The sequence below is a fragment of the Amblyomma maculatum genome, chromosome 10 (assembly GCF_055883805.1).
Source record: "Amblyomma maculatum isolate TAMU_Amacu chromosome 10, ASM5588380v1, whole genome shotgun sequence".
NCBI lineage: Eukaryota > Metazoa > Arthropoda > Arachnida > Ixodida > Ixodidae > Amblyomma > Amblyomma maculatum.
In genome coordinates, this window is record NC_139353.1 from 106,087,733 (window position 1) to 106,231,911 (window position 144,179).

The following is a 144,179-nucleotide window of genomic DNA, read 5'->3' on the forward strand; positions in this document are numbered from 1 at the left end:
ATACATTTATTCATAATTTTGAGCACTACTCGCCCTATCCAACGGTAGGGTTAACCATTTGTTTACGTTAATTGACGAGCCCGGCGTTGGTGGCATAGACTCATCGTCGGACTCGTCGGACAAGTGCAACTCGTTCGAAACCCAGGCGACGGCTGCATTTTGTTCGTCCCGGGTTACTGCAGCATGCTCTTGCGTTTCATCCTGTTTATCGTCCTTGTCAGCTTGCTCGTCTTGTGGTGGCCCCACCAACGGTGTCGGTGACAACGGCTTCTCTTGTGGTCTCAAAGGCGTCGTTGGCAACGGCTGCGGCTTCTTTCTCGGCACTCGCCGTATACTCTTCTTGAGCAAATGTGCCGCGCGCGCTTTCTTGGCCTGTAGTACAACTTTAGACGGAGGCGTCCGACACCTCGAAGCGCCGTAAGACGGGCCAACGACGTCCAACTCCTCCGACTCACTTTCTGGTTGCTTCTTTTCGTGCGGTGATTTGTCACGCTGTGATGATGTGTCGTTATCGTGTTGCGACGACTGTTCCGCTACCTCCTCTTCTCGCGCCACTTCGTGTTCTTGGCTCCATTCTTCCGAGTGGTTGTTCTCCTTGGGCGATTTGGGGAGCACGGAACTTTCGGTGCCGGCTGCCACGCGCGCGATAAGATTCTCGAGCTCGGGTAAAGCGGTGAACGGCTTGCGTTGCCTCTTGGGTTTGCTTGCGGCGGCAGGTACACGATCGTCGTTCTCGTTTACCCTCGTAGTGCCAACCTTACTCTTCGGGCGGTCGGCTCCGATCTCTGCGCGCCGTTTCTTCTTGCGCTGCTTCTCACCACCAACAACCAGTGTCGTCGGTGGCCGGAATGGGCGAAGCATGGTCCTCCGTAATCGAATCGTCAGTTGAGTTGGAATATTAGGGTACTAACTGCAACTAATGATAAATGACCGGGACAGCACAAGCAGAAAGGCTTAATATGCAAAAGGCTAAGGTAACGATGAAGGGCCTGGGAGAAGAAACGCAGCTTAAAATAGGTAGCGAAGCGCTGGAAGTGGTAGGCGAATATTTCTACTCAGGACAGGTAGTGAGCGCAGATCTTTACCAGCAAAAGGAAATAACTAGGAGAATAAGATTGGGCTGGAGCGCATTTGGAAGGTAGTCAAACATTGTGACTAGCGGTTTACCGCTATCTCTCAAAAGGGAAGTGTATAGCAGTTGCATCTTACCGGTACTCACCCATGGGACTGAAACGTGGAGGTTAACGAAAAGGGTTCTACTTAAGTTGTAGACAACGCAAAGGGCAATGGAACCGAAAATGGTAGGTGTAACATTAAGAGATAGGAAGCGGGTGGAGTGAGTCAGAGAAGTAACTCAAGTCTGACATTCTAGTAGAAACTAGGAAGAAGAAATGGGCATGTGCAGAACATATAATTTGAAAAGAGGATAACCGATGGCATCTAAGAGTAACCAACTGGATTCCAAGGAAAGGTAAGCGTAGCAGGGGGTGGCAGACAATTAGTGGGTGGTTAATGAGATTAAGAAATTCGCAGGATTCAAGTGGATGCAGCTAGCACAGGACCGGGTAATTGGAGGAGAATGGGAGAGGCCTTCGCCTTGCAGTGGGTATAGTAAGGCTGATGATGATGCTGATCATTTGTGTCGTACTCTAAATAAATGAAATTCACATACATATTTACAGCGAGCGTGTTAAGGTTCATCCTCCGCGTGTAGGAGGATTAGAGTACCCTCAAAAGGTTTCTCTTTCTGCTCTGTGTGGAGCCAAGTATGAAGAACAAGTGTCGGTACTTCATCTGCGTTTTAGCAGCAAATTTCAGGAGTTGTGGGAGTGCTGTACGACGTTAAAAAATTTCCTTTTTCACATTTGATTCCGTCAGAGCTGCGTTTCCGCGAAAAGGGCTTTGACGCCAGTGGCAATGTTTGCACGGACAAATTGCTAGTTGAAGGTGAGGTTGTGACATGGCAACCTGGTGTTCTAAAACATTCTGCACGCCATGAGGATGATTATCGACTGCCTATAGTCATATTTCGTGGAGAACGCGCACCTGAACATTAAAGCAGCATCAAGAGTCGTCCAGAACCATTGCACCTTCGAGGCTCCGTACACTGTACGTGGATACGTTTTATACAGCTTACACGTCTTATGTCGCATCTCTGTAAAATAACTCTTCTATGATATATTTATTTTTACTTCTTAAGTTTTCACCGATATATAAATCATTCCAAAAACACCTCCTCCAACTCGGATAGTTGAAATCGGTCTGCCTTGGTATTGTTTTATTTGTATTTGGCTTCAGTAATTCAGAAAAATGCCTTGTGCAAAACATAAAGTACGTATAGTAGGGTATGTAGAGGACATTATGAAACATATGCTGATCTAAAGCAAATGTGGCGGGTCGCCGATTTCTGTATGAGCTACTACCAAGCTCCACTTTTCTAGAGTTAAACTCTGGCGGAGGGATAAAACCAGCGTGTAAAATAAGCGTGAAAAAGACCTGCTGACTGGACATGCGATAAAGCCCTAAAATGAAGGATGAAATGCATTAAGCAGGCGGGTAATGCAACCGAAAAGAAAAAAATATATATAGTGCAAGAAAGGAGTTGTGGACCGAATAAAACGATAAGAAAGATTGTGAAACGTGGAAAATAATAATAAGAAGACCTAACGATGCTTGTAGGCAGTAAAACACAGCAAGAAGAAAAAAATAAGTATAGGCAAAACAGAGAAACCGCAGAAGTTCTATTTCAAGCGATTCTGGTTCTGGGTATTTAATATGGGATGGTGTCAAAAGCGGCAATCATAGAAACTGACTGCTCGCGCAATTAATATGAGGTGCTTAAAAGCCATCTGTATGTGATCAGAGACGATAGATGCGACATGCGCAGTAACGAGTTGCAAGTACTGTCACCATGCGGCGCACCAGTAGCTGGCAGTGGCGTTGGAGGGAATTTCTACACAAGGTCCTTCAAAAACACGGAAAAACATATTCCTGTAACGGCAGTGTATAGTACGGCACAAATACGATAAATTGGTTGATATCGAAATTCTAGCTCCAAGGCTAGAATTTCGACGCTATATTGTGCTTGCTTATGTTTTCTTGAACATAATTGAAACATATCTATTCAAGATACTATCAACGTTCACGGCAATATATAGACATTTTTTCACACCCATGTACGCCATCTTGCACCAGTGGCTACTGCGTTCTGATGCCCTTAGATAGAAAAAGGCGCCCAAGCAGTTGCTCCGGTCCCTATATCAAATTCGGATAAGTCTAACTACCAGAAAATTATTTATAAACTCTGGTAATATTTTAAAAAAGGCCGCATATTCGCTCATTTCAGACCAATTATAGAGTATGCCGGCGTTATGTGGGATCCGGTACACCGTACTCTCAATGATGTACCCCAGGGAACTGTCTTTCCTAAAGATTTGTCCTGGGTAGGTATGATCGCTTTCAGGCCTGTACTGAGGTAAAGAAAAAAAAGTTTGGCTGCGTGCCGCTTTGTGAGCAAAAAAGCCTGCGGCTGAAACGTTTTATTCAACTTACCATATCTAATTGGTAATCACTGCGTCTTATTGTTTTCGTCGACAGCGTTCTCTATCAGAACAGATCGCAGTCGGAAAGGTAAACATTACGCTTCCTGGAAAAATGCTTGCAAAAATTCGTGTTTCTGGGGTGAAGGCAATTAAAGATCGTTATGGTTTACATGCAGATGTGGTGTTCTGCAACTCAGCGGACGCATTTTACCTAGCTGTTCGCCTCCCCGCCCCCTGACGCAAAGCCAATGGCACTAGAGATAAATTTTCAAGTAAATAACGAATAATAGAATGAAACCTTTATAAGCTAAAGGTACTTCAAACACATGAGAAGGGCCTGTCGTCCTAAAGGAAAGGCATCCAAGTAAACAAATGCAACATTTCTTAGACTTCCTGTCCAAGCCTTCAGCACCCAACAAAAAGCAGACTGAAAAACCTTTAATCTGTCTTAGGAATACATGAACTAAGAAGATATAAAGGTAGCAGAATGAGACTTAGCTTATATGTAAAAAAAGCTTTAAGGTAAAAGATCTCAATTGCATCTAGTCAGCCAGAACAGGCCGAAGTTCAATGTTAAGTTCGTTGTCCATATTTACTTCAAGCGCTAAATATCAATTTAAGCGGTGAATGTTTCTGTAATCAATATCTCATTTGTGAGAACGTTTAAACCGGAATTTGTACGGGGAGTGCTAAATTTGTAATTATGTTAGCGATAGTTATAAACCGGACATGAAATCAGATATTGATCTCCCAAATGTTCTCTATTAACTGTAATTACATTTTTTATATTCATCGCTAGTTTGGTCTTGTGACCATTTGAAAATTCTAAAACTTTATGGAGGGAAAATGCAACACATAATAAATTATTAAATGAACGTTTGGTATGGAAAGCGCGGATCTCTGCTTCAAAGTCTAGACATTTTTCTTGTTTGCAGTGGTCGTTGTAGCAGATGCAAGTAAGGCGTAATACATCTAGTAGTGATAAAGGAAGCCATAAATTATTAGCTAAACCGGTCTACATGTAGTGCTGTAGTGACAAACAGCAAGAATATGCATTTTACAATTGCAAGTAAAGGTACCTCAACGGAAGGTAGTCGAAGAGTAGGTATAGGCTCCTAATTATTGATGTAGTTGGAGAAAAAAATGGTTCAAAATGAGCCCAATGTAATCAAAATGGGGGGAAGCTTAAGGTTAGGACTTTAATGCTAGCGTTTAAAGCCCGATACTTTGAAGACGATGTATGGATGTAACATGTCATACAAAAGAGTTTTACTGGATAATAATGATTTGAATCAGGTGGCGACTCGCGCCATGATTTGCTGCAGCGCCGCACGATCGAAGGAAAATTTCTAGTTAGCATCGCTTCGCAGGCAAGTAACACGGAAATGTTCTTTGCTACGTTAACTATTACTTCCGTGATTAGTCTCCAACGACGCACCTAAACATTAACTGGCAGTCATAAGGCAATGCATAAATTATGTCCCCTTTATTTCGGAGAGAACCTATCCTGCTCTGTGGCTGAGTGACTGCGTGTTCACCTCGAAATGCGAAGGAACAATTTTCGCCTCCGCGGCTTTTCGTAAACGTTTATTCTTTCTTTACGTTCTTGTAATTTTCGAGATACGGCCAAAACGCTGACACCGGATTCTGGAGACAAGTGGCCGATAACGCTATCGGGTTAATATGCGTCATACTTGCGTGACAGGCATAAAAAATGTTGGTGCAAGGCGAGACTGGTAGCAGCCAATTGGAGAAATAGAATTAGTGTAAATGTACTAAAGTGCACAGAATGTAATCCAACGAACAGCACTCCATACGGAGGGAATAGAGCAATGCGTTACGGCAAGTTAGTGAAAAAGTCAGTGGATAAAATAGTTAAACTGCTCTGACTGTAATCAGATAAAAAGTACTTGAATGGGAGGTCATAAAGTGTGAATAGTGAAACCTATTAGACATCTTAATTAGTTAATATATTTGGTGGACGAGTAGGGAGAAATTTCCAGGAACGCAGAGGAAGCAACAGTAATTGAACTACAGGAAGGGAAACCTTCAAAACATTATGTTCTATAGGTTTATTTCGAATGTAATGCATTTATTTCAGGTTGGATTCGTATCATTTTGCCCTTATAATTATTATGCAGAATAAATACAATATAAATATATTAGGAGTACAATACTGCATACTTCTTAAAATGCTAAATATAAAATATTTGGCAGAGTAGCGTATTTTGCCGTGCTAAAAAAGTATTGTATAAAGTTCGGCTCGTTATGCAGAGAGGAAATATGTCCTGAATATAGACTAATAGTGTACTTTCATATATTTATTAATACATTCATAATCTTTTTTTTTTCTTTCACGCCGACAGTATAAAAAAATGTGGCAAAAGTAAATTTCTAGCGTGCTTCGAATACACTAACAATGCATCAGAAATATGATGCACTTTTCAAAACAGAAAAAAAAGAACGATCGGGAGAATACCCCATAAATATACTCATGAATGCTCTAGGAAAAGAAAAATATACAAACCTCTTTCAGAAAAGGCAAATAATAAACAAAAAGCTATTATTCACTAAGGTACCCATAAGTTACCTTGCGTGAGGAAATGAATATGGAAGCTGAAATGATTTTCAACTTGAGTGAAGTTGAGTGGTTGGCAAGAAGGGGCTTTATTAATCAAGTGTGGTATTTATTTCTGAATTCTATCGATAGAAAAAGCTCAAATCGGCTAGTGAAGACGTCCTCTTCCAAGCCGGGAGCGGCAGGGGCGGGACTCTGAAACCGTGGAACAGGAGGATGTGACGTCAATGTCGGAATGCCGGCGGCCAACGCCGGTCCCGCGGTTTGCACGCTTGCTCCGTTCCATGCTGCGGTTTCGTTATCGACCTATCAGCACAATCTGCTGCTGGTGACGTTTGTTTTCTCCAGTTCTGCTGTTCTGTGCTAACGATTCCGCGTGTTCAAAGGTTCTACGAGGTTGAGCATAAGAGAGGCAGCTATTGTCGAGAAGCACGCTCCGCGCTTCGAACTCCTCCGACAAGGGTGCCTCTTTAGTATTTTTGCTTAGTTGTAAAATAAACGTCGTTAGATGTTCGAGATGTATTTCCCCCTGTCATTAAACAACAAACATTTTGAGTGTGGGCGTAATGCAACTGGTGACAAGGCGACATGGCGCTTCATAGTTTGCCAGAAATTAAACTTTCAGCGCGGTGGTGGGTCTCTGAAATGATAAGGAAAACTTTCTTGCTTTTGAAATCATCTGTAATGTGCACTACAGATTTCCGTGCCGACGACGGTAATCGAGAATTGGCAGTGACTGCGGCCTCTTCGGATCCCATTTAAATCAGTGCAGTGGTTATCGGGTGCCGCCCTGTCATTCTCTCTCTCTCTTGCTGCAAGGCTAACTTCACCGCTGTTTCGCTTAACCGAAGGTACTGAATATAAAACGCGTGTCGCGGCTCACTTGTTACTGAGCTCGTCGCCGTTCTTGGCCACGGCAACAATTACAAATTAGGTGCAGCAAACGAAATGCACAATGTGGTGGTCGTCAGAACGAAGCTGCATTTGCAGTAGTCATTTGTAAAGCAGCGTTTTGAATACACTACGGCTCGCACGGTCACAGCGGGCTCAAGGATCATCCATAGGCAGCACTACATGCCTCTACGTGCCGCGCTGGCTGCGTCTCTCGCAAGCCGTACGTGGATTCCTTGCGCTGGCTTCAAAAAAGAGAGCTAATATTTATGGTTTTCTGAAATAATAAGCCCAGGGGTAAATGAATATCAAATATGTACTCTTATGGAGGTTCGCTGATCCGACCACTTCATTTTCATTAATTTCTCCGATCACAAAACCTCTCTAATGGCAGCCAAGAACTGTTGTGGATTCTTTCTTGAAGGAATACGTGTGAAACATTTAAAAAAGTTGTCTGTAATTGCACATACATGTCTTGCTCGGAATCGTTGCCTCAATCTATCAAAAAGGTAAAACAGCTGATGAGCTGCGCTCAAATGTCGCATTCGGAAGTAACATATTTGTCAGCAATTATTTTGTAGGCACCTGCTGTCCGAGTTTATTTCTGAAATTTTTAAGCATGATAGTCGCGTTCAGTGAGCTAAAAAGTGTTTTGCAAATGTGTTTCAACTTCTCTTTAATGACGCATAACGTGAGCACTAGGCATCCTGTAACAATAGACGTCATCCCTAGTGGATGTAAATGTGGTGCTACTTGTGAGAATTATGTGTCAGTATTTGTTCGTCACCTATTGTTAGCTCAGCGTTCCGAGTGCTGCCATGCAATTATTCGTTTAATGTAGCATACAACTTTTAAAGTTAGACAATGCTTGCGACAGAGGTTATAGCTTATTCAATAAGTGCGCATTTTAAATATAAATTTTAGTGGCGAGCAATACTCAAAGTGCACTTCACAGGACTTAATTTCATAAGCTAAAAATTGCATTTTGTATACATTCCTCATATGCTTAATTTTTTTTTTCACGTATTTGAAGTATGCTCGAAGCGCACTTTTGGGTCTCATATTTTTGTCATTCTAAAAATACGTATTTAATATAGAGCAAGACTTGACAGGCACTTCAAAATAATTATTTTATATTTATAAAGCTACATCTCAAATACATTCGCAGTGTGCTAAAATCACATATCTATTTTTCACTCTTGGAAGGATGCTTGAAGCGCACTTTCAGGTCCAGCATTTTCGACAGGTTTAAAAATACATTTCGTACGTCGAAAAAGACATGAAATGTACGTCAGAGCAATTAATTTTATATTTAAAAAACAATACTTTTTATGCATCGCTAACAGGCTAAAACAAATATGTAATTTTGCCTATTCGAAATAAGCTCAAGTGCACTTTCGTATATGTATTTTCGACGTGTTTAAAAATATATTTCGAATATTCATAAGAAATAAAGCAAACCTATCTCTAATTTATTTTGAGCGCAATCCTGAGTGCATAGTACGTTTAAAATACATCGCGAATATACCGTGCATGCTCCAAACCTATTATGTTTGCTAAGGGAAGACTTACCAACTTATCAGCAACCTGCCATTAGCAAAAACGTTTTAGCTTATTTGTTGACATCAGCTGTGGCAACAGGGCATAATTTGGGAGTGCCCACAATCTCCAGGGATAGGACAAAATCTTAGAAGTAGAGAAGCCTGAGATACCCTGTTGTGAAGCGCGGACCCTGCGATCCAGCACCGCACCCTCCATCTGGCGGAGGCCGCAACAAGCAAGGGCTACCTGCCAGCCTCTAATCCGCGGGCGCACAACTCCCCGTCTTCCCCGGCACGCGTGCCGGGGGCGGGGAGGAGGACCCCCATTTCCGCTGGAAATAAACATTGTGCAACCAACCAAGGGCACTGATGAGTTACAATGTATCATAGTGGTCGTATAAAGCGCGGTGACATCAAACAGGTTTTCTAAAAACTGATGGCACCAGAGAATGGTCTCAAGAATGCGAGGTAGTCACCAAACCCGCTATAGAGGAAAGGGAAACGCTAACCTTTCTGAAGAGTCAGAGGTCATCGCTACCTTCCTCGGCATGCAATATTCACATGACAGCAGTGCGCCGGAAGTGTAGGAGGAATATACGATGGTGCATTCGCTCAGCGAAACAAGGAATGAAAAGTTCTAAAAAAATCACAAAATGCATTCGCAATAATTTTAGGTAGGAAAACTTAACAAATTCTTTGTATTGTTTTACACGGAATAATTGAGTGCCTTGTGCCGCCGCCGACAGGTTTCCGAAGATGTATACCGTGCTGACTTATGTGAAAGATGTTTAGTGCCAATTTTTGTTATTATTCGCATTGTCATTTGTCTAATAAACTGTCATAACGTCATTGCAACATGACATTCGCAGGTTATATTTGCCGCCTGATGTTACAATCATATATTCATTCCATTGCATATATCAGCTAGCGAATGCTGTAAAAAGTATCTCCGACCGAAAAAATACAACTCCATTTAGAGAAACCACGGCACTTACCGAAAGCAGAACATACAACCGCCAGGAGGACGTACGCCTTCATTTTTCCATGCGGTGGCAAAAGCATGGGTACTTCATTCGCAGCTTCCACTTTTATGGTCCTTAGAACAATTGGAGAGATAAGTGGTTTTTATCGACTGGCACAATACTTCGGCCTTGGGCAGAGAAGATAAACCCAGTTCGAGTAAAAGATGTTCATGAATCCATACTTTGTAACTGTTTTCTAAAGAAGACACTTAGTCTTATTAACTATCAATCGCTATAATACCTTGTGCGATACAATTTCTATTGACAGAGCAATGATGTTCTTTTGCACAAAAAAACAAAATGAGGTTGGCTAATCAAAACGCGACCATGCTGAACCATACTGAGTTTCACCAGAATAGTTTCAGTTGTGCCAGGGGACTAAAGAACTTGGTACCTTTGCCATTTTTGTGAAAATAAAATGTGTTGTTATAAGCAAATATTTGAATCAATTACATAAACTCTTCTCAGCCGGTGAGGAAACGCAACTTGACAACTTTTTGATAATGTAGCTTACAAACTATACTACAGCTATAAAGTAAACACTTAGGAGGGATGTTTCGCATGTTCTCTGAGTGGTGTTGTATTCTTGTAAAATAATCGTATTATACCTCAAAGCTGCCATAAAGATTAAAGCATTCTTCTGAAATATCTTTATCTCTACGAAATGTACTATAGACACGTCTGAATTCGCCGGATAACAATGTTTTCCTGAACAGTGTTTTCCTGAACACACACTTAGCTTCGCTGGTTATAGCTCTCTCTTCTCCTCCCGTCGAGCCGCGCGTCGTCATTGGCCAGGTTCGATAGAACCTTCTCGAAAGGCCTGGCACATTCCAGGCCGATGAACCACCGTCTTCCCCGGGCAAGGGGAAAGAGGGTGACAACAACGCGTACAAAGCTACGCGCTCTCCCGCGCGGGGAAGGGGGCTTTGCTCTCCATGCCTTCCACGCGACGCCGTGCGGGCCTCGCGCCGTACCGGCTTGATGAAAATGGGCGCCGATTTCGTGACATCCGTGATAACTTAATTCTCCCACGACAATTTCAACGCCAAAGCACTGGAGTCTACCTCCGCAACCTTCAATTCCCACGGTGAAATCTCGCTCTCTAAACACAAACCGAAGCTGAAACCTTGTGTGCTAGGTTTAAGCTAGACAAATTGACCAAGGGCATTCAAAATGGTTCACGAAACCCCCTGGAAGTATTTCTCCGTGGGAAAACGCGCAAGAATAACCGGCCTTTAAGGATGATTATTTCAAAAAATGAGCGTGGCAGAATAGCATGGTCTGGTTTCTGCAAGAAAACCTGAACCTGCCGAGCATTGTCGACCGTTTTGTAGCTAAAATTTTACTCAGAAGAATTAGACTTCCTATCATCCCATCCCGACAAGAGCCTTCAGGCTTTCTAAATTGATGTCAAAGACTTGTAATACTTACTGCCGCATGCCTCTCTGCTTGAGTATGTTCAAGACAGCATCGGCCGCTTCAGGGTTGTCTTCTTACAGACTGATTCCGGGGTTTTATGCGGCGGCTTTCCGAAACTTTTGCAGTTTTATCTAAAAAATACATTTTGTCTTAGAATAACGAGCCCTTCCTACAGAAGGAAGGTGTGTGTATTGGCTCCTGTATAGCAACGGTGCTTAATCATCTGTTTTTAAGCTATCTGCCAGAGGCCTCCATCGCTACCTTTAGGGTTCAAAGGTGTTTAAGGTTTTTAGATTTGTGAATGACGTTTTTAATTGTTTATTGACTGTGTCCGGACCTCCCTTAAGAATGAAGCTGGGCAGATTTTGGCAGCCTTGCAGAATAATCGCAGGCCACTAAAACGAACCCATGAACTACCATCTGACGGGAAAATACGCTTTCTTGACATCACCTTTTCACTCACCGACAACCACATTTGCTGGAGCTACGAACCTCGTGGCAATAAGCCCCTCTTAGCGTTTCGCTCCGCCCACTCTAAGCTAGTCAAGCGGTGAGTCATTGCACTTCGCTTTAGAAACGCATTGACAAAATCTTGCCAAAACTGCATGCCCAGTAGTTTTCACGAACAAGCCAACCGGTTATCCGCCGTGGGCTACCCCGTTCCACTTCAGGTCTCGGTAGCAGATCGCAACCCTTAGGCACCTTCCCGCTCGTGAAAAAAACGCACAGAAATCTAGCGAAAGGAAAAAGGTGGCTGTGCTCCCTTACGTGCGAAGTGTTTCCCACATCTTAAAAAAGATAGCGCCGAAAGCAGATGTGCCCGTTGTGTTCCCCGCCCCTCATTTGAGGAAGCCCAACCATTCGTTCGAACGAGCATGTGACATTAAATACCAAACCCCGTATGTGAACTGTGTAGATTGCGTTGTATATTGCATCCCTCTATTGTGTGGCAAACAGTATGCTGGATGAACAGGCAATTATTTGTCTCAACTACCGGCAACGCCAGCACAACAATATAGTCATGAATTCTTGCGCCATGGCGACTAATCATAGCTGGCCATCTAGATCTTGTTTCAGAAAATCATTCGCAGTATCGTTTCTGGATATATTTCAGGGTGGAATAATAAACCACGTATCAAGCCAAAGGACGAAGGCGGGAGTGTCTAAAGCAAGAGCTTCCATAGTGGTGGGCACCGGATTAACTTCGACTACCTGGGCATATTTAGCGTGCACTGAAAGCACACATCACAACGACGCTTTTGCGTTCCTTTATCGAACTGAGGCCGCCGAAATCGGGATTGAAGGCGACTGAACGTGTTGTGATGTTAGTGCAGACAGGATTGGGCAAGATACAGTCCAGCCCACTTATAATGAATTTGATCGTCACGCGGCAGTTGTTCGTTGTATGCAGAGTTCGTATTAAGTGGACCACGTATACGGGCAAAAAGAGCAAGCGATACAAAAGTTAACTTTATTGTTGAAAAAAGTCCATGATGCATGTCTGCTTCTTCAAAGCTGATCGCATCACTGACGTTTCTAATTTTTCCAGCGCGGTAATATGTTCATCGCCAAGGCCTCTGCTTCACACGAGTTCCTTAAGCGACGCGGTGTAACCGATCACGGTTCAAGCGTTCAAAGCAACCGGCGGTAGAGCAGCATCCTTGTCATCGTCCTCGTCGGTCTCTGGACAGTCAGGAAGGGCTCTCACTTCACGCACAATAGCTTCGTCAGTGCATGGCTCCGCAATGTCGGTGTCGTCATCAGCAGAAACGAAATGTCGTCCCAGGCTACGTCTGGTCCGGCCAGCTGCGTGTCAACGACGCGTTGCCGCAAGTCCTCGTGCGACCGGCCTTCCAGTGGGTGATATATGGCGTCCTCGGTGCCTGGGCCCATAAAACCCGCCTTGCGGAAGCAATTTGCTATGCACTCCGCGGTGAGTTCCATCCACGCCGCTTTCAACATCTCCACGGTGGCAAGCAAGCTGATGCGAGCTGGCATGGCAGCATCAATCGCGATCAACAAGCGTTGGATGATGCGCCGCCGGTAGCTCACCTTGAACGCATGAATGATGCCCATATCCAGCGGCTGAATTTTGCAGGTTGCATTGGGAAGCAAGAAGAGCACTGTCACCGCACTCAAGGAAGGCTGCACATGGTTCGACGCACAGTTATCCAGCATGATCAGGACCTTCCTGTTTTTTCGTGCCATGTCGCGGTCGAACTCGACACGCCATTCGGCAAATAAGTCACGACTCATCCAGGATTTTGTATTGTTCCTGTAGCGTACGGGCACGTAGCTTGCAAAGCATCGTGGCTTACGTGACTTGCCAATGACAAAAGGCAGCCGCTGGTCATTGCCGTCTTAATTGACACACAGAAGAACGGTTATGCGCAACCTGCTGTTCTTCCTTCCTGCGCACTTGTCTCCTTTCAAGGCACGCGTTTAAATGGCAATATCTGATAAAACAACGCAGTCTCGTCGGCATTGTAAACGTCCCGTGGAGCATCGCTCGTGATTGTTGGGAGGTTGTCGGAAAGCAACGCATCGACGTCCTCGATGATCACAAACGCAGCCTCGCGGACGACCGCCTTGAAAACAATTCCGTAGCGAGCCTTAAACCGGTGGAGCCATCCATTGCCTGGGCTGAAATCGGGAAAGTCCAAAAGGAAGGTGAAGTTTTTAGCCTTGGAGAGCATCAGCGGTCCACTGATCGGAACGTTGCTAGACCGGGCGTCAGCGAACCACTTCAGCAGTGCGTCCTCAACGTCCGCGTAGGTCGCCTTCCGAAGGCGCTTTCTAGTCGTCGGGTCGGCATTCACGGTAGCACCAAGAATCTTTTCCTTGCCCTTAACAATGGTTGAAATGGGCGATTTCGACAGTCCGTACTTCTTGACCAGTTCGCAGTTTTTTGCACCTTGAGCAAGTTCATTAACAATGGCCATCTTCGTTGCGATGTCGACAGCTTTCCTTTTAGCACCTGAAGAGGTCGGCACCAGGCGCAAGTCAAGCCCTTGGGCTCGTGGGTTGAGGCAGCCTTCAACTCCCCGATCTGGGAAAGGCACGGATGCGGCAACAATGTCAACGCAGTGCCATTGTACAGAAAGAATCGACGGCGCAATGCCCTCAGCGCGGGGTGGCAAGGGAGCAACAAATAAAGAACTGGTTTGAGCCGGTAGTGCAGGCGCCTGACTTTCCGCATTGGCAGACTGAGATCAAGTGGATGCATCACAGCGACGCGGGCTGCGCCACTTTCTCTTTTGTGATCACGCGCGCGCGCTTTTTCGTTTTCATTTTTCAACGCGCGCTTTTTCTTCTTTTACTTTATTTTACCCGCAAAGGAGCCCCGGGGGACGCTTTGTGCGCTCTGTGTTTGCGTCGTGTCAGGGGAACACAAAGTGCGCGAAATTCGCCTGCCGCGGGTTCGCCGTCGAGCAAAACCGCGCCAAACACCGCCGGCTCGGTCAACTACGGGGGCCCGACAGCTTCGCGTTCGCTCTAACCGAGTATTGAGGCCACAACAGTTCGTTCTATGTGAGACTGTGCCACTGCCCCAATATATATTTTGACGGTAGCACCGCTATCGTTCGTACTAAGCGAGCGTTCGTTATATCTGCGGCTGTTATAAGTAGGCTGGACTGTACTTCAAAAAAGATCTCCTATACCAATATTCGACACCCTGAAAAATTGTATTTTCGATAACAATACAAGATACATAATCGACTTTCGATACAGATACTCGGTACTTTATCGGTGGTGAAATGAGTAACGGCGCTAGGAAATTTTCCGTGCTTTCTGCAGTCTTTATTCTATAATTATATCGTAGTTTTTCAGAAAAGGCACAAACGAATCCGACAGCAAGAAGTTACTCAAGCTCCTCTGTCTGGGCATTTGGCCTTGTAAGAACTTCACACTGGATTGGAGCCATGGTTGCAATCGCTTACACAAGCGGCCCAGCGAAGCATTTATTGAAACTACTGCTCTTCATACGAACCAAACTGAGGGCACCTGGCTGTATATACAAATATATCTGAACCTTTTTCTGTTCCTTTTCATTTCATACGGCACATTACTTACCCGCTGGCCCCAGCGTTTTCCCTTGTGCTAAAAGACTCAAATTCGTGCGTTTAGAGAACTGAGCAGTTATTTTGCCATTAGTACGATAGCGGACTTTAGAAGCTGCACATATTGTTCAGAGCTAGAAGGACAACGATAAAAGTCAAATGGCTGGACGTGTTTTTTTTTCCGGAAAGAGCCCGATGTGGGCGTTATAACATGAGGCAAATGAGAAAGCCTCTCTACATACGCACACCACAGTGTTATAATGAATGAGGATGCATTTTATCAGCGCCTAAACCTGAGCCATAGACGCATCGACGCAAGGACATTGAATGTAGTCAGGTAACTCAAGTTTCAATATTGTCGCTTGAGAACTACGGCTGGTTGTATATAAAAGATAGTCTTTTTTTAACCAAGTGGCTAATATTCTGTCAATCAACCGCGTATTTGCATTAAAAAGGTAACAATTTTCGCCTTTTAAATGCAAATACATCTTTAAAAGTTTGTCATTCAAAGTTTGCTAAAAGGTTCGACAAAATAAAGATGCTTGACAAAGCATAATTTCTTATTGAAACTTATATCCCAGTCGAAAAAAACTACAGAACTGTGTCAAAAATATGACCAAATACCTGTAGTTCTGTCATAACCATCAGATTTTTATGTAGTTCTGTAGTACATTTCTGTAGTTCTGTAGTTTTTCTGTAGTTTATTTCTGTTGTCTCTAGTTCTGTAGCACTTTTCTGTTGTAACTACAAATATTTCTGATGTTACTACAGAATGTTCTGGTGTCACAACACATTTCGCGCCAAAAACCGCACATAAATTTTGTCGCAACATCAGAAAATTTTCTGTATTTTTTTCCTACTGGGTATGTGCTGGAAATTACATGCATAACTTTCGTGTCGTGTATCGCGTAAAATTTTAGATGTAATATGTTTTCAAGAAAGAAAGTCTAGTGCAAGTCTAGTACTCTGTTACAATGTCTTGTTTGCAAACACTTCAAACTACAAGAACGGCTGTTAGCCGACTGCATTTGTGGCCGACTGAGGTCATGGAAGCTCGTGTTCTTGCCGCTACGCAGAGCCGACACGCGGAGCGCCGGGCTTGGAGAAGGGTTGGGCATAATTTACCGCGTTCAACAGTATACCGACCATACTGCTTGACGAGAATCAGACGCCGCGGAGGCGGACGGTAGTTTTCTTTTTTGGTGGGGAAGGGGGGATTGCAAAGGATAGGAAAGCGGCTAGGGGTACAGGAGTGTGCATATTCCTTACTGCGTGTTTGCCATCCTTGCCGTTTCCGCTTTGTTCCTTTCGGCGGGTCCGTTGACGGCTTAGAGGCTTTGTGGTACGCACTCAACGCTCACAAGTAAAGAACCTCGTGGACACCTACTTATCTTTGGCTCCTTTATTCTTAAAGAAAGGGAATCTTGAAATGTAGTTGATTCGGTGGGCACGGGATATTTGCAGGTAACATAGGCAGTACTAGAAGCCGAGCTGTTTCTGGGCTTGTACTACCGTCTGTGCTCGCGCCTTCAACCCAGAGTCTTACAGCCGCTTCAATATTTGCAGTTTCGTTTCGTATCAAGTATCTTTAAATTACATGATACACTAAATATGTATTTTCAATAGCGATACTTTCGTTATCAGTACACGACACCTAAAACAGATACACAAAATGTATCTAAAGAAAATATCAAAGATACATGTATCTTCGATACTTCCTATGACTGAGTGCAGTTTAGAGATCCCCAGATTGTGGAAAGTATTGCAGAGCCGTCCGCTAGGGCGGCCCCAAATTTTACTTGTTGCAGTCTCGCCTTCCTCCCTTGCCTTGCGGCGCGAGTCAGATGTCCGCCCAGACGTGTACCAGGTACGGCGCCTTCCCTTTCCTATAACTCAACCAACCGATTTGTCAAAAGAAATGGTTGCGGTTTAGTGAGAAATATGTGAATAAAATAAACATTAAAACCAGCATTGTGGCCTATTTAAACTGAGCTATCGCTGACATTCAATTCCACACTGTTAGCCTCCTCTAGTATGTTCTCGCGGCCATGGAAGGAACCATGTCGTTCATCCCAAAATTACGACCAATAGTCTTAGTCAGAGATCTTATTGGGTGAAAATAACGCAGTAATAGTAGTAGTCTTTATTCCTGATTTTCAGAGGCATCTATTGTTTTTTGTTATTTGTTTTATTGATGGGCTGCTTGCCTTAATTATCAGAAATAATGTGTGCGCGGATATATATGTGCCTGATTACGCCCCCTTGTCCATGGCTAACGTATTGTAGCTGATGTTTAACTTACTATCGAAGTACATTTTGTCTTAGTATTTTCCAGCACAGTGGAAAGAGTGGCTGAAATATTCTTTGCATTAACATCGATGTTTCTCACTGATTTAGCAGCGAAACAATCTTGATACCTTCATTAGGAATGTGCGCGAATGCAGGCTCCATCCTTCTCAGTAACAGCGGGATGAGTGTGTTTAAAACGTGTGAGATTAACTCCAAGAAACTGCATCAGGTGTCGCGTTAAATAAATCGTTATTGTGTTAAATACATTCTTGTATATGGTCAACGATTATTCACTGCTGCGGCGATTAGAACAGCTATTTTATTTTGAAGACATCAGGACATTTGTTCTTAATGACATAAGGCCAGTCACTCGTATAGTACACAATTACCCGCCTGCTACGCGAACTCGCCGGCGGGGTGTCTCACAAAGAAGATAAGAGGTGCAAGCCTTCTGTATTGAAGGAGTCTGTGAGCAAAGGAAACACATGGGCATACTGCCCATGTATTTCCTTTGCTCACAGAGCTGTTATCTTGCGAGAACAATAGGTTCCTCGATCCGTGAGGTTGGGCTGGCTGCATTGCTTTCGTACCACTCACGATAGATAATATTGTCACGTGGTGGTGACCAGGGTCCACGACACAAATGAAGACACAAGCTTGATGGTACGGAAATTACCTCTTTATTGGGCGGACTTGCGCCCGCAAAAGAACTAAGCAACTCGGCGGCGGCGATAGCAGCAAACGTGTTGGTCGATCGTCGAACAAAGAAAGCCCGTCACACTCGTCAACGCTCAATTTAAAGGCTGCACAGAGCAATCTAGATAACGTCGCAAACTGCTACCAGCATGGGCTGGAACATTGTGGAAAGACATCCGAGTGGCCGGAACCTGCGAGACAGATCTAGGTGCATCTTGCGCTACAACGAAACTGATAAAGGTGTGACTCGCCACATCGAGCATTAACAAACAAAGATTACGGAACTGATACGCGGTCCAGAATCAGAGCGATAAGCCTATATGCCGGCGGCTGTTAAAAAACAACAAATATAGTTTTGAAGGTTTCGCTGCAATATACAGTGACCACATTATCCGGGCACTTGTAATATTTCTGAACAGAATTATACATCCGAAACTTCCGATGAACTATCAAAAGCAACCGGTAAACTTTGAGTGCTCTCCCACTGAATGAAAAACAAAAGCAAAGCTCATAGTAGCATTTTGTTGTTATCGTAATAATTGACGCTCTAGGCTATGAGAACTTTCCGGGAATGGTAAGATTTAGAACTTAATGGCACAAATTGGTTAAGATGAACAAGTCTTCCTTTTTTCTCGGGCGATTTTTCACTCAGCAGAAGCTGAGATATTCGAATTCAGCACTTTGTGTAGCGTTCTTCAAGATTGAATACATGATTTAATATGTATGGATTACCTTCCCGAAGCATCTTAGACTATTTATAGATGCCTTTGTAAAGGTGTCCTGAAATTTCTACCTCCTGGGATTCTTTAACCTACACTCACCTCGCACAGTATGCGGGCGCCTTGCTGTTTGTTTCCATGTAAAAGCGAGCGCCACGGCCAAGATTTTGTCTCGAATCTTTGTGTTCAGTAGTCTAGCTCCCGAACTCTGAGCCACCGCGGCGACGTTATCATTGACATTCTATCGCAACCGAGAGGCCGGAGGAACGAAGCTAAGCCTATCATTTCACAATCGAAATATTTGTTATGAGTTATAGCGGGTGATGGTTAAGGCTGCCTTTTTTCGATGGCTCTTTAATACATTTTAAAGTGTTATGTAGGTATGTGCCGGTGGGGTTATCACAAAGTAGTCCACCGTCAACAGGATTGTGCTAAGGAGTTGGTTGCGTAGCGCTCGTCACCCGTTTTGTGAACGAGGGCTGTCAGCTCCCTGGGCGGTAGCGATGAATCCGAGTCGGCGCAGGTGAGATGAAGAAAAGGCTTTATACACCATTTACAGGCATTTACACAACGAGATCGGCTCTGGGGCCGAAAGCTAACATACCCATACGCGACTGTCCACGCGCAGCGACGGCCGGGGAGATTCCTCCGCGTCCGCTCTCTTAGGGGGCGAACTGCTCCCGATGGCGCTAGTGAGGAACTCACTCTCGGAGTATCGAGCGGAAGCTCTTGAGTCACCGTAAACCGAAAAACCGTTGACGCTTAAATTGTCCAATCCGACGGCAGCACTTCCGCAGGGCCAATGGTGTACGTGTCTTCCTTCTGTGTGTCCTGTCATTTTGCGCTAACAAGATGAATTTTGAGACTGATCACCAACTAGCCCAACAATTAACGCTTTCAATGGGAGAGCTGTCTGCGCTCTTGCTTCAAATATGCCGCGGGGCGAGAAGGGGTTCACCGCCAGGGACACGGCGCCGAGCTGATGCTCAGCTCATATTCAAACACGGCGCTTCTCTCCCCTTGGCACGGCTCGTCTCCAGTGCACCGGCGCTTTGCAGAACAGTATCCGAATTTTGTGAAGGAGGCGTTCGCCCGTGAAGTTTGGCGTCCGGCTGAATTTATGGGCGGCTTTGGTCGGGCACAACAGCACCCCCGCCATCAGACAATGCGCTGGGAAGACGAGCTGCTCGCATGTGGCTCTGATGCCGGACGCGCTCATTCGTCAAGTTCCCCTAAGCTCACGTCCAGTGTCTGAGCGCCAGGTAGTCTCACGTGCCTCGGGTTCCACTCTCCAGGTCAGGATCTCTGCCGACAGCCTTCTTGCCGGAGCACGTCGATCAACTTCGCTCAGGTCGCTCCGATGCCCTTGCCTCTCGCCACTGGTAGTGGTAGACTGTTCTGCGGCTTCCAAATCAACCGACAACAGGCAAAACCCAACACTAGCAAGTACGCTCGGTAACCCGTCAACGACCAGACAGAGGCAAAATTTCAAATTCAGTTAGCTAAATTGCGGTCCCTCTTTTGCTCCCACTACAACAAAAGACAAGGGTAGAATGCAGTACACAAGGTTCAAGCAGCAATTCTGCACGTTATTGATGCATTAAATAGCAAGGGAAAGTAATAATCACCAATGAAAAAGAGTCCCTTTGAAATCCCTTGGACTGTAAACCACAACTGAGGAAGCAAGAAGGTCATTTAATTTTGCCCCGATCAAGTCCCTATGTATTGAAAAAACTCTAACCTGCCCAACATGTCTACGAAGCAACGAAGTACATGAGAAAGAGAAGTACATGTACTTGAGGGAAAAAAGGACCAATAAACAAACATGGGCACAATACCATGAGAGGTGTCTAAGAATAACAGCTTTGGGCATGATAATAAACTCGATTTTTTCCATTACCCAAGAAGATTCCTCAATAAAAGTAAATTCTTTTCTACGTGAACTCAGCGAGGCTTCACTAATACATCTGTCGTCTTTCTGCTCCAGAAAAAATCGAGTTTATTATCTTGCCTATAAAGCTGTTATTCTTAGACACCTTTCATGTATTATGGCCATGTTTGTTTATTGATCCTTTTTTCCCCCAAGTACATGTACTTCTCATTCTCATGTAGTACCTCATTGCTTTGTAGATATGTTGGGCAGGGTACAGTTTTTTCATTACATAGTTACTTCACAACTGTTGTATTTTGGATGGACATGTCCTACTGCCTACAAGTTACCGTTAGCGACGAAATGCTCGTCGTAGGTAGCTATGTCTCGAACGCATGACTCAAAGCATCCGAGTTCGCACTGTGCTGCTCTCTTCCGTAAGCAGCAGAACGACTAGCAGTAAGTATTCGGGCGGTTTGGATCTCCTCCCTCCGCTACAACTTCGGCTGTCCATTTCTCTATGAGACCTTTCTTTCCACTTTGTGCGTGAAAGAACAGACTTTCACAAGTTGCTCGCTTTGTTGAACGATGTGTCTTGTTCCTTACTCTTTGCGCACTAATCGCGCATTTTCTCGACACGGGTGCATTGGCGCTGCTGGGATCGCCGCTTCTTTTCCTTTCGCAATCGTTTGCGTTTTCTCACCTTTCGATGACAGCATTCTTTCATGCACCTGCCTTTCCGCTCTTTTCGGCGCCAGCACTCAAATGCTTGTTTTCTTTCTTTTGGTGCAGCTCTTTTATTCTGCCTGTAACCGGAGCGGGTATGGCGCAGGCATCGTCGGAGTGCGGCGCCGCACTTGCATTGCGGCCAGCAGCGCATGACGCACTACCGGTCGCGCCCGAACAAGGCTCGCTCACGTTAGCCCACGAGCTAGGCATATCCTATGCAGGCAGCCACTCAAGTTACCCTGATCCGCCGGTGTGCCGCATCGCTCAGCGCTAACCGGCGCACGATCAAGTTCGTCCGACAGCTCGGGCGCTTCGGATCGCGTTAAGCCCATGCTTGCACTAGCGTTGTTGATTTCGCCAATACATTTGAGCGCGTCAGGACACGAACATTCATGGCTCCTATCCTGGCTGTCATGCTCACTTTCGACTTCACAAGTATAGCTCTCGACAGCTTCCGCTTTATGGGTCTGCCTTCGCGGTTCAACTCTCGTGGGGTGCGCAATTTCCATGAGAGCCACTTAGTTTTTCCGCGAGTGTAATCTACAACAACACTGATCTCGGTAATCACCAATTTGTCATCTACTAGCCTGACTACATCTCCGCCACGCTTTACAACTTCTGCTTCTGAATTGTCAGGCGGTTCATTTACTGTGAGTTCCCCACTCTCGTTTCGTGGATTGATTACAGCTACGTGGGGCGGCGTGCAGGACGATGTCACTGCGGATTTCTCGCCGATGGAGCCGGGTTCAACCGTCTCAGCTGGCAGTGGCTCGACCCAGGTAACCCCAGCCATTTTTTCCTTGCCTTGCGCCTGTTCTGTTCTAAATTTTCCTAAGCATCTTAAGGTGCTGGTTTTATGACTGGCACTTTTTAATCTAGGCATACATGTTCATCACAAAGAGCAAAGACAGGAATCGCTTGAAGTGTGCTGAAAGGTGCCTTGTGCAATGTAGATTGCAAAATTTTCGTTAAGGCTAGTTGTGGCCGTATGCAGCTAGTAGTCAGAACCTTAACAGGGATGCGCCAGCTTAGTGTCATTACCGGCTGCACTACAAAAACCTATAACAACGTGGAGACAGTATCTGAAGAGGCTCACCATGTAGCTCTAATTCAGATTCATCTTGCATTCAAATATTGGCGGTATGTTGCTTACGGGCATAAGGCTGTGCTATAAGGAGTCCCATAAGGTAATTGTTAACTAAGGGCTAACCAACCCGATTACACTGAAATCATCGTTTGACCAAGGATGCTCATCGTAGCCCTTACAGTTGGCGCTATTCTTGAACCCTTGGCATTGCCACGAAATATGGCTCCACACGGTGGTAACTAGTAAAGACGCAAGCGTTTCGCTAAGGCGCATAGCCGCAGTGTAGCAAACCAACAACTACTACCACAAAAATATGTACTGCTATGGCTGGGACAGTACTTCCCAAAACCGATGTCAGTAACAGCAACAGTGCTGTTCCCAAGTGCCACCGACCGGTGGCGTGTGTCGATGTCAACCATCCTGTGTGAACACATCCTCACTGACGATCGTCGATGACGTCGAGACTGTAGAAGTAGAGCTTGCAGCCCTTTTAAAAGCCACGTAGTGGGTTCAACAAACCTTTCCTAAAATATGACCCCAAACGCAGAATCTATCTCTTCACGGACTCGACTCGCGCGTGTGAAGTGTGTAGACAAGTAACCTCAAATCTGTCAACGCGCCTTAAAATAACCAGTGATGTATTAGCGACATTTGACGACCTCAATCTCAAGCTTAACATTAGAAAGACGATTACTTGGGTGCCTGAACACGAAGTCATTGAAGGCAACGAGTTGGCCAACAGAGAGGCTCTAGCAGCAGCACGCAAAGTATCAACCGCGTCGAACTGACTTTTCATCATAGAGGGTACAAAAACCTGCCTGTTGGAATCCTCCACCGTTAACATAATCACGAGAAATTGACGGCGCAGGGCTCTTTAGCACCTCCGAAATGGGAGAGGAATGCGCCGAGGAACAGGCACACACTATTCCCCCTATGCCGGAGGAGTTATCGAGGGCCACGTACATTAGTCCGCCGCCTCGCAACTAACCCTTCATACCCCGTCATTGAGTCATATATTCTTGCACAGTGACCAAACGAACGGACGTGCCGTGACTACCAACGTCCAGCTACTGCTGCCCATATAGTATGGGACTGTGAAGACTATTTTGACATTCGAGTCAGGGCTCTCACCGAAATTCCAATTGCCCTTCGCCCGGCCAGATACATCGACTGGGTCCTTCCGCTGTCTCGACAACGCGGCCCTCGCTTTCCTCGGGGCAAAGCTGGGAGAGTTTGTTGACTTAGGCTTCAGAGCCAAGCTTTATTGCAGCGCATTTTTCAGAGCTTTCAAGAAACACGTGCTTCAATCAATAAGTCTCAGCACTATTAACAATGCTGTTGTTCAAGGTTTCTCTTAGGCGCAATGGGAAATTCAGAGTGGCTTATACTGATGACGCCGCACTTCTTGTTCTCACATAAAGAGCGTACTTAAGACTTGGCAATTCACTAAACAGTTTTGCTCGGTATCCGGTGCGGAGCTTCATTTAGAAAAATCCAAAGTTATCTGGTTATGTCAGTGGCGTCAGTTTTCTGGTTGGGTGAGTGGGGTAAGAGGCCTATCATTTTGGGGGGCATAAGTTGGGATTGTGACCCCTGCACTACCTGGGGGTTCCTCTGTAATAGGTTAGCAACAGTGGCGCGCAATGGTATCCAGAAATCGTAGCTGTAGGAACAAACCCAGAAGTAGATTGATGGGGAACTTTCGGTGTTCGCTCGCGCGTAAATCTGCAAACATTCTTGTTTGCTAAGCTTGCCTATACGTACTGCAAATTCTATAATGTGCGAGAAATAAAGTGCAGGTTATACATAAAATATTCGCAACTTTCGTATGGAGCTCGGAAATGGCAACCCATGCGTCGTGATAACCTGTTTCTTCAAATAGCATATGGTGGCTAAGGTCTTGTTCACTTATTCGTACACCAGCCAGTTTCTCGTGTTTTTTTATAGGCACATCATTCCTTTTTAGTACCTGTGCTTATTAGGCGTTGTAGTCATCACTTGCCTTACATATTTGCACCGACTGGACAGGCGCATGAAGGGGCTCAATGGGGATTCCTTAAGTAGTTTTCAGTCAAGTTCAATTTTTTTACGGCGCGCTATTTTTCGGCTTACCTGTAAAGCCTATCCCGAAGGAAGGAGACCGAAGTTATTACTGAGTCTTGTTCTGCATACCTCTGTATTTGCAATCTTATCAGAGTTTGTATCAGGAATGTTATCAGGAGTGTCTTGACAAAAATTTTTTTTTAAATCACTTTAAGCACTTGTGCATTCAGTTCGCAGATAGTATTTTTTAAAACCTGCACACATCAACGCTCCCTGTTTAGGCATGGCATCATGCCAAGCAGAACTTTGTGCCGTGGAATGTGAGTTTCCGCATATGTAACACGCCGGATACTATTGTCCACTCTTTCTTTGTTCAGTGCCGCGATGCTGTTTTTCCTGGGACGTACTGTGGCGGGCGCTAAATTTTTTTTTCTCGGTTTACGTTTTTTCTCTCTTGAAATAGAGGCATGTACTTTTAAATATGTGCGTATGTTTCCACCATAGAGCAACTTTTTACTCTTGAAAGACCGACCATTCCGGACATTTAGGAATCACTGCTGGAGCCGGTTACACGCCAGCTCAGCCTGCACAATAAGCCGGTATACCAAATCAAATATGAAACTTACACAGAAATTTTCAATAGTGTTTGGTTGTATCTCTGCCACTAATAACGGTGTCATAACAGCGCGTCTGGCGTTGCAATTTATTGCTTCTGAGAACGTAGGCACAGTCTCATCTCTACACAGCCGCATCTCTAGATAGCATCTGGAAGGTCTGGATCGCCACGTTGTGTAGAGATACTAAGCACGCGTACATCGACTTGGTTTTACTTCATACCCATGAAGAGTTGCAGTTGTTCCATCGATGTGGGAGTTATTTACTGGGATCCGATAATTGTCGAGCAGAAAAACGACGCCCCCATCAGAACGGCTTACTTTGAACGATGACATCATACTGCTCAACAGCTAAGGTTAAAAAGCCAGCTCATATTATTCGGTTTTAATTATGGGTAAAACTAATCCTTGCTTCTGGGAAAGAGAGCAATGGTTAGCCTTGACCGCCTAGTAAAGAGCAGAGACATTAGTCTGCCAACCAAGATCCGTATAACTCGTGCTATGGTCTTTCCAGTTGTGATTATGGATGCGAGAGTTGGACCGTGAAAACGGCTGACCGCCGAAGAATTGATGCGTTTGAATTGTGGTGCTGGCGAAGACTCTTGAGAGTTCCTTGGACTGCCAGAAGATCAAATCAGTCGATATTGTCGACCATAAACCCTGACTGCTCATTGGAGGGTCAAATTCTAAAGTTAAAGCTCAGCTACTTTGGTCATCTGATGAGAACAGAGGAGTCGCTGGAGAAAGATTTGATGCTGGGAAAGGTTGAGGGTCAGCGGAGAAGGGGTAGGCAGCGAACGCGATGGTTAGATGGCATCCTCGAGGCAGTGCAGAGGCAGTGATGTTAGGAAGATAGTGAGAGACCGGAAAGCGTGGCGTGACATGGTCCATAGGGTCACGAAGAGTCGGACACGATTGAACGACTGCACTGAACTGAACTGAATCCTTGCTTCCACAGCACGCATGTGCCTCTTGCATTTCCTCCAAATGGAAACGCGATAAAATTATGTATAGGTGGCCGGCTAGCGAGAAGCCCAATGTGAAGAATTCATAAGTGGTTTATTTCGAGTGCAGCGTTTATGCGACCGTTCGGCTATTGAACCGCGTCGTCGTTGCCAGTGTGACGGAGCGAAGAAATTCACGAGCCAAAGTAGGTTTCATTTACAGGGCTTAACGTCCGAGTTAAATTAAGGCTATGAGAGATGCTGTAGTCGAGGGTCCGGAAATTTCGTCCAAGTACGGTCCAGTAGCGTGCACTGACACTACAGAGCACGCAGACGCCAAGAGTTTCGCCCAGATCGAAATGCGTTGAAGCGGCTGAGACGAGCATAAGAAAGCTTTAGCAACTATGAAAAGGGGGAAAGCAGCTTGGCAGGATCAGTTACCTGCAGTCGTGATGAAGGACTTGGGGTGTTTTGCTAGGAAGACTGGCCACTCTGTATACGCATTGCCTGGTGTCATCGATGGTACCTGTACCATGGAAGAAGGCTAGTATTATCTTAAGTCATAAGAAAGGGGACACCAAGGATTTGAAAAAATTCAGACCACTCAGATTACTATCCGTTATGTACAATGTATTTACTAGTGAACAGCTAGCAGAATCAGGACAGCCTTAGTCATAATCGAGCGAAGGATCAAGCAGGCTTTCAGAAAGAATAGTTACTATCGATCATATCTATACAGTCAACCAGTTGATATACAAATGCTCTGAATATGCCTCAGTTCAGTTCAGTCGTTCAGTCGTGTCCGACTCTTCGTGACCCTATAGACCATGTCACGCCACGCTTTCCGGTCTCTCACTATCTTCCTAACATCACATAACTTCATCTGCAGCGCCTCGAGGATGCCATATAACCATTGCGTTCGCTCCCTACCCCTTCTCCGGCGACCCTCAACCGTTCCCAACATCAAATCTTTCTCCAGCGACTCCTCTCTTCTCATCAGATGACCAAAGAATATGAGCTTTAACTTTGGAATTATACTCTCCAATAAGCAGTCAGGGTTTATGGTCGACAGTATCGACTGATTTGATCTTCTGGCATTCCAAGGAACTCTCAAGAGTCTCCGCCAGCATCACAATTCAAACGCGTCAATTCTTTGTCGCTCAACCTTATTCCCAGTCCAACTCTCGCATCCATACATCACAACTGGAAATACCATAGCACGATTTATACGGATCTTGGTTGACAGACTAGTGTCTCTGCTCTTTACTAGGCGGTCAAGGCTAACCATGGCTCTCTTTCCCAGAAGCAGGCGTCTCCTAATTTCATGGCTGCAGTCTCCTTCCGGGGTAATCTTGGAGCCCAAGAAGAGAAAATCTGTCACAGCTTCCACTTGTTGTCCCTTGATTGTCCAGGACTTGATAGGGCAAGATGCCATGATCTTTTGTCTTTTTAATGTTCAGCTTAAGCCCAAACTTCTCACTCTCTTCTTGTACGCGCATCAGAAGTCTCTTGAAGGGCAAGAGACCACAGTCAGAACTGGGCATGGTCTTACTGATTGGTTTCCGATTTAGAAAGGAGTGAGGCAAGGCTGCATACTGTCGCCCTGCTTATTTAACCTATATGCAGAGTGCATCATAAGGAAGACCGGTGTGGACGAGTCTTCAGATGGAGTGAAGATTGCTGGAAAACGTATCAACAACCTTAGGTATGCGGATGATACCACTTTAATGGCAGAAAGTGAAGTGGAATATGCCTAGCCCTGATATAAAGCATTCATTGATAACGAAAAAGCATTTGGTTCAGTACAAACGTCGCACGTGATGCAGTTATTGCGAAATCAGGGGGTACATGGGCCGCTTATACAAATACTGGAAGTCTCCTGGAGAAATGTCCACGAATTTAGGCTACGCAATGAGCCTGAAAGAATTCGCTCAGGGTGTGGTGTACTCCTATGTTAAGGAGGAGAGAGGGGGTGCGTTTTGGTAATCCGCGTGCTGCCTTCGAAGCCTATCCGATGAGTACACCGACTTTTTCTATTGCTGCTTTCATGAGGTAGAGTTACTGTAGAGAGTATAAAATGTGGCTAAGATGAATGCCTGTACTAGGGGCTCGAGAATTAGTCCTCGCATGCCGTGATGTTTCTTCGTGATGTGTTAGAGTAGTCGAAAGATTTGATGCATGGTAGTCATAAGGTTTGCGTTGCTTCAGGAGGTACATCTCAGTATGACCCCTTCAGTACGCCATTTCCAATATCCATCAAGAGACATACTTTCGCCAATAATGGCAGAAACGGCCCCGGGCAAGTGTTTAAATATCTTTTCTACATTGCATCTGTGGAGGCTACAGTATACAATACCACGTGCAGTGCGATGGCTGTAGTTTGGAAATCTTATGCGCCTGCGGTGTCGAGATACCACCAACCCTCACTACAGCCCCTGCGATATTTATTTGCCAGTACTTTGGCTGCTGCTACAGAGCTGTCATAATGTTCGACAAACCATATAGAAATTCGTTTTCAGAAATTGTAGCGCTGCAATCCCATGGCTACCGTTCTTGAGCAAACAGGAGTAGCATGACGGCGAAGCAAGTTGTGTAGAGACCGATACATGCGAGTTAGTCCACCGCACTTTACTACAACACTTACCGTCTGACTGCGGCGTAGCAGGCGGTGAGCGCGTGAAGGCGCAGAAAAACGGCTCGTAGTTACACATCAGTGCTGAACCGCCCGTTCTAGCTTCTCGAAATAATAAAATAATATTTGTGAATTCTGAATCATGGTGGTTGCAGACATGATGGGCATCTGTTTGTTGTGATCCACAGCCTCAGTGCAGACGCATACGTTGAACTGACCCCCGTTTTGACAATCGCATGCCATGAGGTTCTGATAAGGCAGACTTAACTGCCCGCGAATGAGCAACATCAATATATAAAAATATTTTAATAAAATTGGCATAGCCAGCAGCTATTCGATGTGCCTTGGAATTGTTCGAGAATACGTTTAACTCATGCGTTTAAGTGGACAGATGTTTACGAACCATAGAAACATTACAAACTCCTTTATTATTCCGTAATAATGACATCCTATGGCTGAGTATATTTTTGTTCTTGTGTAAAAGAGCTGCGCGTGGGAAGAGAGCACTTCCCGCCAAACTTCCCGAAATGTGATACACATGTTGCAAACGCATTGCGCTGCTGAGTACGCAGGCAGGACATATTTTCATGGTGTGAAGTCTGGTCAGAAGTCACCGCGGGACACAGGAGTCACAGAAGGCACAGTGCACAGAGCGACAGAAAACTCGTAGGCCCGCTTCAACGGGAGAACTTCGGTTTCTTCGCCTCGAGGAGGCACGCGCTCGCGATCAGCGCAGAGTGAAGACAAAGACTGCACCGTGTCATCGCCCCCCCCCCCCCCCCTCCCCAGGTACCAGACGCATCGCCCCGATGCTGGAAGTGTGGGTAGGGATAAGAAAAAAAAACAATGCACGAAGGTCAGTTGCTCGGCGCACAAAAATGGTCAACACTATCTGTCGTAGTACAATTTCAGGCGGACCACGTGGACCCCCTCAGGGAGCGCTAGCGTCGCGACTTTTTAAATCAATCAGGAACGACCTCATAGGTCAGGTCTCCAACTTGTCTTTCTACTTTGTACGGGCCAATTAACGACACAAGTTTCTCGCTGAGGCCTCATCGACGTACAGGAAACCAAGTCCAGACACTGTCTCCAGCTGTGTACCGGGCATCACGGTGTCGGCGGTTGTATTGATAGACATCGTGACGTTGCTTGTTCTGAATTCGCAGCCTGGCCAGCTGACGGGCCTCTTCAGCGAGGTGCAGAAAGCAGTGAACATCTACTTGCTAGTTGTCGTCTTCTAGATGTGGTAACATGGCATCAAGCATCGTGCTCACCTCACGGCCTTGGACTAGACGGAAAGATGTCATGTTCGTTGTTTCTTGGACCACCGTATTGTATGCAAAGGTAACGTACGGTATCATTTCACCCTACTTTTTGTGTTCTACGTTGACGTACATTGAGAGCGTGTCAGTGAGTGGTTTGTTCAAGCGTTCAGTCAAGCCGTTCGTTTGAGGATCGTATGATGTCGCCTTCGTGTGTTCGGTATGACTGCGAATCAAATTATGCTGCAGCAATTCGGCTGTGAATGCGGCACCTCTGTTAGCGATCAATATCTCCGGTGCGCCATGGCGCAGGACAACGTAATTGATGAAAAACTTTGCAACGTCTAGGGCAGTACCGTGGGGTAGAGCGGAGGTTTTCGTGTATCGTGTAAGGTAATCCGTAGCAATAATGACCCACCGGTTACCGGAGTGTGAAAGGGGAAATGGTCCCAGCATGTCCAAGCCAACCTGCTGGAAACCTGCTGGCTTCAAGAATCAGGTTGGTTTGGTCGGTGGCATCTTACGATGCGGACAGCTGCGACATGTTTTCACATAGTGTGAAACGTCCGAGTTAGGAAGAGGCCAGTAGTATTTTTTGAGTCTTGCAAGTATAAGGGTGACTCCCAAATGTCCAGAAGTTGGTTCATCGTGGCAAGCTTGTAAAATTTCATCACGTAGACACATAGGTACAATAATCAGATACGGCGTTTGGCTGGTGGAAAGATTTTTCTTCATGAGAAGGAGAGCTAGAGCTAGGGCCTTAAACAAAAAGTACCGAAATCACGATGGGGTAGTGTATACCGACGCCTCGGACTACAATATGACTGAAGGTGCCTCTGCCATCTGTGTAATTAAGCAGTACAGTAACGTCAGTAAATGCGTATCAGCCGCTTCGGTCAATGTCCGCTACTCGGACCAGGCGGAAGAAGCCGCAATCGCTTTAGCCATCGCTAAACAGATGCGGACATAATTGTCACCGATTCAAAATCTGCCATACGTAACTTCTCGCGTGGCAGAATATCAAATACTGCCAGAAACTTCCTCGTGGATATCAGAATCGACAGAGAGATAGAACTCATATGGACACCTGCCCACTCAGGGAACCGAGGCAATGAGACTGCTCACCAACACGCTCGAGGTTTTGTCGGCCGAACGGTGAGACCTAATGCCGAGGAACTTGAAATGGAAAGATTGCTCACATACAGCGACCTTACACAACACTTCAAACTCTCTAAGAGAGTATACCCACTACCACACAAATCACTAACGAGACAACAAGAAATTGTTTGGAGGAAACTACAAATGAACTCCTTCCCCAACCCTGCGGTTTACTCTCACGTATTTCCGGACAGCATAAGCTCATGATGCACTAAGTGCGGAGAGAAAGCCGACCTTAATCATATCCTGTGGGGTTGCTCAGAGGACCCGCCTCCCAAGACTCTCATAGTAGCTCCCTCACTAGAATCCTTGTAGAACATGATGCGTAACGCGAGCCCCGATATACAATTGAGCGCCGTAAACCGCGCTAAAGAGGTCGCCGCAAGCCACCATATAACGACCACTTGGCTCTTCCGCTAAGACTATCCCGACAAAAAAGTTTTCTCTCTCTCTCTTCATGAGAACACCATCGCTCACACATAACGATGACGGAACACGCTTCAAAGCTTTCGGAGCGCTTGTATATGCACCGTTTAGATAGTCCATGATGTGACGAAGTTTGGGATCTGTAGATTGTCTTTCAGCGACGCACTCTGCGCTGATCGCACTTAACAGTATGGCATCATCAGGTATTTCATCTGTAGAGAGATCTACAGAGGCACGCGAGAGACAGTCGGCGTCCGAATGCTGGCAGCCAGACTAGTACGTGACAGTTATGTCGAATTCCTGCAGTCGGAGACTCCATCTTACAAGACGGGCTGAAGGGTACTTTAGGGTCGCAAGCCAACGAAGAGCATGGTGGTCAGTAACTACTTTGAACGGTTTCCCATCAAGACATGGTTGGAATGTCGAGGTCGCCCACATAACGACTAGACATTCTTTCTCTGTCGCAGAAAAGTTCGATTCCGCTTTAGACAGACAGCGACTGGCGTAAGCGATCACACGTCCTTGGCCGCCCTGGATGCAAACTAGAACGGCACCCAGGTCTACTTTGCTTGCATCGGTGTGAAGCGCTGTGTCGCCGTTTTCGTCGAAATGAGCCAACATAGGAGGTACTTGTAGGTGGCGTTGAAGCTCTTGGAATGCTTGTAATTGTGGTACAAAGTGAAAGACGTGTCTTTCTTCGTCAGATGTGTTAGTGGCCCAGCAAGACGAGCGACATTTTTGACATAGCGCCGGTAGTAAGCACATAAGCCAAGAAATCGTCGAACAGCTTTCTGGTCTTGTGGTGGAGGGAAGTTGGCAATAGCTGCCTTTTGTTTCGGGATCAAGCAGGACACCAGCGTGGCTTACGACGTGCCCCGAGAACTTAAAGTCGGCGTAAACAAAATGACACTTCTCGTTCTTTAAAGTAATGCCAGAGGATGTTGGCTTGCAAAGCAGTTTCAAGCGCGTGCCCTCGAACTTTGGAGCTAAGACCACAACGTCATGAAGGTAAACAACACATATCTGCCAGTTGAGATCTGCAAGTACGGCATTCATAAGCCGTTTGAAAGCAGCCGGAGCAGAGCAGAGACCAAAGGGCATAGCCCTAAACTCGTACAGCCCACCCGGAGTAATAAACGCCGTTTTCTCGCAGTCCTTCTCATCTACCTTTATTTGCCAGTGTTCCGATTTCACGTCCATTGAAGAGAAATACTTAGCGGAGCAGAGTCAATTCAGCGCATCGTCGATACGTGGCAGGGGATATAGGTCTTTCTTTGTAACATTGTTCAGCCAGCGGTAATCCACAGAAAACCTCTGCGTACCATCTTTTTTAAGAACGACTGATGCAAATAACCTCGAAGCAGAAAACTTTGTAAGGTACCTTGTGGCTTAGAGATACTACTCGTTAATAGACACCATTATTGCGTCGTTTGATGCTAATTTTTACAGCTACATATTGCCATTTCGTCACTCTCCCCAAATCGTGCCTTTTAGACAGGATGAAGCTCAAGCACTATCAGTGGGGGTATGCCTCAACTGCGTCTTAGTTCAGGTAACTGGAAAGATGGCTTCATGGATACTCCCTGATACATCATGACTGAACGCAGGTACCATCCAGATTGCGAACTGCTCCGCGCCGCATTCGACTGTCATCTCATCATGCACCTCTGTTATAGAGACAGGCACAGTGAGCAAGTCTTGACGCTAGGAGGCCGCCCCGAAGTTGCAACCACAAGCAGTGCAGCATGCAGTAAAGCATATATCATCATCCTGTTATGACGCAACCCAATCCCTGCTGTGTCCCCGTGTTCCATCGATTACACCACCTAGCAATAAAAAAGCGGCACGGTAAAGCGACATAGAGGCAACCGCCTACGCAATTTAGTTTATTTCGAAATGTGAATGAACACACAAAAACTTGAAATGTTAATAGGATTCAAGCAAGAACTTCTGTGCTCAATTCCATTGCCTGAGCGTAGGCGTGTATGGTTTGGAAATAAACGGGGATTTATGTTGTTGCTGGCTGATTGCAAATTGCAGCAGCTCTCATGATCTAAGAAAGAACAAAAGGCAAAAGGTAATGAAGCTGCTGAAAAAACAAATCAATATATATGTAAAAAATCGTTTGAGCAAAGAAAAGGAGAAATAAATTACTTATATATCCTTTGGAGCGGTGGCTGTTTACTGCCTTCCTATAGCACTCATTATGACACATGTTTTCGGCGGCAGAGCTCAGTCTTCAGTGCCCAGTGCTGAACATTCCCTGCCCAGAGCAGGACTCAAAACTCGATGGCCACGCATATAAGCAGATCCTTCTATCTGATATATAATATCAAATCCCGTTAAATTGATGTTTGTGAACACCTCGCAGTTCCCGCTTTTCGTGTACTTTTTAATAGCGAATAAAGAACTTTTCCCTTTTGGCTTACTTATTTGTAGTAAAGTGCATATATTAGCTTTTTTCTATGCACGTTATCGTCATGCAAAATATTATCGCATTGACGCTTCTTGATTTGGAAGTGCAATATAGCCCGCGAAAATATGGTGACGCTGAACACTTAGGCTACTGGAATGTGCAGAAAGTGACCTAATTCCACTTCAAGCCATGAAACAAGCTGACATACACATGTTTTGAATTTTCAGGCAATCATATGGTGCTGTACAAAGTAAAGCATGAAATGTACGCGCAGAGGTGATACGTGGTTCAACATATGCTCACATTGCTAGTGAACTTCTCCCTGGCGCACTTCGGCTTCTTTCCAATAGGTATCGCTTCAAGAAACTGAGCCACTTGCCCTTACAGTGCACGATTATGAAGTGTACCAATCTTGTCTCTCTTTCGTCAATCAATTCTACTTGACTTATTGTCACAATGCTTCAGATTACTGCGTACATTCTACCTGCGTAATTAGATATTGGTTCCCCCGAAATTGGCTATTGACGAATTCAAGTCGGGTACATGCCTGTCTTTCGGATCCCTGTTTTGTCTCACGGTGCACTTATCATTATAGTCTACTTCACTGAGATTCCAGAGTAGCGGTAGGCTTTTGCATATATTTTCTAGGTAGAATAAATGTGCAGAAAAGATTGGTTTCTGCCATAAGTTTTGCCATGATTTGTAATGGAGCCGGAGCTTGCAAAATCATGTTCAATATTTAGCAGATGTTTCAAGTTCCTCAGCTTCCTTTGATAGACTTCAAGGCTTGAAACGCATTTACATGCTTTGTCTTAACATTTAATTACCACAGATTACGCCAAATCTTTCGTTCAATGTCAATTTAATAATAACCTTTTGAAATGCGCAAAAAGGGTTCATACAGGTAAACGTGTGTGGCGCAAGAACACTTTTATGAAAACCTGGTTACTGGGTTAACTGTGTTAGCACTGCATGGCGTTTCTCGGAGTTCTTGTTTATATTATTTTTATTTATTTTTAAATGTAGTCATGTTATTGTATATTGTTGCATGGTTTTTCCAACCTGGGGACGCGTTTTGTTTTTCTGAAACCAGGGCCTTCACCCATACAGGACATTCTCGTATGAGATCTCCGCGCGGTTTCATTCCGGACTTTCTTGGGCACTACAGGAATTTCCTGAAATTGCCCCCAATCTTTATCCCAGATCGTGTACAATAAACCTCCATACAATTTCCTGTATAGATTTTATACAGGATTTTTCAGTAGGGAACTCAAGGTTTCATCTACAAACAAGTATTTATTTCGATTTACAATATATTGTTACGGTTTGTTTATGTAGTGCAACTCCACCTTAGCCCGGTGTTCACAATAGGTTCAATTATATTATTCAGAAAATAAACTAGTACTCATAAAACCCAACCTAAGACCCACGAAAAAGCCCTGACACTTCTAACTTCCAGCTCAATTAATTTGACTGCAAGATTAGTAGTGTAAATTAGGTATCCTACTCTGCACCTTCCTAAATAATATTTCACGAAAATAGCTCTCCTATGAGACGTTTGGACGTAGCTCCGCGATGGGAAACTTAGAAGCAATAAATCCTCCCTCAAATAAAATCTAACAGCAATTGAGCAGACTGTGCAGACCATGTAATCCAGTGTGGGGAAAAATGAAGGTGGTAAATATTCGGTTGCTTTAGAAGAAAGTAATTACGCGAGGATTTTGTGTCTTGATCTCGTAATGTTCATCGTCTAGGCATAGATTGATGAACGTTTTGATAGGCTGTGTTTTACGAAGCAACCGACGCATTTGCTCTCTTATATTGAAAATAGGGGATGAAAAATGGCAGCAGAGACCTGATTGGAAATGGTAATACATCTAAGAGCGATAAGCATGTCCTAGTTAATGTATCACAGGAAATAATACTATTGAGAATTATTCTTCTAGAAATCGCTCATTGAAATAAGTGCGGCGTACCATAAATGTCTGCATATGTATATAATTCTCGGTATGCTTACTGCTTCGTTCTGAATCGAGCTGCTTCGATGGTACCGCTATAGAGACGACTGTGTAAAGTCTGGGTTAAAATGAATGACCAGCTCAGGTCTGAGATTCCGGGAGGACCGCAACGATTTTCCGATCGCTAGTACTAGGTTACAAAAAAACCACTTAGCAAAAACCAGCACTGAAACGGGCAAAAAGATTTTGCTAAACTCTCCACTGAAACCGAGCGTAGCTGCGAATCGAAATCTCTACTTGAAAATATAACCCCTAAATGAACTCTGATCGATAGCGACGGTGTGGCAAGGATAGTCACCTTATCTGTTTTCTTTTCTCCGTCCAGATTACGTTTAACGCCGCAATCGACATTTCAATGCAGTCCAAACATTAAATGAAACCCATATCCCGCCTTTGCGTGTGTAGAGCCCATTATTGTAACGTGTCTGATCAACGGCCTCGAACGTGATTATAAAACACCCACTTTAGCGGTCTCATGTCTACATCCTAGTCTCATGAACTGCCTGGAATACTGTAGTGAAGGTTAAAACAAATTGTGTGGTTTGATTGCTCAATTAAATGTCCTTGAGAAACTAAATGATAATACACAAGAAGTTACCTCCAGTGTCACACTGCAATACGTTGAATGGTTCTATCGAAATCTGGACGGTGAGAAACGCTGTCCAAGAGTAAAAAATAGTAAAGACCTGATTAAAATCCAAATCACTTAGCAACAACCCTGAATCTATCGTTGCGTACATTCAGTGAGGTCGAAGCTATGCATATACATTCGTCTAAGTGCGACATGCTATCAATATCTTGGCAGCGCTTCACAATCTCCAGTAGCAGCATGTAGTTTCAGGTGCCAACAGCAGGTTATAAAATAAAAACTGAATCACCAAAAGAGTGACCGACAAGACCAAGGCATACACAGGTGGCTTTGATTGTTGCTTCGGTTTAAACAACACCGTAAATGCTTTAGAATACTGCATGGTAGATGCCGTTCAGCAGGCTGCATTTCTTCACACTTCAGGAAGCAAATATTGCTCATTGTGAGACGAATGATCGCACCCGTGCCGGCAGAAAGGGCTGAAGGCTTGGAGCTCCTCGCGGATTATTGCTCGAATCATGGCTCGTAGGTCGAGGTCAGTGGAGGTCGGGGCAGTAGTGAAGCCGGGCTGCAATCGGGATGACTGTAGCTGGTCGAGGCGTTGGCAGGTCGTTATAATGGAATCAAAACTTGATGGATTCTGGGCAACTAGGGCGTTATAAGCCATTGAATTGATTCCCTTCAAGACAGTGTACACGTTCAGATTCCGGCATGGTGGGACTGATATGCCGACAGAGTGCCAGCACGGCCTCTATGTATGACGCATAGGACTCATCGGGACCTTGACGGCGGGTAGCGAGCGTGTTCCTTGCTATCTCCGTCCGACCAGCCGGGTCGGCGAAGTACTGTCGGAACTGCTGCTTGAAGGTAGGCCAGTTAGTGGTGTGGGGCTCGCGGTTAATAAACCAATTTCTGGCTACCTCAATAAGGTAGAAAGATACGTTCAGAAATTTCAAAGCATCATCCCACCAGTTGTAGGCGCTGCAGCGCTCATAAGTGTCAGGCCAGTCATCGACGTCTTCGTCGCGACAACCGGCGAACAGCGGCGGGTCGCGTTGTCGTGTGGGCACCATCGGAGGCGGCGGTGTAGCCGAGGTAGAGGGTCCGATCGGGTCGGGACTGCTCTCGGTTGACATGACGATGGTAGTTGTTAAACGGCGACCGCACCGTAGGTCCAGCGAGAGGTGGGGCACAAGGCAGCAAGGGGATCGAATTTCACCTCCACCACTTGTGAACGAAGGCCAGGTCCAGACGGCAAGGTCGTGAAGGCAAGGCAAGGTATGCCGTGTCAGCGTTTAAGCTGATGGAGAAAACTCAATCGCGCGCCGGAGCCGGCGCCGCGGGACGATGATGATGGTATGTACAAGAGGAAGAAGAAGATCATTGTATGTACAAATGAAAGAAGATCCGTCGAGGGCTCACAATATACACAACAGTTAATATGTCCTTCTTCTTTGAAGTATGGGTCTGTCCGACCTCAACATTCCAAATGGGCAAGTTAACGCAAATCTTTGCGTAAGGAATTTTGTAATTCTTAAAGCTAGCTGGAATATGCAAAATACATTCTATTCAGCATAATTTCAAGTTCTTTTTGTGTTATCTTTCTGAAACAGGTTTTCCCATTCACAGCGTTCATGTCAAACCAACTTAAAATAAATTGAAATACATGAAAGGAAAGGTGCGGCATCTTTCACACTTCCTCCGCGGTCATCTGAACCTAGCTGTAAGGTGGCGGTTGAGCTTGACCCCTGCTCTACGTTTTGTAAGCAGCAGCGATGGAAGCAGTCATAACCCAACATTGACAACCATTTCGAAGTACCTCCTCTTAGCTCTTCTCGTAAAATTCGCAGAGTGCTTCACCGCCGTTTCCATAGTCGATCGCACTGCTGTTGCCAAGCATCTCACCACACCCTGGGAGGCCCCATTATCTGTACGCCGAAATCTTTACGGTCTCTTAAGAAACAGGAAAGCCATTTACGCCCAAGTGGACGGAATGTTTGCGGTTGATGTTGTCCAGCCTGCTACCAGCTCGTGACCATCGCCAGTGGTACTTGTCAAGAATAAAAATTGGCTATGGCTTAGCTTGGTTAAGCCTGGTAATTGCGAAGCAATACGCGGGTTCGCTATTGTACCGCTTGTGGTGATGCTCTGGTTATGCTTATGCTAGTATGGCTATCATCGGTTTGCTTGAGCCCGGGTAGCTTGGGTGAGATTTCTCTCGTGTTTTCTTCAAACGTTCCTCTCGTCTCTCGGGTGCTTCTTCAGCTTGCCGTTTTTTTTTTCGCTTTTCATCCTGCCTCTCTCGATACTCACGTTCCTTCTCGAGTCGCTGCTGCCGCTGTTCCGAAGTTTCCTGGGCACGTTGCTCCCGTTTGGATGCGTTCCGGCGTTCCAAACTAGTAGTGCTGGAACGAGATGCACATTCCACACTCTCGGCCAAACTTATAACTTCCTCACTTGCTTCTGCCGTTGATTCTGATGCCGAAGACGCTGAGTGTACTTTTCTCCTGGCTGCATCTTGAGCTCGTCGCTTGGAAAGCCGTTCTTCTCGTTCTTCTTCTGTCTCCGTAGCTCGCTGATGCTTCCTCTTTGCAACCTGCCGAAACGTATAGGCGGGAGGCGGCATCTCATGGGCTTGACGAGAAGAGCGGGAGTTAGGCAGCGGCCGTGGCTATGCGCCGCGCAAGGCAACGGCTTGTGACGGGGCTCCATTTTTACACAGATGGTATGACGTCACATAGCGCACAGCGCCCCTGGTGAGAGGAGCGGGAGTCAGGCCGCGGCTGTGGCTATGCGCCGCGGAAGGCAACGGCTTGAGATGGGGTCCCGTTTTTACACAGATGGTATGACGTCACGCAACGAGGTCACGCAAAAGGTCAAGCGTGGCTGTGCGGCCGCGGCATGGCATGGGCTGAGGTGGTAGCTAAGGTAGTATTGCTTCGCAATAAAAATGGCAACATGCGATTCTGTGTCGATTACCGGAAACAGAATAATTGACCAAAATTATGTTTATATAATCGCCAGTACTGATGATTCCCTCAACCGTCTATGTGACACCAAGTCCTTTAAACTAGGTCTCAAAAGTGGGCATTGACAGATAGATCCGGATACAAGAGACTGAGAGAAGACAGCAGTTGGGACGCCTGGCGATCTGGACGAGTTTAGGATGCTCCATTTTAGTCTTTGCTCTGCGTCGGCCAGGTTTCAACGTGTAATGGGCACTTTTATCAGTACTAAAGTGGAAGATTTGCCTGGTTTAGCTTGATGATCTTATGCCTTTGTCGCCAACCCTAGCACCCGTCCAACTGGGAATTTTCGCTTAAGAACTAAAATGCGCACAACTCACAATCAAGCCTCAGCAATTGTATTTTAGTTTCAGGGAACTTCACTTTCTATGCCACGTTTTCAGTGCGCAAGGTGTCCGTTTTGATTTATAGGTTTATTTATTTATTTATACAGCTGGTTAAAAACTGCTCCTAGGACCTGCTTCTTGGGGCAATTTTAACAAGGTTTGCTTTTCGTTTTTGGAGTTTAACGTCCCAAAGGAACTCAGGCAATGAGAGACGCCGTAGTGGAGGACGCCGAAAATTTTGACCTCCTGGGGTTCTTTAACGTGCGCTGACATCGCACAACCCACGGGCACCTAGTTTTTCGCCTCCATCGAAAAGCGGCCGCGGAGACCGGGATTTGATCCGGCGTCCTTGGGAACAGTAGTCGAGCGCCGTAACCACTGCGCCACCCCGGCTGTAATACAATGGAAGGTATCACAATACAGAACTAAATGAAAATTCTTGTGAAGGATACAGGTTATGGCCGTGTTACCAAAAAAAAAAAATGAAGTCTTCCACTAGCACAATAACAAAAAAAAAAAAAGCAACACATGAAAGGGAGTGCTCCACATATGAATAAACATTCCACCAAGACTGCCGTCACGTCGAGGTTTTCACGTCTAATCCTCTAAAGGGCACTTGGCCAATTTCTTGGCCTTGGCTGGTACGTCCGACGCTTCATACACAATCAATCCAGAATAGTCGAACCGTTGATAGCACTACTGGTAAATGATGCCATTTCTGTTTGGAAATAACTAAGAAAAAGCCTTCCAGAAGCTCCGAGGCCGCCGACAAACAAGCTCATTTGATGGTAACGCTGCACCTTACGAACGCACTAAGCCAGGAGCATTGGTCTTAGGATGGTACATATCGAGTTGGAGGACAGATTAATAGCGATTTGTCGTTTACACGAGCCGAACACGGTCGCGATCCGTGACGGACTGTTCAACGACATAGAAGGGGACGTCCTACTCATGAGTGGGCCATCTGAAATCTTACGCTATTCTATATTCTTAGCAAACAGTATTCGTTATGTTGGATGGCAAACTGTAAATACCCGTCCTGTCTGCTGGCTGAGTTCTTACTGATGAATATGACGACGCTGTTTACAAGTCGGGATGTAAACACTAAACTGGAGACTCACGAGCACCGGTGACCTCCGCTTCCCAGGAAATCACCGACAATTTTAAGGCAAAAGCCTTAATTGCCTCATCGTTGTCGTGGACAAAATGTGTCCTGCTTTTGAGGCGGCTCTGATTGGTCGAGACGGGATGACGTCATCAGTCGCCAAATTCGAAGCGACCAACCAGAAGTCCTATGCCCAATCACCATTGAATCGATACTTAAAAAATAAACTAATAAACCTTGTCTCCCACCGCGGAATCCAACCTCCATCCCTTGGATCCCCGCCTAGCGCTTTACCACTGCACCAAGCCTAGCATTCGTTCTTTTTTCTTTGTTGCGTGGCTTTGGCACACGCGATAACACGAAACTCCGATCAAAAAACTAAACGACACACAAGGCAATACACATGAATGAACGTCATGATCAGCCAGTGTTGGAGTGGGCTCGTCGCTTTAAAACTCTCGCAGCAACAACAAGGGCTATACCCTTGAGAGCCATTCGGGAGGTTCCGCTGCCACTTTTTGGATAGCCAAAAACCACTCCAAACTCTCTCGAAAGTAAATTCGAGAAGGTCTGGCACCCATGTCACAGTGATAGGCCGCCATTTTGGAGCGCCGTATACAGTGGAGGCCCATAGGCATAATTACCTCAAATGGAACCCCATCCTCATTCTCTATGTTTAAATATCGAATGCGGTGCGAGTCTAGTGAAAACTACTTCTTTATATCCCGGTGTAATACATCCCAGAAATATATCCCTTCCCAACAATGTAAAAAACATGATCTATTGTTTCCGACTGCTTACAGATTAAACAATGGGACCCCCACAGAAAAAAAAGCCCCTTTGCTCGAAAAAGGACTTTACTAGTAATCTTCCGGTGTGTGATTTATAAAGCGGTCTTAGCTCCTGGCGGAACTTGCATTTTCTTTACTCTCTTTAACGCATCTGTGCCAGGGTCGTGACTGTATGTGGCCCTGTACAGAGTTATGGAAAGACATTATCACACAGACATCACAGACATTATCAAACTTTTTTTTTGTTGGGGCTGTAGGAAGAAGGAAAAGAAAATGCACGGGCTTGCTACTGGCTCTGCTGCCTGATTAATTTATAGGAAGGGAAAAGGCGCGTTAACTGTCTCCCTTATTTTTGTGGATTCTTTTATTTATAGGAAGGGAAAGACGCGGTAACTGTCTCACTTGTTTTCATTGGACACCGCAACCGCACCGTAAGGGAAGGGAGGAAGGTGGGAGGAAAAGTGGAAAGGGAGAAAGAGGAGCCGTAGTGGAGGGCTACGGAGTAATTTCGACCACCTGGGGATCTTTAACGTGCGCTTACATCGCACAGCACACAGACGCCTCTTCGTTTCGCCTCCATCGAAACGCAGCCGCAGAGGTCGCGTGCGAACCCGGGTATTCCGGCACAGTATACCTCAACCACGCCGTAAGAGAGGGGAGGAAGATGGGAGTGAAAGTGGAAAGAGAGAAAGAGGAGCCGTAGTGGAGGGCTACGGAGTAATTTCGACCACCTGGGGATCTTTAACGTGCGCTGGCATCGCACAGCACACGGACCCCTCTTCGTTTCGCCTCCATCGAAACGCAGCCGCCGAGATCGGGTTCGAACCCGGGTACTCCGGTTTCGAACCCGATTTCGGCGGCCTCGTGCGGACAGAAGAGGAAATAGAGAAGAAAGGAAAAAGAAGAGGGAGAGAAACACGCGCGCCGCAGCAACAGCCATCGCCCACCACCGAAGCAGTGGCGGGTGCAATGACGGCCTACAACAGATTAAATTCGGTGGCTGGCTAGCCCCTGCCGCAATCGGCGTTGACCTACCGTCCCAGCTCCGTTAGGTCAGGAGCGGCCACCCTTCACCACCTCCCTCTCGTTACACCAAATATTTCATTGAGAAACGCGCTGAAAGAAACCTAAACACTCTCGATGGCCTCCCTGCAATACTCACATATTCCTCACGCTACTTCTTTGGTGAAGACAACAAACTCAGGCAGCAGGCGCTGCGATATTTTTTTTGCGGTGCCACGCCCAGGATCGTGAAACGCTCTTCATAATTCCCATTGACTACAATGAGGATGATAGCAAGGTTCCGCGAGGGGCAAATACTGCGCCTTTCCTTTCGTGTAGACGACTTATAGAACGCAGGTGAACTTTAATGCGTTCTTATGAAATGCTGGTTATTTTCGACAAGGGGCGCGCGATGTACCATAACGGCAAGTTTTGCAGCACAATGCGAATAATGCATATACGAAGCCGACCTAACCAGGCGTCCAGTCCAGGCGTCCGTGCCGCCTTTCATTTGCCGCTTCCTCGAACGCCGCATCACACAGCAAACAAAATCTGACCCAGATGTCTAGGAGGCGTTAGCGCAGCAGGCATCAGCGGCGTTTGAATTTGACTTACAGGATAGAAAAGGCGCAGTACCTGTCACAGCTCTCCGCGGACATATGTACCACTCCGTAAAGAAAGAGAGTAATGTAAAACAGTAGCCCCTTTACTCGAAGCCATACGAAGAGGGGTCCGTGTGCTGTGCGATGTCAGCGCACGGTAAAGATCCGCAGGTGGTCGAAATTACTCCGTAGCCCTCCACTACAGCTCCTCTTTCTATCTTTCCACTTTCCCTCCCACCTTCCTCCCTTTCCTTACAGCGCGGTTGAGGCGTCCACAGAAAACAAGTGAGGCAGTTACCGCGCCTTTCTCTTCCTATAAATCAATCAGGTTACTCGAAGCCATATTCACCGCCACATTCGCAACATGCGTAGCAGAACGCTGCACTCAGGCTTTCGCCTTTCAGCGCTTCAGTCGCTAAAGTGTCTCGTAATGTATCCTTTTTAGACCTTTATTCAAGCTCATAGGGCTGACCTTCAACAGACAGTTATAAATAGACTGCATTGAAAAGCCAGTTTGACCCTTATGGCCTTGCCTGATAAGCATGAGTCGCTAGAGGCAATGTTCAACTGCTCTCTGATGAATTTCTAGACCAAGAAAAGTCAGCAGACGTTGGTGGTGGTTCTTGGGGTTTAACGTCCCAAAGCGACTAATTCTATGAGAGACGCCGTATAGTGGAGGACTCCGGAAATTTCGACCACCTGGGGTTCTTTAACGTACACTGACATCGCACAGCACACGGGCGCCTTGCTTTAAGCCTCCAACGAAAAGCGGCCGCTGAGGCCGGGATTCGATCCCCCGTCCGTGGCAATAGTAGTCGAGCGCCGTAACCACTGCGCCACCCCGGTGGGGTCTAGAAACAAAAGTGACGAAACGAGTCGAACAATTTGATAAGGCTCAATGGCCTAGAGAAATTTCACGATTCAGTTGAGATGTACCCGACCTGAAGTGGCACAGCTGTCGCCTGAACGTTGAAATTCGCGGGATTTCAGACACCGATAATGAGGATTTGCAAAAGTTAACGACCTAAGCTCGAGCAGTATCCTGAAAAATTACGCTCAATTGAGATAAAAGCCATACACAGGTTTCCCGCTAAGCAGGGTAAAGCACGGGGTGTAATTGTGCGCTTCTAAAAACTTGATGTTCGCTATTGTTGGCTGGCAAAATATAGGCACTGCAAATGTGAGAGAATGGCATGCTTATCTACGAAAACATAACACAATTCTCTCATAATATTCTATCCCTACCAAGGAATGTGCTAAGGAATTCACTTACGCGCTCCTTTCGTACGTGAATGGAATGATACTCGTAAGAAAACAGCCCGCTGCACGAGCAGCTGTCATTCATCACGGGGACGATCGCGCCGGCCTGAAGGGAGAGCATACACCTTTGTTATATGTTTATAAAATGTGCCACCGCTCGTGAAGACATTCGCTCAAAAAAAGTATCAGCCCAAGTTTACCGTGTTTGTTCTTTTACTTATTTATTTACTTAACCATACTTCAGGTCAATGCTCAGACCCCGAGCAGGAGGGGCATTACAACAATAAGACGGTAAAATGAGGCTCTAAAACAAAAGCAACAAATCTGGACACCACAAATTCACTTCCGCCATCTCAGCGAGTAAAGGGGCACAAATCCCGAACACCAACGGGATGAGTGAAAAACAAAAGTACAAAAGTAAAATTAGGCTATATATACAACAAATAGCTAGACTGGGAATTTATGTCCGTTTATGATATATCAAAAATAAAACAAAAATATGCAAAAATCTAGAATACAATGCAAATCAATGCGCCTGTGCATGCAAAAAAAAAAAAAGGAGTCCAGGTCTGTTACAAAACTGTTTGATTCAAATACGATCGGTGGTAATTCGTTCCATTCTTTCACTGTTTTAGTGACAAAAACTGTTCTTACAGGAGTTTGTTTCTGAAAAAAAAATCGCAGGAAGTGTATGTAGATTAGTATACCTTAATAGCCTTGTGGTAGCTTGCCGAATATAATTTGGAATGTTTGACAATTTTTTCCGAACATAAAATGTATGTAGGAGCAGAAGTGTACTTATTTTCAGACATATTTGCAACGTTGAAATTTGGTTTTGCTTGAGTGAAGAAGTAGAATCTAGTGTTTCCGTATATTTCCGTATATTACCCTTACCGCTTTTCTTTGAATACGCATCCGGTTTTTTTGATGTCCTTCTTAGTGCGGAGTTCCTAGAGTACTGACGCATATTGCAGTTTGGACCTTATGAATGTATTATATGCTAGACGTACTGTAACTACAGGTTCACTTTTAAGAAAGCACAACTTTTGAAAAACAAGCACGAATGTCTGAGATATATGTAGACCCTGCCAGATTATTTGTAAGAGTCACTCCTGGGTACTTGTACTCATGAAGTTCGCAAATCGTACTGCTGCAAAGCCTATAAGTGAATGTACTGGGATGTCTTTTTCTGGTCATGCGTAGAACAGGTTTTGCCCAGTTAAACTCCATGTTCCCCTTTTTACACCAGCCATGAATTGCGTAGAACACGAGAACACGAACACAGCCATGAATTGCGTAGAAAACAACAGAGTCGCCTGCAAAATACTCTGATTGAAATGCCATTCGGTAGAACGTCTATTAAATCATTATTACAAATTAGGAACAACAGTAATCCCAGTACAGTTCCCTGGCGAGCTCCACAAGCAACTAATAGCATTTTTTTTAAGGAATAACAGCGCGGAGACAAAGGACAAGGAAGAAGATAACACCTGCGCTGACTATCAACTGCAGTTTATTAGAAAGAAACACGCAAAAATATACTCTTTTCACAACCAATAACGCATGTGCAACACCAATCGCCAAACAGATACCTCAGTCTTTTGAATCAAGATAGATTAGTTCACAGTCATGAACAGATACAGAAGGGGTGCTTACACAGGAGTCATGATTTTTATGAATGTGAAAGGCTTCACTGATTTCCCTTGTTAGTTTATCTTTGTGTTTGTACAAAATTTTTGTTTCATTGAAAAGGGGAACACATGAATTTTTAGAACGGACATCTTGCTATCGTCTGTGAGAAAGAACTTGAACTGTTCGTAAGTACCTATCAACCGTAAATATCATCCGGAAAGTCCCTTTAGCCACAACAAACTAGACACCTGCTAAGAGAACCGAAATCTGTGTAATTTAAAGGAGAGAACAGTCTACGAGTCGAAGGCTAACGTTGGCGATATTTTTTTTGTGTTATTTGTATAGAAAAGAGTTAGTCTTACGATAATGTTTAGGGATAAAGAATACTAAATGCAAAGGGGAAGGAAAAACAACGTGCCGCTTTGCTTTAGTATTCTTTATCCCTAAGCATCATCATAAGACTAACTCTTCTCGATACCAAAAACAAAATACAGAAAACGTATCTCCAACGTTCGCCTTGAACTCGTAGACTGTTCGCTCCTTTAAATTCTATAATAACGCACCCCTGAGTCCCCCTTAGTTCCCCTTCAATTCTCTGCTTAAAAACTGTAAGAAATAAGCTCAGAAACCTGGATGTCACAAATCCTACGCAACGATGACGTGACTCGAGAACGTTAACTTTGCTCCGGGAAATGACCTGGCATTTGGTTGCACACTTTTATTCTCCATGCTGGTAAACGTTGACGCGAGACGACAACTATAATAGCATGCGCATCAATTTCTGGTTCCGTGTGGCTCATGTGGTTCCGTGGCTCATGAGCAACAAAGAACACCACATATCAAGATGCCTCTCGTCGTAAACAATTCGTGCAAACCCTGTAAGGAATTTATTGTGAAATAGAGGGCAAGATATTTCGCTTCTCGACCAAAAACATTTATAACGTACACTCAGCTGTCTACAGGTCTCCTCCAGTGGCTACTAATCAATGTCGTAATGGCTCAAAATCAATTTGTTTATTGGCCGTTTAATACTATGGCGTCCCTTGGAAGACATATATTGAATGTCTGAGAAAAGCATAACAAGTTATCGGTGCATCCTTTCATATACATGTAATTTAGGTGTTGATTAGAATATATGATTTTTTTGGTAGAGAAATTTGCTTGAAAGAGTCATAATGACTCTAGCTACTGGTCGCGTTCTGCGGCTCGGCTGCCGCCTCAAAATGGTAGGCGGTAAATGTACTGCAAATGTCGAAAAAAATATATTTCGTGTTGTGAAGCGATGTCTATTGTAAAACAAGGCAGCATTTGTTACATGACTGCTGAAAAAACTAATACATGACAATAATCCGTAATCAGTATTCCGAACGACTAGTTTTGCTTTTAGTGCAGTTTGTTAAAAAAATATAAACGATTGAGCTTCACAAGTAACCTGTATAGCTTTTTCATTTTCCTTGCATTACCTTCAGTTTTAAACGTTGTGGAGGGCAGGACCCGCTAGGAGGCGTTGCATTCTACTTCCACGCGGTTGAAGAATAAACAGGCATACATGGTTTTACTGTACGGATGGACAGACTGTTTGGTTGGTTGGTTTGTGGGGTTTAACGTCCCAAAGCAACTCAGGTTATGAGAGACGCCGTAGTAGAGGACTCCAGAAATTTCGACCACCTAGGTTTCTTTAACGTGCACTGACAGCGCACAGCACACGGGCGCCTTGCTTTACGCCTCTATCGAAAAGTTGCCGCCGAAGCCTGGATTCGATCCCGCGTCCTGTTTGCGAATGGGCCACCTGTTAGCCATCCTAATAACATAACAATGCTCATTTCATTGTGACCCTCACGTAAGTGCTTGATTCCACCGCTATAGGCACACAGCTGGCGGCCAAGGCCAGAGAGAATTTGAAACCGCTAGCGTTATCAGGCGTCATACATCCTTTAAGGGCAAAGAAATCACGTGAGCGACGCTGACTTATGTTTCCTACTTGCAGATATTTGCAGCAACTCCACGCATTGCTTCCATATTTAACTGCGCATCGATAGCATATGAGTCCAATTCAGTTTCTGGAGGACAACTATTATGACAAGAAAGCCGGAGTATATATATATATATATATATATATATATATATATATATATATATATATATATATATAGATAGATAGATAGATAGATAGATAGATAGATAGATAGATAGATAGATAGATAGATAGATAGATAGATAGATAGATAGATAGATAGATATATATATATATATATATATGTATATATATATATATATATATATATATATATATATATATATATATATATATATATATATATATATATATATATATATATAGGATACGAGAACATTTAACGTACTTGGCCGCTTAAAAAATTATAGAGCGAAGTGTACGCTTCATTTAAAGAAACATTTTATTGGACTCGGCATTTGGGCCAGACGCTGGCCTTCATTCGCACTCCTGACGAAGGCCAGCTTCTGGTCGAAACGTCGAGGCCAATACAATATTTCTTTAAATGAAGCGTACACTTCGCTCTATAATTTTTTAAGCGGCCAAGTACGTTAAATGTTCTCGTATCCTATATATATATATAGGATACGAGAACTTCGCTCTCTCTCTCTCTCTCTCTCTCTCTCTCTCTCTCTCTATATATATATATATATATATATATATATATATATATATATATATATATATATACATACATATATTTGCGAAAAGACATTCTTGGCGGCGGTCCGGTCTTTTTACGCCGGTCGAACCGCCGACGAAGAATAAATGAAGTTAAATGAAGTGTTAATTATCTTCGCTATTTATATATAGTAGCAACTTAATTCTCAGCTTGGGAAGTCTTATTTTTCGCTTTCATGGAGTTATGAAGGTCAGTGTGAGACGATAGTTGAGCTCACGTATTTCTTTTAACTCTTTTTAACCAGGAGTTGGTGTAATTAAAGGAAAAAATTTTTACAAAAACGCAATAATCCGTCTTTGAATATTGAAGCCGGTAAATATTGCTGACTGTTCAGCTTGCGCTTCGGCGTCGGTGGGAAACAAGGTGTTCTCATTTTCGCGTCCTCTCACAGCTACAACTACCATCTGCCATCAGTTCTTACTTACGGAAACGTGGCGCCGAACGGCACGTGGAGTGCGGGACTGATGGCCGACATCGCCAATAATGTGAGTCAATTTTTTGTCATCCGTGTTCCTAATTTCTGATGCCCGAATGGCAATATGAATGGCGCGACTGGCCTGGTATTGCTCTGAAAGCCGAAATAATACTTCATACCTGTTGACACAATTTTATAACATGACCATACCTCAACGCTAAAGCAAGGGCAACAAATTACCCGATTACGGCAACTACTAGATTTGGCAAATGACAATGATGATGTCTGTTTCAAAACAATAATGCGGAAATGAGAACCATCGCGAATTGCGCGTTACGCCCCTTAATATGAGATCGTTCTGTGTTTTGCTCCGGTTCTGACGTCTACACCGTTCATTTTTCTTTTTTTTTTGGTATTTAATATTATTTATTGCTTCATGTTTAAATTTTTAGTCTCATACGTTTACTTTTCACTTTATTATTTTCAACACTTTGCAGTTCATTTAGCACCTTTTCATTAATTAATTTCTCGGGTGAGAGTATCACGTGACTGGGACCACTATCTGGGCTCGCATTATGCGCCCAAAGTCGACCTTCAGATTTCGTGCCTCGTGTTGTTTTAGCCTAAATAAACAAACCTCAGTGAACATGCTGACGTAGGTGTTTCTAGCAGCCTTGCGTCCCACCACACTGTTGTACAGCGCCCACTTTTGGTATTAGTCTGATGCGACGCTTAGTTAACTAACTACTGCGGCATTCCATTTGCATCCATAAAGTTAAGCACAGATGGACGAAAAGCTCTAAATTAGGTGGGAGAAAATGGTGAAGTTGATTGGATTTCGTGGCAGAGGATGTCCGACATGAAGCAATTCAAAATGAGCATCTAGAACGTTCAGAAAACGATATAGAGGAGCAACGTGACTATAAAAACAGATTTTCAGCGTATCCTACGTGCGTACTCGTGATAAATTGTTCCTAACCCCAGCTTCGCGTTCTTGGCATCGTTCATCATCTCAAAGGTACTCTGAGGCGATTACAATAGCAACGACCTCGGCCCTTACCGCCCCGATACTATTGCCTTGAACTCTTTATCTCATAGAGTGCTTGGTAGGTTGGTTTGTGGAGTTTAACGTCCCAAAGCGACTCAGACTATGAGAGACGCCGTAGTGGAGGACTCCGGAAATTTCCACCACCTGGGGTTCTTTAACGTGCACTGACATCGCACAGCACACGGGCACCTTGCTTTTCGCCTCCATCGAAAAGCGGTTGCCGAGGCCGGGATTCGATCCCGCGTCTTTGGGAACGGTAGTCGAGCGCCGTAATCACTGCGCCACCCCGGCGGGGCTCATAGAGTGCACCCTGTGCTGAGGAAATATTTTTTTTAAACATATCAGTGGCTATAAGGCGCCCGTTAGGAGCAACAGGGTGCACTCTATAAGGCGCCCGGCATAGAGTGCATTCTGTTGCTCCTAACGGGCGCAATATAGCCACTGCTTTATTTTAAAATTTTAATTCCTCGGCACAGCCTTAGCCTATCTATCTTGGACAGCTGGCTGACCAATTATCTATTGTACTCAAGGTGAATATGTGCGATAAATATTCATCCCATTTCCTTCTCAGCGTTGCCTAGGACAGTTGGCGACACTGGTTGTTTACCTAATGCCCCCTAAGAAAACATATCACCCAATTCAACTTCTCTAGTGGCGCACACTTGACTGAACGGTAAGCTGAAGCAAACGGAACAAAATAAAGATATAGGTTGGTAGCTCCGAATCATGGATTACCATAACAATCGTTCAGGTCATCAATGTGAATTATTAATGCAGAACATAGCTTGCATGTCTTTCCACGAACTGCGGCCTGAAGAGCTGAGTATACAGGACCATTCATTTTCGTACATTTTGCTTCAGCATTATCACAGACGGCCGTGAAAGCAGGGCTCGTTTTAAAATAGTTGTCTTTTGTTGCCACAACGCCGCTCAATAACTTAGCATTCTGCCGCCTTGTCGTGCATTCTGATTATTTGCTGATGTTTAATAAATCATTACTTTTTCGCGCCAGAGAAACAACGTGCACCCGCCCTTCAAATGTAAAATCCTGCTAAACTAATCGAGTGGTTTGTTGACTTCGAATTCTGTTTGTATAACTGGCTCTGTGCAGATATAAGAGTATATCGTACGGAATCGCCGCAACTGCCTTCCGTTCCAGGTCGTCGATATGACGTTTCCAAGTGTCCCGAGAGGTGTTGATGAGGACGCTCTGGCAGACCCTACGCCGCCGATTTTCAATGCGGCGATCAATATCCTGGCAGGCAGAACCCACATTCAGGACACCAATGTTACTGGCTACTTGCTGACATTTGATATACAAGTAAGCAATTGTGCAAGGTTTGCAGCGGCCTACAAAAGTCACGGACTCTTTCGTGATATACTTACTTTTGAACTTCTTCAGAACAATTTTTGAAAACTCAACTACTGTGCGACTCAATACAGCACCCTGACTCAAGTTTTCTGACTATTCCAACAGTGTCAGCATAAGTGATAGAGGCTCGGACACCCAGATTGGTTCAGGAAAGCACATCAGTTACCAAGATGAAGGCATTTTGTACGTTAATGCTAAATTATTTGTTTGAAACTTGACTCCTTGATTCTCAGAAATATTGCGGCAATCTTATTCCTTTAAAAATGTCCACGAAAGCGAAAGCGAAAGCACACGTGTTTTTTTTTTGTCACTTATGTTGGGAGCATTGAAATGATGTAAAAGTCCAAGTATAACCCTTTGAAATGCTTACCCTTTACCGTAAGCAAATACGGCGACCAACCAGGAACCCGTTAGGAAATACAGCCTATTTTTCACAAAGGTGAAATTTTCACCAGTGGAGATCTGATGTTTTTTTTTTTAATGCGGGCCTCAGAAGCTTGCCTAACTTCTGTAATCGAAGTCTATATATCACTGAAGCAGGCCGGCGAAGACTGCACCATGAGGCTATGAATTCACTTTAACTATGAGGGCACTTTACCGACTGAGAAAGGGAGAAGGAGAGGGACAAATATAACAAATGCAGAGAAGGTGTGCGGAGAAGTGAAGAGATAACTAGATGGCGACCAGTGTGTTACCACACGCGTGGAATCTCGAATAAAAGGATGAAAAGAAAAGAAGTACAAGAATGTGAAATTAGTTTGAACCGTTTCGTTAACCTATAATACTAGGACACACAGGGCGCCCAGTAAAATTTCATAGCATTGACTGAACCCTTGTGTGTTTAAGAATTTGAGTAGTCCATTAACGGATATGTTGTCTAAGATATTCCAAGTGCCCGGAATCTTGGCTTCCGCTGCGGATCTAGTATTGAAACGGCAGAACGTGGAAGGCAGGTGACACCTATATGCAGAAATCGTGGGTACTCAGGTCCTCAACCACTTCACGGCCCTCTGCAGTTCTCTAAATCTGGAGCATTTGCAATTATTATAGTAAAGATGTCACTGTAGATGCTTAAAAGCGCTTCAGAAGCAGGGGATATATGATCTTTTTAGCCTTACAAAGAACGTCCACTAAGCCTAACGGCGGAGTTTCTTGGTTTGGTGAGGCTTAGTAGAGTTTCATTAAATCTTCGTGGAACGGCCTTCTGTCTTGAGAAAAAAGACGGTCGCCTTTTCTAAACTCTCTCCTGTTTCCTGTGCTGCTATTTCGTAGGTATGGGCATTGCTTCTGTTGTTCCTGGCTCTACTGAGCGCCGTCTTGGCTATTCTGGATGTGGCATCCAGCCGGATGCGTGGAGAAACGGCTGTAGCCGCTAAATGCTGGAACCAACACTTCTGGATGCTCTTCGAAAACATGTTTTGCGAAGGTGGGTGCCTTTGAAGAAATCTACTTTGCAAAGAGCTTAAAAAGAATTTAAAAAGCCAACAATAGCATCCTGACACCGGGGCTAGAGCTTTATTCGTCTGGTCTGAAAACTATTGTACAGCCATCATGATAGATCCAAAGACGCAGATGCACTATCTAGATCAGTTCGCCGATCCCCTGCCGGTTTTATAGGCTCCCCAGTGTATCCCGCCGTGAGGGTGCAGTGCTCAGGAAGCCCGCCTGATGTGCCCACAAGTGCGAGATCGAATGCCGCCCTCAGCGGCTGCTTTTTCATTACAGTGCAAAGCAAGACGCCTATGGGCCGAGTGGTGCCAGAGCACGTTAAAGAAGCCCAGGTGGTTGAAATTTCCGGAGGCAGCCTCTAAGCCGTCTTACACACTCTTAGTCTATTTGGGACGTTATGCCCCACAAACGAAACTAAAGATTTTCATTCAATGAATTCAAAGGAGTCGTGCCCACTCTACACAGACATTGGCTTTCGGGTATACGAACCATTCACGTTCAATCCCCCTTGACTGCCCCTGCAACACGTGCTGGTGTCCGTTGAGACCCCTGGTGACATAATTTTCTATAGCTGCAATCTCACAATAGGCCCTACTTGATTACTTCATGACGAACGAATTGACGACGCATATTCTGTGGTGAAATACTCGCTTTTAAACACACTCGTATTGTTGCTTTCCTCCCTTTGAAATATTCGTATGGAAGCCTTGAACCTATACTGCGAGATGGAACGTCTATTAATCCTTTTTTACAGACGTAAGAGCCTCCGGTCAAAGTTAAATGCCAGGAATAAGACGATTATTCGAGCAAATTTTCTTCACATCAGAGATTTCCCAGATAACAGCCCTTATGTTGTCTATTCAAAGACGAATAATACGAGTATTAGAAGCATAGGTTACTCTTGTTTCAAAATATGAATATTATATTTCTATGAGACTAACAACAGGGAGGACCTAGGCACCACCTGCGTTGGCTTTCCAATGTGCTCTGTTTTCGTTCTTCTGCTGTACACTAGAGGTGAGGTCGTGGCGTGAAAGACAATAGGACGTTAGCTAGGACAAGTGGTTACAGTCAAAGATATTCTGCAATGAAGATAGTCAACACAATCTTGAACGAGAACATCTTCGGCAGAACTCCGCCTGGTTGGGTACTTGAATCAAAAGGAACCGAGTTGGTCCCGAAACGTCGGATTCTAATAAACAATTTGCTTTGTGATAGGTGTTTCTCAAACATTTGTCTAAACACAATCTTACATTAATTTGTGCTGAAGCGAAGGTTCAGAAATTGAATGGAACCTGTAAAATCATTACACACGCACAGCGCGTTGCTAAGCAGGTCCACACTCGTCACAGCGGGGGCAGCTATTTCATGCCTTCACCATTTACGCCGGCTGAATCGGCTATGTGAGGTAGTGTGATCACTCCCGGATGTATGTCTTCAGTTCCAAGTGCTCCAAGGCACAGGTGAAAGTGTCAGGATCAAAAACACTTTGACTTCAAAGAAAACCCACATCGGGCTAACATGTTTGCAGCATGCAGCACTACGAGGGTTTGAATAATCGCTCTAATTGTCTTTCTCCATTGCATATTTATTAGGGAGCGAGGCGTAAAATATATTGAAAATAGCGGACGTCACACTTCATATCACAAATCGCTTTTGCAGCGTCTGTGGTAACGCCAAATAGGACAGTGCTTCGAGTGGTAAGCGGCTCCTGGTGGTTAGCCATCGTGGTTCTCATGAACGCCTTCACGGGACACATGCGCGCCTGCCTCCTGGTGAAAAACAAGCTCGAGAGAATCAATACGCTGCAGGACGTCGCTGCTAAACCTCACCTCAAGGTTTACCTTCTCAAGAATACCGTAGTTACCCGGTACTTGGAGGTAAGAGTTTATCTAGTTCACATTACCGCGGAACCAAAATGTGAGAAAATACAGAGTGGATTGAAAAACATCCCATTGAATTTTTAACAGCCAGACTGCACATAAAATTGAAGACAAAACAATTTTCAGCAAGTACCGTGAGACGTTTCTCCCATTCAGTTATAAATTATTTGAACACGCTTGCGCCAACACACCTTAAATTATAAATTGCAGTGCATGCAGATCTTGCTTATATTTTAGCTCTAGAAAACAATTTCTCTCGTGGTGAATAATACAAAGAATATAAATTTGATAGAAACCTGATTTTCGTTCCAGGCGAAAAGCAAGACGCTTGTGTGCTGTGTAGTGTCAGTGCACGCTAAAGTACCCAGGCGGTCGATATTAGCGGAGTTTTACATTACGGCGGCTCTCGTACCTTGATTTACTTTGCGACGATAAACGCCATTAACCAAACCAATTTCCTCCCATCGCACAATTTAGAGACATTCGTAACTTTTTTGCTTATAAATGGATATAATTTCTATAATTTTGGCTTATCATATGGCAATTGTCAATATCGCCGTCAGTATCACTCAAAAGTGGCTTCTTTCGGGTCGCCAAAGGTGCAGACGCTGCGGATTTTGAATTATTTCCGATCAAATCAGTCACGTAAATCTTCTAATTCTGGTATTGAAGGCGATAGACGATTGTATGCTACCTGCGTGTCAAACTCTAGAGCAAATATGTGAGCGTTTTAGTCTATACAAGCATTTTATAGTAATAAACCTTAGTGAAAAGTAGCGTTTATGCTTGAAAACTTCCACATGGTGGAAAAATGAATATAATTGTTTTCCGCGTCACTTTTAAAGACGTCTAGGGCTCTGAAAAAAAAAACGATGTCTATCGTCAGGCACATAATCTTGCTATTAAGACAAAAAGACCTCATACGAGTTCTGTTTATATATATAAAGTTTAAGGACACATATATTTGCATTACTATGTGAGCATTTATATAATTGAGTTTGGTGATGGTGTCGGCGACGGTAAAAGGCCAAGCCAGACGTGTAATCAATGGTAGCTGCCGCATAACAAATGGAAATCTTGCCGCCGCTTGGCAAAATTGTCAAAGCACTGTAGTATGCGCCAGCTCTTTAATTCCTAGAAGAGACTACCCTTGATGAGGGCGTCCACGGTATTCAAGACGTTGCTCGTCTTTTCTTACACCGAAATGGCGGTATCAACTTGGTGGCATAAGGCTAGCCCGTCTTAAATGTAGGTGACGTGGATTTCAGGTCAGGACGGCGCACGCGACTGAAGGCATTTTGACCGCGAGCATCAGAACATCTGTTTGTACAAAGAGAGCGCGAAGCTTTTCTTTGAAGATATCCCAACTGAATTATTCTTCCTCCTCGGTGTGGTGCCATAGGATCGCTGCGCAGGGCTAATAGGAAATGGCGTTTTTCAGCAGCACGCTAAGTCCCCCTTTAATACTGCTGACACAGTACATGGATATCCATTTGTCGACGTTTTCACCTGAGGCGACGAAAATGGTGTCGGGGTCATGGGGATGAGCCTTGATCATAAATGTAGGGGCAGTGAGGTTGCGCCAGTCGCGTCATGGTGGCAGTTCTGGTGTAGCACATCTGTGAAGCACCGTAATGCAATATTCTGGGACACGGAGAGTGGCAAAGTCGGCACCTCCACCAAGATAGTAGGCAGCAGGAAGCGTCCACAGCAAGTAAAACACGTGTGCACTCTCACAGCGCAATGGCCAAGTAGAGAGCACACAGGACGTCGAAGCAGAGACCGCTGCGAAAGATTCAGGCCTCGAGTAACATCAGACTGCCACACACACACTTCGTCTGCAGTTTGAGTCGAGAACGAAGTCATTGAGCTGTCATGCTGTACCCGCTCCCGCTGCGAAATCTGTCTGGTTTTCTTTTTATTTAAATACCCAAGCAAGTAGCAGGGGGGACAGCGGCCGATGTAGCTCAGTTGGTAGAGCACCGGAAGCGATATTCGGAGGTCGTGGGTTCGGCTCCCACCATCGGCACGTTGTTTTTTCTTCTAGTTTGTGTTTATTATCTTTCCCCTAAACAGATTACACTACTAATTTCTGTGATTATCCAAGTAAACATTAAAAAAAAAAGACATAAAGTACCATCCCCAACGCTTTCTTTGGCCTCGCCGACTGTTGGCTTCTTTCCTTCATGTATTATACCGAGCACCCTCATTTCCCCTTAATTGATCTGCTTGTAGCTTACGAGGGTCTCGGTTCTGGCAGTCTTGAAGCCATAGGTAGCGTAAGAGGGTTCTAGCACAACTTTCGCCCTCGCTCTTGATCACGTTCTACGTGACGCTGGCGGTAACAAAGGACGTTCCACGTCCGCCGCTTTGGCTGAGGGTGGCGCTGGTGAACACTCTCAAGGTTCGTATACAGACAACATAAATACCCAAGCAAGTAGCAGGGGGGACAGCGGCCGATGTAGCTCAGTTGGTAGAGCACCGGACGCGATATTCGGAGGTCGTGGGTTCGGCTCCCACCATCGGCACGTTGTTTTTTTTTTCTTCTACTTTGTGTTTATTATCTTTCCCCTAAACAGATTACACTACTAATTTCTGTGATTATCCAAGTAAACATTAAAAAAAAAAGACATACAGTACCATCCCCAACGCTTTCTTTGGCCTCGCCGACTGTTGGCTTCTTTCCTTCATGTATTATACCGAGCACCCTCATTTCCCCCTATATATATATATATATATATATATATATATATATATATATATATATATATATATATATATATATATATATATATACGTCTTATATAACCTATATTGCAAGATCCTAATATGTTGTCTGGATCGTCACCTGAGTGTTCTCACGTCGCGTCAGGCCTGCCTCGGCAGTCTGCCTGCTCTGCAACCTCACCTGTCATCTCAACCTGTATATCATGCGATCAACGGCCCTATTGAGTACTTCAGGAATCCTTTTGTTTGTCCGACATCTACAACACGCACCTGATCATTCATTTCATTTTATTACTTTAAATACCTCGTTGGAGGTATTACATAAAGAGTGGTACAAAAACATAACAAACTTCTTTTGTATATATTTCTTTTATTTTTACCTATCCTTGTCTTTCTCCCTATCACTCACCTCTTTGATTTCCTCTACCTTCTCCTAGCTATCCCTTTATTTCCGCCGCCCCAGTTCAGGTGCTTCAGATATAAGATAGCAGATACTGGGGCTGGCAAACATCTTTTCTTTCCTTTTGTACGTACAATAAATAACCACTACAACAACAACAACAACATGATGCACGGCAGCACTTTGTCGGAACATCAAGGGACACATGATTCCAACGATGTGGTGGGGAAGCTCGTTCCAGTCGGCTGCTGTTCTCGGAAAGAATGGAAGAATGGATGAATGCATGCTGGCATCGGCTGATACCTGTAGGTCCGGACAATTTTCTTCATAGCTCAGATATGTCATCTACCATACCCTAAGTAGAAACTGCTGCGAAGTCTCCTGAAGAGCCAGATGGATTTTCAGTGTCGCGAAGCACAACGATTCCTAAGCGCCCAAATGGAACCTTACGGTAATCATAAAACCAGTCGATGCCAGATTCTGTATAACTCACTTTATCATGCTGTGAGATGACAATCTGTATGTCTGGTTCCAGATGGCTACTTTTAAGTTCGCCCCAGCGAACAGCTAAAACGTTTTGGTAGCTAACACTCAAACCGCGGACACTGCTGAGCGCGTTTTGCAAATACGATCGACAGCAGGAATCGCAGTGCTAGCATACTAGTTCCAGTCAAACAACTGTGGCGTAGGAGTAATCAAGGGTATGTCCCCGGATCTTTCTCAAGGAGGTGTCTGCTCGGCGTTAGTCCAGAAACTTTCGAAGAAATTGGGGTGCCGTTTAGGAAATTCAGAAAATATCCGTATAGTTTTTGTGATTGAACCTGCGTCGGAAACGTTATTCTGGGATATACACGATACCGTGTGCATGATTATATTCAAACACCCGAACAATGTGGCAGATGTCAGCGCTTCGGTAATGTCACCCCTGCTTGCCGACTAACTTTGCGTTGTTCTCGTTGGTGGTGAAAATCGCTACCGAACCAACCCCATTTGCCGCAACTGTGGCCACCAGCACGAGGCGACGTCCTCCCGCTGCACTGCCTACAGTAGGGAGAAACTAATCTATAAATACACGACATCCAACAATACAGACTAAAAGTCACCAGTAGCTGGTTTAATTGAGCAAACTCAAATCAGCACTCATCACAGAAAATACTAATTGATGTGAAAGAAACAGCCAGAACAGTCACAGAAAAAAGATGTCAGTCAACAACAAATATATGACGTGGCTGGACCTCTTAATCCACACAGATGAACGGTTCACCAACCATCTCTACCTACCACACAAGATATCACTGCGTAGCAGTCTCACTCGAGGTGTGCATCCCGGAACCGTTCATGCGAAACATCTATTCGCGCAAAATCTGATTATCGCAGTAGCCAACTGCTTCAATCGTCTACTCTTCCCAGCGTGCAACTCGTCCGAAAGAAGGCCACCATCTTTCAATAGAATGCCTGTAGCTTTTCTGCATTTTCTGCACTTCTTCTTCAAGCATAATTTCTCTATTATTGCTATATATTCGAATCCCGGCTCTGTACTCTGTACACTTGTTGAGGCTATTGATGCTCTCATTGTACCAGTCTCCTTGCTGATGGCGAATCATTCTTACAATTCTTGGCTTCATCTCCCCTCTTCTCGCGCAATGGCGGTATGTGCTTCAATCGTCTACTCTTCCCAGCGTGCAACTCGTCCGAAAGAAGGCCACCATCTTTCAATAGAATGCCTGTAGCTTTTCTGCATTTTCTGCACTTCTTCTTCAAGCATAATTTCTCTATTATTGCTATATATTCGAATCCCGGCTCTGTACTCTGTACACTTGTTGAGGCTATTGATGCTCTCATTGTACCAGTCTCCTTGCTGATGGCGAATCATTCTTACAATTCTTGGCTTCATCTCCCCTCTTCTCGCGCAATGGCGGTATGTGCTTCAATCGTCTACTCTTCCCAGCGTGCAACTCGTCCGAAAGAAGGCCACCATCTTTCAATAGAATGCCTGTAGCTTTTCTGCATTTTCTGCACTTCTTCTTCAAGCATAATTTCTCTATTATTGCTATATATTCGAATCCCGGCTCTGTACTCTGTACACTTGTTGAGGCTATTGATGCTCTCATTGTACCAGTCTCCTTGCTGATGGCGAATCATTCTTACAATTCTTGGCTTCATCTCCCCTCTTCTCGCGCAATGGCGGTATGTGCTTCAATCGTCTACTCTTCCCAGCGTGCAACTCGTCCGAAAGAAGGCCACCATCTTTCAATAGAATGCCTGTAGCTTTTCTGCATTTTCTGCACTTCTTCTTCAAGCATAATTTCTCTATTATTGCTATATATTCGAATCCCGGCTCTGTACTCTGTACACTTGTTGAGGCTATTGATGCTCTCATTGTACCAGTCTCCTTGCTGATGGCGAATCATTCTTACAATTCTTGGCTTCATCTCCCCTCTTCTCGCGCAATGGCGGTATGTGCTTCAATCGTCTACTCTTCCCAGCGTGCAACTCGTCCGAAAGAAGGCCACCATCTTTCAATAGAATGCCTGTAGCTTTTCTGCATTTTCTGCACTTCTTCTTCAAGCATAATTTCTCTATTATTGCTATATATTCGAATCCCGGCTCTGTACTCAATCCGTCTTTAAGGTTACATAGTACTCCAATTAACAACTGGTATGAACCATAGCAACGTTCTTCGGACTATCCGGAAAGACGTCAACTTTATCCAGCAGCGCATACCAACTGATATACGTAACGCCTACGTTGCAGCTGCTGTTAAGTTCATGAACGTGCAGTTTACAATAATTGTTGCATATCTACCATCTCGTGCTGATTTATAGCGTGCGAGGCACGCCTGTTCCGCACATTATAATTGGGGATTTCAACGTGCATCATCCTGCTTGGGGAGTTCTCCGATGGACAGCCAGAGGCAAGCAACTATTTGACTTTGCTCTGTCCAATAATTTAACATTTCTCAACGACGGCCAAGCAACGTACTACGAAGGTGCAAGGTCCAGTCCGCTTTACATCTCCATGATCTCTGCTGAGTTTTCAGCTTCACCAACCCGGTCAGTGGACATCGAGACTTACGGAAGCGGTAACCTACCCACATCGCAACGGCGTAAAGGTTGCTACGTGAATTGGAAAGCTCTTGCTGACACTGTAGAGAAGCTGGATCTGTCAAATCTAAATTATGACTTTTTCATCGCTGTGGTAGCACGTGCTCAAACGTCGTACACGTAAGTCCTGCACCTGCCAAAGGCATACGCACCTGTCGACATTGTCTATGAAAAACTTCCACGAATACAACGTTGATCACATTCTGTTCGCTAAAGAAATTTGAAAGACATCGCTAAAAAAGACACCTATCCGCGGCCTCGTATTGACGACTCGCTCGACAGATCACGTTCCGCCCAGTACTTCTCAATCGACTTGAGAGCGGCTACTGGCAGATTAAGGTCAATGAGCTAGACCGAGCAAAAACGGCTTTTGTCCCCAGACGGACTGTATGAGTTTAAAGTGCTGCCTTTCGGCCTATGTTCAGCGCTGGCTACTTTTCAGCGCATGGTGGACACAGTTCTTGCTGGCTTCAAATAGCAAATTTGTTTAGTTTACCTCGATGACGTCGTCATGCTCTGAAATATTTGTCGAGCAACTTGAACGCCTGCGCACAGTGTTAGCGGTCAGCTAACTTAACTCTCAAGCCAGAGAAATGTCACTTTGGCTACAAAGGATTGAAGTTTCTCGGTCATCTCATGAGCGCCGATGGCGTGAGGCCAGACCATGACAAGTCTTTTGCTATCGCCGAATTCTCCGTTCCTGGCACCAAGAGAAGTTTGAAATGCTTGCTGGGTCTCTGCGCGTCCTACCATCTATTCATCGCAGATTTAGCCAAGGTTGCTGACCCATGACTCGCCTACGTACGAAGATACACAGTTCGTGTGGGGTGCCGAGTAACAAGACGCTTTTGTGGAGCTGCGAAGACGACTGCAAACAACTTCTATTCTTGCGCACGTTCATGCAGACGCTCATACCGAAGTCTACAACGACGCCTGAAATATCGACCTCGGCGCCGTACTCGTTCAAACCAAGCCGGCGTCGAAGAGGTCACCGTGTATGCCAGCTGAGACAAACTATTTCACTACGAAAAATGATGCTTCGCGGTTGTGTGGGCAAACATTAAATCTAGGCACTACCAAGATACAGCTTCGCTGCATCTGCTGATAAACCACCAGCTGTTCTCCAACTCGCACCGGTGATAGCTGTCGTCGTTCACTGAAGCTTTGACTCGGACTCATGGAACGCCTTCGTCCTCCAGGCACCACGTCTCCCACCAAATGAGCTGCCCAGCTGACATCTGAGTCAAACATGCCTCCAAGGAACTGCCCACGAGAGGAACTGCCTTTCTTCTAAGCCTGGGCAATCACTGCTTTACAAGGTGGTGGTGAAGCCGTCAGAGTGGTTTGATGTTACAGCTTTGTCCATTGTCTTTTCCAACCTTGACAAATGCCTTGAAACGGCAGGATTTCACAGTTTCGCTATTCATCGTCCTACTAACAGTATAATCGTCTGGGTGCGTTCCCTTTCCGATATTGATCGGCTCCGGGAATTGAAAACTCTGCCAGCCTCTGACATACCCGATACAACCGTGCTGACAGTACAAGCTTATCTTACATCTAGATCGGATCTTCGACGTTATGTTGTGTCTGGTGTAGACCCGGATATCGCCCTCAAAGATCTTGCGCCTGTATTAGACTGTACTACGCACAAGGTGGTAGAAGCACACTACATGGGTAAAGAACGTATATGTCTGGTTACTCTGCAAGGGCCTCTGTCTGCTCCAGCTCGCATCTCACTTTAAGAGGGCATCTTGCAGTCCCGCCTGTACAAACCCGGCGTGGTGCATTGTTATCGGTGCTTCCGCCCGGGCTATATGAGAGCTTCTTGCCCATGTCTATCGCCCATCTGATTCCAAAGAATATCGCTGTGGCCTCTGTCGTCAAGACGGCCATGACATTACTTCCACAGACTGCTCAGTAAAGGGCCGCGCCATAGAGAAACGCCGCATGAGATCCCAGAAACATCGCTTGAAAACAACATTAGTCACCAAATGATCCCTTGCTAACATCGAACCGTATTTCACTGTTTCAGCTTCACGAAGATGAGACAATTGCAAACCCTGCTGTAAATGAAGGTTCCTCCGGGACACGAAGATATGATCAAACATTGCGGCGCAGCAAAACACGCTCCGCTAGAAGACCCCAAACCTCGCAGCTCGAAGATGAACCTAAAGAATAAATTGTCGAATTGGACAAAGAACTTACAGCTCTGCAGGAGCAGATTCAACGTCTCTCCCAAAGACGAGCCTTGCTTGCACGATCGTTCATTCGTCCTTCTGATCATCCTCTTACTACGTCTCAATCACCTGCTCACAGTTCGCTTGCCCCTTGTGAACTACAAGCACCTGCCACATTGTGTCCTGTGCAACTGCTCCATTTCGTGGCACAGCAACTGCAACAACTCATAAAGGTGGTAATTGCTAACTTTCCTCCAGTTTTCTATTCATGGATCCAACACTGAAGAGCAACAGCTGTGTGTTGAAATGAAAATGCCGTGGTTTTGACAACAAGGCAGGCGAGATCCGTACACGACTGCGCATTGGTAAACTTCCTAAGTGGGTATTGCTTTTAGAATAAACAAATGCTCTACCCCCGTTTTCCGGCTTCATTGCCTACTCTTGCCTGAGCACTCCAGACTGTCGATGCAGTGCTACGTCCAAGAGACCTGGCAAAGCTGCCATATATGTAGCCGACTGTTACATCCAAACTGAGGTTTCACTGGCATTATGGTGCAACAAAAGGCAAGAGGTAGTGGCTGGGCTAGTTCGCCTCCCCCGAACCGATATAATTCTTGTCTCGTGCTACATGCGTCCGTACGCTGGTGGAGGATCTAAAATAGAGCTGGGATGGACTTCGCACCTTCGTTACAAATAGCCGGGACGTCCTATTTTGGCCGGAGGTGAATTAGATGCCCCGCATCAAACTTGGGGTTATCCCTCTTCTACTGTGCGGGAAAGTGTAGTGTTCGACGCATTTACTGATGCAGATTTTGCGCTCCTTAACTCACCAAGCACCGCAACACGACGTTGGGATGGTTCCCGTTCAGCGCCTTCCTCTCCAGACCTCACATGGTGGTATGGTGCACGTGCTGTTGCATGAGATCGAGAACTAGATTGTAGGGGTAGTGACCATTATCCATTACTCATTGGTTTAGACCTACATTTCAAGCGCCGCCGTAGAGGCTGGTGCTTAGTCACAGCATGGGACTTGTTCAGAATGCTACTAAACAACTCCGTGCTGGCAACTGTGGATCTACAAGAAGCTTTGCGCACTGCATTGCAAGCTGCAACTCGTTCCAGTTGGGTAGAGGAAAACAGACCGCCTCCGGATCTGCACCTTCTTCGACTATGGGCGGCTGTTCGCATCGCAGAATTGGCGTTTATTAGAGAACTAACATTTCAACGCCGAGTTACGCTACACCTGCTAACAGCAGCGGCACGCCAACATGAGAAGCGCCTTTCTCGTTAGCGATGGCAGGAATGGTGTGCATCTCTAAACGCAACGTCTACTACTTGACATGGTGCAAATTTAGGTCCATGGAAATCGGCAGGCGTTCAAAGTACCCCGCAGGCAATGCTTGTCTAGCATCTGGACAGACTCCAAGCCAGTTTGCATCAGTGATGGTCAGGAATTTATTTCCGGATTTCGACCACATTCTACCTCCGTTCATAGGCCTGAATAATCTCCCGTCAGAAGCGAGCTCACCTCCAAGCGTAGAGAACCTTGAAGGTATTGAAAAACATTTCACATTGCAGTTTATTGCAGCTATTGACAGAACGAAACCGCGCAAAGCTCAAGGGCCAGATGGACTGACATACGAAGTGTTTAACAATATTGAACAACCTGGTATAGAGTGGCTGCTTGAGGCCCTGAATAGAATTCGGACCTCTGGAGATTTCCCGACTCCTTGGAAACATGGCGAGGTGGCGCCAATTCCGAAGAACAGGAAGCCTTCCACTAATTTAAACAACCTTCGCTCAATAGCGCTTACGTCCACGCTTTGCAAGCTACTAGAACGCAAGTTAGCTATGCGCCTGTCATGGTGGCTTGCAGGATACAACTTGTATCATTCAGCTCACATTGGCTTTAGCCCTCATTTGAGCACTGAAGATGGTTGGAACATCTTTCAAGTATAGAACTATTAGGATGAAGATTCTGCAAAATCCGGATCATTTCAAAAATGCACGTCCACAAGGTCTACGACAATGTCAGCCATTCAGCGATTCTAGCCATTCTAAGCTGGCTACGTTTCCCACCCAGAGTATGTAACTTTGTAAGATCATTCTTTGAAGACCGTTATGTTTTCATATGGATTGGTACAGAACGTGTTGGACACTTTAGCATAACGGGGAGTGTTTCTCAAGGACTTGTGCTGGCACCAATACTGTTTAACACGGTGCTCCTAACTTTGGCCTGGCAACTAGCAATCATTCCGGACATATGTTTTGCTGGTGTATGCAGACAACGTCACAGTATGGTCCCTACGCACGGATCTAAGCCTTCAAGAATTATGCCTTCAGACTGCTGTTGACAAGACATCTGAGTGGTGCACGAAAATTGGCCTAGCCCTCTCAGTCGAAAACACAAACTTTATGTCTATCACAAACCGCTGGGTAGACGCAAGCTTTTATAAGCACCACTACAGCTGTCGTTGAACGGGCATCGGCACACTACCACTTCGTCGATGCGAATCCTTGGTGTCGAATTGGACAGTTCTGGTTCAGCAGTGCCATGGGTTCGATCTGCACGACGGAAGGCCGCTAGTACACTGCACTTATTTTGGCGCATTGCCCAGAAAACAGGCTGCGCTTGCCGCAACATGGCTTGAACGTTGGCGCGTTCTGTATTACAGCATCGGCTTGTCTATCAAGTCTAATTTCAACGTCTCACAATAATATATTGGGACAGCTTAGAAGCAATCAATAGAGAGGCAATGCGAGCCATCAGTGGCCTCCCTCGCCTGACATCCCTTCCCACTCTCCAAGCCGAGGCCCAGATGAACACTATTGACGAGCTCTTCGAGTAGCATCGTGAAGCGCGCTACCTGACGCGCGAAGCTTTTCCTGCAGCGTCTGCATTAGCGCATTGTTTTGATTCGTCTTGTACGCTGCTTGAAGCAACGCCTTCGGAACCTTCATGCAGTCGGCCACAGATTACAAACAACCGTCCGCTACGAGAAAAGCGTCGGCGGTTTATCTCGCCGTGAGGAGATGGCGCTGAGAAGAATCCGCGTGGGTGCTGCTTTAACGCCTGCTGTAAAATCTTCCCGGACCACTTAAACTGCTCCCCTGAGCTACCCTTCCTGCCCAGCCCCAGCTACGGAGGCCACACTAGGCCACTTCCTAACAACTTGTCCTGGTCTTAGCGTGGCCCGCATGTGGCGGCAACAGATCGGGGCCTAGCGAATAAAAAGCCAGCGATGCGGCTTTGGGTGACCACGCAGAGGACATGGACCACGCATCCTTCATGGTTGTCTTAGAAGTCACTCTTACCATCCTACCAAACCGCCAGACACAGGGGTATTATGGACACATGACCCTCTGTCTGGTGGTTTGGTAGGATGGTATGGTAGGGGTATGGGCACATGGCGAGAAGAAGACGATGATTGGCTGATCGGCTGTCTGAGACCGGTCTCTAATTTTTGGTGCTTTTCGAAGTTTTAGAGTATTAAGTGTTCCTGTGATTTGTGTCCTCAACGTGCGATGATCTGCGGGTCTCTGGCCACCGGCGGAAGCACGTTAAGCGACCTTTTAGGCGCTCTGCGCCGTATGCACTCCGACACGAAACACCGCTTCCAGCCGCACTCCATGCAGCACTAATGGCAGCAGAGCCATCGGCTAGTCAAGCGGCCTCTGTAGTGGCGGCAACAGATCGGGGCCCTGCGAACAAGAGACCTAGCGAATAAAAAGCCAGCGATGCGGCTTTGGGTGACCACGCAGAGGACATGGACCACGCATCCTTCATGGTTGTCTCCTACAAGAAAAAGAGAGCTGCTGGTGTTCCGGTTGTCTTCAGACCCACCGAGGTAGGAGGCAATCTACGGAAAGCCAACCCTAACATCGTGGCTTCGGCAGTTGTAGCGTCGGCACAAGAAAAGTTCTGAGCCATCGTCTCAATAAGGATGGGAGCTTAATGGTTACAGTATCAACATTGCCGGCTGCAAACCGTTTGCTCACAGTAACTAAACTGGCTGGAGTGGCTGTAGAGACCCGGGTACCATATTCTTACCCAGCCAGCTACGGGGAAATTCAAGACGTACCTGTCACCTACTCAAATGAAGATCTGCAGGAGTATCTATGTGACCAAGGTGTCCTCTCAGATTGGAGGCAAACAACATACATTCCTGAGAACGGTGGCAAGTTCAAAGAGGTACGCCGTCGTTCTGCTATATTAGAATTCTCAAAAGATGCACCACTGCCTAAAAGAGTCACGCTTGGGTTCTGTAGTTACCCTGTAACTCAGTACGTTGCAGCAGCGACACAATGCTACAAATGCCAAAGGCATGGCCACATATCGAGACATTGTACCAGCCACGTGCGATGCAAAGTGTGTGCTAGCCCTCATTCGCAGAAAGAGTGCACCTCGAGAGCGCAACCTAAATGTGCAAACTGCGATGGCCTACACCCTGCTTCATATGGAGGTTGTGTTAAAAAGCAAGCTGCTACACTTGCACGCTCAGTGGAGCAATCACAAGGGAAACCGCCAATAAGCCTCATGATCCACCACCTAACCCTGACGTGGTTTTTACAAAAACGTTAGATATATCCCAAAATCAGTCACCACAACATGGAAAATCACATGATGGAAAAACGTGGGATGACACGTACGCGGCTGCAGCCAAAAAGAAGCATGGAAAGTCCGCTGGCTTTTCTCCTTCAACAAAGTAGCAGCGACACTTCGCACACGACCCGACAAACAACCTTTCTAACTCTCACCCTAAAGCAACGCAATGTAACAAGAAGATCAGCGAAAGGCAGCAAAGCGGAAGCACCGAACAAGAAATCACAAGCCTACTGATTCCGACGCGGTTTGCCGCCATCAAGGCACTTGTCCGCGGTAGCCCTTCGTCACAAGGACTCTCAGAAGTACAAGCTGTTCTAGCAATGGAGCCGTCGCTGTCGGTCTCTTACGCTCCGCAGGGGCCTAATAGCACACGTCGGTAATCATGGCTTCGACAAGAAGCGCTTCACCACAGTTAACCATCCACAACATCTATCGCAATGCACCATTTTTCAGTGTAACGATGGTGGTTTACGCTCGAAGCTCTCTGATTTTCGGCAACTTGTACGAGCGTACCACTTTCCTTTCATAGTCATCTCTGAATCGCGCGTGGAGGAAACGCTTAGACTACGCGTATACTATTTTCATCATTCACAACGACTAGATGACGTTAGCTGATTGCTGATAGGCTTTCGCAAGAATATCCCGGCCTCCTTGGATGAAGTTCCGCCTAACAATGATAACGAATATGTGTGCGCCACAACAGTAATTGGGAGGCAAGAGTACACTCTTATTGGAGTATATCTTGAGTCAGGCAGGCCATTCGATGCTTCGAGGCTTGAAAATTTTATAACAATGACGCCCAATCCACATATTATTTGCGGAGACTTCAGCGCTTACAATGAAATTTGGGAAAGCTCACACACATGTGTCCGAGGCGCCAAGCTGGCAGAACTTCTGGCAAAACATTTAATTGGACTGCTAAAGGACGACAGCATAACCTATCTCCGAGGCCTGACGACTTCCAGCAGCATTGACGTGACCTTTGTGACCAGTTCAGCTGCCCACAACTTTGGCTGGCGCACCGATCTCCAAACACGTGGAAAAACCATTACCCAATTCTCAAATCTACAAACTGGGATACGTACAAAGATGCTGCTAGCAGAGGAATTACTGCCGCAACCCGGCATGAGTAACTACTACCGACAATTGCTTATTGCCTGAGAGAACGCACGCGAATCAACTAAAAGCAATGGCTTACCCAAAAATAATGAGACATTCCAAAGGCTGTGCACTATTCGCAGACATGCTAAAAGGAAAGCTAAGCGCACAAAAAAACATTGAAGACCTTCGTGCCTGCCGACACACACAACGTCACATTCGACGCTACCTGGATAAGCTTAGTCGGCAAAGATGGCGTAACTTTTGTTCTACACTGGACGTGCGCCAATCAGTAGCCACAATTTGGCGGATAGTTCGCGGTATGCGCATGCCCCTCCAACAGCTTTTCCCTTTAACAGCACTATCTCTGCATGAGCGAAAATTGATCAAAGAAGTCTCAGAAGAATACTGCAGACAACTGTCCGCAGGGTCAGTGACTTCCACACATTCCACAGATGGTCTGTCAAACATCCCCCCGGCGGCAGTGTCAGCGATGGACCTTCCATTCACTTTTGAGGAAGTAAACGTCAAAGGTCTTCTTGTTTCTTCTTTAAATCTTCCGCAACTCTCCAAGGTGCTCCTCGATTCGGTAGGCGACGTGCAGTTCACACACAAACACACTGAGACGCAGGACGACGAACTTGCCGTAACAAAACGAATATTAACTTTATGTAACAAGAACACGAAGCACAGGGTACAGAAAACTTAGTTATACGAGACAGAGAGGCGACACATTTTACAAACGAGACTGCAAAACGAGCGCATCGCTCTTTTTACGACTTCTCAGGCGGGGCCTGCCTGCTACGCTGTCTCCTCCGAGCGAGAATCGAATCAGAACCAGAACTGTCAATGGCTGCGCGGCGCGCTCTTAAATAGCCAGCGCAGAAGCTTCTAGGCACTGAGGAGGAACGGAAAACAGCTTGGCGCTGCCAAAGCTATGCCTCCCCCCCTCGGCCCTCTGGAGAGGCCTCGAATTTACTCGAACGTGGTCAGCACGCGCGACCCTCCCGCGCGAAGCGAGGAGGAGGGCGGGACCATGCGGGGGAATGCACGCGTGGCTCCGCGCATGACGACGAGGGTGAGGAGGCGCAGCGCGGTGGCCGAGATTACGTAATCGGTCGCGTCACTTTCTCGTAGCTTGGAGAACATTCCATCGCCGTTTTCTGCGGCGCGCGAGCCGAAACATTAAAGAAAGGGCCACCGCGGCCTTACACGCCCCACCATAAGAGGATTGCTGGGCTTTTTTGCCCAGCCAAACCGAACAATAACAAAAAGCCGCGACTTTCCGTTCACAAGAACACGATATACATGCACAGTTCCTTTTCACAGTCGCCTTGTTGCATGCATGACGTCTAAAGCTGGTCACAGTTCCTGGCGCACAAAGTTCACGTGCAAAAAGTTTAAAAGCACTTCTATCGCTACAGCTTTCGCAGCTGTTTTGCCGTTGTTTACTTCCTTAGCCGGCGACGCGCCGTTCATGTCGACTGAATTTCCTTAGCGAAGGTCGCTTCCGCCGGATCTATGCTCGCGGTAGTGTCTGGCGCTGAAGCTGCAGCTCTACGTGACACATTCCCTTTGAGTACTATTCGGGGCCGCTCTTTCGAAACACTCTTTTTAGTTTCTTCTACTCGCTTCAATTTGGCGTCCGAGGGGCATTTGTCTTATTTGTAATAACTGGATCGCTTTTTGAGCTTCCAGTTCGTACTTTCTCAATTCCGTCTCCATCTTTGCGATTTCGAACTTAGCTGCTATCTCCATTTCTCTGATTTCTAATTCGATTCTCTATTTTCGCCTCTGTCTCTCGACGCTTCACTAGGTCCTTATTTTTCGTCTTCGCTACGCAATCCTTCCGTCTAAGTGAGGCTACGGGGACTCTTACGGACACTCTGGTCCATCCGGAAAACACTGACTTTCTGGTGTTCATGTTTACTAACCGAAGTAACTACACGTCGACACCGCACACCTCCTGCTCCTAATGCCTGAGCCACGCACACCAGCGGACGCAAGAAATCACGCTCACCTGATCAACGGTAGCGCCTTCCTCGCCGCGCCGCTCCTCGCTGTGGGGCACTTCCGGTCGTCGCGGCCTCTGACCGTCACCGCTGGGGGTCCTTGGGTCCTTGCACGCGTCGATGAAGTTCCTACCCCGAACGACCGGGAGATCTCAGCACATCAGCAACGGTTGCTCCCTCCTTGCCGCGCCGCTCCTCTCTGGTGGGCACTGTTAGTCGCCGCTGCCTCTGAACGTCTCCTCTTGGGGTCCCTAGGTCCTTGCACGCGGCGCGGCTCTTACACCTTGAACGGCCGGCAGACTTCGGTGAGCGCCGATAATGTTGCGACGGCTCGAGTAACGGGCTGGGCTTGCTGAGTGCTGCAGTTCCCGAATAGTAATGTCGACTGCGCCAGTAAACGTCAAAAGGTCTTCTTGTTTCTTCTTTAAATCTTCCGCACCTCTCCAAGGTGCTCCTCGATTCGGCAGGCGACGTGCAGTTCACACACAAACACACTGAGACGCAGGACGACGAACTTGCCGTAACAAAAAGAACTGGTGTTTATGTTTACTAACCGAAGTAACTACACGTCGACACCGCACGCCTCCCGCTCCTAATGCTTGAGCCACGCACACCAACGAACGCAAGAAATCCCGCTCACCTGAGCAACGGTTGCGCCTTCCTCGCCGCGTCGCTGCTCGCTGTGGGGCACTTCCGGTCGTCGCTGCCTCTGACCGTCACCGCTGGGGGTCCCTGGGTCCTTGCACGCGTCGATGAAGTTCCTACCCCGAACGACCGGGAGATCTCAGCACCTCAGTAACGGTTGCTCCCTCCTTGCCGCGCCGCTCCTCTCTGGTGGGCACTCCTATTCGCCGCTGCCTCTGAACGTCTCCTCTTGGGGCCCCTAGGTCCTTGCACGCGGCGCGGCTCTTACACCTTGAACGGCCGGCAGACTTCGGTGAGCGCCGATAATGTTGCGACGGCTCGAGTAACGGGCTGGGCTTGCTGAGTGCTGCAGTTCCCGAATAGTAATGTCGACTGCGCCAGTAAACGTCAAAAGGTCTTCTTGTTTCTTCTTTAAATCTTCCACACCTCTCCAAGGTGCTCCTCGATTCGGCAGGCGACGTGCAGTTCACACACAAACACACTGAGACGCAGGACGACGAACTTGCCGTAACAAAAAGAACATTAACTTTATATAACAAGAACACGAAGCACAGGGTACAGAAAACTTAGTTACACGAGACAGAGAGGCGACACACTTTACAAAAGAGACTGCAAAACTAGCGCATCGCTCTTTTTACGACTTCTCAGTCGAGGCCTGCCTGCTACGCTGTCTCCTTCGAGCGACAATCGAATCAGAACCAGAACCAGAACCGTGGATGGCTGCGCGGCGCGCTCTTAAATAGCCAGCGCAGAAGCTTCTAGGCGCGGAGGAGGAACGGAAAACAGCTTAGCGCTGCTAAAGCTATGCCTACCTCCCTTGGCCCTCTGGAGAGGCCTCGAATTTACTCGAACGTGGTCAGCACGCGCGGCTCTCCCGCGCGAAGGGAGGAGGAGGGCCGGGACCATGCGGGGGAATGCACGCGTGGCTCCGCGCATGACGACGAGGGTGAGGAGGCGCAGCGCGGTGGCCGAGATTACGTAATCGGTCGCGTCACTTTCTCGTAGCTTGGAGAACATTCCATCGCCGTTTTCTGCGGCGCGCGAGCCGAAACATTAAAGAAAGGGCCACCGCGGCCTTACACGCCCCACCATAAGAGGATTGCTGGGCTTTTTTGCCCAGCCAAACCGAACAATAACAAAAAGCCGCGACTTTCCGTTCACAAGAACACGATATACATGCACAGTTCCTTTTCACAGTCGCCTTGTTGCATGCATGACGTTTAAAGCTGGTCACAGTTCCTGGCGCACAAAGTTCACGTGCAAAAAGTTTAAAAGCACTTCTATCGCTACAGCTTTCGCAGCTGTTTTGCCGTTGTTTACTTCCTTAGCCGGCGACGCGCCGTTCATGTCGACTGAATTTCCTTAGCGAAGGTCGTTTCCGCCGGATCTATGCTCGCGGTAGTGTCTGCCGCTGAAGCTGCAGCTCTACGTGACACATTCCCTTTGAGTACTATTCGGGGCCGCTCTTTCGAAACACTCTTTTTAGTTTCTTCTACTCGCTTCAATTTGGCGTCCGAGGGGCATTTGTCTTATTTGTAATAACTGGATCGCTTTTCGAGCTTCCAGTTCGTACTTTCTCAATTCCGTCTCCATCTTTGCGATTTCGAACTTAGCTGCTATCTCCATTTCTCTGATTTCTAATTCGATTCTCTATTTTCGCCTCTGTCTCTCGACGCTTCACTAGGTCCTTATTTTTCGTCTTCGCTACGCAATCCTTCCGTCTAAGTGAGGCTACGGGGACTCTTACGGACACTCTGGTCCATCCGGAAAACACTGACTTTCTGGTGTTCATGTTTACTAACCGAAGTAACTACACGTCGACACCGCACACCTCCTGCTCCTAATGCCTGAGCCACGCACACCAACGGACGCAAGAAATCACGCTCACCTGATCAACGGTAGCGCCTTCCTCGCCGCGTCGCTCCTCGCTGTGGGGCACTTCCGGTCGTCGCGGCCTCTGACCGTCACCGCTGGGGGTCCTTGGGTCCTTGCACGCGTCGATGAAGTTCCTACCCCGAACGACCGGGAGATCTCAGCACCTCAGCAACGGTTGCTCCCTCCTTGCCGCGCCGCTCCTCTCTGGTGGGCACTGTTATTCGCCGCTGCCTCTGAACGTCTCCTCTTGGGGTCCCTAGGTCCTTGCACGCGGCGCGGCTCTTACACCTTGAACGGCCGGCAGACTTCGGTGAGTGCCGATAATGTTGCGACGGCTCGAGTAACGGGCTGGGCTTGCTGAGTGCTGCAGTTCCCGAATAGTAATGTCGACTGCGCCAGTAAACGTCAAAAGGTCTTCTTGTTTCTTCTTTAAATCTTCCGCACCTCTCCAAGGTGCTCCTCGATTCGGCAGGCGACGTGCAGTTCACACACAAACACACTGAGACGCAGGACGACGAACTTGCCGTAACAAAAAGAACTGGTGTTTATGTTTACTAACCGAAGTAACTACACGTCGACACCGCACGCCTCCCACTCCTAATGCCTGAGCCACGCACACCAACGAACGCAAGAAATCCCGCTCACCTGAGCAACGGTTGCGCCTTCCTCGCCGCGTCGCTCCTCGCTGTGGGGCACTTCCGGTCGTCGCTGCCTCTGACCGTCACCGCTGGGGGTCCCTGGGTCCTTGCACGCGTCGATGAAGTTCCTACCCCGAACGACCGGGAGATCTCAGCACCTCAGTAACGGTTGCTCCCTCCTTGCCGCGCCGCTCCTCTCTGGCGGGCACTCCTGTTCGCCGCTGCCTCTGAACGTCTCCTCTTGGGGCCCCTAGGTCCTTGCACGCGGCGCGGCTCTTACACCTTGAACGGCCGGCAGACTTCGGTGAGCGCCGATAATGTTGCGACGGCTCGAGTAACGGGCTGGGCTTGCTGAGTGCTGCAGTTCCCGAATAGTAATGTCGACTGCGCCAGTAAACGTCAAAAGGTCTTCTTGTTTCTTCTTTAAATCTTCCACACCTCTCCAAGGTGCTCCTCGATTCGGCAGGCGACGTGCAGTTCACACACAAACACACTGAGACGCAGGACGACGAACTTGCCGTAACAAAAAGAACATTAACTTTATATAACAAGAACACGAAGCACAGGGTACAGAAAACTTAGTTACACGAGACAGAGAGGCGACACACTTTACAAAAGAGACTGCAAAACTAGCGCATCGCTCTTTTTACGACTTCTCAGTCGAGGCCTGCCTGCTACGCTGTCTCCTCTTAAATAGCCTCTTAAATTGCGCGCTCTTAAATAGCCAGCGCAGAAGCTTCCAGGCGCGGAGGAGGAACGGAAAACAGCTTAGCGCTGCTAAAGCTATGCCTCCCTCCCTTGGCCCTCTGGAGAGGCCTCGAATTTACTCGAACGTGGTCAGCACGCGCGGCCCTCCCGCGCGAAGGGAGGAGGAGGGCCGGGACCATGCGGGGGAATGCACGCGTGGCTCCGCGCATGACGACGAGGGCGAGGAGGCGCAGCGCGGTTGCTGTTGAAAACCTTTTATTTCCACCGAGATAAAGCTCCGTTTCGGACTCCCCGGCACGCAGGCCTGATGGAGCCTTACTCAGGAGCCTCGCGAACTAAGGTCTGATGAATATACATTCTTGCTTCACGGCCTCAGCCGCCAGGCGGATGGCTTGCTGCTGCTGAGCGGGGTCCTCGCTCAGCAGCAGCAAGCAGGGTCTCCCAGGCGTCTCTATATATATTTTTGTTAGCTCCTGGGCTGTTGTTACATTCCCAAATAATATGATCTAGAGTGCCCCTTCTCCCACATGTTATGCAATGTAGATCTTTTTCATTTTTTGAAATTGTTGCATATATCCAAAAGGGGCTAATATGATTGCCCCCTTGTAGCCTCCTCCATGCAATTGCCTCCCCGTTTCCGAGGGAACGGTCTGGCGGCAGATAGACCCTTCTGCTTAGTTTATAGTGCTCTGTAGCCTCCTTATACGAGATTAGGCTATCTTTTATATCCATGCAAAAGGGCTGCTCGGCAGCCGCCCGGTGATAGAGAGCTCGGGCAAACTCGTGAGCAGCCTCATTCCCTGCGATGGATTCATGTGCTGGTATCCATATAATTGGATGGATGGGGTGCAGCGGTGGCGTAGCGGTAGAACATCCGCCTCGCATGCAAGAGGACCGGGGTTCAAATCCCGGTGCCGCGCAATTCTCCACCGGATGAAAAAAAAAAAATCCGCGTGTCGATGGAATTGCATAAACATAAACAGGTTTGGGGTGCGACCTGATGCCGGTGAACACCTCCGGCAACGCACTCCCTCACCAGAACAGGAGTTGGCCACCCTGGTGCAGTAATTGGCCACAACCTCCTATGATAAGCTCCATAAAACCCCGGCCCTCAGTCACCAGCGGCTGCGGAACAACTGACCACGGCGGCGGTCAGACCTGTGACGCAGCAGGGGGTGCTAAGAAAGCCTGGCTCCGCTGGACAGGCCGCCATTGGAAACTGACCCTAGCAACGTTTAATGCTAGAACCCTAGCTAGTGAAGCTAGTTTAGCAGTGCTGTTAGAGGAACTAGAGGGCATGAAATGGGATGTCATAGGGCTTAGTGAGGTTAGGAGGCCGAATGAGGCATATACAGTACTGAAGGATGGGCATGTACTGTGTTATCGAGGTTTACCAGAGAGGCGACAACTAGGAGTAGGTTTCCTTGTCAGCAAGTATATAGCGGGTAATATAGATGAATTCTATAGTATTAATGAGAGGGTTGCAGGCATCGTAATTAGGCTGAATAAGCGGTATAAACTGAAGATTGTACAGGCCTATGCACCTACATGTAGTTATGATGACCAGGCAGTTGAAAGCTTCTATGAAGATGTAGAATCGGCAATGCGAATAGTAAAGACGCAGTATACTGTACTAATGGGCGACTTCAATGCCAAGGTAGGGAAAAAACAGGCAGGAGACAAGGCAGTAGGTGACTATGGCATTGGTTCTAGGAATAGCAGGGGGGAGTTACTAGTTGAGTTTGCAGAGCGCAATAACTTACGAATCATGAATACCTTCTTCAGCAAACGGAAGAACCGGAAATGGACATGGAAAAGTCCTAACGGAGAGACTAAAAATGAAATCGACTTCATATTGTGTTCAACCCCCGCCATTGTGCAGGATGTAGAGGTAATCGGGAAAGTGCGATGCAGTGACCACAGGATGGTGAGGTCCCGAATTAGCCTAAATCTGAAGAAGGAACGCAACAGATTGGTAAGAAAGAAACCCATCAACGAATTAGCGGTGAGGGGGAGGGCAGAAGAGTTCAGGATCTCGCTACAGAATAGGTACTCAGCTCTAACTGAGGATGGCGACATTACCCTAGAAGCAAGGAACAATAATTTCAGGGATATCATTACTGAGTGCGCGGTAGAAATAGGCGGTAGGATAGTTAGAGATGATACCGGTAAGCTGTCTAAGGAGACGAAAGATTTGATTAAGAAACGTCAGAGTATGAAAGCTTCTAATCCAACAGACCAGATCGAATTGGCCGAGATATCAAAGCTAATCAATAAGCGCAAGGTGGCCGATATAAGGAAGTATAACATGGAGAAAATTGAGCATGCTGTAAAGAACGGGGGAAGCCTTAAAGCGGTAAAGAAGAAATTGGGCATAGGCAAAAACCAGATGTATGCGATAAAGGACAAGGCGGGCAATGTCATCACTAATATGGACAAGATAGTCAGAGTAGCCGAGGAGTTCTATACAGATCTCTACAGTAGCCAAAGTAGTCAGGACCGTAATGAGATTGGCGGTAGGGAAAAACAGTCAGACGTTCCACCAGTGACGAAAGACGAGGTCAAGAAAGCACTAGAAACTATGAAAAGGGGGAAATCAGCTGGAGAGGATCAAATAACTACAGATTTGCTGAAGGACGGGGGGGATATCGTGCTAGAAAAACTGGCCACCCTGTATACGCAGTGCCTGGTGTCATTGACGGTACCGGAACCATGGAAGAATGCAAACATTATCCTCATTCACAAGAAAGGGGACTCTAAGGACCTTAAAAATTACAGACCAATCAGCTTACTGTCTGTTACGTACAAGGTATTTACTAAGGTAATCGCTAATAGAATCAGGACAACCTTAGACTTCAATCAAGCAAAGGATCAAGCAGGGTTTCGGAAACGGTACTCTACTATCGATCATATTCATACCATCAATCAGGTGATAGAAAAATGCTCGGAATATAACCAGCCCTTATACATAGCATTCATTGATTACGAAAAAGCATTTGACTCAGTTGAAACATCGGCGGTGATGCAGGCATTGCGAAATCATGGGGTAGACGAGCCGTACGTGAAAGTACTGGAAGATATATACAGTGGCTGCACAGCAACCATAGTTCTGTATAAAGAAAGTAACAAAATTCCCATAAAGAAAGGTGTTAGGCAAGGAGACACAATCTCCCCAGTACTATTCACGGCGTGTTTAGAGGAAGTATTCAGAGACTTGGAATGGGAGCAGTTAGGGATAAGGGTAGATGGAGAATACCTCAGTAATCTGCGATTTGCTGATGACATTGCCTTGCTAAGCAACTCGGGGGATGAACTGCAAATAATGATTGATGACCTAGACAGGAAAAGTAGAAAGGTAGGCTTGAAAATCAATATGCAGAAGACTAAGATAATGTTCAACAGCCTCGGGAAGGAACAGCAGTTTACATTAGGTAGCGAAATACTGGAAGTAGTAGGGGAATATGTCTACTTAGGACAGGTAGTAACCGCAGATCCGGACCATGAAAAGGAAATAACAAGAAGAATAAGATTGGGATGGAGCGCATTTGGCAAGCACTCGCAGATTATGACTAGCAGTTTACCGGTATCGCTCAAGAGGAAAGTATACAACAGTTGCATCTTGCCTGTACTCACCTATGGGGCTGAAACGTGGAGGCTAACCAAGAGAGTTCTACATAAGTTGAGGACAACCCAGAGGGCTATGGAACGAAAAATGGTAGGGGTAACATTAAGAGATAGAAAGCGTGCAGAGTGGGTCAGAGAAATAACTCAAGTTACCGACATTCAAGTGGAAATTAAGAAGAAGAAATGGACATGGGCAGGACATGTAGTGCGAAGAGAGGATAACCGATGGTCGCTGAGGGTAACAAACTGGATTCCAAGGGAAGGAAAGCGTAGCAGGGGGCGACAGAAAGTTAGGTGGGCGGATGAGATTAAGAAGTTCGCAGGGGTCAAGTGGATGCAGCTAGCACAGAACCGGGTTAAGTGGAGAAATATGGGAGAGGCCTTCGCCCTGCAGTGGGTATAATCAGGCTGATGATGATGATGATGATCCATATAATTTCCACGTTGCGCTCAAGCGGCCTCGATTCGAGGACTCGTTTAGCTTCTTCTGATATTCTTCCCTGCCCAAAATTTCTGACCGCATTTTTGCTATCGCATAGTATGAATTTAGACTTGGTACCGACACAAGCGAGCGCTACTGCCAATTCCTCCGCCGCGTTGGCGTCTCTCGTGCGGCTTGAAGCCGATACTACAGGTGCTCCTGTTCCGTCGACTACTGCGGATACGGCTGCTCCTTGCCGTCCACATGCGGCATCTATGTAGGCCACTTGCTCTGCTGGTTGTTCTCCCATTCTTTTCTCGTAGGCTCTGGCTCTATGCCCGAGCCTGTCTTTGTTACATTCGGGGCGCATATTTTTTGGCATATGCGGGACGCGTATCCTGGCTCTTATCTCTTCCGGGATATCCACTGTCGTATGAGCAGTGTATCCCGGTTTGATGTCTATCCATTCTAGTATTTTTCTTCCTGTTTCAGATTGGCTAAGTCGCTCCAGCTGAGCTATTCTAACTCCCTCAGCTAGCTCGGCCCATCTGCTGTGGATACCCATTTTCTCAAGACGTCCCGTTGATGTGGATATGGGAAGTCCTAGAGCCCTCTTGGCCCATTTCCTCAGTATCCTGTCTAGTTTATCTATGTTCTCTTTGTTTATATTTAAGTACGGCATTGCATAGCAGATTCTGCTTGTTATGTACGCCTTTGATATTCTTAGGAGGCTTCTCTCTTTTAGGCCTCTCCCTTTTACTGCTATCCTTCTGAATATGCCTTGCACTTGATCTGCATATGTTGCTAATTTCTTAATGGTATTGGTATTGTTGCCTTTATGACTGATAACCATACCCAGGACCCTCATCTCCTCGACCTGCGGCACCTCTAGGCCCTCTACTACCACTTTGATGTTTATTGGCTTTTTGTCTCTGCTGTTGGTGTTGTACCTAAAGAGCTCCGACTTCTGAGGTGAGCATGCTAGTCCTCTGTCGGCTGCATACTTCACCACGGCGTCTGCAGCTCTCTGCAGGCTCCACTCAATTTCTGCATCACTTCCATTGTTCATCCAGATGTTAATATCGTCAGCATACATGCTGAACTTTATTCCAGAGATCTCATTCAGCTTAGCTGGGAGGCCTCTCATTGCTATGTTGAATAGAAATGGAGATAACACGGCACCTTGAGGGGTTCCTTTGCTTCTTAGCCTTATGCTGGGAGGCTCTGCGTCCTGAAATTTAATCACCGCCCTTCTGCCCTGAAGAAATTTCTTAATGTAATTTTATGTTCTTTTGCCTACGTTTACTTCCTCAAGACCTTTTAGTACCGCGTCATGTCTGATATTATCGAAGGCCTTCGTGAGGTCTAGGCCTAGGTTCACCTTAGTGTCTAGCCCTTTCTTGTCTATGATATCATGTCTTAGTCTGAGCATTATGTCCTGCGTGCTGAGCTTAGGTCTGAAGCCTACAATCTCATGGGGCCATAGGTTTTCATCCTCCATGTATTTTGTTAATCTCGCTTGCACTACGTGTTCCATGAGCTTCCCCACACATGATGTCAGAGAGATTGGTCTTAGGTTTTCTAACTTTGGTTCTTTCCCCGGCTTAGGAATGAGAATCACTTCTGCCTTTTTCCATTCTTCCGGTAATTTACTTTCTTTCCATACTTTGTTTATGTATCGTGTGATTGCTTCCACCGAGCCTTCATCTAGATTTCTAGCATGACATTTGATATCTTATCTGGTCCAGAGGCCGAGCGAGTTCTTAACCCCGCTATAGCTGCTCCGACTTCTGCTACTGTGATATCTGCATCTAGTTTGCCATTCTCTGGACCCCCATTATCCGCTTGTTTAATTTCTGTTGCTTCTCCTATGTATATTTCTTTGAGTCTCTCCATTAGTTGCTTATCCGTCCCATGGAAAGCGTGTCTCGCCTTCACTTGGTTGATGCTAGCTGTCTGTTTTAATTTGTTCGGGTCTAGGAGGTACCTCAGTAGGTTCCATGTTTTGGCTAAGCTCATATTCCTATCCATTTAGTCACACGTGCTGCACCAGTTTTGCTCGTTAAGTTTTATCGCGTAGGTTTGGCCGAGATTACGTAATTGATCGCGTCGCTTCCTCGTAGCTTGGAGAACATTCCATCGCCGTTTTGTGCGGCGCGCGCGCCGAAACATTAAAGAAAGGGCCACTGCGGCCTTACAGAGGAGTTAACCGCAGCTATGGCAGAATTAAACAGACGGACGTCTCCGGGCCATGATGAAGTGACCTATGACGCAATCGCAAAGCTACCTAACAATTCCCGCCTTCGACTCCTGGAATACTACAATTCTTCCTGGATGTCTGGTGAAGTCCCAACTGAATGGAAGTTGGCGAAAATTGTGCCCGTTTTGAAACCTTCTAAACAGCCAACAAGTTATGCATCCTTCCAACCCATCGCCCTACTGAGCTGCGTCGGTAAGCTTATGGAGCGAACGATCTCCAAATGCGCCACCTGGTCCTCGAGAGCAGAAATGAATATCCTCAAGAAATGAACGGGTTTCGCCAAAATAGGTCTGCGACTGATAATGTTATTACCCTTGTCTCATCACTTGAAGAGTACCTTCACGCTGGATACATTCCGACAGCCGTTTTCCTTGACATCAAGGCTGCTTTTGACTCTGTATTTCATCATGCAATTCTCGCAGCCTTGGCGAGCCTTAGCCTCGGAGGAAAGCTTTACAACTGGAGTGGACACTATTTACAAGAGCGGCAAATTTTTGTTAGCACTCCACATGGTCAAACTGCCTTTTATGCAGTGATGAGGGGCGTACATCAGGGAGCTGGGCTCAGCCCTCTCCTGTTCAATATTGCCGCGAAACCTTCAAAACAGTATTTGTTGTTTGTTAACAGCCACCGGCATACAGGCTTATCACTCTGATTCTGGACCGCGTATCAGTTCCATAATCTTTGTTTGTTAATGCTCGATGTCGCGAGTCCCACCTTTATCAGTTTTGTTGTAGCGCAAGATGCACCGAGATCTGTCTCGAAGGTTCCTGCCACTTTGGTGTCTTTCCACAATGTTCCAGCCCGTGCTGGTAGCTGTTTGCGATGTTATATAGATTGTTCTGTGCAGCCTTTAAATTGAGCGTTGCCGAGTGTGACGAGCATTCTTTGTTCGACGATCGACGAGCACGTTTGTTTCTATCGCCGCCGCCGAGTTGCTTAGTTCTTTTGCGGGCGCAAGTCAGCCCAAATAAACAGTTTCTTTAGTGCAATCATCGACCCCTTCATTTGTGTCGTGGACCTCGTCACCACTACGTGACATCTGGTGGAGGTGCTGCCTTTGATTCTTCAAGCGAAGACCCAAGCCATGTTCCTGTCGCCCTGGTAGACCAGCCTACAGGTCACCCAGCCAGCCGCCGACTTCAAGGCCTACAACCCGAACACGGTCTGCTGCTTGACCCCAGTCGATCTCGGAAGGCATCGACGCTGATAATGGCCCAGCCTACAGCACCGGTTATTTTCGTCCAACCCCGGGAGCCCCCCTGCTTCCATGGACTACCGGATGAAGATGCGGGAGATTGGATGGACCTTTTCGACCGTGTGGCAGATTTCAACGGCTGGAATGACGCCGCGAAACTTAGGCAAGTCTACTTTGTTCTTCAAGGACATGCCCGAGTTTGGTTCGAAAATTATGAGGCAACTATGAAGGATTGGGAGACTTTCAAGGACGCGTTTCTGACTGCCTTTTCATGCATCGTCCGAAAGGAAAGAGCCCAGGCCCTCCTTCAGTCAAGACTGCAACTTCCTAACGAGTCTGTCCTGGCGTACGTTGAGGAGATGAAGCGCCTCTTTCGCCGCGCCGACCCTAACATGACTGAAGGTGAGAGAGTCAAACTTTTAATGCGAGGCGTCAAAGAATCGCTTTTTAGAAATCTTGTCCGAAATCCGCCAAAAACAGTGGCGGAATTTGAAACGGAAGCGTCTGCCATCGAGAAGACGTTGTACGCCCGGATGCGCCACTACGAGCGGCCACTTCAGCCAGACTACTCAAGCCCCAGCGCATCTACAAGTGGAGAGAACCTTCGTGACCTCATCCGGGAGATCGTGCGAGAGGAGCTCCGCCGAATGCAGCCATCATCGCAACAACCCCAGGTGGCGATGCTCGCGGACGTCGTCCGTGAAGAAGTCCAGCAGGCGCTGGGCGTTCCTGAAGCGACGGCTGCGACTTTTCCAGCACAAGAGGCAACAGCGATGAACTATGCTGGTGCATTACGTCGCCCTCCGCCCCGACGTGATGACTTTCCGAGCCCTCGCCGCTACCGGCCTGTTCCTGAAAACCGCCCCTTGGCTCAAGCCCACCAAGCCTACCAACGACCAACAAGCCCCACGAAGAGCGACGCATGGAGGACAGCGAACAACCGGCCATTATGCTTCCACTGCGGTGAGGCCGGCCACATTTCTGCGGCGCTGCCGTACCGATGAATCGGTCTCCGCGGATTTGCAGTCGACGCTCCACGACCACGCCCAGGTGAACGACCGCAAGAAATCGACAACTATCTGCGTAGCGGTGAGATTGCGCCACCAAGCCGTCGATTCAGGTCTCCATCGCCGTACAGGGCCCGCTTTGCGTCGCCAGGACGTAACTATGATGATAGTTTGCGCGGAAGGTCCCCAAGCCCCCGTAGGGGAAACTAAAGGCAGCAACCTTTGGAGGTGACGTTGCTCAAAGGCGAAAAGACGAAGATCCTCCGCCGCTGACGACCACTAACGACGACGCAACCATTTCATCGCCGCTCCACACGACGACATCGACAACACGACCAGAGTGCAAGCAGACACCGCCGCCCAGCGAAGTAACAACAGTATGCCACGGCCATGACCTGAAGAAAAGACGGAACCGAGATCGGACACTAAGGCCCACGTGCAATGCGAGGACGCAAACAAGTGACCTTGAAGTTGATGTCGACGGTCGCAGAGTCACTGCCCTAGTAAACACCGGAGCTGACTATTCAGTCATTAGTGGACCGTTAGCCTCTCGCTAAGAAAAGTTACCACCGCTTGGGATGGCCCGCTGATTCGCACAGCAGATGGCAACCTGATTACTCCATCGGGACGATGCAGTGCAAGAATAACCGTAAATGGGCGTACTTACCCCACCAGCTTTGTGGTCTTGCAGCAGTGCTCCCGCGACGTGATTTTAGGCATGGACTTCTTAAATGAACATAGGGCTATCATCGACCTGCGATCCAAGCTCATCAACCTCTCTGCAGACAAAGCCATTCCTGCTACGACGACGTCGATGCAACACATCCCTCTAAACGTCCTCGACGAAGAATTGAACATCCCGCCCCGATCAAGTATCGCAGTCTGAGTAGGTAGCGCCAACATCGAAACCGCTGAAGACATCGTCGAAGGAAATATCCAATTGCTCTTAGAACGAGGTGTCGGCATCGCAAGAGGCATCACGAAATTCCGGCGAGGTCAAGCTCAGGTTCTGGTAACAAACTTCACCGGAGAATATCGGCATCTCAACAAGGGCACGACGATCGCCTTTCTCGACGAATTAGCGGACCTCAAAGATGTATTCACCCTCCACGACCAAACGCTGGAAGACGCATCGGACCTATTCCGTCAGCCTACATTTGACATCAACCCGGCATTGACCCACTACAGGACAGACCAGATTCTCAGTCTGCTTTGAAGCTACGGGGAGTGCTTCTCATCGTCATCGAAGGTACGACAAACACCACTGGCCAAGCATCGCATAATAACGGACGAACACGCCCGACCTCTGCGCTAGAGCCCTTATCGTGTATCGCCGCGAGAACGCCAGGCCATTCGCGATCAAGTTGAGGAAATGCTGCGTGATGACGTAATCCAGCCATCGAACAGCCCCTGGGCGGCACCAGTCATTTTGGTCAAGAAGAAAGACAGCACACTTCGCTTCTGCGTTGATTACCGCCGCTTGAATAGCATAACGAAGAAGGATGTCTACCCGCTTCCCCGCATCGACGACACTCCCGACCGGCTCTGCAATGCAAGGTACTTCTCATCGATGGACCTGAAGAGCGGATATTGGAAAGTTGAGGTCGACGAAAGAGATCGCGAGAAGACCGCATTCATCACACCGCACGGCCTTTATGAATTTAAGGTGATGCCATTTGGCTTCTGCTCCGCATCAGCCACGTTTCAACGAGTAATGGATACAGTCCTGGCAGGCTTGAAATGGCAAATTTGTTTGGTATATTTGGACGACGTTGTTGTCTTCTCGTCAAACTTTGAAAACCACCTAAAACGACTACAGACAGTGCTGGAAGCCATCAAGTCATCGGGGCTAACGCTAAAAGCAGAGAAGTGTCACTTCGCCTACGAAGAACTAAGATTCCTAGGTCACACCGTTAGCAAGGAAGGTATTCGCCCAGACCCGGGGAAAACAGCTGCAATCGCACAATTTCCACTGCCTGCCGACAAGAAAGCTGTGCGCCGATTCCTTGGGCTGTGCGCTTATTATCGGCGATTTGTCAGAAACTTTTCGCGGATCGCCGAACTGTTGACGCAGCTTACAAAGGCTGACGTACCTTTTAAATGGGAAGCGCCGCAAGGAGAAGCCTTTGACGAACTTAAGCGCCGCCTGCAATGCCCTCCTGTACTTTGATGAAAATGCCGAGACCGAAATTCACACCGACGTGAGCAGTGTAGGCCTGGGAGCCATACTCGTCCAGAAGACTGCCGGACAGGAAAAAATAATCGCCTACGCTAGCAGGTCTCTCACAAAAGCCGAAGTCAATTACTCGACAACCGAGAAGGAGTGGCTTGCGATCCTCTGGGCTACTTCTAAGTTTCGTCCATACCTACACGGCCGACCATTCAAGGTGGTAAGCGACCATCACGCGCTCTGCTGGCTGGCTAATTTGAAAGATCCTTCCGGCCGCCTTGCCAGATGGAGCCTACGACTTCAAGAATTTGACACGACTGTAGTCTATAAGTCGGGCAGGAAGCATTCCGACGCAGACTGCTTATCCCGCGCTCCCGTCGATTCTCCCCCGAAGGACGATGACGATGACGCCTTTTTGGGACCGGTAAGCGCCAGCAGTTTCGCAGAACAACAGCGATCAGACCCTGAGCTGAAAGTGCTAGCCGATTACTTGGTGTGTTCAGCGACATTTATCATCCTTCACGTTAAGCAATGGCCTCCTCGTGAAGAAGAACTTTGCACCCAAGACCGCGCAGCTTCTCGTAGTGCCTAAAACCCTTCGGCAAGAAATTCTGCAGGCGTTGCACGATGAGCCCACAGCAGGCCACCTCGGATTTGCGCGCACGTTGCGTCGAATCCAGAAGTATTACTGGCCGCGACTGCCTGCCGAAGTTTCCCACTACGTGAAGATGTGTCGTGAGTGCCATCGACGCAAGACGCCGCCGATCAGACCAGCGGGACTACTAAACCCGATTCCGCCCTCAATCCTACCCTTTCAACAAATTGGAATGGATCTCCTCGGCCCCTTTTCATCTTCGTCTATGGGTAACAAGTGGATGATCGTGGCCACTGACTACCTTACCCGTTACGCCGAAGCAAGAGCACTACCAAACGGTACCGCGGCCGAAGTCGCCAAATTTTTTGTCGAACAAATTCTCTTGCGACACGGCGCCCCAGAAGTGCTCATCACGGACAGGGGAACGGCGTTTACGGCAGAGTTGACGCAAGCCATCCTGGAATACAGTCACACAAGCCATCGACGAACAACTGTGTACCATCCCCAGACCAATGGCCTTACGGAGCGCCTGAACAAAACGATCGCGGACATGATCGCTATGTACATCGACGCTGAACACAAGATCTGGGACGCCATCTTGCCGTACGTGATCTTCGCGTATAACACGGCAGTCCAGGAGACGACTAGAGCGACCCCGTTTAAGCTTGTGTACGGCAGGGAGCCCACGACAACGCTCGATGCAATGCTGCCGCACGTGACCAACGAGGACAACCTTCACGTCGCCGCCTACCTGCAGCGTGCAGAGGAAGCTCGATGACTCGCACGGCTGCGTATTAAAGACCAACAGCGCACCGACAGCCGACGATACAATTTACGACGACGCCACGGAGAATAGAATACAGGAGACCAAGTGTGGGTTTGGACACCAATTCGCCGTCGCGGATTAAGTGAAAAGTTGTTGCGTCGATACTTTGGACCACACAAAATCCTTCGCCGCGTCGGACCACAGGACTATGAAGTCATTCCCGACGGAACGTCAGCATCACAACGGCGACGCGCACGCCCAGAAATTGTACATGTTGCGCGACTGAAGCCATATTAGGCGCGTTAAACAATCTGTGGTGTTTAAACTTTGCAGTGTTTATGTTTCAGTTTCTCTGTTCTGGAACATCGAGTCGATGTTTTCTTAAGGGGGGAGTAATGCCGCGAAACCTTCAAAATAGTATTTGTTGTTTTTTAACAGCCGCCGGCATACAGTATTATCACTGATTCTGGACCGCGTATCAGTTTCGTAATCTTTGTTTGTTAAAGCTCGATGTCGCGAGTCACACCTTTATCAGTTTTGTTGTAGCGCAAGATGCACCGAGATCTGTCTCGAAGGTTCCGGCCACTTGGGTGTCTTTCCACAATGTTCCAGCCCGTGCTGGTAGCTGTTTGCGACGTTATCTAGATTGTTCTGTGCAGCCTTTAAATTGAGCGTTGCCGAGTGTGACGAGCATTCTTTGTTCGACGATCGACGAGCACGTTTGTTTTTATCGCCGCCGCCGCCGAGTTGCTTAGTTCTTTTGCGGGCGCAAGTCAGCCCAAATAAACAGTTTCTTTAGTGCAATCATCGACCCCTTCATTTGTGTCGTCGACCTCGTCACCACTACGTGACAATATTGCACTTATAGATATAACAAAAAACCTTCCCCGTGGAGTACGCATTGCAATTTTTGCAGATGATATTTGCATCTGGAGTGCATCATGTTCGCGTTATACAACGCAGCAATGAATTCAGAGAGCGTTAATGCACATCTCAATGTACCTGGCTCCCCGGGGTCTTCGGCTATCACCAGAAAAGAGTGTTGCTATGGCTTTTACAAGGAAAAGAATTACTCGATACCCGCTCCTTCTGGGTGGACGGTCACTGTCCTATGTACGATCACACCGGTTCCTAGGGGTTATAATTGACAGTAACCTCTCCTGGGCCCCTCAGATTAAAAAACTCCATGAGATAATCACTGCAGCGTCACAGGTTTTCAGATTCATGGTGGGAACACGATGGGGCAGCAACTGCCGATCGATGGTTCTGCTTCAAAAGGCCTACATTGAAGGAGCTTTACGCTACTATTTACCGGTACTTCAAAGATTACATCCAACAAGCAAGAAGATTTTTAAGGCTGCACGGAACAACTGCTTGCGGATATGCCTTGGGCTCCCAAAGGAATCATCTGCATCAGGAACACTTGCAGAAGCAGGATGCCTCCCGCTAGATGTGATTGCCACCCGAGAAACTCTGCGCACCCCCTCCGACTACATAGTCAAGGAATACACGCACCACACCCACATATTCACTGACGGTTCAACAGCTCAAGAGATTTCATGCTGTGGCCTTTATGTACCCCTAACAAACAATGCCTTGTCTTACTGGCTTCAGCGGAAGACATCATCTACGACAGCTGAGCTCCATGGTAATAAAGAAGCTCTCTCCTATATCCTGTGCCAAACTCCCGGAAAATGGGTTATCTTCATTGATTCCAAAGCATCTCTGCAAATCTTGATTAACCTGCGGAAGAAAAACAATCATCATCCTGTTTTCTTTGACATCGGGTATCTTCATCATTTTGCTATTATAACATTTCAGTGGATACCGGCTCACTGTGGCATTAAAGCTAATGAAAAAGCAGATGAAGCGGCTCGCAAAGGACACCAACATCAAAGATACATTAGGACCTTCTTCACAAAATCTGATGCATCCCAACTGGCTAAACGAATTGCTTCCGAAACAAAGTACCGACTTTTCGAGTATCGAAACAAAGCTTGCCGACGCATCACTACCAATTTCCATATTCTATTGACCCACATCTGAAATCAAGACTTCCTTCGAAATATCTTCGCCAACTAGAAACTCTTTACCACCGACTTCTTCTAAACTGTGCATACACAAATGGATTGCGCTACCGTTTCCGTGAAATGAACAGCCCGTATTGTGACAACCGTGGCTCGATTGAAACTGTGGAACATATCCTACTTGAGTGCACTACGTACGCTGACGAGCGTGCAAACTATGAACACAGCATGGAGAAGCTCTCCCCACTGCCTTTAACAATGAACAGTGTTTTAGGTCCCTTAGCCAGCCATTTCCAATTCACCTCATCTGTCCCCTCAGGAACCTGTACGAAGGGCAAGAGGCCACAGTCAGAACTGGGCATGGTCTTACTGATTGGTTTCCGATCGAGAAAGGAGTGAGGCAAGGCTGCATACTGTCGTCCTGCCTATTTAACCTATATGCAGAGTGCATCATGAGGAAGGCCGGTCTGGACGAGTCTTCAGCTGGAGTGAAGATTGCTGGAAAACGTATCAACAACTTTAGATATGGATGATACCACTTTAATGGCAGAAAGTGAAGTGGAACTCGAGACTTCTGATGCGCGTACAAGAAGAGAGTGAGAAGTTTTGGCTTAAATTGAACGTTAAAAAGACAAAGATCATGGCGTCTTGCCCTATCAAGTCCTGGAGCATCAATGAACAAGAAGTGGAGGCTGTGACAGATTTTCTGTTCTTGGGCTCCAAGATTACCTCGGAAGGAGACTGCAGCCACGAAATTAGGAGACGCCTGCTTCTGGGAAAGAGAGCGATGGTTAGCCTTGACCGCCTAGTAAAGAGCAGAGACATTAGTCTGCCAACCAAGATCCGTATAACTCGTGCTATGGTCTTTCCAGTTGTGATGTATGGATGCGAGAGCTGGACTGTGAAAAAGGCTGACCGCCGAGGAATTGACGCGTTTGAATTGTGGTGCTGGCGAAGACTCTTGAGAGTTCCTTGGACTGCCAAAAGATCAAATCAGTCGATATTGTCGAACAAAAACCCTGACTGCTCATTGGAGGGTCGGTCATATTCTAAAGTTAAAGCTCAGCTACTTTGGTCATCTGATGAGAAAAGAGGAGTCGCTGGAGAAAGATTTGATGTTGGGAAAGGTTGAGGGTCGCCGGAGAAGGGGTAGGCAGCGAACGCGATGGTTAGATGGCATCCTCGAGGCACTGCAGATGAAGTTATGTGATGTTAGAAAGATAGTCAGAGACCGGAAAGCGTGCCGTGACATGGTCCATAGGGTCATGAAGAGTCCGACATGACTAAACGACTGAACTGAACTGAACTGAGGCTGCTATAGGCAACAGAGACTCGCGATGAACTTTTTATTTACATATTTGAAAGACATTGGACTCCTTGACAAACTCTAAATTCACCTCTCATATTTCCCTCTGGTAAGCTGTGAACACTATAAGCACTTTTTCGGATCATGCATTTCATTATTTGATTTTATATCATTTCTCCACGAAGCACCTTAAAACGTATTTAATGGGCATGTTTTATCTCCCCTTCAATTGTATTATTTCCTTCACCATTCGTTTTTCAATATTTCCCTCCCGAATTCCCCTACCCACACAGAGTAGCATGCCAGCGAAATCTAAACGCTGGCAAAATTCTCTGTTTTTCCAATAAAGAGTCTCTCTGTCTCTCTCTCTCTCTCTCTCTCTGGACACATGGCCCACACCACCGATAGCTGTAGGCATTCATTGGGGCCACAGGCCTGTATCTATATATTTAAACCCTTACGCCGAAGGGCAAACTCGCGCAACAAAAAAGGCGCTACCTCTATGGCCGCCCGTTTAAGTTTTCACAGACTATCATTATTTGCACTGGCTCGCCAACCTCCACGACCCATCAGGACGCCTAGTACGATGGAGCCTTCGCCTACAAGAATTTGTGTAAACCATTGTTTATAAATCTGGCCAGAAGCACGATGATTCTGACGCACTGGCGCGCACACGTCCGTTTAGTCGATGTGAGCAAGGACAACGAGAACCTTTTTCTGGGACTGGTTAGTGCCTGAGACGTAATGAACCGACAGAGAGATGGTCCGAAACTTCAACCAGGCATGCTGAAGGAACGCGCTGCTGATATCCCTCGCGAATTTGCGTGGAACATGTCTGATCTCTGTCTCTGGAATGGCGTTGTATTTAAGCAAAACTCTATCACTGTTTACCGAGCATACCTCATCGTAGTGCCGGCCGACTTCCCTGTCGATATTCTTTTTACTTGCCATGATGAGCCCACCTCTGGCCACTTGGGCTTTGCACGCACTTTTGCCCGAGTTCGTCAAGCTTATTATTTTCCTACACTTGCTGACGCCGTTCATCGCTACGTCAGAGGCTGCCCTGGGTGCCAACGTCGAAAGGCGCTGCCTCTCAAGACTATTGGTTTGCTTCAACATATTGGGCTTCCCCGGACGCCTTTTCACCAAATCAGCATTTAACTTGTGGACACATTTTCGCTGACATTGGTGGGTAACAAATGAATTATAGTCGTGACCGACTATCTCACACGGCATGTGGAAACCAAGGCGGTGCAGGGTGACACATCTTATGAGATTATCTAGTTTTTTATGAACCAATTCGTGTTGCGCCACGGGGAATCGTCTCACCTCATCACGGATTGAGCCACGGCGTTTAGGGCACAACTTAGTCACAAGGCATTTGAGCCTTTTGAGCTCTGTCACATGAGCCATCGCGAAACCACTGCGTATTACCAACTGACGAATGGCCTCACGGAGAGGCTCAATAAAACGATCGCCGACGTGATTGCAATATACATAGGCTACCAGCACAAAACCTGAAGCGCGATTCTGCCATACATCACCTGGGAGGTAAGGCGAAGCCTTGTTAAGAGATGGAAAAGACCGAGAAAGATGGAAAGATCGGCCGCTGTCCCCCCTGCTACTTTCTTGGGTATTTAATAATGTCTGTGTACGAACCTTGAGAGTGTTCACTAGCGCCACCCTCAACCATGTTGAGGGTGGCGCTGGTGAACACTCTCAAGGTTCGTATACAGACAACATTCAATACCCAAGAAAGTAGCAGGGGGGACAGCGGCCGAAGTAGCTCAGTTTTAAGAGCACCGGACGCAATATTCGGAAGTCGTGGGTTCGGTTCCCACCATCGGCACGTTGTGTTTTCTTCTACTTTGTGTTTTATTATCTTTCCCCTAAATAGGTTACATTACTAATTTCTGGGATTATCCAAGTTAAAAGTTAAAAAAAGACATAAAGTACAATCACCGATGCTTTCCTTGGCCTCGCCGACTGTTGGGTTCTTTCCTTCATGTATTAAAACGAGCACCCTCCGTTCCCCTTCATATATATATATATATATATATATATATATATATATATATATATATATATATATATATATATATATATATATATATATATATATATAATGTCACCCACTTCCCGCGGTTGTATTTGCTCACCCGATTGTAGTGGGTGAGCCAGTAATCCACTTCTTCCCCGGGCTTGCCATAGAAGTGCCGGGGTTCCCGATAAGGCTATGCGGTGGTCGGATGAGTTGCTGGCGTAGGCTGCGTTGAACCATCTGCTTGCGCCATCTCCGTCCGAAGGGGGGGTAGCCCAGCAATTCTGCTCCGGTGAAGTAGGAGAGGCTCTGTGGTGATTTGTAGCCCGCCAACTCCACCACACTTGTTACGACGTTTATTTACACAGATGCTAGGATACGCTGGAGATTAGCACACCACAGCGGACAGACCCAGCTTCCTCGTCCTCTTCTGCTTCTTCCGCCAAACCTCGTCTTCCTTCAATAAGGACCGCAGGAAGTGCGTGACATTATATATATATATATATATATATATATATATATCTTCGTTCGCTCTGTTCGCAGCAGTATGACAAAATCGCTTTTAAACAGCAGTCATAATAGTGATTAGATCACTTCGCCTGCATTAAAGGCTTTTAAATATAAGCACACAAACACGAAACCCCCTTTAAGTGACTACTACTTGGCTTGTACATTCCGCAGAAAGTCTTAAACTGAGCATGCGGCTAATATAATAGGCTTGCACGCAGTGGAAACAAAACCAGAATGCATAGCAAATGAGCGATAAGAACACTACGATTCACTGAAGTAAATCAAAAATTAAAAAACCTATGTTACATCATGTATCGCGGCTAAAATATCGTCCCTTGACAAATTGATTGCTTAGTACTTGGTCACCCAATTTTAAGTGAGCTTTACATCACTTTCCTCATTTTGTGTTAAACCATGAATGAGGCTAAAATCTCATCCAAACCATATCCGCTAACCTTGGTATCTCGAGACTATAAGTTGGTTCGATTACTCATACGATTGTGATTTATTGCCTGATTGCGATACAAAAATAATAATCTCGAAAGCTGTGTGAGCAGTGCAGTATAAGAATAAGGTTAAGTAATTTCTTCTGATTGCTACGCTCTTTGCGTCGCACGTTAGAGCAATCTTTTATATTATAATATCTTCCGGTCCCAATTTTTATGGCGTCACTGAAAATGCGCTTTGCCATCTGCATTTCGTGCTTGGAGTACAAACGTTCCATTTTAGTATAAAAATAAATAAATAAGTAAAATATTGTTTGTTCGTAGGGTTTAATGATCCGAACCGACTCAGGGTATGTTAGACGCTGTAGCGGAGCGCTCCGGAGATGTCAACCGCCTGCGGGTATTTAAGATGCGGGGACATCGCACAGTACACAATCGCTTTGCTTTTCGCGTAGGTAGATCTAAAAGCAACTGCCCCAGTCTAACTTGATCCACATCTACGGGCGCCTAACTACTGAGCCACCACAACTGGCCTGACTAAATAAAGGAGAGAAGGGAAGCAGATATAAAGTTCGACTGTATTGCATAAGGACGCGACCACTAAAGTAGGGTGCTCATGTATGTACGGTCACAAAAACAAAATTTCGTGGGTGCTGAAAAAAGGTTTGCAACTCCTCCAAGTGTGCGATTGGACGGTACACTGTCGCTCCTGTCGCGAGGTGTTCCTTGGCGCGCGTTCTTTGTAATGCTTATTCAAGTATGGGATTGGCGGTGGGGGTAACTCCTGTCTTGCTGCGTTCTCATAGCCAGGCGATCTTCTGACACAAGCCGGAAGGGCCGGAAGCGGCGGTGACGCGCTGAAACTTTCTAGGTTTTGTTGCGAAAGCAACACTGCGCTAGTCATCGAGCCATTTCGCGTGGCATAGCTGGGCCAAGCTGCGCATGCGCGATGAGCTGCGTGACGTCAGAGGCAGCAGCTGGTGTGTCGGAACTGCCACCGCGGCCACGCTCTGCAGCGCGATCCGCTGGTACCGGAGAAGTGAAGTCATAACCACAGCCGGCGCCAGCTACGCATCACTCCCTGCGTTGGTTGTGCGGAGAAGAGATAGCTAGAAGCGAGGGGCCTGAATCGACCAACTATGGAGGAGAGCCCGGCCGCTGCTCAGCGCGTAGCCTAAGCTATCCTAAGCAAAGCAATGTAGCTATTGCTTTTGCTACTCAGCTAGGTTTAACCGAAGCTAAACCATTGCCATTTTTTTTCCATCGCGCACGGTTCTCCCCCCGCCACGTCTTGGTGCCACCGCCCTTACCCATGATGCCACGTTTTTGCTAGGATGCGCCATCATGTGAGCAGCGGCGGTCTCCATGGTAACCGCATTGACATGGCGTCACGATGAGCGCACCTCTTTTGATGTTTTTCATTAAAATCTGTTATAAATATTATTTGTTAATTCATAATAAATAATCATTTTTACATATATTTGAGATCTTTATTCGCATTTCTTGGGCTCATTATGCCGCAGCTTCACGACTTCCGCTTTAGTCTTTCGTTACTACCGGTTGTGCACGTCCCTGTGCTATATGGATGTTCGTGGCTATTACGACGTTTAATAGACTTTTTTTTTTGCCTATAAATAATTACCTGATTACTCCAAAGACACCAAATTTATTATTTAGTGATAATTCTTCACCTTCGATCTCACCAATAATATTTCCCCAACTCTTCACAAAACGACGCAAGCGCGTCACGTTTTGCGTCCACTTTCAGATGACACTGAATCGCACACATACTCGTGTAAGGCTTTATCTTTAATAAACGCTACATAAGTGTGTTACCCGTAGCGAATGAGCTGCACATCTCAATATAAGCGTGACTTTACGTCACACTTCCAGTCAGGTTGCTTTTGTGTGAGTTCATATTTAGGAGGCTGTAACATCAATAATAATTATATGTTAGTAAACTTGTTCAATCGTAGAATGAACACTTTCAGGCGTTTGCCCTAAGTATAACTGAAGCCAGCACATTGCTATTAATTTTTAAAAGCTGTCTCTTTTTATTTTTTCAATTTGCTGACCTACTGGTCAGTGTGGAGTGGTGATTTTTGGTTTCTGTCAAGGATGCACCACAAGTACAGTGATGCCGTGGTGAGTGACAGGCCACCAGAAACTACCGTTCACTGCAGCCACGACAGCCATGCTTCCCATAGCCGATGAGCCCCTCGAGTATGCGAGAGCAAGGCCAGCGTTGTCATGCATGCGATTCTGATTTACCACTGCACCACCTTTCTGTTGGTGCCAGTTTTGCTTTGAGCTCCATGCACTGCACACAATTTAAGCTAGAAGAGAAACGCAGTGACTGACGAAGGTAATGGAGGGAGAAAGCCCACACTCAGGAAAAATGGGTGCGACAAGCAGAAGTCGGCAAACCAAACATCATCTGGTAACATATTAATGGGCAGGTGCACTCCCCAATTTGTTTTTCTTATTTTCTTTTCGTGTCTTGGAACATACAAGTTGCGAGCTGAGGAGGGTTGGGAGCGTTACGTTTAATTACCGATATCTATTGTAGTGAAGCTAGCTCAAAAATTCTTGCGGTGGAGTGAAGAATGATGGATTGCCTCACTCATTTGCTTTATTTAGCCTCGGTAAATGGCATTTCATTCTCCGTTTATAGGCAACACAGGGCCAACAAGTGTGCAGGGAAGCTTTTTTGGCAGTGGCATTGGCTGCTGTTAACCATGGGGCTGCACTTCAGAACACGTGCATCTGTATTTGCATTCACTGAAAGTTTGTTTCAGCATTCCCATGCTTAAAGCTTTTTCTATTTTACTACACAGAGTGATCACAAAAAGATGTGCTCAATGCAGGCAACAGTCAGATATATAGGATAATATATAATACCGTTGGGTACAGCGACGTTTTGTGAAACAGGCAGTTTAAATTGGCAGGATTTGTGGTGATTTTGCACCAGGAACTCCAGAAAATTATACTGTGAACATGCAATTGCCATGCTTTTTCTTTCAGCAAAAGTGTGAATGAGAAAAGCTGGTACACCTGCAGCACCTGCAGAAGTGTTTTTGCTGTGTCTGCTTGTCTATTCATGTGCATATTTTAATACACATCAGTAGGTAATGTACTAAGTGTAGTCAAGCATAATTTGTTTTATTACTGCAGAATTTAAAAGACGCTTGTCTTGCTGTGTATGTCTGATAGACACACTGATTTTTAGGTGGAATGTACAAAACAATTGAGGTGATACTCCCCTTGAATTTGGAAACCAAGAACCCCCCAAAACAGCTGTTTAATTGCATTCACCTTCTGAAATGTAGTAATCAAGTCTCGCTTCACGTCCCTGCTGGCTTCACGGGATGAATGCAGCCAATGCCACTCAGCCTGACCGATGTGAAAATGGCAGAGAAGCTGCTTGCTTTCAGGCCAAGTTGCACACAAGGCAGCCTTATCGGCTGCGGAATTGTCCGGCATTCTGTGATGCCTGCAGAATATAAAAAGCAATATTTGAAGCTTTATTGGTTCAATACAGAACTGCATCATATATGCTAAATAGCACAAAGAGACTGTTTAACAAGTGAACTGGACCTCCGTGATGACCCCCCACCCCCCCATCGTGGCTTAGTTGAGTGACTGGTGTGACTGGTGGGACCAAAATGTTAGACGCCCTGTTTTGCCCCTTACAGCAATGGTGCTAATATAACAAAATGCATGAAAAAATTTTTGATCGGCAGTCTTTTTCCTTTTCGCTGCAGGGTATATATACTTTGCTGATACGTGAATGCTTTGAACATTAGTTGTTACTTACATGAGTAACGCCAAAGCAAGTTGGGGAGGTCTGCTTCAGAAGACCAAATTCAGCCTTGTAGCTTTCACTGCTCTACGAACTATGGAGAAGCACAGCCAGGGACACTGCACAGACTGCAGTTGCTGCTAGAATAAATGTTAGGCTGCTGTGTGTCTCGTCACATGATGCCGTGGAATCCACAAAAATTATTTCCCTCGCAGCGCTCAATCTTTGGGTTCTTTCCATAACTTGCGCCACCACAAGAGCTGCCCAGCAGGTAAACGTAAAGCTTGGATGGATCTTCACGAGTTCTTCCTCATAGTTCCTCTTTTGGGGTTGAGGAATCGTCTGGCAGTGAACTGCAGGAGAACTGGAGAATAAAGCTTTTGCAGTCCAGTAGTTTTCAGATCGAGCCACACTAATTTCACACACACACACAAAAAAGAAAGTACACATACTCACATATAATATACAACTTACCCTTCTCAAGATACTGTGCCTGTGCTCGGATTCACCGCTCCATTGGCAAGCTTTTCGGCTGCGCTATCACAGACGCAAGCTTCTGCTGAAGCACTGTCAAGTCCTGTGCTGCCGTGAAGCCATCATGAAAGTAGCTATGAAATTTAGCTCGCGTGTCCGATGGGGTTCAAGAGACTAATTGCGGTCATCTCTGACCCTCACTATGCCACGTAAAGGTCTTTCCCTCTTCAAGAATGGATCACGCAGCCTTGTGTCTCGTGTGATGTTTTTTTTTATCTTAATATCCACAAAAGCAAGGCATTTGGTGACTGTTTGGCCAGCAGTCTTATTTTTGTTGCCTTGTTGACATTTCCACTCCTTATAGAATGTGATGCTGGGAAAAAAAGGTGCAAGTTTGTTTATTCTCGCGGTTAACAACCAATTTATTGGCTTTATACGATTGAATGTTATAGAAATGCTAGTAATAACGATGTAATTATTACGCGTTTCTTCGCACGACACTGCGGCTATGTGATGGTGATGAAGCGAGCTTATCAGGTGATGTATTGATATTTAGGATGATTTACTGTTCATAATTGCGCAGTTCTTTTATGACAGACGTAACAATTTCGGCACTTAACGCACAATTAATTCATGTACGTCAAGCAAGATATGGCAGCTTCAGCGCTGTGTGGTCGCTTTTCTAGGGCAGGTGATCGCGAACCATCAGCATAAATATATGGGCCTAAATTGAATTTGGTGGCGGCTACGGGACTAGCAAAACTATACTAACTATACAACGTGGAGTCTTGCTCTACTTACAGCTACGCTCTTCTATTCCTGGAGCAGCAGGTTTCAGCGTGCCAGTCTGGAGTTCGGGTTCCTAACTTTCGTTAGCCACTTTAACGGTTGACAGTCGGTAACAAATTTGAAAGGGCGGTCCAAAGAGGTAGCAAAGATAGTGGCGCAATCCCCAGTGCCCACACGACTGCCAGGCACTCTTGTTCAGTTGCCCCGTAATTCCGTTGCTCTGTGTGCAGGTGCTCCTAGACGTACGTTAACCTCTAGTCGAAATACTTCTATCCCTTTCATTTGTCTGATTGATCCGGGGACACAGGTCTATAGGCCAGCAGGCACTCGCTCATCGCTAGGAGCAGCGTAGTTTCGATTAGCATGACGAGTACGTTCCTTTCAGGCTTACCGCTGACATAATCTTGCATCGCCGAGTTCTCGCAGGTCCGGTTATCAATCGAGACCCAAGATTTGCCCACTCCAAGCATGCCCTGACTGAACAGCATGTCGACCCGCTGGTCTCTTAAAATATCATGTCCGATGATGGCGACCACAGGGAGCATGACACTGTCATCGCACACACAAAAAAAATTGGATGTGAATGCATGGCTGCTCAGTGCCACATGTATGCGGTAGACGCCAAACGCGTCAGTGTGGTCTCCGGCGATGCCTATAAGAGTTATGTGGCTTTCGCACTTCTCCAACGCATCCCAGTTTGCGTTTGTGCCTGTCAAGGCGCTGCGCTTTAACAGACACACTTTTGAACTTTTGTCCACATGGCATTTTACTGCTCTCACTGCCACCTTGCGCTTGTGATTGGGCTCGTCTCCCGGCACAAATTCATAACTGCTTAGCACGACCCCCGTCCGCCTCGGTTGACGACAGAGGCCGTACTCAGTTTCCATGCACCCCGGGAGCGGTCTTTTGTTTTTTTGGTCAAACAACACTTGTTACAAAAGGATCAGCACACTACAGGATATCGAATGCAGTATACATGCATGGTGTAAATTTGCACATGCATGTAACTTTACAACATATATAAATGCTCTTCACATCATGCGACACCAATGACATTGGCAGCATGCTCTCCTGACAGAAGAAACAAAACCATTTTTCCGAAGGCACAAGGACTGGCTTAAATAAAATGATTGTGTTATTGAAAAGTGTGTTTCGAATTACAGACTGCTTTTATGCCGCCTGGTGAGTGAAAAAAAAATGACATCAAAGCTCATAGTTGTGAACTTTGAAGGCCTCCGCCTTCTTTCAGGGGGCTCGGGAGCCGCACACCGAACGACGAATGACCACAAAAGAATGCTGCCTCAGGAACAAAAACACTTTTATTAGGTTAGGAAAAAATAAACAAGAAATCAACTGGGTTAGCGTATATCAAGGGATATATGCAAAAGAGGGGTCTACTGGTACTGCAAACGTTGTACCGGCGAGTCAACAAAGTATCCGTGTTCTCGAAGATAAAAAGATACACACCGCTGGCGGATACACACGCGGCACGTTAAAGCGCGCGCGAGCGAAAACAGCAGCGTAGGCACATTGCGATGTCTCGGAGGGGTCTTTCCCAAGGTCCCGCTCGGACGGTCGCGCGAGCGCGGCCGTAGAAGCAGTGCCGTGTTCCCGCTGTTGCCGTTGCCGTTGGCGGTGCCGTGTTCCCGCCAAAAGGCGCCAATGAGAACAGCAACTGGGACACCGGGGTGGAGCTGTGGCCCAACGACAGTGACAAGTCGTCCGGACACCTCTCCGCTGCCTAAGGCGGGAGAAAAGGAAAGAGGGGAACAACAGGAGCGGGCGACGGCCGCGCAACAGAAAGCCGCGGAAAGCCCGAATCCCACAATAGTAACAACAATACTTAGGTTTAGAGTTTAGTTAGCATAGCAATTAGTTGAATATTAAGAACTGCACAAAAACAATGGAAAAGACAAACTGAACCACTGCCTAATTACTAAGCTGTGTTCGCCTTTTATAGTTATGGATAAAATGGCACTTGGTTTGGCAATACTTGTGTGGCAGACAGTGCAGCGGTGGCGCAGCGGTAGAACATCCGCCTCGCATGCAAGAGGACTGGGGTTCAAATCCCGGTGCCGCGCAATTCTCCACCGGATGACAAAAATAAATAAATAAATAAATAAAATCCGCGTGTCGATGGAATTGCATATACAGGTTTGGGGTGCGACCTGATGCCGGTGAACACCTCCGGCAACGCACTCCCTCACCAGAACAGGAGTTGGCCACCCTGGTGCAGTAATTGGCCACAAACTCCTATGATAAGCTCCATAAAACCCCGGCCCTCAGTCACCAGCGGCTGCGGAACAACTGACCACGGCGGCGGTCAGACCTGTGACGCAGCAGGGGGTGCTAAGAAAGCCTGGCTCCGCTGGACAGGCCGCCATTGGAAACTGACCCTGGCAACGTTTAATGCTAGAACCCTTGCTAGTGAAGCTAGTTTAGCAGTGCTGTTAGAGGAACTACAGGCATGAAATGGGATGTCATAGGGCTTAGTGAGGCTAGGAGGCCGAATGAGGCATACACTGTACTGAAGGATGGGCATGTACTGTGTTATCGAGGTTTACCAGAGAGGCGACAACTAGGGGTAGGTTTCCTTGTCAATAAGTATATAGCGGGTAATATAGATGAATTCTATAGTATTAATGAGAGGGTTGCAGGCATCGTAATTAGGCTTAATAAGCGGTATAAACTGAAGGTTGTACAGGCCTATGCACCTACATGTAGTTATGATGACCAGGCAGTTGAAAGCTTCTATGAAGATGTAGAATCGGCAATGCGAAAAGTAAAGACGCAGTATACTGTACTAATGGGCGACTTCAATGCCAAGGTAGGGAAAAAACAGGCAGGAGACAAGGCAGTAGGTGACTATGGCATTGGTTCTAGGAATAGCAGGGGGGAGTTTCTAGTTGAGTTTGCAGAGCGCAATAACTTACGAATCATGAATACCTTCTTCAGCAAACGGAAGAACCGGAAATGGACATGGAAAAGTCCTAGCGGAGAGACTAAAAATGAAATCGACTTCATAATGTGTTCAATCCCCGCCATTGTGCAGGATGTAGAGGTAATCGGGAAAGTTCGATGTAGTGACCACAGGATGGTGAGGTCCCGAATTAGCCTAAATCTGAAGAAGGAACGCAATAGATTAGTAAGAAAGAAACCCATCAACGAAATAGCGGTGAGGGGGAGGGCAGAAGAGTTCAGGATCTCGCTACAAAATAGGTATTCAGCTCTAACTGAGGATGGCGACATTACCCTAGAGGCAATGAACAATAATTTCAGAGATATCATTACTGAGTGCGCGGTAGAAGTAGGCGGTAGGGTAGTTAGAGAGGATACCGGTAAGCTGTCTAAGGAGACGAAAGATTTGATTAAGAAACGGCAGAGTATGAAAGCTTCCAATCCAACAGACCAGATCGAATTGGCCGAGATATCAAAGCTAATCAATAAGCGCAAGGTGGCCGATATAAGGAAGTATAACATGGAAAAAATTGAGCATGCTGTAAAGAACGGGGGAAGCCTTAAAGCGGTAAAGAAGAAATTGGGCATAGGCAAAAACCAGATGTATGCGATAAGGGACAAGGCGGGCAATGTCATCACTAATATGGACAAGATAGTCAAAGTAGCCGAGGAGTTCTATACAGATCTCTACAGTAGCCAAAGTAGCCAGGACCGTAATGAGATTGGCGGTAGGGAAAAACAGTCAGGCGTTCCACCAGTGACGAAGGACGAGGTCAAGAAAGCACTAGAAACTATGAAAAGGGGGAAATCAGCTGGAGAGGATCAAATAACTACAGATTTGCTGAAGGACGGGAGGGGGGATATCGTGCTAGAAAAACTGGCCACCCTGTATACGCAGTGCCTGTTGTCATGGACGGTACCGGAACCGTGGAAGAATGCAAACATTATCCTCATTCACAAGAAAGGGGCTCTAAGGACCTTAAAAATTACAGACCAATCAGCTTACTGTCTGTTACGTATAAGGTATTTACTAAGGTAATCGCTAATAGAATCAGGACAACCTTAGACTGCAATCAAGCAAAGGATCAAGCAGGGTTTCGGAAACGGTACTCTACTATCGTTCATATCCATACCATCAATCAGGTGATAGAAAAATGCTCGGAATATAACCAGCCCTTATACATAGCATTCATTGATTACGAAAAAGCACTTGACTCAGTTGAAACCTCGGCGGTGATGCAGGCATTGCGGAATCAGGGGGTAGACGAGCCGTACGTGAAAGTGCTGGAAGATATATATAGTGGCTGCACAGCAACCATAGTTCTGCATAAAGAAAGCAACAAAATTGCCATAAAGAAAGGTGTTAGGCAAGGAGACACAATCTCCCCAGTACTATTCACAGCTTGTTTAGAGGAAGTATTCAGAGACTTGGAATGGGAGCAGTTAGGGATAAGGGTAGATGGAGAATACCTCAGTAATCTGCGATTTGCTGATGACATTGCCTTGCTAAGCAACTCGGGGGATGAACTGCAAATAATGATTGATGACCTAGACAGAAAAAGTAGAATGGTAGGCTTGAAAATCAATATGCAGAAGACTAAGGTAATGTTCAACAGCCTCGGGAAGGAACAGCAGTTTACATTAGGTAGCGAAATACTGGAAATAGTAGGCGAATATGTCTACTTAGGACAGGTAGTAACCGCAGATCCAGACCATGAAAAGGAAATATCAAGAAGAATAAGATTGGGATGGAGCGCATTTGGCAAGCACTCGCAGATTATGACTAGCAGCTTACCGGTATCGCTCAAGAGGAAAGTATACAACAGTTGCATCTTGCCTGTACTCACCTATAGGGCTGAAACGTGGAGACTAACCAAGAGAGTTCTACTTAAGTTGAGGACAACCCAGAGGGCTATGGAACGAATAATGGTAGGGGTAACATTAAGAGATAGAAAGCGTGCAGAGTGGGTCAGAGAAATAACTCAAGTTAACGACATTCTAGTGGAAATTAAGAAGAAGAAATGGACATGGGCAGGACATGTAGTGCGAAGAGAGGATAACCGATGGTCGCTGAGGGTAACAAACTGGATTCCAAGGGAAGGAAAGCGTAGCAGGGGGAGGCAGAAAGTTAGGTGGGCGGATGAGATTAAGAAGTTCGCAGGTGTCAAGTGGATGCAGCTAGCACAGAACCGGGTTAAGTGGAGAAATATGGGAGAGGCCTTCGCCCTGCAGTGGGTATAATCAGGCTTATGATGATGATGATGAACATCAATACGGTCATCATGATCTTGCTTTCATGGAAGAGTGTGAAATTTATGCGCCCTTGTTTTTAAACATTGCTACGCAGTCGTCTCAAGACACTACTGAACAAAAAGTGTGGAGTATGATTCGTCGCGACAAAACGGACCTTTACGGTCTCCTCCATTACCCGGAAAAGATGCTCCACGAGGTTCTCCAGGAGAAAGCGATAGTCATACATGGAGACTTGCTTTCTCAAACCGAGGTACGCCCTTCACTTCTATACTCATTTTTAGTGGACTTTTCATTTCTGAACATCTGCCGAAAATAAAATCCCCCCCAAAAAAGGAGCTTGATTTCACCCTCATGAATATACCTTTCTTTTATAATCAAGAAGCATAGAATACATCCTTTGCTATAAACGAAAATCCTCGAAGGAGTCTAGAGCAAACGCACCTTTTTTTTGCCTCAACGTCGACATTCCGTCAGATTATCAACGAATGGGGGTTGCTTATGAAAGATGCTGTTTTAGAGTAACTGCGTAATTGAGTGGTAAAGAACAAACCAATGGTAAGTGTAGTAAAAAAGCTACAGTACATATTAGACTGATTCCGCATGTTGGTAAATTAACCATAACTCTTCTTTATGCCGAATAAAATCCGAGGCCTGCTCATTGGTATTAAAATTCATAAATAGCGTATCGCTTCGACATAAAATTTTATATATGCCTGGGGCAATGCTTTCGTAAAGTAGAAATGTCCGCAAATATGAAAAGGAATAAAAAACAACATATATGGCAAGCCGAATGACTAAAACTGAAGAGTATATCCCTCGGCCATACAGTACTCAAAAGTATAGTTTTTATTTCACTGTAATTCGAATACGGAGACAAATTTTATTATGTATCTTTTTTTGCTGAAGTCTGAATCCATTAGGTCGAGTCACGACATATTAGAACAGTTTTATGATGTTTTTCAGGGATCTCCGCAGTTCGCGGTCAAAACCATTTTCAGTTTAAAAGCTACGGTACCGGAGGCTATGTATCTGCCTGCGCTCTATTTCCCTCCGCGCAACAGATCTATAAATTCCACTTCCATTTACTATTTCGATCTTCGTTGCTATACTTTAAGAAGCTCAATGAAAATAATATTTTATGCACTACTTCAACCTGCGGCTAGCTTTGGCTCGAACACATATATAATATCTATATCGTCACTGCATCTTAGCGGGTAAAAATTATAAATTGATTGAGTTAATTTATTAGTCCGCATTGATGTTTTAGAGCGTAGAATCCCCATTCCACCCCATAGCCGACAAAGCAACTGAGCCATTGAACCCGAAGCACATGCTGAGATATATTTGTTATTTCGCCCTCCGCTATCAATTCGTAATGGAGGAGACGCTGAGTGAGTCTCTTTTTTTTTTCCACAAAACACGCGAGATTTCTTTAAGCTAAAATTGGCATAATGAAACAAATTAGGCACGGGTTTGATTTGTGTTATCCTCCTGAACGTTCATAAAAAAACTTATATCTCCTCTCCACATCAGATGTTTCCTTTGAGACACAAATAATCCTTTCTTTTTTCGTTTTTTTTATGTTCTCCTTAGCAACTTTATTTATTCAAAAAGGGGAAAACGTGCTGTCGAGACACACAAAAACGCCCACATGTATGAATGCGAAAAGAGGATCACGCGTTGGGTGACTGTGAAGCCGAGGCTTCTAAACTTCCTCGGTAATGTAAAATAACCCTCTTCCCTGGGCGTGCTTTCTCTTCGTTTCCCTTCGTGCACTGGCTCCCAATGAGACACTCGCACGCTTTTTCGTCTTACCGCCCGCAGGCTGCCATAAGCATTTATTGCAGGCGTGTATTTTTATACTGGCTGGTGACCTCACTGACTTTGTAAATCTTCACAGAATGTGGTAAAAGCATTCTTAACGCTGAAAATCACCTTGTGGGTATTATGGTTTGTTTTCATCCAGCCTTAGCACGACGTCATTTGAGCAGTAAAGTTTTCTGTGGCGTTGATGCTTTATAAAATTTTCTGCTCCAAATGAACCCGTTGAAAGACATATATCGAACTTAGCTTTAAGGATGACAACGGCCATCCGTGTAAGGGTTCGCTCACTCCGTTCACGCATAAAAAGGGTGCTTCTCTTATGTCCTGCTGGCCTTATGATAAATTAGTTGCGAGTGCAGCGCAATAAGAAGTGTTTGCTTTCCTTATCTGAACCCTGCTCGAACACTTCACTGAATCAGAACTACATCGCGGAGTACCGCATGGGAGAGCGCCAGCGACGCCGCCGATCGCTTATCGATCGCAGTAATAGAAGCTGGCATGCAAGACCTACTAATGTTAATGCGAAATCATTATATAGACCACTGTGCGGAAACACTGGCGCCGTGCGCCCGATGTCATTGGTTGAGTGCCGTCGTACCGAACTGAGTATGATGCGATGCATGGCAAATAAGCATATATAAGAACAGTAATCATGAGGAGTGCATGACTAATACGCGAATGACTAAGTAGTCACTGCTCATTTTTGACCATTAATTTGTGAACATAAAAAGCATAAAACGCCAAGACAGGTAAGATGCGCTGAATGAAACTGTAACTGATAGTGCTTGAGTTATGGTCGTTAAAGGTGCAGCCACTAATTAGCGTCCCCTATTTAGTGAGTAAAATAGCTTTAATAAAATAAACCACCGGTAGCTGAACCGGACGAAGTAAAGGAGCATTTTGCGACCGTTAAAACTCACACCTTATTAGTCAAATATATGTCAGTAAAATAGCATGTAATTGGCCCCTCTGGTGGAAGCGCCCGATTGCTTTCTTCTGTAAATCTCACATTTCCACTCACTGTAAAGTAAGCGTCCCCCATTTTGGAACGGGAAGTCCTGCCGAAACGGTTCCTATTTAAATATTCGCTTTTGAGTGCGCATGCGTATTAATTGAAGCCAATTCGGGTCCATTGTCCTTGTCCGCTCCACCTCTCCATCTGAAATTCGACAGCACCGAGAATGTTTGGGCTTTTGTGTGCAGTGGGAATTCGTACTCCGCGCAAAAAAAGTCAGATGTCGTGCACAGGCATAGGCAGAGTGGCAAAAACAGGTATCGAATGTCTCGTGTATACAAGGTAGATTCTAAAACGTGCGCGAACGGCACTAGAAGTGGAAACCACGCACTCTAGACAGACTGAGAAGGGCGAGCTATACTTGATCGACTCGGCGAGATTTGCGTCATCTATTAACCTAGAATGAATGTACTAATATCTTATGCATTATTCTCGTTGCTGTGTTCAATATAAAGGAACACTTTGATAGTTTTTACTGCGGCTAAAAGAGGGTGGTGGTTCTCTCGGGACTTGGGCTCTAATCTCAGAGCCAAACACCAGACCGCTAGCTCGGGACACAGGGCCGTGAAGACTGGAACACCGAGACACAGTCAGCGGGCCAAGCTGTTTATTGGGAATGGCCAATATTCATCTTCGGTCATAGCAGCATCCGCGAGCTCGGGCTTCGCGGCGTCCTCTCTCTGGATGAAGATGCTGTCCGTCGAGATGAGAGTGGAGGGGGAAGGAGGAGCCACCCGTAGCTCTGCGCCAGTTCTCTCACTCCCGTCCTCTCCGCCACAGCTCTGGGGGAACGAGGCCAGGAGGGGAAAGATGAGGGCTCCCCGTGAGAGAGAGAGACTGGTCGCCCCATCGTGCGAGCGAGGGGAATGTTGAATTCGCACAAGAGGAAGGCCGCAGCGAAAGTCGCGCAAAGCTGTTTCGCTGACTGAGTGCAGACAGCATTGCATACTCACAGAGGCCGCAATTTATTTTGAGCCGGCCAAAGCGGTGGCCTTGTGGTAGAGCATCCGCCTCGCATTCGGGAGGTACGGGGCTCGATCCCCAGTGCCGCCGGGTACCCACCGGTTTCCAAAGGGCACAAGAGTTCCCCCGGCCTGGTGTTCGGCTGTTCTGGGGTGAAATGCTTGGGAAACGGGGCCATGAACCAAAATGTTGGTTCAAATGTTGGTACGTGAAATAAAAAAGGGGCCCTCATATATCTTACTCGATTTATGTCATATGTAGAAGAGGGCGCTTTCTGGGTGTTTTACGGCAGTGACTAAAATAGAGAATCAGTTTCGACATCTTCAGTCCCGCATTTCTCACATTTCCTTCCGGCTCAGAGCCACACATCATTTTCTGAGCTTTGGGACTTGAAGTCTAACATGTCATAGGCTCAACCAATGTATTGCTATTTTCATCATGTAAGCATTGACGTGTTCCTTCTCGGTTTTCTTAGAAGGCTGCAAGGTTTTCTTAATGCATTGCATTTCTCCGCTTTCTTCTTCTGTCTTACAACCGTCCTAATGCATGCTAGAGATCACACATGCTCGAGCAATAACTTAAACACCCTTCGTAAACCCTCGATATAGAAAATCGTTTTGTTACAGGCTGGCAACTTCTGCAGCCGGGGTCAAATCGGCGAATTTTACTTCGGGACTGAAAACATGTATTCCTTGCCCTGCGGAGCCTACATGAGCCGCCTCATGAATGCGACACTTCGACAGCGCATCAAGAGAATGTGAGACACTTTCGTTGGCATTTGCCGGTCACTTTGTTAGTATTCGAAAAGAGACAAACAACATCCATTGTGTTGAATGTTTTTTTCGACGTAGTGCATTGAAGAGGAATTCTTTGCTGATAGTTCGTGTGCATATAGCAAAGTAAAGAAAATAATGCAAAGATGATACGGATATTTCTACGTAAGCGCTTTAGCGATACATTCAGAAAAATAATTTTAGATATACCTTTGTTTATACATGCGCAGTTACAAAAAAGGTTTTATTCTTCTCGCGAGCCAAAGGCCATTTTATAGAGGAACAGAAAGAGTCATTAACGAGGCGCGCGGAGCTCGTGGCTTTTCTTTCGCTTCTGAGAAATTCTCTTTGATCTTGATTTACTTTCGCTTCGTTTACACCATGCAGAGCTACGATGCAGTGTACCCTCGAAAAAGGGAGTAAAATCTGCTCGAAAACAACCAGGTTCTTAGGACACACGAATTCACTTACACCTCATGACACAGAAACGTAATTGTGCGTGAACGCTGCTACAGCTCTGGCGAGAAGGAGCTGGACACGCATTGTAAAAGCTTGAAGACGTACCTACTCGAAACAAAACTGAGCGTAAGCATGCGTCCCTACTCTTGTAAATAAGAATAGTAATTGACTATTCAAAGCTCTGCCTTCCAAATGTGAAACGCGATTGTCTTCGTTTCATAAAGTGGGTCTTGCAAATATAGCGTGATCTAAAAGGTTACAACGGCTTCACATGGGCAACAGAGGCTGCTAAAGAACAAGGTACAATATAATTAAGCGGGAAAGTATGCCGCTCCATGAGATGAAGAAAAAACTTGATCTCATCTTTTTATGCGTGTGACTGCGTTATTTTGTATTCTACGTAAAGTCTTATTATTTGCAACCCGTGGGGAAGATGTCCTTCTAAGCGAACCGTTTTATTTGATACCGTTGGCAATCGGATTCGGTGCGACGTTAGTGCTAAGTGTCTTGACCATATGATCGACCTTGATATACCTTGCACCAAACTTACTTCGCACACTGCTTCCTACTTTCGTATATTCGTGTTTAAATGCACATTCTGTTCAGTGGCCCGGTCTATTGAATGCTACCACGACATGTGGAGGAAACGAATGAAGATTGTTATAAAAGGTTGCTGAGGTTGTACGCTATTTAACCAGGTTTGGCGAACGATAGCTGTGTGTCCATTGCGTAAAGATCTGCCGAGGTCGCTGCGATGCATCTGTTACATGTTTTGCCACGTGTTCCGCTGGCGTCATCGCGCACCTGTCACGTGCTCTCTCATGCTTTTGAAGATTAACTGTCTTTCAGGCTGAATGTCAATGTCTAATGGCAAGTTTAAATGTCATTATTCATTACCTAGGGGTCCGTTAGTCATGAAACCATGCACGAGCTTGCCCTATCATTTAACACACTAGGCAACACTTGTAGCTAGACAGCATAAGCCCACATTTAACATTGGTTCAGCTTCAATACCTTCATGCGGTAGCCAAGCAATCCCCAATTTTTTTACTTGAAAACGTAGCGGCTAACGCTCCAAAAATATCAAGTTTGTTTTGTTTTTTTCTCGTGTTTGTACACAAATTAGAAACATGTTGAAGTTGGTATGCGCCGAAATCGTCTATGCACAACTAATCCCCATTCGTTGTACATGTATATGCATCAGTAATCATTGTGACTGATGATATTACTTTAATGACTCTGCGTTATGGTCCTAGCACGTATTAAATAACGTATTATCTCTTCAATTTCTTCCAGCACGACTGCAATCGTGGAAGCCGGCATCGTTCGTCAGAAGTTTATCCTGGCTATCCCGTCCTTGGATCGCTGTCAGGTGGTTGCAGAAAAAGCTGCTCTCGCGTTGTGGGACATGGTCTCCATCTTCTACGCGTACGCCGCTTTCATCGTTGCAAGTATCCTCGTCTTTGTAGCTGAGATAATCTCTGCCTACGTAACGCGTCATGCACGTCCCTGAAAACGCCTATATCAAGAGATGTGGCCGAAGCCTCTGTGGAGCTGCACTCTTTCGCGGCCAGTTGCGCTATATTTACTGCGTGACGATTTCAAGCCGTTTTCGTCAACCATTTTAAATGTTTGCATGAATTGTTTAATGTTGCACTGGCCCTGCCGACTAGAAGTCAATTGTTTGGAGATTCCCCTCCTTCCACTGCATTCTTAATTAGAAAAAAGCAAGCGACTCCCCACACAACTATTGCATAAATAAATGTTCTTGCTAATTATACGATAATTATTTTGTCTATTGCAGGAAACTTGCACTACGCTATAATAAAGCCTCATTTCCTAACGTCCGAACGCATGACTGATTCAAAAACTGTGTCTTGCATACGCACCTTGGGATGCTGTTTCCATAGTTTTGATATAAATGACAATTGAATCTCTTTAAAAACCCGTATGGTATGACAGTCGCATAAACTCCACGGTCCCTTGCTGCTATATTTTACATTTCTTGCCATTCTACAAGGTGCGGCTGGCGGGAACATTTCAACAATGCTGAATGTTTCAGCGGTATCCTAAATACATCCCTTCCGCTGGTATTTAGTTCTGATTTCGCTATAAGCAATTGCCATTTTTCCGTTATTGTCATATAAATTTTTATCAGACGACCAACCATTCCTCTTCAGTGAGAGAATCCCTCCAAACGTGCATTTCATGTACATAGCAGTCAAAAATAAGACTGCAAAGTTGATGCCTCGAAGTGAGATCAAAAGCTCGCCACTCTGTAAACTAGACGAGAAGTAGCGTTTTCAAAGCCTTTACATACATTCCCTTTAAATACATATTTGTGGCATCATGTTTGTGGCAAATACCGAACAGTACATTAATTTTGAAGGACACTGGAGCGAGTAGAGACAAAAAAAAAAAGACAAATTTTACGGCACAACAGAAGCCAGCGGTGAACATGTTGGTCACTTTTCAGTATACGGCTCTTACGTCCGGTAGAAACGTTTGTAGTATTGACGAGAATCATGCTACCAAATAATATTGACCGCAAAACGACCTGTCAAATTTATGTCATACTTCTTCATTTTTTGTATATAGCAAAAATATATCTGCGCATTATGGTTACCACATAATAAGCTAGACGAAATGCAGTCACCAGGGAAATATGTTCTGTTAGCTTGGTTAATTTGCGTCGGCCCTTTTATTGGAGGGAACCGCTGGCTACTTACCACAATAAAATTATCATGCCTTTCAAATACTGTGTGTTGTCGTTTTGTACCTGCTATATTTCAAAGGAACATGCATCTTGGGATTTAGACATTGACCTGCTGCAGCATGCGCTGAGGAAAATGTTTAACCATTAGATCAAACACTTTATAACATTACTATGCTGCCTTCGTAGGGTAACTTATAGTTCAGCATCTGTAATACTCGATCCAGTTTGTCGTAAACAAAAACTAAATAGTAGATGGGTCTCTTTCTCCGGGTCACGAGGTACATGCACATATCTGCAGAAATACGCGCGCATTTTTGCAATACTTTACTAATATTTTCCCGTACAAAACAAGTGTACCAGAATGAATGAGCACATCACAGCTATAACTACATATTCAGGTCCTCGAACGGCATTGACCTGACGCACGCTCCACTGCAGCCAAACTTGGATTTTGTAATTTTCAGTATGTCCGAAGCCTAAGTCATCTATCGGTCACTACATTGGACGCGAAAACATTGGTTGTGCCACAGAAAGGTAAATGAGTTCCTTTAAACGAGGTCCATTTGCTCTCTGATTTGTTCTGTCCCTAAATTTTGTCTAAACAAAAGAACTGAGTCTCCTTCACTCCAGTGAATGCATGGGAGTGTTTGACCCAAAAATGAAAAACAGCGTGTACTGACGTCCTGCTTTCAATCAATGGTCGTCACATTTGCATTTCTATGCAAATGTGTATGTTTAATGAAGCCACGTGTGCTCATTTTTCCAATGACTCGTTTTCGAAGAAGTAAACTATTTTAATACAAGCATTACGCACTCCTTTTTCATATGCAGGATGGAACTGGGCTACTGAATTCCCTGGTTGAGTTATTCACATTCGTCAGAGCTGAATTCATTTGAAACTAATTGCACAAAAGTGTATCGGATCTCATATACTTTTTCTCTTGGTGACGCTTGTATAGCACAGTATTAACCATAATAAAGGACATTGCCGTACCGAATGTTTTACGTACGTCAAGAAACCAAATTTCACCAAACCGTGGAAAGATGGGAAAGACATGGCATGCAGAATAATAAGATATTTTTACTATACAGACAATATGCAGCTATAGAGCAGAGTTCCGAGCATGAAACTGCCGGCCTTTAGTGACGCACCTGTATCGCAAGCAAGCACGTTCGCCTAACATTTGTCATCTAAGAATGAGTACTCGTCTGTGATAATTTCGAGTCTTGATCTTTGCTCTACAGCACAAAGATTGCCGTACAACATATCTAAAGTCTAATCTCAAACTCACTAACTAAAACTTAGACACATGTAAGTTCTCTCGCGTACCCGATGTGTACACATTGACCTACAAATCATGTTCTCTACTTACCCGTTATCATTCCAATTCGGAACAATCGCAATAATAACAGAAACTACATACTCTCTTCAGGACCACGTGCAAGGCATTGCTTAAAAGGATCAATTTATTCTCTTTAAACACATAGATCAAATTATAGACAGTATTAGGAAGAGAGATCTTTAAAAATGCGTCTTGGGTATACAGCTTCGGGCAAGCGGCACGTGGCGCCCCATTATTAGAGTTATTTCTTGACAAGAGTTTTTTTCAATCTACCATGCACTGCCTTGTAAAAGAAGTGAAAGTCATACGAATGATTGAACATCGGAACCTACTCTTTTCAGAATAAGCGTCCTGAGTTGCAAGTAATTTATTATTTCAACTGAATTTTAACGCATCAGGGTTAAGAGCCACATCCAACGAATCCCGGGCTCGCATTTTCTCCGTAAACACAGCAATGGTTTGGTTTTGGTTTGTGGAGTCATAGCCTCCTTTATACTCTTTGCTTGTCAACGCACCGCGCGAACAATAGAGCGGCGCAGTCGAGTTAAGTCCCCTCGCTGAGGGCGCCGCTGACGTAGGGGTCGAGGTCGAGGCGCACGGGTCACACGGGTACGAATGTCGGCGCGGGGCGGGAGCGCCGTTATTCGCTAGCGGGATAACTGTTCCTAAGCATGAGTCGTGCATATTCAGAATATTTACTTATAAGGCCGACATCCACTAAGCATAACAAGTGATCATGATACTTGTTAGGCAATAACACCAACGCTATATGACATTATATGTCAGGCAGTTTCAAGAAATTGCGCATGGCTCGAAAAACTGCATGACTGCTCCGCTAGCACCAAGGGTAATAGAAAAATTACAATGCTAGTCTACACTGCAATAAAACAAAATTTAAGAAGAAAGACATCAGCATTTATTTACACATATCACAACAGCAATTGTGCTTCAAGAGTACCATGTAGAAGTGGAGTGATGGATAGCTGCCACAAGTAGGGAAAAACGTTCATGGTGACTGCTGCCACTGATAGCACTTCAGAAGCCAGCTTGGTTTACAGATGATGGAACAACTGCATCGCAGTATGCCATTAAGATCAGTAAGGAGAACAATTTTGGTATCAGCTGTTAATTTCAATGATTCAGCGCGTCGTACAAACGTTTTTTTTTTTAACTAGAAAAACAAGGAAAGACAAATATACGCGTTGCATCTTTCTGTTTCGATCACTCCAAAATAATCGTCACAATAGGCAAAGCTCGTGTTTTTATTTTTTCACAGAATTGTGCAGTTAGCGAAACAAAAAATACTACGCTGGAGCACATGTAAGATACCACACAGACGAGCTAACCAGGGAGGAAGTTCGCATCGCAGTCCAGAAAATACACGTGCACATTTAATATTATTATTACCTTACTCGACGCGTAATAAACACACTTCTGGTGCTGTCATTATTTCTCACAAGCCTTTATGCGGTTGAGTGCGAAAAGGGAAATTAATATAGGCTTTGCAAGATTTGGTTTAACTCACTTTAAAGTAGTCATCTTCACAACAGGTAAATGTTGTGTTTCTATTTTATCACAACTTTTCTTAATTAGCCCATACTACAAAAAAAAGCTTCGCAGGAGCACACTAACACACCACGCAGACGAGCTAGGCAGGGAAGCAATTAGCATTGAAGTCCAGAAAGCACAGGTGCGCATCTAACATTACTATTACTGTATTTACGCTTAATAAACTTATTGGTGCTGTCACTATTTTTTACAAGCCTCAAAGCAGCTGAATACTACGCAGCGATCGCCGGAAGCACAAAGCAAAGCTGGCACTTACCAGTTGGTGCAATGCTGTATTCCTGCAGCAACAGAAGGCAGAGAAAAGTAGAAGCATGACCTTGCGCAAAGCAGAACAGTCCACGAAACAACGAGACAGCGGCAGCGCGTGGCTATCCGGACCACTTTGCAACACGGCGCACCCGGCACTCGCCTGGCGAAGGTGACACTACGTCGCTGTCGCCATCTCTCGGCAGCCAGCGGCGTAACTTGTCAACGGAGGAGGAGCGGTGGCGACGGCCGCGGAGCGCGGAGTTGACAGGCACAGCGTGTATAAAGGAGGCCATGGTGGAGTTTAACGTCCCAAAGCTATTCAGGCTATGAGAGACGCCGTAGTGGAGGACTCCGGAAATTTCGACCACCTGGGGTTCTTTAACCTGCACTGACATCGCACAGCACATGGGCGCCTTGCTTATCGCCTCCACCGAAAGCTGCCGACGAGGCCGGGATTCGATCCCGCGTCCTTGGGAACAGTAGGTGAGCGCCGTAACCACTGCGCCACCTCGGCGGGCTAACAGCAATGTATAACCTCGGTCATCCGTCTGGTAGGTGGTAGAGGTGATGATTTCCAGGTGGCATGCTCATGCAGTTGAGTTGTATGACGTCACCACAACGCATGACATGGTGGAGTTGCCATGCACTGCGAACTCGGGCCTCGTCCTTGAGATGCAAGGAAGATCGAGTCCCAGCTTTCCACAGCATTTGGATTTTGATTTACACTAACGGCCGGCAAACCACACTGACATATTCATATAAAGCGGGCCTCTTACGTAGGGTAGTACTTAGTGTATATAAAGCGGGCCTCTTACGTAGGGTAGTACTTAGTGTAATATGATACCTTATGAGACGTATAGTCAGTATACGCGGTTACCTGTATTTGTGTTCGCGTTGCCACTAAGGCTGCAGGCATCTCGGCTTTCGTTTGGCGCTTAAGAAGGCATGCACCTCCTCAATATATATATATATATATATATATATATATATATATATATATATATATATATATATATATATATATATATATATATATATATATATATATAATATATACACATATATATATATATATATTTGTGTGTGTGTGTGTGTGTGTGTGTGTGTGTGTGTGTGTGTGTGTGTGTGTGTGTGTGTGTGTGTGTGTGTGTGTGTGTGTGTGTGTGTGTGTGTGTGTGTGTGTGTGTGTGTGTGTGTGTGTGTGTGTGTGTGTGTGTGTGTGTGTGTGTGTGTGTGTGTGTGTGTGTGTGTGTGTGTGTGTGTGTGTGTGTGTGTGTGTGTGTGTGTGTGTGTGTGTGTAAGGTGTCCCTGATAGCAATGGGTTTATAGTTTTGCGTCGTCACTTTTGAGTTGCCCAGCAAAAATACACACGATGACAATGCAACAGCGTGGAAATGAAACATATGTTCATGACTATGGTCTTACAGTAAATTAGTGATCTATTAGAAAATAGTTTGGAAATGAATATGGCTCTGGCACACACGTTGGCCATGTGCATTTACAAATTGTTCGATGATAGGCCGCTGTTTGCCTTAGTGGAGTAAATAATGTAATTAACACATGGCGCTTTTTTCAAGACGCTACTTCGGCATTGTATAAAGAATTCTTGCGCAAAGTAAACCAAAAAAAAGTTACAAACACTTTGGTTTCAAGACCGCGACCTAATGTATTAGGAATTCGTATGGCTTCGAAGGCGTCAAATGAGTAGCTTCTATCACTAGCCGAAATAAAAAATTTCGAGCACGGAGAGGTAAAAAAGCCGAAGGAAACGAAGATAACAAACGCATTACAACAAATATAAGCAATCAAAGAGGTCAACTATATACCTCTGCGGTGGTGATGAATATATCGGACCGCTCGTCCAGAAGTGCATAATGGAAAGTTCTGGAACGGGTTGAAGAGCACGTTGCCCGATCTAGACAAATTAGTGATTTGATCACGGGTTGTGAGACGTATTTGTTGTGCGTTTGTTTTTTTACAAAATTGGAAAGTGTGCTTCTCCATCTTTTTCGTTCTTGCAGGAAGAGAAAAACGTGCGCAAGCACTGAAAATGTGACTCTGACAGCTCATACTGCGTGCAAAACAATGAAATACTTCGCCGAAGCATCAGCAACACGTGGTAAATTCCCAACACACGTAAATCTTCAGTGCTTCACCGGCATACGTTGGTGAGTTAGCACACACTAATTACTCAGAGAGCAAAATGGCAAATAATTACCAACAAAAACCCTTCAGATGCAAAAGCAAGCATAGCATGCTCTACTCCGATTCGTCTGTAGTAAATACCGGCAAACGAAACGATTAGGGAATTACGGCACGCATGTCGTGAAAGAGCCGATGTTAAGGTAAACGTATGTTATCGGGCGCTAAGAAGGCAAAACGTACGCAGAAGAGTGCGTAGTTCAACTATGTATTAACGCCAGCGTCACGCTTCAATCCGGCAAATGGTCGTCTGCCGCGCCATGATCTGCAGCGCAGCGAAATCCGAAGAGGAACCGCGAATGTGTGTGCCACACTATTAGAGAGCGCGAACGAAGTAGCCGGACTCACTCTCAGCGTGGTAACTCGTCCCCGGCTCGCGGCGGGGCCCGCATCTGATAGCAGCGCCGCGATAGCGGACGGAAGCCGCTTCCCGGAGATTCGGAGGGGCCTGGGAACTTTTGACTAGACCTGTACATTCGAATATACCCGAGAATCTGCATCGACTGACATTGGGAGGGAAAGGATAATATCGCTACGCATTCAATTCACGCAGATCGGACTTCTTATACTACTATACTTTTAAAAACTGAGACATGTGGTTAGTGCACTCATTTGATGTCGCAGACACAGCCCATGTTATCAAACTGCCTAGTGGATGATAACTAAATGCATGACAACATAAATGATTGCATTATCTACAAACCCCTTACATCAATGTCATGGTAAAGAACATGAGTAATCGCTGGTAGGTGCGTCTTCAAGGTACGCCACACTGCAGATACTATGCTATTAAAATGATCTTTCATGCAGTGCATGATATCTGTCAGCCCACCATTTCGGTTGATGAATGTGCCATAGAGGTCATTCAGAAATTTGAAATTGCTGCGAGAATGTGATGATACCGCCAGTGGCTATGTCATAAGGTTAAGAGTGTTTCACTGTGGTCGTTGATCAGTCGTCTGTATTGGCTCGTGCAGAGGGTGAAAGACCGCTCAATGTAATATATGACTAAAGTATCAAAAAACGCTCATTCACGAAGATTTACAGCCACCGATACAAGAATGTTCATCTAGAATTTCTTCTTTACAGTCTCAGAAATGCCTGAGCGTCTCTTGTAACTTTTTAAACAGAGCCTCTGATTGATACGGTAAGTCATTTCTTTCAAGTGGATAGGGAAGCCAGATAAAAACTATGATTTTACCCGAGTAGCGTAGACATGTACGTGTCACATCCAGCAACGGAGGAATGTGTCTAACATAAAAACAAAGGCGGGGACGCAATAATCAGGCGGAATGACAAAACGTTAAAGTCATGGAATCAATCGGGAGTGCCGAAAAAAAATCTCTTCTGGGCTAATCAGCCTCTCCAGTTGGAAATCTCCAACGTCGGGAAAGTGAATTGATAATGTAGAAAAACATGGCTCCTCGTAGAAACTCAAATGCATCGTCAATGATTTGTAGAGTTAAGACGTTTTTGTTTGGGATCGCTTTCAGGTGGGGACAATGAGGGCAGAAATTGGAATCGACTTCCTCGAATAAATATATCCCAGCCAGACCTGCATATTTGTAGCGAGGTGGCTACAGGACTAGGCGGCCACATCTGTCAACCTGAACCTGTTGAACAGTTCTACTGCAAGACATCTGCTGGTGCATATTTTCAGAGTATTGATGATATACATATAGAGCTCTTAAATATTTCTTGCTTCGTCATTTAAGTTTCTCTGCTGAGTGTTATGTTCATAATTGCTGCAGGGAACATATACCTGCATACGGTTTTGTCATTTCAGAAACTAACATGGGATTAAGAGTACACTCAAAATTACGTAAATACATGTTAGCGGCATTCTAGCCTCACTGGGGCATGTTTTTTGCAGAACAAGTTGTAACCTTTATGATCAAAAGCTGACGAAATTTAACCGAGTATGATTCAGACGACAAAAACATTAATGCAGTTTCGTGTTTTAATGCCTCAACCACTGAATGTATGACCACATCTGAAACGTGCTGAGATTTTGACCCTAAATTTAGGAGGTTCCCAGAGCTCCTTGTTAGGGCGTTTTCATTTCGGACGAAAACATTTGAGGTTATATGTTTCGTCCTGTCAAAGGTGGTTACAAGTAACGGCGCGTTGTTCTGCTTCAGGAGAGGTAGTGTTATGCAAAATTAGATGGTAAATGTTTACCTCTCTCGCACCAACGACGAAATGCAAGCAAAACTAGTAGAGATTACCGAGCCATCAGTATCGAAATAAGTACGGTTTCAATAGTCATTGTGTAGCCTGCATAGTGTCAATTGCCGAAGGGCTGGAAGTATTTCGATTTCTTCGATATCCTCGGAGCATAAAGTTGCGCACATGACAGCCGTAGACGCAATATTGGCAATGGAGGTAGTGCTGCCGGAGTGAACTGTTACGGGATGGATGACTGGTGGGCTGCTATGATCTTTGCAAATGCAGAGTGTGGTCTCTGCAGAGGCATCTGCACAAGTTGATGCTATGGAACCCTTGACATATGTCGTATGTGCGTTCGCAAGGAGTTTAGGGCAATAAACGTCGAAAGATTCTAATTTCGATGCGCTCCGAGGGAGGCCTAGGCATGTGCGAAGGGTCTGACGTTTGACTGCCTGGAGGGCACACAAATTATTCTTGCATGCATTTGAACATACGGGCGTACTGTGCCGCAAGAATTCTGATAATAGTGCTCTGTAAAACTCCAGCACTCAATGAGCTGACGAGTCCCATGATTGTCCGCCAAAAAAGCGAAGTAAGTTAGCGACAGATGCTAGCTCTATTTCATTAGGACGCAATGCGGGCTCAAATATAGATTGCGTCTATCAGAATCCCTAAGAAATCATGAGATTTGTAGTAAAAAATAGTATGACCATCAATGCGTACAGAATATAGATTCATAGATTTGTATGTAAATGCCACTAACACGCACTTTTATGTTTAAACGCTGAGACCTTGCTTCTGAAGATAAGAGGAAGTCAGTTCTGCGGCCCATTGACATCTCGCATGCCCCTGGAGACGCTTCAGAGAGGAGGCCAAAATGCAGATGCTATCACCGTAAATTGACATTTGGACGGTGCAAGGGAGATTCTCTGGGAGGGCAATGAATGTTAGGTTAAACAATGTAGGGCTGAGCACAACACTTTGGGGCACGTCACGGTGGATATAATGTGCTGGAGTCGAGACAGCTTCACACTGAATAAAAAATTATCCGGTCAGATAGCTCTCGCCACGCAAACAACCGATAACCAATGCCCACTTTTTCAGCACATCAAGGATGGCTTCATGGGCCACGTTGTCATAGTCATCTATCACGTCAAGGAAGAGTGCCACGGACAAATGTTTGATTCTGTTTTTAACCGTGAACACGATGTCAACCGACGCTGTCAGAGGAGCGGCCGGGCCGAAAACCTGCCGTTGCTTCGGGCGGGTATATTTTGTAGTACTCGAGGTACCACTCGAAGAGCGTAAATACATTCATTGCATGACTTTTGCTACGCAACTGGCCAAAGTTATTGGCCTGTAGGATAATAATCCGATGACCTCGCTCCCCTCCACTAAAATATTTGGTAGATATAAAGAATGTAAGTCACGTCAGTGCATTCCATAAAAACCCATTTCTCCTATACAGTTTAGAGGTTTGAATAAGATGAATTACATGCGATGTATTTAAAATTTTCAAATTATTTTTACCCGATCAAATAGTATTTGAAATAAAACTTTGCTGATCCGTCGGTGCACTTACAATACCTGTTGATCAACTAATACAAAAATATAGATGAATGAAAAATGAAAAATTGAAATTTAATAGGTACATAAAATACATGTGTTTTCAGTTTACTGATCAAAGCAGCTAGAGGTGTTTTTCAATTTCTTACAGTAGCGCCAAAATCAACAAAATATTTTCTTTATGTAACCCTGAAAAAGAAATAGTTTGGTGGGATTACAAAGAAGTTTAATCAGAGACAGAGAAAAATGAAAATAACTTTGTAGTTCGTTATACGTTATTTTCATGCTTGTTTGCATGAAAAAAAATCAGGCAAAGCAGTTCACGAAACACTTGATTTTTAGTCATTTTATTTTCCAAGCCCTTATTTGCTTAGCTCCAAACCGCAGGCTCCACATAGGGCTAAATGATCAAAATGTTACTTAAAGTAGAATTCGCGTCAAACCGACTTTACTATCAGATACAACAACATGTCAGTGATAACCACTTGAGCATGTCACATATGGCACCTTTGTTATGAAGCAAATCTTGAGCACTGCGCCGTATCTACCCTTGCGAAGATGGCTGACGCCGGCTTCACTTAGTGGGTGCGGCTTCCGCTTCAGCAGTTTATTATAATTTCCTTGGTCTCAAAACAGTGTGCTCTAGCCTCCAGACAAGGATTTTTATACTTTACATTTTCCATAAGTCACATTTTAGTATAAAATGCGACTTATTTTAAAGAATTTTAAGCTCGACATTTCAGCCCAACATCGCCAAATACGCAGTCAGTGCCTGCAGTCAATGCCTGCAGTCAGTGCCTACTCTGAACCCCTTCATGGATCACTGCCTTGTCGTGGCGGAGGGGCTTGCGAAACTCGATGAAGCCGTGAGCTCTGCTGTGTAGGGCCACCCAAGCTATATAGGTCACGGCAGAAAGTTCTGACAAAATGTGATTCACTGGAGAAGGTAATGGCAACCCACTATAGTATTTTCTGCAAAGAAAACCCCATGGCCAGTCACAACATCATTAATGATATGGCACCGGAAGATGAGCCCCCCCAGGTTGGAAGGTGCCCCACATGTTATTTGGGATTAGGAAAGGGCGATTTCGAGTAGCTCCAGGACGAATGAAGCGGCTGGGCTAAAGCCAAAAGGACGCTCAGTTGTGGATGTGTCAGGAAGAGACCGGAAAGTCCGATGTTACAGGGAGATATATCACATAGTAACATGGAATGTAAGATCTGTGACGCAAGATAAATTGAATGTCGTCAAGCGAGAAATTGACAGATAGAACATTGATATCTTCGGTATCAGCGAGCTCCAGTGGACCGGAATGGGCGAATTTAATTCCGGCGACCATTATGTCTTTTATTGTGGGCAAGAATCCAGGAGAAGGAATGGGGTCGCTATCATAGTAAACAGAAGAATGGGCAAAGCAGTGCTAGGGTACAACCCCAAAAACGGCCGAATGATTTCAATTCGGATCCAAGGTGACCCTTTAAACATAACAGTTATCCAAGTCTATGCACCAACCAGTACTGCTGAAGAAGCTGACGGTGAGACATTTTATGCTGACCTGCAATACCTTTTAGACCATACTCCATCACCAGACGTCCTTTTTCTCAAAGGAGACTGGAATGCTAAGGTGGGGAGTTAAGAAATATCCGGCATTACAGGCAAGTTCGGTCTTGGTGAGCCAAATGAAGCTGGGCAGAGGCTAGTAGAGTTTGGTCAAGAAAACAACCTGACCATAGCAAATACTCATTTTCAACCGCACAGGAGGCGCCTGTACACATGGACTTCACCGGATGGTCTGTACTTGAATCAGATTGATTATATTCTTTGCCGGCAGAGATGGAGAAGTGCTATACAAGCAGTAAAAACAAAGCCTGGGGCTGATAGTGGCACCGATCATCAGCTGCTTGTTGCCAAACGTAAGCTTCGATTGAGGACAACGCAGAAAACTAGAAGGTATTTCCATCAGAATATGCAGTTGAAGTGAGAAATCGATTTCAAGAATTAGATCTAGAAGACAGAGAGCCTGAAGAGATGTGGACTGATGTTTTTGATATAATACAAGAAGTTGCTACTAAGGTAGTTCCAAAGCAAAAGAAATGCAAGAAAGCAAACTGGTTATCTGAAGAGGCTTTACTTTGCAAATAGGTGAGGAAAGGAGGATGGCAAAAGTTATGGGAGAAAGAGAAAGATACAAGGTTCTCAATGCGGATTTTCAGAAAATAGCAAGAAGAGATAAGAATGCCTTCCTGAATATACAGTGTCAAGCAGCTGAGGACAACAGCCAATTGAGGAACACGAGAGCTCTGTATAAAACAAACAAAGATATCAAAGGAAGCTTCTGTGCTAAGATGGGCGTGATAAAGGACAAACGAGGCAGGGACCTCACTGAAGCCTCACAGATAAAGAAGAGGTGGCAGGATTACACAGAAGAACTGTACAAGAAGGACTCGGATGTGCAAACCCAACATAAGACAATTTTCATTACTGATCTCGAGCCGGACATCCTGAAGAGAGAATGGGCCTTAGCCAGCCTTGCTAAGAACAAAGCTAGCGGAACTGATGGCATTCCAGCTGAGTTGCTTCAAAACCTCAACCATTACGACGCTGTTAACGTTCTGTGTACATCATGTAAGCAAATTTGGACAACACTGCAGTGGCCACAGGATTAGAGGAGGTGAGCTTACATCTCCATTTCAAAGAAAGGCAGAGCCAAAGATTGTTCCAACAATCGCGCTTATTTCGCATGCCAGCAAGGTGATGTTCAAATTCCTGCAAGGTAGGCTGCAGCAGTATATGGATCGGGAGCTTCCGGACGTGCAAGCTGGGTTTCGCAAGGGCAGAAGAACTAGAGACCAGATTGCCAACCTTCGCTGGATCATAGAAAAAACAAGAGAGTTCCAGACACCCATCTACTTCTGCTTTATTGATTATGCGAAAGCGTTTGACTGCGTAGATCACAGCAGATTTTGGCAAGCTCTCCAAGAGATGGGAGTTCCAATTCACCTCATCTGTCTCCTCAGGAACCTGTATGAAATACAAGAGGCCACATTCAGAACTGGGCATGGTCTTACTTATTGGTTTACGATTGAGAAAGGAGTGAGACAAGATTGCATACTTTCGCCCTGCCTGTTTAACCTATATGCTGAGTGCATCATGAGGAAGGCCGCTCTGGATGAGTCTTCAGCTGGAGTGAAGATTGCTGGGAAACGTATCAGCAACCATAGATATGCGGATGATACCACTTTAATGGCAGAAAGTGAAGTGGAACTCACGAGACTTCTGATGCGCGTACAAGAAGAGAGTGAGACGTTTGGGATTAAACCGAACATTAAGAGGACAAAAATCTTGGCGTTTTGCCCTATCAAGTCCTGGAGCATCAAGGGATAAGATGTGGAAGGACAGATTTTCTCTTCTTGAGCTCCAAGATTACCCCGGAAGGAGACTGCAGCCATGAAATTAGGAGACGCCTGCTTCTGGGAAAGAGAGTCATGACTAGCACTGACCGCCTAGTAAAGAGCAGAGACATTACACTGCCAACCAAGATCCGTATAACTCGTGCTATGGTCTTTCAAGTTCTGATGTACGGATGTGAGAGTTGGACTGTAAAAAAGGCTGACCGCTGAAGAGTTGACGCGTTTGAATTGTTGTGCTGGCGGAGACCCTTGAGAGTTCTTTGGACGGTCAGAAGATCAAATCAGTCAATATTGTCGACCATAAACCCTGACTGCTCATTGGAGGGTCAAATTCTAAAGTTAAAGCTCAGCTACTTTGGTCATCTGATGAGACGAGAGGAGTCGCTGGAGAAAGATTTGATTATGGGAAAGGTTGAGGGTCACCGGAGAAAAGGTAGGCAGTGAACGCGATGGTTAGATGGCATCCTCCAGGCGCTGCAGGTGAAGTTTTTATTTTTTTTTATTTAGTAACACTGCGGAGTCGTTTGACTCCAAGCAGGTGTGAGCCAAGATACAATCAAAAAATGTACAACAAAGTTACACGAGCTTCATTGAAGTGAAAGCAGATGATTTAAAAAATGAACAAAGTTTCACATGCGCAAGGCTCTCAAGTTATCAATAAACATTTCTACATTCGGGCTGTTGATTACACACATCGGCAGATTATTCCATTTTGCAATTGTTTTGACAAAAAAAGAATGCTTAACTGTAATAGAGTATACTCGCAATTCTTCTAGCATTTTTCCGTGATTAGAACGCGCACTTGCGTGCAAAACAGGAGTAACGTAATCATGGGAGTTAAGTTTATTCACATTGTTGTATATTAGGTACAAAAATGTCAACCTTGCTTCAGTGCGCCTTGCCTGAAGGGATTCTAAACTTAGGGAGTTAATCATGTCTGAAACACTATCTGTGCGCTTGAATCTGTTACAGATGAAACGGGCTGCGATCTTTTTCACTCTTTCTAATTTTGAAATATTCTTGGCTGTGTAAGGGGCCCATAGACAACATGCATATTCGAGATGAGGACGCACCAAAGCCTTGTACGCTACTAATTTCACGTTTGCTGGGGCCTTTGACAGCTTACGCCGCAAACACCAGAGAGTCTTCAGAGCTGTCCCACAAAAAAAGCCAATGTGAGCGTTCCAACTTAGGTTATTGCCTATCTGGACGCCAAGGTATTTTACAGACGCGGATTCTGGAAGCTTTACGCCTGCTATACAATATGAATGTGTCAAGACAGATTTCTTTTTACAAGCTCTGAGGACCAAGCATTTATTAATGTTAAGAAACATGCCCCATTGGGTGCACAAATTAGATATCTTCTGCAGATTACTGTTGAGCTTAATCTGGTTCACTGTGGAGTTAATTGTAGAGCATAGAACGCAGTCATCAGCAAATAATTTTACTCTAACTTCTCGGTCAACTATATTCGTTAAGTCATTTACATAGATCAGAAATAGAATAGGACCTAGAACAGTTCCTTGTGGGACACCAGATGAAACCGGTAGTGCATCGGAGTACTCATTGTTAACATTAACATATTAAAATCTGTCTTCCAGGTAGGTTTTAATAAGGTCAATAATAATAGGATTGATTCCGGCAATGTAAAGTTTTTCTGCGAGTTTAGTGTGCGGAACCTTATCGAAGGCTTTGGTGAAATCTGGGAAAAAAGCGTTCATTTGTAGTTTGGTATTAACTGCAATAAAAAAGTCATGACAAGTGGTAATCAGTTGTGAGACGGTTGATAAGCCACGCCTAAACCCATGTTGTTCATTAGAAAAAAAAATTGCTGGCTTCCAAACATTCTGTCAAGGTACAGCAAATCACATGCTCAAACATTTTGCAACTGATGGAGAGCAAAGAAATCTGGCGATAATTAGATACACAAGTTGGCTCGTTTCCCTTAAAGATTGGCAGGACACGTACAGTTTTCCATTCTGACGGTACTGTGCACTGAGCCAAACAGGCATTGAAGATAACAAAGAGATAATGGGACACCCATTCTGCATAGTGGCGAAGAAAAGCTGGGGGAATGTTATCAGGGCCACTGGACTCTTTGGCGTCTAGTTTCAAACGCAGATTAAAAATACCTTTGCGGGAGACGACAACATCTGGCATTAAAGAGGAATAGTCGCCTGGCTTAGAAGGAAAACTCGAGTTTTTATCAGCATACACCAATTTGGTGCAGCGGTGGTGTAACGGTGGAATATCCGCCTCGCATGCAAGAGGACCGGGGTTCAAATCCCGGTGCCACGCGATTCTGCACCGGAAAAAAAATCCGCGTGTTGATGGAATTGCATAAACAGGTTTGGGGTTCGACCTGATGCCGGTGAACACCTCGGGAAACGCACTCCCTGACCAGAACAGGCGTTGGCCACCCTGGTGCAGTAATTGGCAGCACCCTCTCACGATTACTTCCATGACTTCTATAAAACCGCGGCCCTCAGTCACCAGAGGCTGCGGAACAACTGACCACAGCGGCGTTCGGACCTGTGACGCAGCAGGGGTGCTAAGAATTTCTGGCTCCGCTGGACAGGTCGTCATTGGAAACTGACCCTGGCAACGTTTAACACTAGAACCCTAGCTAGTGAAGCCAGTTTAGCAGCGCTGTTACAGGAACTAAAGGGTATGAAATAGGATGTCACAGGACTTAGTGAGGTTAGGAGGCCGAATGAGGCATATACTTTACTGATAATGAGCATGTACTGTGTTATCGAGGCTTACCGGAGAGGCGACAACTAGGTGTAGATTTCCTTGTCAATAAGTACATAGCGGGTAATATAGATGAATTCTATATTATTAACGAGAGGGTGGCAGGCATCGTAATTAGGCTTAATAAGCGGTATAAACTGAAGGTTGTACAGGCCTATGCACCTACATGTAGTTATGATGACCAGGCAGTTGAAAGCTTCTACGAAGATGTAGAATCGGCAATGCGAAAAGTAATGACGCAGTATACTGTACTAATGGGCGACTTCACTGCCAAGGTAGGGAAAAAGCAGGCAGGAGACCAGACAGTAGGTGACTATGGCATTGATTCTAGGAATAGCAGGGGGGTGTTACTAGCTGAGTTTGCAAAGCGCAATAACTTAAGAATCATGAATACCTTCTTCAGAAAACGGAGGAATCGGAAATGGACATGGAAAAGTCCTAACGAGGAGACTAAAAATGAAATTGACTTCATGCTGTGTTCAACCCCCGCCATTATTCAAGATTTAGAGGTAATCGGGAAAGGGCGATGCAGTGACCACAGGATGGTGAGGTCCCGAATTAGCCTAAATCTGAAGAAGGAACGCCACAGATTAGCAAGAAAGAAACCCATCAACAAATTAGCGGTGAGGGGGAGGGCAGAAAAGTTCAGGATCTCGCGACAGAATAGATATATACTCAGCTCTAACCAAGGATGACGACATTACCCTAGAAGAATTAACAATAACTTCAGAGATATCATTACTAAGTGTGCGGTAGAAGTAGGCGGTAGGATAAATAGAGAGGATACCGGCAAGCTGTCTAAGACGAAAGATTTGATTAAGAAACGCCAAAATATGAAAGCTTCCAGTCAAACAGAGCAGATAGAATTGGCAGAGATATCACAGCTAAATCAGTAAGTGCAAGGTGGCCGATATAAGGAAGTATAACATGGATAAAATCGAGCATGCTGTAAAGAACGGGGGAAGCCTTCAAGCAGTAAAGAAGAAATTGGGCATAGGCAAAAACCAGATTTATGCGATAAGGGAAAAGGCGGGCAACGTCATCACGAATATGGAGAAGATAGTCAAAGTAGCCGAGGAGGTTCTATACAGACCTCTACAGTAGCCAAAGTAGTCAGGACCGTAATGAGGCTTTAGGGAAAAGCAGTCAGACGTTCCACCGGGGACTAAGGACGAGGTCAAGAAAGCATTACAAGGTATAAAAAGGGGGAAATGAGCTGCAGAAGATCAGATAACTACCAATTTGTTGAAGGACGGGGGGAATATCGTGCCAGAAAAACTGGCCACCCTGTATACGCAATGCCTGGTGTCATCGGCGGTACCGAAACCATGGAACAATGCAAACATTATCCTGATTCATAAGAAAGGGGACTCTAAGGACCTTAAAAATTACAGACCAATCAGCTTACTGTCCGTTACGTATAAGATATTTACTAAGGCAATCGCTAATAGAATCAGGAAAACCTTAGACTGCAATCAAAGAATCAAGCAGGTTTTCGGAAACGGTACTCTTCTATCGATCATACTCATACCATCAACCAGGTGATAGAAAAATGCTCAGAATATACCGAGCCCTTATACGTAGCATTCATTGGTTACGAAAAAGCGTTTGACTAAGTTGAAACCGCGGCGGTGATGGGGGTAGATGAGCCGTACGTGAAAGTGCTGGAAGATATATATAGTGGCTGCACAGTAACCATAGCTTTGCATAAAGAAAGTGATAAAATTCCCGTAAATAACGGAGTTAGGCAAGGAGACACAATCTCCCCAGTACTATTCACAGCTTGCTTAGAGGAAGTATTCAGTGACTTGAAATGGGAGCAGTTAGGAATAAGGGTAGGTGGATAATACCTCAGTAATCTGCGATTTGCTGATGACATTGACTTGCTAAGCAACTCGGGGGATGTATTGCAAATAATGATTAATGACCTAGAGAGGAAAAGTAGAAAGGTAGGCTTGAAAATCAATATGCAGAAGACTAAGGTAATGTTCAACAGCCTCGGGAAGGAACAGCAGTTTGCTTTAGGTAGCGAAGTACTGGAAGTAGTAAGCGAATATGTATACTTAGGACAGGTAGTAACCGCAGATCCGGACCGTGAAAGGGAAATAACAAGAAGAATAAGATTGGGATGGAGCGCATTTAGCAAGCACTCGCAGATTATGACCAGCAGCTTACCGGTATCACTCAAAAAGGAAAGTATACAACAGTTGCATCTTACCTGTACTCACCTATGGGGCTGAATCGTGGAGGCTAACCAAAAGGGTTCTACTTAAGTTGAGGACAACTCAGAGGGCTATGGAACGAAAAATGGTAGGGGTAACATTAAGAGATGGGAAGCGTGGAGAGTGAGTCAGAGAAATAACTCAAGTTACCGACATTCTAGCGGAAATTATGAAGAAGAAATGGACATGGGCAGGGCATGTAGTGCAAAGAGAGGATAATTGATGTTCGCTTAGGCTAACAAACTGGATTCCAAGGGAAGAAAAGCGTAGCAGGGGGCAGCAGAAAGTTGTGCGGATGAGTTTAAGAAGTTCGCAGGGGTTCTAGAGCTTCTCTGAGAAAACGACCAAGCGTATTAGTAAAAAATGAGTCCCGGGCTTGCTTGATATTACTTCTCATTATGTTGCCCAACATGCTCACATTTGCCTCATTCCGTCTACTAGAACGCCCCATCCGCTTTAATTTACGTTTAGTGTGGGTTATGTCCCGCGTAATCCATGGGTTATGTTTCTTTTTCTTCCCAATATTAGGGACATACATTGTCAAGCAATCAAGGCATAGTTTTTTAAACATGCACCATAACACATTTATGTGATGTTAGGAAGATAGTGAGAGACCGGAAAGCGTGGCGTGATATGGTGCATAGGGTCACGAAGAGTCGGACACGACTGAACGACTGAACTGATGAAGGGTGAGGTAAGTGGAACAATCCGGGAGTCTTCATTTCCGAATCACACAGAATCATGCTAACCATTGGCAATGAGGTTACGATCCTAAGGGTAAGATAAACGAGGCATCATTTATGCCAGCTAGTCTTACACATGAAGTGGAAGCTGACGATTGTATTTTAATGAATATGCATGAAATATCAGAGGTACATACTGCTCTGTAAAAAATTTGGAGGACGCTTAAGCTTCGCCTTCAAGAGTGGAACGCGATAGCGTTATAGCACCTCGTTCGCACCGCCCAGCGCTACCGGCACTGGTAGAAGGCGCCGCTTCCATCACACGCGTCTCAAGAGCGAGCGCGCAAGGCCCTGCAATACAACACCCGTCGACCTGCCAAGGAGTGCAAGACAATGCGCTACGGCGCAGCAATCACTGATGAGGCGCCCCGCATTGGACTTTGCACTCACGAATCACGCGGTGAGCGCCGAGCAACGCAGCGTTCGGCGCGACAACGAAACGTGCGCCTGAGAAAGCGGAACGAACCAAAGAACTCGGTGTCTCGGAGGGAGAAAGCCGGGCAGCGACGCGCCATGAAGGCGGACGCGATCATGGAGCTGGCGCCTTGATGGGATCGTCCTCTATCTCGATTGGGAGCACCAAGCAGAAGCATGATTCCTCGGAAGCAGCTCGGCACACATAGCAGGGGACGCTTTCCCAGCAGAAGCGCTACGGCGCAGAGATCACGTCAGAGGCGTCCGCCATCAGACGCTGCACCTAGCAATCGCGCTGTGAGCGGAAAGAGGAGCCGCGTCGCCTGAACGCCACTGTTCGAGTGACGCACGCTGGATGTTGGAAGGGGAGAGAGCGAGAAAACTTATTAAACGCAAGGGTATTGGGGCATCCTCGCACAGGAAACCCGCGCGGCCCAAGTCCCGGGAGAAGCGGGTGAGCGAAGATAGTGATCTAAAGAAACGAAAGACGCTTGATTCTACAACCCGTGAGGGTGCAGGGCGAAACGTGAGGGGCGAGTGGCGCTCCACGTGTCGGGGGAGCGCCGCACGTTGCGAGGAGGGGTTCTTCCGTGTTTGCCGCAAGATGGCTCTGCATGTGCGCAGAGCGCAGAAGAAATGTAGCGGAAACGTACTTCGCTACTCGTGTAACTGCGACTTCTGTAGTAACATGCTCATAATTACCGTATACACCGCAGCATAACGTTCTACGGCACGCTTCTAACGCAACACTGCATTCACTAGAAGCGCTTTTGTACCGCTTTCAAGCATCGAACTCGTGACTGAGTTCACCCATCAGTGGTAATCAAAGTCCATCAGACACGGTTGTCAGCCAAGGGGCATCGCAACCACGATCTTTTACTGAGGTAGCTGTACCAATTCATGCAATAAAGAAAAAAACACTCGTGGCTGAGTGGTAGCGTCTCCGTCTCACACTCCGGAGACCCTGGTTCGATTCCCACCCAGCCCATCTTGGAAGTTGCTTTTTATTTATGAAGTGCATGCCGGGATTTATCGCTCACGGCCAACGCCGACGACACCGGCTTTTCTGCGACACGAGCTCCTTAACGCTGTCGCGTTAAAAAGAGTAGCAAAGATCACAGAAGTGCACGGCTCTCGCACATTGTTGCCTCATGCTGTTTAATATGAAGCTCAAATGTCCCTTGGTGTTATCTTTACTCATTGTTGATGTCGCTTTTCATAGAACCTTTTTACAACTTAATTCCCAAGACTTGATATAATAGCCTATATATACAGCTGTACTTATTACGTTTAAGTGTAAACTCTATTAATCGGGCTAAACATTCGAATTTCGCCGCGCTGAGTCAGAACTATCTTGACGGAAGACAGACATTGCGTTGGGCAGAGTACGACGCCTGACTACTGTGCCGGAGTACCCGTGTTCGATCCCGACCGTCGGCGGCTGCGTTTAGATCGAGGCAAAACGAAGAGGAGTCCGTGTACTGTGCGATATCAGTGCACGTTAAAAATGCCGAGGTTACAGTGCCCTAGAAGGGCATTGTACCGAGGTGGTTGAAATTACTCAAGAGCCCTTCACTACGGCACCTTTTTTTCTCTCTTTCAGCTTTCCCACCCACCTTACTCCCTTCCTCACGCGCGGTTCAGGTGTCCGCAGAACAAGCGTGACAGATACTGCGTTTTTCGTTTCCTGTGAGCAAATTATTATACATTCCAGCAAAACTAACCTTAACCAAAATATAGAAAATCGCCATAAAAGAAGTGGTTTAAGTTTGATATAAATTAGAAGGCAGATACTGCGCCTTCCTTTTCCTAAAAAATAAAGAGCACTGCAGAATCTGCATTCGAGTAATGCAAAAGCACGAACGCTTCTGGTGGTTCCTTCTGATTGCTTCTATAGTTGCTTAATTCACTTCTTGCTTACCCATTTTAGTAATTGGTACTTTCAAATTGCGTATCAATTCCTTCTTATGCCCTTTTTTGGCTTCCCTTCCGGTTTCGTGGCGTCACATCCACTAGGGCACTCCTTTGTCTCCGCTTTCACTCCCACAATGCTCCCTTCCCTTACGGCGCGGGTCAGATATCTACAGAACAAGCGCGGTTTCGCGGAAAATTGCGGAACAAGCGCGGAAAAATTTAAACCTTTCGGTTTCAATTTTTGGGTTTAACGTCCCAAACCGACTCGGGCTATGAGAGACGCCATAGTGGAGGACTCCGAAAATTTCGCCCAGCTGGGGTTCTTTAACGTGCAGTGACATCGCACAGCACACGGGCACCTTGCTTTTCGCCTCCATCGAAAAGCTGCCGCCGAGCGCGGGATTCGATCCCGCATCCTTCGGAACAGTAGTAGAGCGCCGTAACCACTGCGCTACCCCAGCGGGGTAAACTTCCTTTCCTTTCCTGTGAACCAGTTATTGTAACTATTTACATCTCTTATTGGCATAAATAATTTTTCCGACACGACATTACGTCACCCTCACTCGATTGACACCTCATTATCCTCTACCACTTCTCTATTTTCACAACTGCTGCGGATACGATTTTGCGGACATGTTCTGCAGACGGAAATCTGTGAACATAGCGAAATAATGCTTTCGCTTTAAAAACAACTCAAGCAAAAGTGCAAGGCACCGCCGCGGTATTACTGACCGTCGGCGGCTGAGTTTCGATAGAGGCGAAACGAAGAGGCGTCCATGTGCTTTGGGATGACAGCGCACGTTAAAGATCCCCAGGTGGTCGAACTTTCTCCGGAGCCCTCCACTGTGGCTCCTCTTTCCACTTTCTCCCTCTTTCAACGGCGCGGTTCAGGTGCCCAGCGAACAAGTGTGACAGATACTACGCCTTTCCTTTCCTGTGAACCAGTTAATAAAAGTTCAAGTGCTGTGGGATGTCACTGTTGTTGTGACTGAAGGAAAAGGAAAAGAAACACTATTACGATACTTCCTAATGCGAAATTAGAGCGCAGCTCCTCAGCTGTTCGCGATAGACTGAGGCTAAGATTTTAATCAAGCATGTATGTAATATTACCGACTACAAATTTATTTTTCACACATATGCCTTCAAGAAACACTCCACTAACTGTTCGTGATATTCATGAAGGAAGCTTGGTGGTCGGAAAAATGAAGAGAGCAGGATTTGGGAGGCAGCGCGTGGACCCATAGAAACGTTGCGCGCCCAAGAGACTAATGTCACAAGCTGCAGACGTGCAGAAAGAACCTTCGCAAATATCTTAAACTGACTTGAAAACGCTATAGGCAATGTTAGCAAGTGTCTAGCAGTATATGTTTTGAAGAAAAAAATTCACAGTGCCTTAGTTGCAGTTAAGCCTGGGAGATTGCGGAAGCTCACTCTCGTTTCCTGGCTCCACACTGGCAGCTACCTTCTCCCTCTTCTCCGATTGCTTGACGAACTGTCTTGTTGTTGTGGCTGTAGGATGAAGGAAAAAAAATGCACGGGCCTGCTACTGGCTCTGCAGCTGAGCTACCTCTGCTGCCTGATTGATTTATAGGAAGGAAAATGTGTGGTAACTGTCTCACTTGTTTTCTGTGGACACCTCAACCGCGCCGTAAGGAAAGGGAGGAAGGTGGGAGTGAAAGTGGAAAGAGAGAAAGAGGAGCCGTAGTGGAGGGCTACGGAGCAATTTCGAACACCTGGGGGATGTTTAACGTGCGCTGACATCGCACAGCACACGGACGCCTCTTCGTTTCGCCTCCATCGAAACGCAGCTGTCGAGGTCGGGTTAGAACCCTCCGCGTGCAGACAGAAGAGAGAAAGGAGAGAAGAAAGAAAAAGAAGAGGGAGAGAAAGGCGCGCGTCGCAACAACAGCCGTCGTCTACCACCAAAGCAGTGGCGGGTGCAATGACGGACAGGTAGGTCACCGCCGCTTGCGATGGGGCTTTCCTACCATCGAATTTTTGTCTGTTGTGGACCGTGATTGCACCCGCCCCCCGCTTGTTGTTGTTGTTGGGGCTGTAAGAAGGAAAAGAAAATTTGGAGGAAGCTTAAGCTTCGCCTTCAAGAGTGGAACGCGATAGCGTTATTGCACCTCGTTCGCACCTCCCAGCGCTACCGGCACTGGTAGACGGCGCCGCTTCCATCACACGCGTCTCAAGAGCGAGCGCGCAAGGCCCTGCAATACAACACCCGTCTACCCAATGGTCGACCTGCCAAGGAGTGTAAGACAATGCGCTCCGGTGCAGCAATCACTGATGAGGCGCCCCGCGTCGGACTTTGCACTCACGAATCACGCGGTAAGCGCCGAGCAACGCAGCGTTCGGCGCGGCAACGAAACGTGCGCCTGAGCAAGCGGAATGAACCAAAAAACTCGGTGTCTCGGAGGGAGAAAGCCGGGTAGCGACGCGCCATGAAGGCGGACGCGATCATGGGGCTGACGCCTTGATGGAATCGTCCTCTATCTCGCTTGGGAGCACCACGCAGAAGCATGATTCCTCGGAAGCAGCTCGGCACACATCGCAGGGGACGCTTTTCCAGCAGAAGCGCTACGGCGTAGCGATCACGTCAGAGGCGTCCGCCATCAGACTCTGCACCTAGCAATCGCGCTGTGAGCGGAAAGAGGAGCCGCGTCGCCTAAACACCACTGTTCGAGTGACGCACGCTGGATGTTGGAAGGGGAGAGAGCGAGAAAACTTATTAAACGAAAGGGTATTGGGGCATCCTCGCACCGGTACCCGCGCGGCCCGAAGGGGAGAAGCGGGTGAGCGAAGATAGTGATCTAAAGAAAGGAAAGACGCTTGATTCTACAACCCGTGAGGGTGCACGGCGAAACGCCAGGGGCGAGTGGCGCGCCACGTGTCGGGTCAGCGCAGCACATTGCGAGAAGGGGTTCTTCTGTGTTTGCCGCAAGATGGCTCTGCATGTGCGCAGAGCGCAGAAGAAATGTAGCGGAAACGTACTTCGCTACTCGTGTAACTGCGACTTCTGTAACATGCTCATAATTACCGATGTACACCGCAGTATAATGTTCTACGGCACGTTTCTAAGGCAATACCGCATTCACTAGAAGTGCGTTTGCACCGCTTTCAAGCATCGAACTCGTGGCTGAGTGGTAGCGTCTCCGTCTCACACTCCGGAGACCCTGGTTCGATTCCCACCCAGCCTATCTTGGAAGTTGCTTTTTATTTATGAAGTGCATGCCAGGATTTATTGCTCACGGCGAACGCCGCCGACGCCGACGAGACCGGCTTTTCTGCGACACGAGCTCCTTAACGCTAGCGCGTTAAAATGCACGGGCCTGCTACTGGCTCTGTAGCTGAGCCACCTCACTGATTGATTCACAGGAAGGGAAAGGCGCAGTACCTGTCACACTTGTTTCTGCGGACAAATGAACCGCGCCATAAGGGAAGGGAGGAAGGTGGGAGTAAAGGTAGATAGAAAGAGGAGTGGCTCGTGCACAGAAGAGAATCTGATCTGATTTATTTATAGGGCGGGAAAGGCGCGGTAACCGTCTCACTTCTTTTCTGTGGACACCGCAACCGCGCCGTAAGGGAAGGGAGGAAGGTGAGAGTGAAAGTAGAAAGAGAGAAAGAGGAGCCGTTGTGGAGGGCTACGGAGTAATTTCGACCACCTGGGGATCTTTAACGTGCGCTGACATCGCACAGCACACGGACGCCTCTTCGTTTCACAGAAGAGAAAATAGAGAAGAAAAGGAAGAGAGAAAGAAAGACTCGAGACGCAGCAACAGCCGTCGTCCACCTCCGAAGCGGTGGCGGGTGCAATGACGGCCTACAACAGATAAAAATTCTCTGGCAGGCAAGCCCCCGTCGCAAGCGGCGGTGGCCTACGTGTCCCAAGGCCTCTGATGGACGACGGCTGTTGTTCCGGCATACGTCTTTCTCCCCCTGCTCTTTTTCTTCGTTTTCTCTTCTGTCTACACGAGGCAGCGGAGGTGGCTCCGCGACAGAGCCATTAGCAGGCCCGTGCATTTTCTTTTCCTTCTTCCTAGAGCCAGAACAACAGCCTACAACAGATCAAATTCGGTGGCTGGCTAATCACCGCCGCAAGCGGTGTTAAACTACCGCATAGAGTTTTTTACACTAGCTAGAGGGAAAGCTGTGGACGCTCCACTTCAGCCATAATGGGCGCGCTAAGAATCATGGGCCGGTGTGCTACTTGATGCGGGACAGTCGGTTTTTCTCGATTGCGTGCAGTGGCGTACTGCGATGTTTCTTTTTTCGGCATCATCATCATCATCATCATCATCTCAAGGTGAGTAAATAGACCGCAGAAGCCATAGTAGCGAAGGCGAAAAAGCAGACGTCGCCAATAAAAGGTTTCTGTTTCCCGAAATGCAACTAAAAGCTTTCTTAAGTGATTGCACAACCATAAATATTTTCATAATTTATCTTTCGAAATTTGCCTATTAAGTGCGAAATATTGGTATTTCTGCTGCTCAGAACTAAACCAATAGTAGAAAGCGCCATCGCTTATATTCTATAAATCTCACACTGACATCCTGTTTCTCTCTCGTTTTCCAATTTATAGTCACAATATTCAATATTAGGACATTCTTTACGGTAGAACAACGTTTAACTTTGCATTAGTTTTGGCCAAAAGTTGTAGTTCTGCACTCGGTAGCTCTCTGGCCCATGATGCTTTGAGCGCCCATGGTGGCTGAACTGGTCGTCTGGAAACTCCATGTAAACTGCCATAGATGGCGCACAGCTTTCCCTCTAGGTAAGAGTAAGAAACTCTATGACCTACCGGCCCAGCCCCGTAGGGCCTGGAACTACCACCCTTCACCACCGGCAGGGGTCATTGCACCCGCCACTGCTTCGGTGGTGGGCGACGGCTGTTGTTGCGGCGCCCGTCTTTCTCTCCCTCCTCTTTTTCCTTTATTCGTTATTTTCTCTTCTGTCCGCAAGAGGCAGTGAGGTGGCTCAGCTACAGAGCCAGTAGCAGGCCCGTGCATTTTCTTTTCCTTCTCCCTACAGCGACAACAACAATAACTGTAGCTGAGCCACCTCCGCTGTCTCGTGCGGACAGAACAGAGAAAGTAGAGAAGAAAAAAAAGAAGAGGGAGGGAAAAAAAGGATCGCGCCGCAAACAACCGTCATCCACCAGCTAATGGGTGGCGGGTGCAATGACGGCCTACAACCAAAAAAAAATTTGAGGCAGGCTAGTCCCCGCCGCAAGCGGTATTGACCTGCCGCTCCCAGCCCCGTAGGACCAACCCCAAGAGCAGGAGCTGCCTCCCTCCAGATCGGTCAGTGCACCCGCCCTCCACATCTCCTATAATTACAGGTTAAAAATCTGCTGGTGGTAAAATTTACTCTGTAGCCCTCCACTAGCGTCCTCGTTATCTCTATGCACTTTCACTCCCTCTACTTTCTTTCCCTTACGGACCGGATCGGGTGCACTCGGAACTAGTGTGACAGATACTGAGCCTTCCCTTTTCTGTTAACCAATAATATCAGTCAACTGAAAAATTTTCTCAAGGAAAACGGTGGGTTACTGTCAGCGCCTATCGTTTCTACTCTTAAGGACCAGCTTGAGCGTCCCCCTGTTTGACGCCGTCAAGCAGTTTACAATCTTGCTAATTCAGAAAAATGTAGTCTTTAAATCCTATTTTTGTAGTAGGAAAGGAAAGCAGGAATGTCTATCACACCTCGCTGGATGCCTGCACTGCGCCGTAATAGTTAAGAGCGGAAGGTTGGAAAGTGACAAAGGTGCATCGTACTGAAGGGCTTCAGAGTAGTTTCGGCCAACTGGGTATCCTTAACGCATTTTGACAGACCCATGCGATATGATATAATGTTGATTTTTCATCGCACCACAGACATCGGTCCGCGTATATGATAGGGCGCATTTTGTTTAGTATGTATAGTTTTGTGTATGAACCCGTCTGTAATTGTCTCCATATGACAGTTTCCTCTCTGGTGAGAGAACTGTGCGGTGGGTGATATCGCATTCTTCTCCTCCTCCTCCTCTTCCTCTTTAGTTTTCTAGTATGGCCGAGTATGCCTTGGGTGCTGGCAAAAGTTCCGCGGACTCTTCGGAAGCTCGGAAAGTAGTGTATGCTCGAGCTATCCTGTCGGCCTCTTTGTTCCCTGCCACCCTCATGTGCCCCGGCACCAACATAATTTTGTGTCTTGTCTTGTTTTCTTCGTGGTTTTTAATTCTGTCGCTCGCTTCGAGGAGTATACGGAGCACGTGACGACCAATCCTACCATTCATGAAATTTCTACAGGCTGTTTGAGAGTCCGTGAGTATCGTTAGCGACCGCCCAGTTCTATAGCCCTCCGCCACCGCTAGAGCAACGGCTACTTCCTCGGCCTCTGCTACTATGCTTTTGTTGCGATTGTATTCGAACCCGGGAACAGCGGTTCGGTAGCCGAACGTCTTAACCACTGAGCCAACGCGGCGGGTTGCAAAACAATGCTTAACAGAGCTTTCACGCACATGTTCAAGCCAAGCTTAAACCACACCTTGTCTTGTGAAAGCTGACATTCTCTTCGTGACGTTGTGGAAGTATTCAATGCTAACAGCTCTATTCTCATTGCTCTGCAATGTCATAACTAACTCTAACCGGGTCTCGTAACGAACACAACATAACATGGGCCCGTGCTTTAATATTGCCTGTGCTTCATCTGTGCTAACATCACAAAGTTCCTTGACATCCTACTTCATACCTGCCTATTTGCCGAACATAATCAACTTTTTATGCTAAGCTATCAGCTGGAAAGTGTAGGAGTGCATGGAGGGCGGACCTTCGCTCACCTGTGTCGGGCGCAGCACTGTGTCTTGGAGATCAGAGTTGAGATCTCCACCGTTTGAGGCAGCAGGATTAACGTGGATATAACAGAGCGCTCACAATCAGAATAGCGACAATTACCTTGGCCTCCGTTGAAATGTTTAACTGGCGGTTAGAAGCTGACGATAGCAAGGCCGCGTTCTGCGACAAAGAGCGATCTCAGACTGAGAAACGTAACATGCACTGCAATTCGACGCCAATTGAGATTAGACGGAGACATTTGAGGAATAATAGAAAGGAATACCTCGCTTCTAATCTTTTGGTATTTAAAGTAGGCCTGTGTCAATAGCATGAATAGAATTATTGCAAAATTTAATTGAACTGCAGGGTAATTATTCATATAAGATGAAAAGCGAACTCTAAATCAGCAAGGAAAAATAGTAGTCTAAGCAAAAATTAGGAACACAATCTTTTGCTAAGAGTAGATACGATAGAGACTTTAATAGCGTATTTTGGTTCCATGCTTTGTTTTTTATTTTGCTTTAAAAATGAAGTTTTAATAATGTAATTAGCGTAACATCACAAAATAAAAAATACGTTAGCGACTCATACGCATTCGAACGCGTTTATTACCTGCTTTCCTAGAATGGTTGATAACAACGACCTCCATGTCAGCAACATAACGTACTCAGATCTATACGATCACGGCTGCACGAAAGGCACGTACCATATTTGTGCTAAATTATGTCATCAAGCCATAATTCCTTTATTATGACCTATATGCGTAGCATGTCCCTCTGTCATGCAAAGGGCTTCGGTTCCAACCCGAAATGATACAAATTTATTTGAGTGAATGTGGTATGTTTCTGATGTGCTTCTTTGTAAGCGTTCTCATTTTCGGGTTAGGGTAATGGGGGTGGCTTTTTGGCTGAACGACCCCTGTAAGCTTTCGCGTTATTTAACGAACGACCCCATCACCACAGGGCTGCTCAGGCGCAAAACCAAATGTACACAAGAGCCATATATAATATTATTTCTTGCTTTGAAACCCATGCATGAGACGGTTAACGTGAAAATGCACTACGTCATCAAACACGTAAACGAAGGAAAAAATGAAAATTATTTGCACGTCATAATTTCAATTACTATCGCCTCACTGACAACGGTAAATGCTTCACGAAGTCTAGAAAATTACGAAGTCTAAACTCAGCATTTGTACAGAGAAAGCCGATATGTCCTGAGTAAAAATTTAGACGTCACCAGTGAGGGAAATTTAACCAATTTGTATAGTTTTGACGCGTGAATTTACAGAGTAAGCTATGGCATTGTCGCGTATGACACGAGAGTTGTGATATACGAATTGTCACGACGTCTAGCAATAATCGTGACGTCTTACTAGCACCCTCTATTTCTTTTAGAGTTGCAAACTCGCAATAATGAACTTACGAGATGTTTGCATCATTGATATCACTAACCATTAGAGCTTCATGTCCGCACGAAGCCACATCTAACGCTCCTGCCTGTCTGTGAAACAGTGACTGGCCGCCACCAAACCTGCCACCGTCACTCAAAATAACAGCATAAAAGATTCCAACCCCATAGGGATTTTTGTTCTAAAACAAAAAGGGAACTGATCGCCTAGGCTCTGATATCTAAGTGCTTACGACATAAACAATATCCTGTTTTATGCTTGGCAATCTCACACCACTTCCTTTCAGCCACATATTAACTTTTTTGCGTGGGGATAAATGCTATAGTCAGCGAGTTGTGTTTGTAGAAAGGTCTTCTGCTACCCGCTTGACAAGCAACGTTGGCAGTGCTTATATGACGAAGCGCTAGCCAACACTTAGTGCTTCTAGAGTGCTCGGCTGCTACAGCACTGTTACCTTACCGTTTGTGACTGCGGGGACAGTTTTTGTGGCGGCATGTCCCTATAACGAAGCTATTCAGAGTTTGACGTTGTGCCTTTGTTACGGCAGTCAGGCCACACAACTAAGCCGGATCATGCGGTACGCAAGGCGCTGCATTTTAACCATGGACATCACACAAAACAGCATAGTGTCTTTCCTCCTCTCTTCTTTTCCAATACATTAGAGAAAGTCTTCCTCAGCTTAGGGTAGTAAAGACTCTCAGCGCAGATTTTGTGCCCCAGTGTGCCAGAAGAGCCGAATATCAGCTAACCTTATTGGATTGTGCATCTGTGCTGGCGGATAGCAGCTTGTTCAGTGCCTTTATGGACTCCGCCTTCATCTGCAAGCTGGCTGCCTTCGACGCAGTGGAGTATGGCGATGTCGCATGCGACCCAAGGGCCAGTGACTGCATGCGCTGCGGGGATGCCGTTCCGGAAACGCAGGCACCCGTATCCGGAGACTGCTGTTGCTGGACGGCTTTATTGGCCTCCTGCGAAATTCATTTGACGGTGAGCGCTCTCTGCAGACACAACGCAATGATGCCGCAATTGTGGAACATGCCCGTGCTTGCTGCCTGTGTACTCTCTAGCGACTTTGAGTTTGTTAAGTTTCCCCATTTTTTTTCGCAACAGAGTAGCAAAATAAATCATTGTGGGGTTTCAGAATCTAAAAAAAAAGTTACCACATTTCATATTAGCAACCTTTGTGAAAGTATCCTAATCCCACCTGCTTAATAGCTCGAAACTCGGCATGTTTCTGGCAGTCGTAATTCGTAGGTGCTGTTAGAGAATATCAACACACCTGATGGCCGCGCTGCTTCGTCGATTCACTCCAGGGGCCACATGGCACTCTATCACTGTCGCTACAAGCGATACTTCTACAGATGCATACTTTAAATATTTATACTGCATGCAACGTAAATAGCCACAAAAGCAAGAGGTTTGGCGGTCGCAGCCATAGCGTAGTTTGGTGTGGCTTCGTACATGGAATGCGGAGGCCAGGCGATCGGAGCATACTGGCTGCTTGCGGGTATTTCGTCGTCGGCTATCTGTATTATCTATAATTCACAATGGGTTTGATATCTCAAATTATTCTATGATGGATGGCAGAAATGAAAAGATCCTCTTTGCTCCCCATGGTTTTTGGGACTATTGGTTTGCACTCTATGCTCTGCAGGGCTGTTTTGCAGTGAACTCGTATTACTTTATGAGCTAACAGGAAGAACAGCTTGGCACGTCATGCATTACACAGACATAGTAGAAAAAATTAAAGGAAGGAAGCTTATTCTTCCTCCGAAGATCATCGAGTTGCTTTGAGTATTAGCGCTATTTAGAGATATCTTGATGCCGACGTAACATGCTGTTCCCTATGCACAAAGCATTGGCTGCATGTGTTGATGGTTCTTAGAAGCATTAGTGTGAAAAATAATGCTCCGGGAAAGGACACAAAGTCGTATTTGCTCGACCTGTTAAATGAAATACTAGCCACTCCACTGTGTGCGGATCGGCATCGTTACCACGCGATGTTTGTAGATTATGGCATATTTTTTGTGGTTTTTGATACATAGTGAAAATGCATGGATAGTCCAAGCGAGAGGTTGGGCGGTCACCGCCATAGCGTAGTTGGCGGAGCTTCGTACATTTATTGCGGAGGCCGGGCGATAAGTGCATACTGGTTCTGTGCGCGTATTTCGACGTCGGCTACCTCTATTATCTAAAATTCGCAAATGAATTATACCTCAAATTATTCATTGATCGATGGCAGAAATGAAAAGGTCCTCTTTACTCCCCATGGTTTTTGGGAGTATTGGTTCGGCCGCTATGCTCTGCAGGGCTCGTTTTCAGTGAATTCGTATTACTTCACGAGCTAACAGGAAGAGCACCATGGTACATAATGCATGACACAAACATAGTGGGAACAATGAAAGAACGACCGCTTATTCTTCTTCCGAAAGATCAAGTTGCTTTGAGTATTGATGCTATTGAGGGGTGTGTTGATGCTGTCTTAATGTACTGCCCCTTATTCACAAACCATTGGTTGCATGTGTTGATGGTTTTTAGAGGCGTTAGCGTTAAAGTTAATGCCCCGGGACAGGACGCGAAGTGGTATATTCTCGAACTGTTAACTGAAGTACTAGCCACTACACGGTGCGCGGAGGAGGGGTGCCGATACCATACGCTGTTGCAAATTATGGATGATTTTTTTGTGTTTTTAAGCTTAGTGAAGATGCATGGCTAGACTATATTTTGATAGGCGGCAACGTTGCTGTATGTTGCGTATGTGACGCGAATTAAATCAGATGTGCCCATGAAAAACGAAGCAGAATTTTACTCACAGTATGCTATGCAACTACAAATTTGCTCGGAGGGTGCAATGATTCAAGAATATGTCTCTCTCCCAGCGATACACTCACGCTAAAGGCCACAGAGGGAATTAAGCCCCGTTGTAGGTTGTTATTGCAGCAGAAACATTTTTATTGTAGTGTTTTGGCACTCGGAAAAGACTTATCGTGAGGGTATACCGATGTACGTTTTAGGCATGCCAATTAAAATACAGAACATTCTATGATTTTTTTATTTCATGTGAAAAACGATGTGATTGCATTAGACCCTGGTGTTTTGTCTCGTGAATTGAGTAAATAAAATTAACGTTCAAAATAAAATATATACCTAATTTAGTAAACAGAAGGAAATGTAGATAGATTTAACCCAGCTCTAAACACTATGGCTACCTCACGCCGTTTAGGGGGTGAACAAAATTCAGCTTTCCTGCATAGCAGGCAGAGAGATGCATCATTAAAATCTGGTTGAGGCGGTGGCATTTGTGGATGAGGTCAATACCAATTTTCGAAGTTGATGAAATTCATCGCGCCATTGACTTTATGAGGAACAGGGGCCTAAAGAGCTGCATGTGCGAAACTATCAAAAGAGGAAATAGTGAAATGCTTTGAAGTAGATCAAACGGACAAATGCAACAAGAGAATTCGTAACCGCCGGTTTGCCATAAACGCGGACGGTATATTGTGTAATAATTTTGTACCCTATAATATTCATGGCCCTGTGATTTTGAATGTCTCCTACCACAGTGGCTCAGTGGTTGGACAGCTCGTCTCGTAAAGCCAAAGTCGGGGTTCAATCCCGGATGCGGCTGCCGCTTTCTTGTGCACTAGCCCATTGATAACAATTAGCTCAAAGGAAAGGAAATGCGCAGTACCTGCCAGACTCTCTTCTGTGGGCACCTAATAATAATCAATCAATCAACCTTTATTTAATGTGCGCAGGAACAGCCATGTGGTCTTCGTGCTGCAGTAAAAATACAAAACAAGAAACAAAAATGAAAATGCCCAAACATGTTTACACACACAGAGAGAACACAA

At 46.0% G+C, this 144,179-nt stretch overlaps 1 protein-coding gene across 1 annotated transcript; it reads left to right on the top strand.

Moving 5' to 3' along the window:
- The first annotated feature begins 21,578 nt into the window (after positions 1–21,578).
- Positions 21,579–108,356, top strand: LOC146177196 (ionotropic receptor coreceptor Ir8a-like). Its single transcript, XM_084581105.1, has 8 exons — positions 21,579–21,920; positions 22,048–22,139; positions 49,381–49,474; positions 51,612–51,773; positions 53,097–53,250; positions 54,936–55,153; positions 103,888–104,043; positions 108,222–108,356. Exons 2-8 carry the CDS (start codon positions 22,072–22,074, stop codon positions 108,354–108,356), a joined length of 987 nt encoding a protein of 328 aa, XP_084437231.1. The 5' UTR covers positions 21,579–21,920; positions 22,048–22,071.
- The last annotated feature ends 35,823 nt before the right edge of the window (positions 108,357–144,179 follow it).

Bases quoted from the DNA above. Each gene is read 5' to 3' on its own strand.
- LOC146177196 (XM_084581105.1), top strand. From the start codon at position 22,072: ATGTCACTGCGGATTTCTCGCCGATGGAGCCGGGTTCAACCGTCTCAG. The intron at 49,475-51,611 runs GTGAGTCAATTT...CTTCCGTTCCAG, and splicing joins TGGCCGACATCGCCAATAAT to GTCGTCGATATGACGTTTCC. The intron at 53,251-54,935 runs GTGGGTGCCTTT...TCGCTTTTGCAG, and splicing joins CGAAAACATGTTTTGCGAAG to CGTCTGTGGTAACGCCAAAT.